This window comes from Mustelus asterias, chromosome 11 (genome assembly GCF_964213995.1).
Source record: "Mustelus asterias chromosome 11, sMusAst1.hap1.1, whole genome shotgun sequence".
Taxonomy (NCBI): Eukaryota; Metazoa; Chordata; class Chondrichthyes; order Carcharhiniformes; family Triakidae; genus Mustelus; species Mustelus asterias.
In genome coordinates, this window is record NC_135811.1 from 97117566 (window position 1) to 97261744 (window position 144179).

Genomic DNA, 144179 nt, shown 5'->3' on the forward strand with positions numbered 1-144179 from the left:
GGTCGTTCTGTTTTCAATTGACTTTTGCTAATTTAATTCCATGGCCCACCGGTCCTGATTTCCAGGTTTACCCTGATGTAATATTTTAGGTGTGCTATCAACGTAATGTAATATTTCATGGCTAACTGATCAAAGTTGATAGCTATAATCTCCTTTTGAGAACTTTATATCTTTCCCTTGCACAGATTACTCACCAGAGGTCAGTACAACGGCAAACCTGTGTCCACTTTAGCATAAATAGGTAAACCAGGTGAGAAAGATCACAATTATTCTATTGTCAGGAAGGAATATTTTGGATACAAGTTCCAGTTGCTGATCATTATGAAGTGATAGGATTACCCAAGAAACAGGAAGGGCAGAATTATCTCCCTCTGAGCTGTAAAATTCAATGAAATACCTGTAGCCATAGAAATGTATATATAATATTTTCACTTTATTGAGTAGACAAATTGAATCAATACATTACTCTTCTCAAACGTCCATTTTTTTAACAGATAGAGAAAAAATAAGTAATTATCCACAACAGCTGGACATTGAATATATTATGATACCAATTTCACAGATGCGTACATCTTTTCTGTTCTTTATAACTACAAAAAAATTCAATGTAAATAAGTCTAAAGAGGTCCATTTTGTTTCAACCTTTCTTGTTCCCCTCATCTTTTTCACTTTGCTGTTTCTCTGCCTCTTGCTCAGGATATAACCGGGGAGTGGTTGTTGTCTCAGGGGTGATGTTGACGGGCACAGTTCGTTCATTCACAGCTAGCAGTGCCAGGCGTGGGGCTTGAACCTTTAACCGACCGTCCTGTGACAAACAGCAGTTAAGAGCTTCAGAATCGACATCTTCAGGCAGCTGAAATTCTCTCCTGAACTCTTCATATTTGTAGCTGTAGGAGCCGCTGCCATCATTGCTTTTCTTCTCGTGATTTCCTGTCACCAGCACTTTTCTTCCAAACACTTTCACCTTCAGTTCTTCTGGGGAGAATCGCTGCACATCCAGGGACAGGGAAAAGCCATCTCCATCCTTGTCCCCTGATTGTCTTTTGCCTTCTTCATTATTTTCAGCTCTCTTCTCCTGATTTCTTGGCTTTTCCTCCCAAAATTCTTTTGCCAGCTCCTCAAGAACTCGATCCATGAAGTTCATACTCTTTCTCATTTCTTCCACCTGATTCCACATGTTGCATTCAAGCGGCTCCCAGAGCCTGTGTGGAACAGGCCACAATGTGTACACAGGCTGCTGGCACTGACGTGCAGGGTGGAAAGGCCGAAGGCTCAGCATTGTCTCTGCCTCTTCTCTCACTTCTCTCAAAGCCACTGATGTGAACTCCCAGTCTTCAGTCTCTGATCTGCTGCAGCACTCGGAACACACGCCTTATATATTCTAGTGGCAGAAACCCAGACACTTCCAGAATGAACTCAACTTTACTGGGTTTATTACACGTGAAACAGAAAATAACTGATGTCTCATCTTATCCTTGATTTAAACTTGACTCGTCCTAGTGACACATTTGTGTATTTTAGAGACTTCTGGAATTACCTTACACACATGGCATTTGCTGGGTGGGAACCAACAACCTGTGCTAATATTATATACATGTTATGAAGCAGTAATTAATCTTAAATTTTATTTATTTATTGGAAGGTAAATTCTGCAAATAAAGTACTGAACAGCTCCTGGAGAAATTGAAGTGTTTAACAAGCAGTGGACAGGCATGTGAAGCTGTAGATGATAGCGCTGTGATTGACAGGGACCCCTTATCCAGATACTTGGCAATTCTTATAACTGCGTTATTGTGTGACGCATAGACACTTGTTAACCTAAGCACTCACCAAGTAATTCCAGCCAATTCCAGTCATTCATGAATTTACTCTGATAACATTTGGTCTAACTTAGTGTCTGACTATTAATTCCACTGTAAACAGCTGTAAGTCAGAAATAGACCGGTGTTCGTCACGTCAGAATGGATGTAGAACACGACACCCTGTTTCACCTTGTCGAGGACAGTGACATGACCTGCGCTTAAAATGGCTGGATGTGGGGAAATCAAAAAGTATTCTGCAGTAATATTTCATTGAGCAGGTGATTGTCGATGGAATGGACCCTCCGAGGAGGATGGTGCAAGTGAAGGAGGGTGGCACGGTGGCACAGTTGGGTTAGCACTGATGCCTCACAGCTCCAGGGACCTGGGTTCAATTCCAACCTCGGGTCACTGTCTGTGTGGAGTTTGGATGTTCTCCCAGTGTCTGTGTGGGTTTCCTCCGGGTGCTCCGGTTTCCTCCCACAGTCCAAAGATGTGCAGGTTAGGTGGATTGGCCACGCTAAATTGCCCTGTAGTGTCAGGGAGATTAGCAGGGTAAATGAGTAGAGATACTGTGATAGGGCCTGGGTGGGATTGTTGTCAGTGCAGGCTTGATGGGCTTAGTGGCCTAATTCTGAATTGTAGGGATTCTATGAAGTTGCATTTATGGAAGACCTTTCACAACCACTATATTTCTCAAAGTTCTTTATAGCTGAAAAAACATTTCTGAAGTGCATTCATTGTTGTAATGTAGGAAATGTGGAACACATTTACACACAGCCAACCTCCACAAACAGCAATGGGATAATAATTTGTCTTTTGTGATTATGACCGAGGGCTAAAGATTGGCCAGGACACTGGGGATAGTTTCCCTGGTCTTCTTCAAAATAGTGCCAAAGGATCTTTTACATCTAACTGAGCAGGCAGGTGGAGCCTTGATTTAATGCCTCATGCAAAGGACTGCACCCCTGACCGTGCAACACTCCCTCTGACCGTGCGGCATTCCTACTGTACTGTACTGCAGTGCCAACCTTGATTTTTGTGCTCAAGCCCATTTTGTGAATCAGAGGTATGTGATGAATATTTCGTTTATGTTAATATTTTAGAGGTAAGTTTTTGGTACCGGATAAGGTAACTAAAATGCTGGGCTTTAGAGATTGCCAGATCGTCTAGAATAAAATGGCGGCTCAGAAGGTGACCCATATTTGTTTAGTTGAGTTGGAATAGAAGAAATAGAGTCATAAACAGCATGTGGCTTACTTAGGTGGAGAACTGGAGAAGTAATGTCTGCATTGCTTGCAAAGAGGTGCAGTCCAGAGAGATTTGTTTTGGGAGTTAGACCGAATTTAGTTTAAAAGTATTCAGTGAATCCTGTAAAGCTACATTATCATGGAGATGGGTGGAACTTAAGAATGCTCTCTGTTCTCAATTTATCTGTTTTCTGGGAGAGGGTATTGGTTGCAGTTTAGACCTTGTGTGGTTTGCAGCAATGATGTGGAGATGCCGGCGTTGGACTGGGGTGGGCACAGTAAGAAGTCTCACAACACCATGTTAACGTCCAACAGGTTTATTTGGTAGCACAAACTTTCGGAGTATCGCTCCTTCTTCAGGTGAGTGAGGCGTTGTGTTCACAAACAGGGCATATATAGACACAAACCCAATTTACAAGATAATGGTTGGAATGCGAGTCTTTACAGGCAATCAAGTCTTAAAGGTACAGACAATGAGAGTGGAGAGAGAGTTAAGCACAGGTTAAAGAGGTGTGTATTGTCTCCAGCCAGGACAGTTAGTGAGATTTTGCAAGCCCAGGCAAGTCGTGGAGGTTACAGATAGTGTGACATGAACTTAAGATCCCAGTTGTGCTACCAAATAAACCTGTTGGACTTTAACCTGGTGTTGTGAGACTTCTTACTGTGGTTTGCAGCTCACAGAGAAGCCCAAGTAGCTGTTATCAGGATCCGGCTCTGGCTCCCAGATGTCCTTGGGAGCTGATAAGATTGCTGGTTCTGTGATGGGGAGAGTTAGGGCTCAGGGAGAAATCCTGAGGGCCATTTAGCTTGGTGCAGCCGGGAGACTGGAGTTCGGAAAAACACAAGGTCATTGCCAGCTTAGTCTGCAGGAGTTGAAATTGTGCTGGTAATTAGAGCTGGGAGTGCAGTTTTGTGAATCCCATGTAAAGCAGCCTCGGGAAGAAATGGAACCATTGGGAGGTGAGCAGTCATTTAGGCAATCTGAGTCACGAGAGGTTTTTGAGATAATTCAGGGCCTAGATCTTCGAGAGTGAAGAGCTGAAATCCCCTGTGAGAAAAGCAGAGTTTTAACGAGATTTTCTGACTTGCTGAAGTCTGGGTGGGTTGCGGAGCAATCCATGGGATCTGTCTTGGTTGCATCTGCCATTTAGTGTTCAGTGTGCTGCGTTTGACCAGTTTGCTTGTTAATTCATATTCACCTGACGTGAATTCTGAATTGCTTTACTTTTCAAAGTGAGTTACTGAAATGTTAAAGTTTGAGCCATAACTTCCTATTTCTGGGAGGGAGTCATATCCCAGGAGATGCGCAGGGAGACACCCGGATGTCCCCATGCAAGAACTGAATGGGAATTGCCCAAAAAGTTCAAACTTCCAATAGGCAATTATTCAGCACTGGGAAATGAAAGGGTTAATAATTACACAAGTTTGAAAATGTCAGTCACACAGGGAAAGCTATGTGCAAACCACACGTCTTGATTAAAACAGACCCAGATGACAGTCAAGGACCATTTAATTGATGATGTGTAGCTACAGCTCATGTTTGCCCATTAGAACAAGGAACAATGGAAAGGGAAGTTGATATACCTTTGGTCAGAGATATAGCTATCATTGCTTGATTATACAATATGCAAAAGTTATAATTGAACACTAGAACCTTATGTATGCATGATGTAATCTTAATCAATAGCTGTGAGTGGCTAGAGATAACTCCTATACTTTTATTGATAAATGCTCATTACTTGTAATCGAATTTGAAACTATAATTGCTTGTGTATTTCTGAATTCTGCACTCTGAGTCCTGTAGTGCTATAGTTATCAATAAATCATCTTGAACCACTCTGTGACTTTGGCTACTTGAGAGGAATGGTAGTTTTAACCACAAGAAAAACATAGTACTAGCCCCTTAACAGGAACCATCTGAAACTCTGATTTAAATCAGAGACTTTGGATCGTTCCACTGTCTTAGCAGTTACCCAGGAATGGTTAGTCTAATCCCTGGTAACAATTGTACCAACTTCCTGCAGTCAAGTAACATGCTTCGGATAATTGTGACTTTGAATATATGGTTCCCAATGCTCTCCACCACTTTTCTTTTGTGATCTTGTAGATTAATTGAGACTGATTTCTGTCAGCAACAGCTCCATTATCATTGTATCATGTGATTACCAGAATGAAGAATTTGATTTGATTTGATTTTTGATTTGATTTGATTTATTATTGTCACACGTATTAACATACAGTGAAAAGTATTGTTTCTTGCGCCCTATACAGACAAAACACACCGTTCATAGAGAAGGAAACGAGAGAGTGCAGAATGTAGTGTTACAGTCATAGCTAGGGTGTGGAGAAAGATCAACTTAATGCAAGTTAAGTCCATTCAAAAGTTTGACAGCAGCAGGGAAGAAGCTGTTCTTTTGTCAATTGGAACGGGACCTCAGACTTTTGTATCATTTTCCTGAAGGAAGAAGGTGGAAGAGAAAATGTCCGGGGTGCGTGGGGTCCTTAATTATGCTGGCTGCTTTGCCGAGGCAGCGGGAAGGACAGGAGGCTGGTTTGTGTGATGGATTGGGCTTCATTCACGACCTTTTGTAGTTCCTTGCGGTCTTGGGCAGAGCAGGAGCCATACCAAGCTGTACATCCAGAAAGAATGCTTTCTGTGGTGCATCTGTAAAAATTGATGAGAGTTGTAGCTGACATGCCAAATTTCCTTCATCTTCTGAGAAAGTAGAGGCGTAGGTGGGCTTTCTTAACTGTAGTGAAAGGCAAACTAAATGGGCCTTGGTCTTTTTCCATCCAGTAATTCTTGCTTTGACAGTATATTTGAGTGCAATCTCGGACCTCTGCAAACTTCTGTTGTTTGGCTAAGGCCTTCTCAGAAGTGTTTGATTAAGCTTGAGATTTGCTGCCAGTTATGGTTAGCACACTCGGGACAAATCTGAATAATTCATTCGATCGGTCAAAAAGTACTCTTGCAGTGGCATTTATTTGATATTTAATGAGCAAAAAGCACAAGAGAAAAATCAGCACTGCAGAGGAGTGGAAAGGTTCAGTAAGGGGAGGGTGCGACTGTCAGGCAAGATAACAGGGACTTAAGAGGTCGAGAAGGTTGATCCCAGACACTGGTCCTACAATGTACTCTCTACCTGTGAGGGCAAGGCAAAAAGCTGCAGCACGACAGGGCAGACCAAGGCCCCAAGGGTCAGAAGGCTGGGTGGGAAGAATAGAAGTGTGGGAATGGTAGCGGATTCCATATTTAAAGAGGAACATAGCATCCTTCGCAGCCACAAAACTGAGTCCTGAAGGTGGAGTTGTCAAACCAGTACCAAGCTGACGTATTACATAGCAGCTGGAGAGAATTTGGAAAGAGTAAGGGAAAAACTGAGTTGTTGTGGCCAATGTTGGAAACAGGTGGAGTTCCTGCCGAAGGCGTGTTAGGAATAATAAAATAGGGGCGGCACGGGGGTTAGCACTGCTGCCTCACAGCGCCAGGGACCCAGGTTCGATTCCCGGCTCGGGTCACTGTTTGTGTGGAGTCTGCATGTTCTCCCTGTGTCTGCGTGGGTTTAGCTAATGACATTTGCTACCAAATAAACCTGTTGGACTTTAACCTGGTGTCGTTAAAACTCTTACTGTGTTTACCCCAGTCCAACGCCGGCATCTCCACATCATGGGTTTCCTCCCACAGTCTGAAAGACTTGCTGGTTAGGCGCATTGGCCATGCTAAATTCTCCCTCAGTGTACCCAAACAGGTGCCGGAGCGTGGTGACTAGGGATTTTCACAGTAACTTCATTGCACTGTTAATGCAAGCCTACTTGTGACACTAATAAACTTTTTTAAAAAGTTGTCTTTATTTTGTAGTGCAGTGGGTGTTTCTTTGCATGGTCACTTAAATGGGCTGAGTTGTGCGCAGGAACCTTTGAGATGCTGCTTAGAGGAGCTTTATCAAATAAGGCTTTGAGGGTAATAGCCTTTGGATTATTGCCTGAGCCAGTTGCAAATAGGTATACAGATCAAAGTTAACAAAAGGCTAAAGGGTTGACGTAGGAAAAGGGCAGGGTCCTTTTCACGAGATTTAGGCGAATATTGAATATGTATTCTTTCATTCAGCACTGTCTGCAACTAGCAAGAGCTAGTAATAGATAGCAGTGTCAGTCTCATGAGTAGCTAGAACAGCGTATGCTTGGGACAGTAAAAGTTTGCAAATTTGATGCTCCACAAATGATACAGCACCCATTGCAGGTGTTTTAGTGCAAAATCTAACTGTCTGAAAACATCATCTTGCAAAGTTAATAGGAGCAATATAAAGGGAACAAAAATGAACATGAAGCAATGTCATTGATGGTTAAAGTAAGTTTTCTTTATTGATTAGTGTCACAAGTAGGCTTACATTAACACTGCAATGAAGTTACTGTGAAAATCCCTTAATTGCCACACTCCAGCACCTGTTCGGATACAGAGGGAGAATTTAGCATGGCCAATGAACCGAACCAGCATGTCTTCAGACTGTGGGATGAAACCCACACAGACACGGGGAGAACGTGCAGATTCTGCACAGACTGACCCAAGCCGGGAACCAAACCTGGGTCCCTAGCGCTGTGAAGCAACAGTACTAACCACTAAGTAAGGAAGGAGGGAGAAATAAAAGTTTGCTGATAAGAATACACAAAAATAAATGTGTGAGGTTCAAGCCTTGTGCCTTTTTGAATTGCCAGGGTTCTTGGGGTGTCTAAAGTTTCCCATTGCAAAGCCGATCAGTTTCAACTTGCCAACCAATCAGCACCCTTTTCCCCTGGAGTATAAATTGTTGTGATTGCTTGAAATTTGGCACTCTCTCATTTGTCCTGATGAGTGCAAGAGTAGCAGCTTCAGCAACAGGCCTCACTTTTCAGTGCATTCAAAAAAATGATAATGGTTTACAGCTACCAATATGAAAAGTAGGAATGAATCTGTCATAACATAAGACTAGTCAGCAGAGTGCTTTATATGTGCAAGTAGTGTGCTTGCAGCAATGTAATTCAATCTCTATTTTGTTGCCATACATTATCATTTCAATACTTTCATCAAATCTCTCCACCTTTAGATTGTAGAATTGCCCAAGTAAACTTGTCATATTAATTACACCTTCCTGCCTCAGAGCTTCAGCAAGGCAAGTTTACAGAGGCAGTGTCCATTATAAATATGGGGGAAAAAATCATTTATAATGTAAATTAGTTAACAGACACAAAATGTTCATTTATAAATCATGGGGCACAGGAGTGATTCAGGAAATGTGTAAACACTGCAAAGTGGAACCTCCTTCCTCCGTGACAAAGAACCATTCTGTAACTTTCAAAAGAGAACTAAATATAGATGTGAAAAGGAAGACAAGGAAGGCTATGAGGCAGTGAGAAAGAAGCAGGCAGCTCTTTCAAAGCAGCAGCAAAAACATGATGGGCTGAATGGCCTCTTTGTGCCGTGTAATTCTCACTTTCGGTGTATAGTGGAAGGTTCTGATCATTTCGCCTTGCACATACAATGTGACAATAATGAAAAATACTGCAGCTGTCAGAAATCTGAAAGACAAAGAAAATGTTGGAAACTCAGAACTGGCAGCAACGTTAACTCCATTTCTCTCTCCACTGATGCTGCCCGACTTGCTATTTCCAGCATTTAGTTTGGTATAACAATACCCTTGGCACAGGGTAAGAAACTACCTAAATATATTGAATTTAATTATCCACAAGCTGCAAGGGAGTTTTATGTTAGAGGGACGGAAATCAATGGATGATGCAATGTAGCATTGTTCTGTTGTGTGTAAATTGCATTTGATAACAAATCAGTGTCAAATAACGCTGTGAACATTCCATATTGTAGCAAACAAAGGCCAAAATTTTCCGGCTGTTCCCAGCGGCAGGGTAGAATCCCTTCAGTGCAGAAAGAATCCATTTAGCCCATCGAGCCGGCACTGACAACAATCCCACCCAGGCCCTATCCCCGTAACCACACGTACATACCTTGCTAGTCCCCTGACACAAAGGAGCAACTTACCATAGCCAATCAACCTAGCCCGCACATCTTTGGACTGGAGGAAGAAACCCACGCAGATACGGGGAGAATGTGCAAACTCCATACAGACAGTCACCCGAGGCTGGAATTGAACCTGGGTTCCTGGTGCTGAGGCAGCAGTGCTAACCTCTGTGCCACCATGCCGCCCCAATCCCATTGATGGTGACACCCCACCCCAGGTTCCCCAGCAGCAGAGGGTGTGAACAACGGGAAAACCTGTTAACAGTGGCAGGGCCGGAACATCTCACTATCGGCAATGGCACTGTCACCGCGAGAGTGGGCAGTAAATCCTGCCCAAGAACTTCACTATTTTGCTGAGTAGCTAAAATAAAGCTAACTTATTAGAAATGGGGAAAATATAAACTTGTATTAAAACACTCACTTTACTCTTGCTTGGTTTTCAAATGCACTCAAATGAGATTTTTTAAAAACAAGTTTTCAAAACCCTTTGTTAATTTTATTTTATAACATCAAGAATCGTATAAAACACATTCCAGAACAGTGTTCAGTAACTGATAAAACAAACGGGATTCCCCGAAACGTGAAAGCATGAGCATCTTTCATTGATTACTGATGAAGCTAAAACTTAAAACACAGCCACCAGTCGTCATGGTTCCACCATCCTTTAGTTGAAGGCGTTACTTGGATCTTGCTCTCATCTTCCTCCTCTTGCGTTTCAATCTATATCGGAATAGAGACAGTAGGAGTTTAAAGTGAGTTATGCGCTGCTAATTGCATTTACAAAATTGAAGCAGCTAACATGCAAAAAAATGGTTAAACTCTTTTTATAATCTAACCATAGAATCTCTACATTGCGGAAAGATGCCATTCAGCTCATCGAGCCTGCACCGACAACAATCCCACCCAGCCCCTATCCCTGTAACACCACACATTTACCCTGCTAATCCCCCTGACACTAAGGGGTAATTGAGCATGGCCAATCAACCTAACCTAAACTTCGGGAGGAAACTGGAACACCGGGAGGAAACCCACCCAGACACAGGGAGAACGTACAAACTCCACACAGTAACCCGAGTCTGGAACTGAACCCAGGTCCCTGGCGCTGTGAGGCATTGTGCTGCCCTGCAGGAAACAGGGGGAAGAATTTTCCCCCTCATTTCTATATTCCAGTATTACATTCTTTCTACACAACACTGTTCAAAAACATGAAAAAGAAAATATGTTTTACGCTGACTGTTTTAGCTGATTGACTCTGGAGTGCTGGTCCTGGTTTTCAAATCCCTTCACGGCCTCATCCATCCCCATCTCTCTAATCTCCTCCAATCCCACAATCTTCCAAGATATCTGCGCTCTTTGGATTCTCATGTTCCCAATTACACCGTGGTGGTGCCATGCCTCGAGTTGCCTAGATTCCAAGCTGTGGAATTCCTTCCCACATCTCTCCGCCTGTCAAACTTCACTTTCCTAAACTTTTGGTCATTTGATCTTTTATTTCCTTATGTGGCTCTGTGTCATATTCTGTTTTGTAATGCTCTTTTGAACCGCTTTGTCATGTTCGTTGTGTTAAAGGCATTGTACAAATTTAAGTTGTTGTTGAGGGTGGGGTAGCGCAATGGTTAGCACTGCTGCTTCACAGCACCAAGGACCCGGGTTCAATTCCGGCCTCGGGTCACTTTGTGTGTGGAGTTTGCACATTCTCCCCGTGTCTGCGTGGGTTTCCTCCGGGTGCTCTGGTTTCCTCCCACAGTCCAAAGCTGAGCGGGTTAGGTTGATTAGCTAAATTGACCCTTACTGTCAGGGGGATTAGCAGGGGAAATATGTGGGGTTATGGGAATATGGCCTGGGTGGGATTATGGTCGGTGAAGACTCAGTGAGCTGAATGGCCTCCTTCTGTACTGTAGGGATTCTATGAGCCCGAATTGTCACAGATTTTCTCTGTATAAATACATTGAAACACATTCTGGTCAACATTCCTTTTAGAAATGTTAACATTGTTTTTACCATACCAATGATGTCACTATAATATGGTTTGCCCCTGATGTTTTTCAGTTCCAAGCCTGGGATTTCTATGCAGTTTGGTTACAGTCACAGTTCCATACTTGGTCACTGGGCAGCACTGTGGAGCATGAACTTTTCATGTGTAATTTTCTCATTAATAGTTTTCTCTATCCAAGCAGGAATAGATGTGTGTGTCCTTTCAAACTGCAAGGATGAGATTCTTCAACACAAAGAGTGAATTCCCAAAGATTCATTTTTCCACAATTGTGCTCATGTTCTTTTGAGCTGTGTTGTGGACACCACAGAACACAGCAGCAGCACTTGGGAAAACAAACTGCAACTCAATATTGAAATAACCAAAACCAGTGCTTTTGGTCTCAACACCAACTCCATTCCAGAGCCATGACTTCCTCTCTCTCTCCCTGGCACCTGTCCCAAGCTGAGTTAGACTGTTTGCAAGCTAGGTGTCATATTTGATCCCGAGAGGAGCTTCCGACTACATTTTCGCCAAGACTGCCTGTCTCCACCTCCATAATATCACCCAAACTCCTCAAAGCTCCAGCTTACCTGCTGCTGAAACCCTCATCCAAGTCTTGGTTACTCCTAGATTTGATTATTCCAATGCATCCCTGGCTGGTCTCCCACATTCTGCCCTGCATAATCTTGAAGTCATTCAAAGCTCTGCCGCCTGCGCCCTAACCCACACATGTTCTGTTCACCTCTGTACTTAGTGACTTGCATTAGAATCAAGGCATTGCTTAACTGAGAGCCTAAGTTCTCCTCTATGTTTTCAAATCCCTCCCTATCTCTGAAGGTGCTTGCCTTCAGTTGTCAAGGATCTAAGCTCTGGAATTCCCTCCTGACACCTCAACCCCTCTTCTTCCTCCTACAAGATACTTCTTAAAACCTACCTCTCCAACCAAAATTTTGGCCATCTATCCTAATATCTGGGTCAAATTTTGATAACGCCCCAGTGAAGCACCTCGAGATGCTTTATGTTAAAGGTGTTATATAAACACAAGTTATCATTTTCATTCCAAGTTTGTTTTACTATGGGATAATGATGGTAGACAGTTTAATAATCTACTGCGGAAAGAATAAGCAACCTGTTCGGTCTTAGCTTTGTGGTGACTGCTTTACTTCACATAGTAAAAGAGATTTAAAAGCTGCAGTTATTTATTTGATGCAATTTTGCAATTCTTTTGTCACTGCTTCCAAAGCCGGAGGGAGGAAACAACCAACATTCAAACACAATTTGTTTAGTCATATGTATGGCAGACAGTTTTGAACAAACTCTGAAAAATTCAAGTGTGTGAAACAGGTTGAGCTGGAACAGGTTAGGCCAGTTATATATGAATGACACTTTACAAAATGATTTCATTGCAGCAGTTACAATTTTTTTTAAAAAATTGCTCGTGGGAAGTTGGCGTCACTGGCTAAGCCAGCATTTCTGGCCGTCCAAATTGCCCTTGTGAAGGTGATGGTGAAGCTAGTCAGAAGCTTTTTCCCGGGTGGAAGAGTCAATTACCTGGAGGCATAGGTTTAAGGTGCGAGGGGCAAGGTTTAAAGGAGATGTACGAGGCAAGTTTTTTTTTAAACAGAGACCATAAGAAATAGGAGCAGAATTAGGCCACTCGGTCCATTGAGTCTGCTCTGCCATTCAATCATGGCTGATATTTTTCCCATCCCCATAACGCTTGATCCCCTTATTAATCAAGAACCTATCTATCTCGGTCTTATAGATACTCAATGACCTGGCCTGCAGAGCCTTCTGCGGCAAAGAGTTCCACAAATTCACCACTCTGGCTGAAGAAATTCCTCCTCATCTGTTTTAAAGGATTGTTCCTTTAGCCTGAGGTTGTGCCCTCAAGTTCTAGTTTTTCCTCCTGGTGGAAAAATCCTCTCCACATCCACTCTATCCATTGCAGTTGCAGTATCCTGTAAATTTCAATAAGATCCCCCCTCACCCTTCTAAACTCCAACGAGTACAGACCCAGAGTGTTCAACTGTTCCTCATACGACAAGCTCTTCATTCCAGGGATCATTCTTGTGAACCTCCTCTGGACCCTTTCCAAGACCAGCACATCCTTCCTTAGATATGGGGCCCAAAACTGCTCACAATACTTTAAATGGGGTCTGACCAGAACCTTATACAGCTTCAGAAGTACATCCCTGCTCTTGTATTCTACATTGCATTTGTCTTCCTAACTGCCGACTGAACCTGCACGTTACCTTAAGAGAATCTTGAAAGATGACTCCCAACTCTCTCTGTGTTTCTGATTTCCTCAGCATTTTCCCATTTGGAAAATAAATGTGAGGGTGGTGGGTGCCTGGAACCCGCTGCCAGGGGAGGTAGTGGAAGCAGATACAATAGTGACTTTTAAGGGACGTCTGGACAAATACATGAATAGGTTGGGAATAGAGGGATATGTTTCCCAGAAGGGTAGGGGGTTTTAGTTCAGTCGGGCAGCATGGTCGGTGCAGGCTTGGAGGGCCGAAGGGCCTGTTCCTGTGCTGTAATTTTCTTTGTTCTTGATCCACTGCAGGCCATGTGCTGTCAGAACACCCCTAGCTCTGTTCGGAAGGAAGTTCCAGGATTTTGACCCAGTGGCAACGAAAAAACAAATTTGCCAATTCATCACGAATCTGTGGAATTCTCTACCCGGAGTGGAGTGTTGGCTCCGGAACACTAAACAAATTTGAGGAGGAGATAGATAGGTTGGTAATTAGTAGTGGGATGATGGGTAGCGGGCAGGAAGGTGGAGATGAAGCCAAGATGAGATCAGTCACGACTTTGTTGAAAAGGTGGAACAGGCCTCGAGGAGCTGAATTGCCTACTCCTGCTCCCGGTTCTTATGTTTTTATACATCTTTTCTCTGCTTAATTTGCTTGTTAAATGTAAAATGGAATTTGAAGTTGTGACGCTCTGCTGCTTGTGACTCCTGTGAAAGATTGAATGCAGTAACTTATGCAGACGTTTTGTTCACCATCGCAGGATCACAGTCAGAAACTTACCTACCATGTGGAGGGAGGTGGGGGGGAATGTAGATATGATAGATGACTAGCTCATCACCTTCCCACCCACCCAAGCAGGTCCCCTGCCATTTTTAAAACCAGCAACTGAACTTGTTAGCAACTGCCCCGAATATTACACTGCCCACAACATAAAATGGCTGTGTGGGCAGGAGTGAGAGGGCCTTATTTAACCTAATTGGTTAAAAGGGTAGGAGGGTGGGAATGGGGTTTACCCTGTATGTAAAAGGGCACCCACCACCCCATCACCAAAACCTGATCCCCAACCATCTTCAATAGGCTACCAATTCTTCCCTGTAAAATACCTCTGGCTAACCTCTCGCCAGGATCCACATAGTCTTCATTCCGGGGCCTACTTGTACTCCCAGCAGTGTCCACTACAGAGTTCTGGTGCTGATAGAATTCTGATGGAGTTGCCGGCCAACAGATGGGCCAGCAGCTCTCAAGAGTGGGACTTCTCCCACTGAGGGGCAGTTTCTTCTGAGGGGGTGGGCAATACACGTTCCAACCACACTCTTCTCCGCACCCCCCCCCCCCCCCCCCCAAGGTGTAAAATAAGCTGGAGAAGCCTGAAGTATTTAAAGAAGGGCAGAAAAGTCTCAAAACAAAAACAAAACATCACCCACTACTGCACAAACCTGATTCCCTCCTACCTAGAAGATAAATAAACTGCAGAAGGAACCAAAAATTGTGCAGAAAGCAAAAAGGAGAGGATGTCACAAACTAACGCCTGTAAAAGCAATAGGATAATACATCACTTTAAATGTCGGCGGCACGGTGGCACAATGGTTAGCATTGCTGCCTCTCAGTGCCAGGGACCTGGGTTTGATTCCCAGCTTTGGTCACTATCTGTGTGGAGTTTGCACGTTCTCCCCGTGTCCGTGTGGGTTTCCTCCGGGTGCTCCGGTTTCCTCCCACAGTCCAAAGATGTGCAGGTTAGGTAGATTGGCCATGCTAAATTGTCCTTTAGTGTCAGGGGAACTAGCTGGGGTAAATGCATGAGGTTATGGGGATAGAGCCTGGGTGGGATTGTGGTTGGTGCAGACTCGATGGGCCGAATGGCCTCCTTCTGTACTGTAGGATTCTATGATTTGATGTGACTTCTCAAAAAAGATTTAAATTAGGAAGACAATAAGTAGTCAGGAATATGATTGGGATCGAAGTGGAGAACCAAAATGGAGGCCATCCCTCACTTCACATTTTAATAAAATGCTGAAAACATTAAAGGTTTATACAGACCTTCGCATCCGTTTCTTCCTCCACTAGAGATTAAAAGAAGAAAAATAGACGATTAGAAATGTTTGTCTTTTTTTTCTAGAACATGGACAGATCTACTCTTGCATGTATTTTGGATTTATCAGAGATTAAAGTGCATCATTTACTGCAACTCAGTAATGCACAGCAGCTCTAGGTAAAAATTATGCTCAATGAAATCCAAGCCAATCTGGTTGGTTTCCAATCACTTCTTCCTTATAGCAAAGATCTTCTTTGGCTATCCTCTACACAACTCGTGTCCCAAATCTACATACCTGTCCTGTTCCCCTCAACCATTCACATAATCTCAAATAAATAGCAAGGTAAATGCAAATTACTGTGGATGCTGGAATCTGAAACAGAAAATGCTGGAAAATCTCAGGTCTGACAGCCTCAGAGAGAACAGAACTAAGTCTGGATGATTCTTCATCAGAGTGACAAAGCTCATCAGCTCTGAAGTTATCCAGACTTGAAATGTTAACCTTGTTTTCTCTCCAGAGATGCTGTCGGACCTGCTGAGATTTTCCAGCATTTTGTTTTTAAAACCAATCTCAAATATTAATATGCTTTCTGCTGCATTCATTGGCTTTGATTCTGCCTCGTTTTATTGTATACAGGATGGCTCTTTTGTTTTCCATCTTAAATCTTTTGCATTTAACCTCATATCTGTGGCTCCTCAATATTAACCCCCTAAGATCATCAGTAAGTGTTTCTCTCATATCCACCCAATCACCCCACAATCTCCTTCGATGATTCTGAAGAGTCAGTCCACAACTGAAACACCATTCTCTGCACTGCCTTGGGCTTCATCAGTCATACACATTTTTAAAATCAGAGTTTATTTTAGGCATACATCCAGTGTTTAGATGTTCACAGGGAGTTGGTGATGCAATGACATTGAACTAATAATCCAGAAATCCTGGAAAATGCCCTGGGAGCCTGGGTTTGAATCTCACCACAGCAGGTGGTGAAATTTGAAATCAATAACAAAACTAAAAAGTAACTGTGAAACTGCTGTTGTTATATCTGGTTCATTGTGGAAGGAAATCTGCTGTCCTCACCTAGTCTGGCCTACATGTGACTCCAGATCCACAGCAATGTGATTTGACTCTGAAATAGCCTCGCCTGCCACTCAGTTCAAGGGATGGGCCAGTGACACCCACATCCCCATTAAAAAAATAACATGAGGATGGTATCCAACCAATAAATATCCCTAAACCATCAGTATCCTCCCCCCAAACAGAGAACATGGCTAAAGCAGCCACATGTTGGTGAGAGCCAGTCTGATTTACCATTTGAATTGAAGCTCGTTCTGTCCCAACCGAGAATCTGAGTTTGTGCCCTCTTTAAACAACATTAATAATTTAAACACAATTCCCTTAATTACCCTCATCCATCGAATATGAAATGGGGGGAGGGGGATGGGTGAGGCAGCAATGTCCCAGCAGCATGGCAACGACCCTCACTATAAACATGAGGGGAGGGAGGGAGGGACAAATAAATGCCTTCCACATAAAACATTTACCATTGCTTTGTATAAATCATGACTTTAGGGGCTGATTCACTCCCCAGACTTCACTCACCTTGGCCCTCATGCTTTGGAAGCTAAGCAACTCCCAACTGCCTCAAAGGTTCCAGCGCGCATGCGCCGTCAGACAGCAGTATGGCGCATGCACCGCCAAGCAACAGAATGGCGCATGCGGCGCCAGGCAGAATGGCGCATGCGCCACATTACTACCTTTAAAGAACGACAACTCCCACGATGCTACATGACTGGATAATAATTCACAAAATATTATTTTTACTCTGTTACGGTTGTGTTCGAGTTATTTCATTGTTTTAATCTTAACTGAGGTGTTGAGTTTCATTTTGATTTGATTGTGAGGAGATTGGACTACGTGTCCCAGTGTGCTCCACGCGGCACGCCTGCGTGATGGCGGCCCTGGCCGGTTGCCATGGCAGCGGGCGGGAGGGGTTGGGATCCTCTGGGTGATGGCGGAGGCAGCGCAAGCCTCGCAGGCCCGGCCTCAGCCGCCTTATCCGTCCCCATGCCAGGCCCAGGCCGCGGCGTCGCCGTCTCCCTCCGCCGCCGCCGTTACCGCCGCCACCACCACGACTCCGAGCCCGGCCGACCCGGCGCGCCCCGGTGCCAGCAGCAGCCAGCAGCGCTCGGTCCAGCGCAAGGCCCAGGTCCGCGCTTTCCCCCGGGCCAAGAAGCTGGAGAAGCTCGGCGTTTTCTCAGCCTGCAAGGTAAGAACTGAGCCGCGGTGTCCGAGTGAAGCGTCCCGCCGGCTCCAAGGGGCTGCCGAGCGGGCCAGAATCCCAGTCTGACTCGGCCTGAGTCCTTTTTAAAATTTCAAACGCTAGTTTCCTAAAACAAATAGCAGGACGCTTATTTTAGAATTAAAATGTGAGAATGGCCATCACCTCCTCTGCCTCCAATATCCCTGCACACTCATTGTCAAGACCATTGATCACTTAAGCTCAGAAAGCTGGGGGGTTGGGGGTGAGATACCTCTTATTTATTGTCACATGTTGAAAAGTATTGTTTCTTGCGTGCTATACAGACAAAGCATACTGTTCATAGAGTACATAGGGGAGAAGGAAAGGAGAGGATGCAGAACGTAGTGTTACAGTCATACGGTGTAGAGAAAGATCAGCTTAATATATGATGGGTCCATTCAAAAGTCTGATGGCAGCAGGAAAGATGATCTTGAGTCAGTTGGTACGTGATCTCAGACTTTTGTATCTTTTTCCCGATGGAAGAGAGTATATCTGGAGTGCGTAGGGGTCCTTGATGATTATGCTGGCTGCTTTTCCGAGACAACAGGAACTATAGATGGAGTCAATGGTTGGGAGGCTGGTTTGCGTGGAACTGGAATCAGAAAGTGGGCAGAAAAGAATTGTCTTTAGCTCAGTGTTATGTTCCAGAATCTTTCACTGACTAGAGCTGGACTTGCGGATAACGAAGAGCAATGTCGGGCAATACAGCAGGATATAGATAGGCTGGAAAATTGGGCGGAGAGGTGGCAGATGGAGTTTAATCCGGATAACTGCGAAGTGATGCATTTTGGAAGAAATAATGTAGGGAGGAGTTATACAATAAATGGCAGAGTCATCAGGAGTATAGAAACACAGAAGGACCTAGGTGTGCAAGTCCACAAATCCTTGAAGGTGGCAACACAGGTGGTGAAGAAGGCATATGGTATGCTTGCCTTTATAGGACGGGGTATAGAGTATAAAAGCTGGAGTCTGATGATGCAGCTGTATAGAACGCAGGTTAGGCCACATTTGGAGTACTGCGTCCAGTTCTGGTCGCCGCACTACCAGAAGGACGTGGAGGCGTTAGAGAGAGTGCAGAGAAGGTTTGCCAGGATGTTGCCTGGTATGGAGGGTCTTAGCTATGAGGAGAGCTTGGGTAAACTGAGGTGGTTCTGGGAATGGAGGGATACAAACGATTGGTCTAGTTGGACCAAGGAGCAGCACAGGCTTGGAGGGCCGAAGGGCCTGTTTCCTGTGCTGTATTGTTCTTTGTTCTTTGTTCTAGAGCTCTCCTTGAATAGACAAGTAATACCATGCTTCTCAACTTGTAACCGTAACAATTAAATAACAATTTTTAAAAATCTAGTAAAATGCTCCAAGGTGTCACCTTCAGAGGCAAAAACTGATTCTGTACAAGTTTGAGCACAAGTTTGTGAGGTGACCCAAGCATTGGTCAATGGTCGATGTCTTTTTTTTTTGGATAAGGCTGTATAAAGTTGCAGGGAGGTGGGTTAGAGACAAGAAAGGGAAGTTTAAAGTTTGAGCAGAAAAGGTTTGAAGGCTGATGTACCATGCCACAAAAGGAATACAAGCGTGAGTGGATGCAATGAGAACGGGAAGGGCATCTACTGGCCGATCGTTAGATAAAACTGAAGAGGTACGGTGCTGTTAGTGATGGATAGGATGTAAGATTTGAAGTTCTGCTAAGGATCAACATTCGACGGTCAAAGTCAGTCTGAGTGAGTAGCTGGGGAGATAAAAACAGAAAATGCTGTCATAACTCAGCAGGTGAGGTAGCATCTGTGGAGAGAAAAACAGAAAACACTAGAAAAAAATCAGGGCTGGTAGCGTCTGTAGAGAGAAACAGCATCTCTGAAGAGTCAGGTGGACTTGAAACATTAACTGTGTTTCTGTCTTCATAGATGCTGCCAGAGCTGCTAAATTTTTCCAGAATTTTCTGTTATTTCAAATTTCCAGCATCTGTAGTATTTGCTTTTATTTTAAAAAGAAAGGCAGAGTTAACCTTTCAGGACTGTGACCTTTCACACTCCTGTAGATCTGGAGTGAAATGTAGGCTAGGAGCAGGAGGGACCACTTGGTCCCTCAAGCCTGCTCCTGATCAAGGCTGTTCTCAGCCCCACACTCCTGCTTACCCCGATGATCTTTCACCCCCTTGTTAATCAAAAATCTATCTAGCTCTGCCTTAAAAGTATTCAAAGATTCTGCTTTTGTTGGCTTTTGAGGAAAAGAGTTCCAGAGACTCTTGAAAAAAACAGAAATTCTCATCTCCATCTTAAATTTGTGATCCCTTATTTTTACTCAGTGATCAGGGGCGGCACGGTAGCACAGTGGTTAGCACTGCTGCTTCACAGCTCCAGGGACCTGGGTTCGAATCCCGGCTCGGGTTGCTGTCTGTGTGGAGTTTGCACATTCTCCCTGTGTCTGCGTGGGTTTCCTCCGGGTGCTCCGGTTTCCTCCCACAGTCCAAAGATGTGCGGGCTAGGTTGATTGGCCATTCTAAATTGCCCCTTAGTGTCCCAGGATGCATAGGTTAGAGGGGTTAGTGGGTAAATATGTAGGAATATGGGGGTAGGGCCTGGGTGGGATTGTGGTTGGTGCAGACCCGATGGGCCGAATGGCCTCTTTCTGCACTGTGGGATTCTATGATGATGATCCCTAGTTCTAAATTCTCCAAGAGGAAACATCCCTTCCGCATCCACCCTGTCAATACCTCTCACAATTTTAAAGGTTTCGACCAAGTTGTCTCTTGCTCTTCTAAACTATAGTGGATACAATTCTCACCTCTCCAACCTTTCCTCATAAGACAACCTGCCCATTCCTGATATTAGTCTAGTAAACTTTCTCTGAACTGCTAATGCATTCACATGTTTCCTTAAATAAGGAGACCAATACAGTACACAATACTCCACATGGTCTCATCAATGCCCTGTACAACTGAAACATAACCTCCCAATTTGTGCAATCAATTCCCCTCACAAACAACATTCTATTAGCTTTCCTAAGTACTTGCTGTACCTATATACTAGTCTTTTGTGATCAATGCACTTGGACACCTAGATTCCTCTGCATCTCAAAGCTCTGCAATCTCTCACCATTTGGAGAGGCTTATTTTTTATTCATCTTGCCAAAATGGATAATTTTACATTTACCCACGTTACACTCAATTTGCCAGATTTTTGTCCACTCTCACTTAACCTATCTATCCCTCTGTAGCCTCTTCACGTCCTCTTCACAATTTACTTCCCCAACTATCTTTGTGTCGTCAGCAAATTTAGCAACCATACCTTCAGTCCCTTCATCCAAATCATTTATACAAATTGTAGAAGTTGAAGCCCCAGCACTGATTCCTGTGGCACGCCACTCGTCATATCCTGCCAACCAGAAAATGGCCCATTTATGCCAACTGTTTCCTGTTAGCTAGCCAATCTTCAGTCCATGCCGATATGTTACCACCTACAGCTGAGCTTTTAATTTCCACAAAAGCTTTTGATATTGCACCTTATCAAATGCCTTTTAGAAATCTAAATACAGTGCATCCACCGATTTCCCCTTTATTCACAGCACAGTGGTTAGCACTGCCACCTCACAGTACCAGGGATCCAGGTTTGCTCCCCGGCTTGGGTCACTGTCCACGCAGAGTCTGCATGTTCTCCCCGTGTCTGCGTGGGTTTCCTGGGGGTGCTCCGCTTTCCTCCCACAGTCCGAAAGACGTGCTGGTTAGGTGCATTGTCCATGCTAAATTCTCCCTTCGTGTACCCGAACAGGTGCCGGAGTGTGACGACTAGGAGATTTTCACAGTAACTTTATTGCAGTGTTAATGTAAGCCTACTTGTGACACTAATAAATAAACTTTAACTTTAAAACTTCAAAGAACTCCAATAAATTGGGGCATAACTATAAGGTTCATGGTGGGAGATATCGGAGGGATGTCCGAGGTGGGTTCTTTACTCAGAGAGTGGTTGGGGTGTGGAATGCTGTGATAGTGGAGTTGGACACTTTAGGAACTTTCAAGCGGTTATTGGATAGGCACATGGAGCATACCAGAATGATGGGGAGTGGGATAGCTTGATCTTGGTTTCGGACAAAGCTCGTCACAACATCGAGGGCCAAAGGGCCTGTACTGTGCTGTACTGTTCTATGTTCTATATAAATTGATTAAACGTGATTTCCCTTTCACAAAACCATGTTGACTCTGCCTGATTGCCCTGAATTTTTCCTAATGCCCTGCTATAATGCCTTTAATAATGGTTTCTAGCATTTTCCTTATGACATGTTAGGCCAACTGGCCTGTAGCTTCCTGCCTTCTGTCTCCCTCCCTTTTTGAATAAAGGAATTACATTTGCTATCTTCCAGTCCAGTGGAACCTTCCCTGACTCTGGGGAATTTTGGAAAATTAAAAGCAATGCATCAACTTTCTTATTAGCTACTTCTTTCAAGACCTTAGGGTGAAGTCCATCTGGACCCAGGGGATTTGTCAGCCCACATAACCAATAATTTAACCAGTTCCCTGGTGATTGTAATTTTCTTAAGTCCCTCTCTCCCATCCATTTCCTGGTTTACTGCTATTTCTCTATAGTGAAGACCGATCAAAAATACTAAGTTATACGCCACAGCCCAACTTTCCTTGATAAATTCCCCAGATGCATTTTCTATGACCAATGCTCACTTTAACTCCTTTCTTATTTAAATATCTATAGAAACTCTTATTATCCATCTCTATATTACTAGCTAGCTTTCTCTTGTCTAGCTTTTTTCCTTCCTTATCAATCTTTTTGTCATTCTTTGATCTTTATATTTTTTCACATCTTCTGACCTGTTACTGCTCTTTGCACAAATATGTGCTTTTTCTTTAAGTTCAATACTGTCTTTAACTTTTTTAGTAAGGATGACAGATTTTCTCCCCTGTAGGTCATGAGTGGACCAGAGGGTAGTTTCATGACCAGTATTAATGTGACCAGCATTTATTCCAGATTTAAATTCCCTTGCATGCTGTGGTGGGATTTGAACTTATATCTCCAGACTATTGGTCTGGACTTCTGGATCACTAGTCCAGTAATATTACCATACAAATATGAGGGATTATGGGAATAGGGCCTGGGTAGGATTGTGGTCTGTGCAGACTCGATGGGCCGAATGGTCTGCTTCTGCACTGTAGGGATTCTATCTATGATCATTCCCTTGAGTGAAATGGGGACCACTGAAGACACTCAATGAGAGAGGACTTAAAATGGATGTGTCTAGCATGGTGGCACAGTGGTTAATACTGCTCCCTCAGCGCCAGGGACCCGGGTTCAATTCCGGCCTTGAGTGACTGTCTGTGTGGAGTTTGCACTTCTCCTCATGTCTGCGTGGGTTTCCTCCGGGTGCCCAGTTTCCTCCCACAGTCCAAAGATGTGCAGGTTAGGTGGATTAGTTATGGGGATGGGGCGGAGGAATGGCTGGCCTGGGTAAGATGCCCTTTCAGAGAGTTGGTGTGGACTTGATGGGCTGAATGGCCTCCTTCTGCACTGTAGGGGTTTTATGGTAGCAGAATTCCATGATAGCAGCAACAGAATTTCCTCAGGGTGAAGCAGAGTGCATGCAAGCCCAGTTGCTTTGGGAAAAGAGGAGAGAGATTCTTCAGGTGGAGTGTGGCATGGAGTGGGACTAAGCAGATAGATTTCCTGAGACAGGAAAGTGGCAGGGTTTGGTGGAATGATGTAATGTGTTGCAGAAAAACCCGAAAGGTCATATTTGGATTTTTTTTTGAGGGGCAGCCTGAGAGCAGAAATTAAAACGGGAAAATCTCCACAAAGTTGTCATAGGGCAAGATTGGAATTGATCCAAACGAGAATAGTTGAGAGTTATTGACACTGCACAAAATAAATACACAGCAGTGAATGACAAGATAAGTTATTGAATTTGTAACTACAGAAAAAATCCCTTGTGGCAGTAACTATATTGTTCACCATTGTCCTGGTACATTACACAAGTTTCAGCAAGATCACGTGGAAAACACAAACACTGCCTTTAGACAAAAATAAAATAAATTGTGTTTTAGAATGGATGTGCCCTGATTAGCAACATGGTGTGATAAATATGCCCACTTGGCTCTGAGGATAGCTCCCTAGTGTCTTAGTGAATTATTCAATCAGAATGCCTCTCTGAGATATTTATCGTGTTATATATAGTTGGTCACAACACTTCTATTTACTGGGTACCGCTGAAATCTGTGTCCTATAAACCCACACAAAAGTAGTGCTTTTATATTGAATTATTACCGCAAGTCCTCATCCAGACATTTATTGTGTGCAATACAGTTTGGTTAGGCAGTTCCAAGAGTTACTGCCAGGTAATATTCTACTCGCCTGTGGTTGTAAATAACGAGTAGTGTGCTTTTATAACATCAATCATCAGAACCCGAGTCAAATCTAGAATAAATAGGCCTGTGTTTAAGACAACTTGGAGAAATTCAGATAAGTTTCAAGTTTATTTATTAGTGTCACAAGTAGGCTTGCATTAACACTGCAATGAAGTTACTGTGAAAACCGTGCTTTTACCATGGCTAATCCACGTAACCTGCACATCTTCAGACACGAAGGGGTAATTTAGCATGGCCACACTCCAACGCCTGTTCGAGTACACTGAGGGAGAATTCAGCATGGCCAATGCACCTAACCAGCACGTCTTTTGGACTCTGGGAGGAAACTAGAGCACCTGGAGGAAACCCACGCAGATACGGGGAGAATGTGCAGACTCCGCACATGCGGTGACCAAGCCAGGAAGTGAACCCGGGTCCCTGGCATTGAGGCAGCAGTGCTAACCACTAAGCCACCGTGCCGCCCAGACTGGAAATTGCAGGAGTTTTACTCCAAGATTTATCTTCAGTCTTGAGAAGTGCTGCATCTTTTTTGCATGATATTCTTACTGGTTAATATCTAAATAATAGCAATCAATTGCTAATATCATCAGATGTTGTTTAACAGTTTGTTTTGAAAGAGTGCAAGTTCCTCGAATTAAAACACATGATTTAAACTGAAGTTCTATTATACTCTTTAAGTTACAGCTTTTTGTGTTGTGTCTGCTGCTGAGAAACACACAAAAGGCCTTATTTATTTTTGTAACAATTCATATATCTGCATTCTTGCTTGGTTCAGCTGATTGCATGTTTTATACACTTGAATATTCATTCATGAATAGAAACTGCAGTATTATGTGAACAAATATATACATAATCAATTGAACTTGGTTATATTCATTCCTTCTTATGGTCACAAAGTTACTAGTGACCGGTGTCAGATTGAATGGTTTAATTTTAATTTTCCCCACACACTGAGAACCATAGAATGGTTACAACACAGAAAGAGGCCATTCAGTCCATCCTGCCCATGCCAACTTTCTATGCCAACAGCTCAGCTAGTCCCAATCCCTTGACCTTTCCTCATAATTTTGTTCTTTTTAGGTGTGCTTCCAGTTCTCTTTTCAAATTCCTGATTGAGTCTGCCCTCCCCAACGTTCTCGGGCACCTCATTCCAGATCCCAGCCACGCAATGTTTTTTTTTTTGAAAGTCACTTTAAATCGATGTCTCTGGTTCTCAACGCTCCCACCTCCCTATCTACTGCACCCCTTTATTTCGAACAGTTTTACTAAATCTGCTCTCAGCCTTTTCTTTAAGAAAATACTTCCAGCTTCAATTTATCCTCATAACTGAAGTGTCTTTCCTGCGTCCCTTCTAAAGCCTTTCCATTTTGCCTAAAACCCAGAATTGAACACAATACTCCAGGTGAGGCTGAGCCAGTGTTTTATGCAAGTTTACCATGGGAGTTGTATGGTTGTCATGATGTGGAGATGCCGGCGTTGGACTGGGGTGAACACAGTAAGACGTTTAACAACACCAGGTTAAAGTCCAACAGGTTTATTTGGTATCAAAAGCCACAAGCTTTCGGAGCCTTAAGCTCCTTCTTCAGGTGAGTGGGAATTCTGTTCACAAACAGGGCATATAAAGACACAAACTCAATTTACAGAATAATGGTTGGAATGTGAATACTTACAGCTAATCAAGTCTTAAAGGTACAAACAATGTGAGTGGAGAGAGCATGGTATTGTCTCCAGACAGGACAGCCAGTGAGATTCTGCAAGTCCAGGCAAGCTGTGGGGATTACAGATAGTGTGACATGAACCCAATATCCTGGTTGAGGCCGTCCTCATGTGTGCGGAACTTGGCTATCAGTTTCTGCTCAGCGACTCTGCGCCGTCGTGTGTCGTGAAGGCCACCTTGGAGATCGCTTACCCGAATATCAGAGGCCGAATGCCCGTGACCGCTGAAGTGCTCCCGAACAGGAAGAGAACAGTCTTGCCTGGTGATTGTCGAGCGGTGTTCATTCATCTGTTGTCGCAGCGTCTGCATGGTTTCCCCAATGTACCATGCCTCGGGACATCCTTTCCTGCAGCGTATCAGGTAGACAAGGTTGGCCGAGTTGCAAGAGTATGTACCGTGTACCTGGTGGATGGTGTTCTCACATGAGATGATGGCATCTGTGTCGATGATCCGGCACGTCTTGCAGAGGTTGCTGTGACAGGGTTCTGTGGTGTTGTGGTCACTGTTCTCCTGAAGGCTGGTTAGTTTGCTGCGGACAATGGTCTGTTTTGAGGTTGTGCGGTTGTTTGAAGGCAAGAAGTAGGGGTGTGGGGATGGCCTTGGCGAGATGTTCGTCTTCATCAATGACATGTTGAAGGCTCCGGAGGAGATGCCGTAGCTTCTCCGCTCCGGGGAAGTACTGGACGACAAAGGATACTCTGTCCACTGTGCCCCGTGTTTGTCTTCTGAGGAGGTCGGTGCGGTTTTTTGCTGTGGTGCGTCGGAACTGTCGATCGATGAGTCAAGTGGCATATCCTGTTCTTATGAGGGCATCTTTAAGCGTCTGGAGGTGACAGTTGCGATCCTCCTCATCCGAGCAGATCCTGTGTATACGGAGGGCTTGTCCGTAGGGGATGGCTTCTTTAACGTGTGTAGGGTGGAAGCTGGAGAAGTGGGGCATCGTGAGGTTATCCGTGGGCTTGCGGTATAGTGAGGTGCTGAGGTGACCGTCCTTAATGGAGATGCGTGTGTCCAAGAATGCAACTGATTCCGGAGAGTAGTCCATGGTGAGTCTGATGGTGGGATGGAACTTGTTGATGTCATCATATAGTTGTTTCAGTGATTGTTCACCATGAGTCCAAAGGAAGAAAATGTCATCGATGTATCTAGCGTATAGCATCAGTTGAAGGTCCTGTGCGGTGAAGAAGTCTTATTCGAGCCTGTGCATGAAGATGTTGGCATATTGAGGTGTGAATTTGGTCCCCATGGCTGTTCCGTGTGTCTGGATGAAGAACTGGTTGTTGAAGGTGAAGACATTGTAGTCCAGGATGAAGCGGATGAGTCGTAAAATTGCTTCCGGAAACTGGCAGTTGTCGGCGCTGAGCATTGAGGCAGTTGCAGCAATGCCATCATCGTGGGAGATGCTGGCGTAGAGTGCCGAGACATCCATTGTGACGAGGAGTGCTCCTGGTTCAACTGCTCCATGTGTGCCGAGTTTCTGTAGGAAGTCCATAGTGTCGCGGCAAAAGCTGGGGGTTCTTTGTACAATGGGTTTCAGGATGCCCTCGACATAGCTGGAGAGGTTCTCGCACAGAGTCCCATTGCCCGATATAATGGGACAGATGCCATCATCTCACGTGAGAACACCATCCACCAGGTACACGGTACATACTCTTGCAACTCGGCCAACCTTGTCTACCTGATACGCTGCAGGAAAGGATGTCCCAAGGCATGATACATTGGGGAAACCATGCAGACGCTGCGACAACAGATGAATGAACACCACTCGACAATCACCAGGCAAGACTGTTCTCTTCCTGTTGGGGAGCACTTCAGCGGTCACGGGTATTCGGGTAAGCGTTCTCCAAGGTGGCCTTCACGACACACGACAGCGCAGAGTCGCTGAGCAGAAACTGATAGCCAAGTTCCGCACACATGAGGACAGCCTAAACCAGGATATTGGGTTCATGTCACGCTATCTGTAATCCCCACAGCTTGCCTGGACTTGCAGAATCTCACTGGCTGTCCTGTCTGGAGACAATACACGTCTTTTTCATCTGTCTTAATGCTCTCTCCACTCACATTGTTTGTTTGTACCTTTAAGACTTGATTAGCTGTAAGTATTCGCATTCCAACCATTATTCTGTAAATTGAGTTTGTGTCTTTATATGCCCTGTTTGTGAACAGAATTCCCACTCACCTGACGAAGGAGCAGCGCTCCGAAAGCTTGTGGCTTTTGCTACCAAATAAACCTGTTGGACTTTAACCTGGTGTTGTTAAACTTACTGAGTTGTATGGTTACCAAGGAACTGAGTAATCAATTAATAAATTGATTAAAACCCTTTACACTCAATGCATCATTTCGTCCAGCCCCCTTCCATGTCAAAATGTACAGAAGTTTAAATAATACTGACCTGCATTTATTTTTATGAGAAGAATCCCTGCTGAACAAGATGTTTATAATTAGTGCAGCTATTATTGACATTTTCAGTAATATTTCATATAATTTCTCTCTAGGCTAATGATACCTGTAAATGCAATGGCTGGAAAAACCCAAACCCTCCTACAGCCCCAAGGATGGACATTCAGCAGCCAGCTGCCAGTCTGAGTGAGCTCTGTCGCAGTTGCGGGCATACGTTAGGTAACTATTTTTGTGGACCGAGGTTTCACTGTGATGCTTAAAACTTGTAATTTGGTGGTTCAACAACTTGGCGAATGTCCCACCTATTTCTTGGACTTGGGTTTGAGGACGGCCTAAACCAGGATATTGGGTTCATGTCACACTATCTGTAATCCCCACAGCTTGCCTCTACTTCAGTCCGGCGTGATGGAATGAAAGCTTTCTGTCTTCGGGTGCAAGTGCAATGAGTTTTTAATCGGTGTGCCTGGGTCCACAGTGTATAACTGTTCAATATTCAGCACAATGAGCACACAATTGTTGACCTCCCCCACTGAGCAAATAAAGGTGGCTCGTGTGAAAAGTAGGGTGGCTGGGATGGGCACAGAAGAGTCATCTTTCAAGGCTGACATTTGCTCAGGAATGATGCCCATGCAGTGATTTCTTTTCAATGTGGTAAGTTTGCCTGTGCCTGAGGGAAGGACGTGCAAACTTAATACTTTCACACAAGGACGCAGTGGAGCATTAGAAGACGGCTTACTATTGGTCAGTTGTCAACTAGCATGGTGAAAGTTTTGAGGAAATTATCGGCATTGTTCAGTTAAATAAGAAGCCATTTTGAATGTAGTTGTACTCCGCTGCACGTAAGGAATTGATATAGAAGTGAGCAACACTTCATTTTAAAATTCTCATCCATATTTTCAAATTCTTCCATGATCTTGCTCCTGCTATTTATGTAACCTCCTCCTGCTCTACAATCCATTGCAATATCTGTGATCCTCCAATTCAGGCCTTGTGCACACCTCTGATTTTAATTACTTATTCCTTAATGCCTTTAGTTACTGAGGACCGAAGCTCAGAACTTCCCTCCCTAAGACTCTCCGCCCCATTACCTTATTTTTCTCTTTCAAAATGCTCCAAGGAACACACCTACCTATGACTTGGTGTTAAATTTTGTTTGATAATGCTTGCATGGGCCTTTTTAGCACATTAAAGGTGCTGTAGAAATGCACATGTACTGTAGAAATAAGATCCTATTTCAAAATAATTTGCGTAGAGAGGTAAATAAATGTCTCATAAGTCTCACATTTTTTTATGTTTGACCATTAGCGGACCATGTTTCTCACTTGGATAATGTCTCAGAAGATGAGATTAACAGGCTGCTTGGGATGGTGGTGGATGTGGAGAATCTATTCATGTCAGTTCACAAAGAGGAGGACACTGACACAAAACAAGTCTACTTCTATCTTTTCAAGGTAAGTCTGAAAGGTACTCTGGCTGATCTAACAACCTGGGAAATTGGTGCTACAGCTTTGTATTTCCTGTGTTGAATAAGATATTTACTAAGCATCGGTTAAGTCTAAAAAATGTCCCTTTGACTACATGTATGAGGCATGTTGCAGTGGCAGTGGTGTGTTGTGGGGCTCACTTTCCAAATGTGAGAAACTCAATTAATGAACTTGGGTGTCCTATGGTCTTATGAGTAAAATAAACCATAACTGCTGCAGCAGTGCAATATCTCATTGCGTATCCTGTTCTCACGTGAAAATGTTTATCGCTAGTTTTGAAACTTTGAGATTGCGAAATATTGAATAGTTTTGTGTGAACATTCGTACACATACTACTTTTAAGGTTAAAGATTATTTATTAGTGTCACAAGTAGGCTTACATTAACACTGCAATGAAGTTACTGTGAAAATCCCCTAGTCGCCACACTCCGGTACCTGTTTGGGTACGCTGAGGGAGAATTTTAGCACAGCCAATGCACCTAACCACATCTTTCGGACTGTGGGAGGAAACCAGAGCACCCGGGGGAAACCAGCACAGACACTGGGAGAAAGTGCAGACTCCGCACAGAGTGTGACCCAAGCCGGGAATCAAACCCGGGTCCCTGGCGCTGTGAGGCAGCAGTGCTATTTGTAACTATTTCAGTTGTAAGATTTCAGGAAAAAGGAAAGGAAGCACTGGCCTTTCAGGTTGTCTGAACCTGCTTACGTTACTTGTTGAAATGTAATCAATGTTATAATGTGGGGATAACAGTGCAATTAACATGGACATAGCAAGGTGCCACAAACAGCGATAAGATAGATGACCTGACAAGTGATGTTAGTTCAGGAATAAATGGTGGACTAGGACAAGAGGTGAGCTGCCACACTGTTCTTCGAATAGTGCCATGGGATTTTTGAGAGGACAGAGGGCACTTTGGTTTAATGTCTCGGTCAAAAGATGGTCCTTCTGGAAATACATCACTCTATTGAATACCAGCTTAAGTGATATGCTCAAGTTTCAGGCGTGAGGCTTGAATTGACAACCTTCTAACTATGATGAGAATTCAATTATTAAGCCCCAAGGGTAAAGTAATGGCATTAAATAGAAGAATTGAGAATATGCGAAGTACGTAATACATGTTGATAATGTTTGAGGTAATAGATCTAGGGTTTAGTGGATAGCTTGTTACAATTCTCTGTTCAATGTTCACAGGTGGCCTCAAAAGCAAATAGTGCATAGCTGGAGATGATGATGAATTATATCTGGACTTGGTGAGGGCATGTTCAGTTCTTGCCCCACCGTGTGGTGGAATTACTGTTGGGATTTCAGAGGAGAGTTAGTAAATTGGCTCCTGGAATTAGAAAGTGGGCCGAACTTCACTCCCTAGAGAATAGAAAGACGAGGTGTGTTTGGTAGAATTCTTCAAGATTTTCCCAGGAATGGCAAATTTGGAAGTTCTGTCAAGCACATGATTTGAGGACTGGGAATATAGATTAAAATCGCGAGTGCTGGAATAAATAATGATGTACAATTTTCTTTGGAAAGGATGATAGATTTGCAGAATGAATTTAATCAGTGCTATTGGACGATGAAATATAATCATAGAATCCCTACAGTGCAGAAGGAGGCCATTCAGCCCATCGAACCTGCACCGACAGCAATCCCACCCTGGCCCTATCCCCCTAACACCAAGTATTTACCCTGCTAGCCCCCCTGACATTAAGGGGCAATTTAGCATGGCCAATCCATCTAACCCGCACGTCTTTAGATTGTGGGAGGAAACCGGAGCATCCGGAGGAAACCCAAGCAGACACAGGAGGAAGTGCAAACTCCACACAGGCAATGACCTGAGGCTGGAATTGAATCCGGGTCTCTGGCGCTGTGAGGTAGCAGTGCTAACCACCGTGCTACCCATCTGATCATGTATTAATAATAACGTCTGGTCATGTATTAAAATATCTGGATGAATTCCTATTACTATGTAGGATATAGAACTATTAATTCCAGAATCACAGGACAGGCTCCAATAGAAGATTTGGAAGTGTAGACTAGAATCAATGATCAGTTCAAAACAATCAGTAAAAACAAAATTCTGGTATTACTCAGCAGGTCAAGTGACATCTGTCAAGTAACCTTTCCTGAGTTGGTGTTTGGTTTTTGTATGTTGCTGCTGTTTGAGAAATGTACAATTTGTCTGTTGACTTTTAGACATCAAGTGGAACAGACTTGTAAGCAATGTGCGTATAACATTAAAGCTCTCCAGACAAGTTGGATTAAGTGAAGAAAACAAGCATTTTTATAAAGTTGTGCAATGTGTACCAAGCAGCAAACCAAACATTCCAATGCAATGTACAATATGAAGCTGCAGGTACTTAAATTGCATTCCATTTGCACTGTATTTTCACACATTGTAATGAGGCAAGTAGCTGACTTTCTTTCCTCCTTGTTAGCTTTTACGGAAATGTATCTTGCAAATGGCACGCCCTGTGGTAGAAGGAAAGTTGGGAAGCCCTCCATTTGAAAAACCAAGCATCGAGCAGGTGAGGTTTTGTGACTGGAAGTTTGAGTGTGGTTGTAGTTTTGGCTGGATTATGAGTGCTGGATCAGAATGTTCCATTCATAATCTAAATCTTAAGCATCACTGATTAAACTTCGAGGGAGTGAAAATAGTCTTTTATCAAAAATAGCAAGGCAATAAATACTTGTGGCTAAAATGTAAAATCTTGGTTGTGACGTAGGAAGAATCTAAGAGTTGTAAATGTTGTGGGCTGAAATGTCTGAGCGCAAAGACACTGCAGTTTACCTTTAGTCTTCTGGATTGATTGTTTCATTACTAAATGTATTGATGTGCTTGCATTTTAAATAAGCCAAGGAGTATATTTTGCAGAAATTATTCATTGTTTTGCAGAAGAATTTCTCAATGTTTTCACGTTTCGAAGTTGAAACCAATGGTGAGCATAGACTTTTCCTAAACAGCACTGAGCCCCCTAGATGGAGGATCTGAACCTTTTTTATTATTCACTCATGGGATATGGTTGTCACTGGCTAAGCCAGCATTTATTGCCCTTGAGAAGGTGGTGAACTGCTACAATCTATGCAGTGCTTGTATACCATTAGCGAGGGAGTGCCAGGATTTTGACCCAGTGACAGTGAACAACCGCCAATATATTTCCAAGCCTGGATGGTGAGTGGCTTGGAAGGGAACTTGCGGGTGGTGATGTACACATGTATCTGCTGCCCTTGTCCTTCCAGGTGGTTGTGGGTTTGGAAGGTGCTGTTTAAGGAGCCATTGGTGAGTTCCTGCAGTGCATCTTGTAGATGTGGCATGTTGCTGCCTGTGCGTTGGTAGTGGAGGGTGTGTGTCGATAATAGAGGGAGTGAATGGCATTCTTCTCACGAACAATCTGAGGGGCTGCTGATTGAAGAATAAGTGATGCATTGAAATGTCAGCCAAATTTATGTGGTCAATTCACTGGAAAGGTGCATGTAATTGCAACTCGACATTGTTAAAGATTTAAATGTTGATGGAAAAAGAAGTGAAACAGAGTTTCTTGCATGTTCGACTTGGGGATAAAGGAAAAAGCTGTGGCACCACTAACTTGTCAAAATTAGCATTAGTGGGAAGGGGAGAATCCTCTAAAGAGGGTGATTGCTTTCAACCCTGTTAGTGTCTGCCTGTCTCGGGCAGCATCATGCTCAAAATTAGATGACCTCCAATTGACATTTTAACACAACTGTTTGGAATATGATGTTGGTGATATACCTACAAGGCTCCGAAAAGGCAAATTTTGATTTTTTTAATGTGCTGCTTTGCTCTTACAAAAATAATCTGGGCAGTCTGCCTTGGGCTCTCCATAGTAAGAAGTCTCACAACACCAGGTTAAAGTCCAACTGATTTATTTGGCAGCACAAGCTTTCGGAGTCTTGCTCCTTCTTCAGGTGAGTGAGGAGTTGTGTTCACAAACAGGGCATATACAGACACAAACTCAATTTACAAGATAATGGTTGGAATGTGAGTCTTTACAGGTAATCAAGTCTTAAAGGTACAGACAATGTGAGTGGAGAGAGGGCCAAGCACAGGTTAAAGAGGTGTGTATTGTCTCCAGCCAGGACAGTTAGTGAGATTTTGCAAGCCCAGGTGAGTCGTGGGGGTTACAGATAGTGTGACATTTGGCTCTCATGCCATGACGGAATATTGCCCAGACACTTTCCTTGCTGTTGGAAAGGCATGCTCAAGGTCGACCAGCCTGAATTGAAAGGTTCTTTTTGGCAAGCAGCTGGTAGTTCTATTTAAATGAACCCTGGACCTCAAAATAGCTCTAACCAACTCATTTAACCAGTTGGCATCGCGAAAGTTAAAATCAATCACAATGAGGCCAAGACTTGGTAGATGTAAAATTACGGGTGGAACAGTTAAAGGTAAAAAGTCACAGGGAACAAAGGTGAAGCATCTTTGGGGAAGGTAGCATCAATAAATCTTGGATGTAAATGTGTGATAATTTAAATCTTTGATATTTTGTTTTTACCAGGGAATTTTTAATTTTGTTCAGTACAAATTCAGCCACATTCCTGCCAAAGAAAAGCAGACTATGTATGAACTTTCCAAAATGTTTCTGCTCTGTTTGAATTACTGGAAACTGGAAACTCCATCTCAGTTCCGACAGAGGTCCCAGAATGAAGATGTTGACGCGTACAAAGTTAATTATACCAGGTATTGGGAAACGTTACAAGTATATTTGTGAAGTCAAATACTGGATAAAAGCAAATTACTGCGGGTGCTGGAATCCAAAACCGAAAGAGAAAACGCTGGAAAATCTCAGCAGGTCTGGCAGCATCTGTAAGGAGAGAAAAGAGCTGACGTTTCGAGTCCAGATGACAAAGCTTTGACAAAGGGTCATCTGGACTTGAAATGTCAGTTCAGTTCTCTCCTTGCAGATGCTGCCAGACCTGCTGATATTTGGTAAGTGTTTAGTAACGTTTTTTAGTTTTTGCTCGATGTGGTGAGGGGTGTTGATATGAGAGAAGGAAACTGTTGGTGACGGCATCAAATTCTCTCAGACTAGACATGAAATGTTTTGCCTAGCAATATGTCTCAGTCTGACTTTTAGGAGAACATTTTATTGCAACATGGTGACACTTCCAATTCCTGCAGTATTTATTGAGTTTCCTTGCCAAGTAGTGGACATTCTTGTGTTTTGGCCTCTTATGCTGTCAGAAATTGTTCGAGACTGCCACAACTCGTTTTACATTAGACTTTTGGCGCAGCGTGTAAGGGGGAGCAGATAGTGTGCAAATGGACTTTGTTATCTGAAGCAGAGGCACAGTATCTTAGTTCTTTTTGATTCAATGTTTTCTTTGTGGAGTGTCTTTCTTTTCTAAGCAGATTCAGCATGAACACCAACTGAGAGGAAAGGAACGGTGGATTGTGTCATGAAGATTGATATAATTCTTGTTTCCACAGTTGTTTTATTTTCTAATTTTTTTCTGTTGAGCATTGTCTTAAAGTTTATTAGTGTCACAAGTAGGCTTACATTAACACTGCAATGAAGTTATTGTGAAAATCCCCTAGTCGCCACACTTCAGCACCTGTTTGGGTACACTAATGGATAATTTAGCATGGCCAATGCCCCTAACCAGCACGTCTTTTGGACTGTGGGAAGAAACTAGAGCACCCGGAGGAAACCCACGCAGATACGGATAGAATATGCAAACTTCGCACAGTGACCCAAACTGGGAGTCGAACGCGGGTCCCTGACGCTGTGAGGCAGCAATGCTAACCACTGAGCCACCGTGCGATTCAGAACTGTAAAATTTCACAAGGACTGGCTGTAGGTGGTCTCCATTCTTGTTTATAAACACACATATCACTGTCAACAGTGCTACATCCTATCTGCATAAAATCTATTCCTGTGCGAGAGGGAGGCTCTTACATTTTTGTATAGGAATGGTTTTAGCTTTCAAGACATACAAGAAAATATAAGTTGATTAAGGTGAGGATTGTTTATGCAAGGAAATGGTACCCAGTCTGTTACCAGCGTTACCTGGCCATGATTAGCAGTTGGATGCAAAACATAAAGATCTTTCCATTCTATCCCAGTAATATACCTCAGTGCCAATCTTGGAAGAACATCTCCTTTTGAACAGTGTTTTTGTTTAATCTTCCATTTTGCTTTTTTTATGTACAGTTACATATTTCCTCATTAAGTTGGCAGTTTAAGTGCCAAAGAAAGGAAGATAATTTAGCTGATGTACTATGGCACAATAGGTCTACACTTTCTCATTTGTCACCAAACCAAAAAAAAAATTCATTTCTAAAAGTAAATCGTGCATAATTTATGCCTTGGTTTCAAGAATCAAAAGATAATTTTTTTCAAGTGTTGCTTTCTTTGTATTCCAGGTGGCTCTGCTACTGCCATGTCCCTCAAAGTTGTGACAGTCTTCCCCGATATGAAACCACGCAGGTCTTTGGGAGGACGTTGCTTCGGTCTATCTTCACAGTCACTCGACGACAGCTACTTGAGAAGTTCAGGGTGGAGAAAGACAAGCTGATGCCAGAAAAACGAACGCTCATCCTCACCCACTTCCCAAAGTAAGAGGTTAATTGCTTCCAATTTGGTGCAATATTTTCTTTGGGGCATTGGAAAAAGCGCAGAAATTGAGACCGTTGCCATAGAAAACGATTTTTTCCTTGGCATAGCTTTAGAAACTGTTCCCTCTCCTTCTTCCCCAATCCCAAATCTCCAGGATATGCATGGGCAAACCATGATTGGAAAGTGTTTTCAAATGCTGCATCCTGTCAACTGTACCAGTAACCTCAACTACTGCTCAAACCATACACCCCCATCATTCACCTATCAACGCTTTCCCTGTCAGGTTTGGTGCACTTAGTACTGCTGCAAATCTCACACCTACAGCTATTCTGCAATGGGGCTGGTACATACTCCAGGTTTGATTCAGACATTGGGAATATTTCTAAGATGTATGGCAGAACTAAGGAGATGTGGATTACATAACATTATGTAATGACTCTGTCTACACTTCCTGCTGCCTCGGCAAAGCAGCCAGCATAATTAAGGACCCCACGCACCTCAGACCTCCCACCTTCTTCCGTGGGGAAAAAGATACAGAAATCTGAGGTCATGTACCAATCGACTCGAGAACAGCTTCTTCCCTGCTGCTGTCAGACTTTTGAATGGATTTACCTTGCATTAAGTTGATCTTTCTCTACACCCTAGCTATGACTGTAACACTACATTCTGCACTCTCTCCTTTCCTTCTCTATGAACGGTATGTTTTGTCTGTATAGCAAGCAAGAAACAATACTTTTCACTGTATACTAATTCATGTGACAATGACAAATCAAATCAAATGTTCCTAATCTCCCTTGAACTAGTTGTAAGAGAAAATCTCCTCCAGTGGGGAATCCGTGCAACCTGATCTACCCTACAAGGTTAAGCTCAATTCAAAGAGGAACGTATAATACAATTTCTGGAAAGTTTAACAATTCATCCCAATCATCCAACTAGCTTAGAAATCTTTATCTTAAAGTTACTTGTATTTTTCATGGCCTTATCCTGAAAAACAACTGTTTAAATGCACTTAGAATCTTAACCTTTTGGTCCCTCTGATAGTTCTGTAATGTAACTGGCATTTGCAACCTTTGTTAGGGTTCTGATATTAAACTATCTTTTAAGACATTTCAACAACAATTGTTTTTTTTTGATTAACAATCTTTCCAATATAGTAATTTTAGTTTGCACTATTTGTCCTGTCAACTCAGTTTTGTTTATTTTCTTGCAGATTTTTATCTATGCTGGAGGAAGAGATTTATGGCCAGAGTTCTCCAATTTGGGATTCTGATTTCACTTTGTCTGCTGCGGAAGGAGTGCAACTGGGACAACAGCCAGGTACCTGTCTCTAGAATCAATAGTTGCCGCAGATGTGCTCTCTCTCTGTCAGGCATCAGAAGATTCAGTGGAGAGCCCCAGCAGTGAAAGTTTGTCTGCTTGCCCTGCATTCTTTGTGAAATAAGTAGAAGCAGCTGGTGAGTTAGGCAAAAAGCTATCCCTAATTCAGAACTAACTGGTAGTCATGTTCAGTGATGCCACGCAATAGCTGGTGTTTGAGATGCAAAACCCTGTTTGCTAGTGAGAGAGGGTGCTTTTCCAAGGGTGATACTGAGAAATATTGATTCAGAATAACAAGAACTATAAAAGTGCATCTTGTAACTTTGCGAGTCCTGGTGTTGACTCTGTAAACCCAGTGTGAAAAGTCTTCATTACCCAGCACTATTTTTAGAAATTTGTTCATGGATTGTGGGCATTGCTTGCAAGGCTAGCATTGTTTACCATCCCTAATTGCCCTTGAGGTGGTAGTGGTGATTTGCCTTTGTGAACCATTGCCATTCATCTGGTACAGTGCACTCATAGTACTGCTGGGAAGGAAGTTCCAGGATTTTAATCCCATGACAATGAAGGAACAGCGATTTAGTTCCAAGTTGGGATGATGTGTTGTACCTTGAAGGGGAAATTTATGTGGTGATGTTCCCATGCATCTGTTGCCCTTGTTCTAAGGGTTTAGAAGGTGCTGTCAAAAGAGCCTTGTTGAGTTGCTGGAGTGCCTCTTGTATATGGTATATATTGCTGCCTCTGTGCGCCAATGGCGCGTGGTGTAAATGTTTAAGATGGTGGATTGAGTGCCAATCAAGTGGGCTGCATTGTCCTGGATGGTGTCAAACTTGGGTGTTGTTGGAGCTGTACGCACGCAGGCAAGTGGAGTGCATTTCATTGCATTTCTCACTTGTACCTTGTTGATGGTGGGCAAGTTTTGGGGATTTGGGAGATGAGTTACTCGCTGCAAAATTCCCAGCCTCTGACTTGCTCTTGTAGCCACAGTTTTTATATGGCTGGTTCTTGTCTATTATAACCTCCAGAATGTCGATAATGGGAGATTCAGCAATACTAATGCCATTGAATGTCATGGGGAGATGGTTGGATTCTGTCTTGTTGGAGATAGTAATTGCCAAGCCCCTGTATGTTGTATCTATGTGGTATCTGGTGTAATTCACCCCACAACTCTGCATGCAGTATTTTGGGGCTCTCAGGGCAATCAGTGCCCAAAATAAAACGGTGTTAACAAATGCAATTTCTCATTCAAGAAGTCTGAATCAAGTTGAGGATAAAATAAGTACAGATAGTATAGAATGAATGAGACCTAGTTACTAAAAGGTACATCTAGTACTTGAGAACAAACTGATTTTAAAACAAAAGATACCAGTCAAAAATAAAGGCCGCTTTATTACCCATTTCTTAAATGATATAATTTTACTGCATTCTATAATTTTTCTGCAAGTCTATGAACTTGATTTGGGTTTCCCTGTTTTAGGGATAGTGGTTGGAAATATCCAGACAGAAATCTGAGTGTATACAGAGCACTGACGGTTGTTCACAGCTTTGAACTTTGCATGCTTACTATCTAATAAAATGGACCCTTTTGGATTGGTAATGTTGCATATTATAAAGTAGCATGTGTGGAGACATATGTGGGATGGTAGCGTGCCTGTTAATTCCTAACTTTCATAAAGTACGATAGATTTTTGTGTTTTAATGCAGCTTCAGTCCTTGAAGGATTAATGCACTTTCCCCATACTAATTTGAAGCTAGAACTGCACTGCAGATATCCAATAGTGCTCAAGGACTGTCTTTCTGGTTGAATGTGCATCACTAAATGTAGCTTGGACATCAGATTATCTTCTACTGTATATATTTATTTTATGACGTGATGAATTTGTTCACAGCAACTTTGTGTTTTACAAAAACAATTTTTTATCACTGACATTTTATTTTTCAGCTGTCAGTCCATCCCCAGTGCCTAGTATCCCTACATCAAGCAGAAACATCAATTGTAGCTCAAGTCCAGCATCCATTAGTGTTGACATGGGGGTCTCTGAGCCAGAACCAGGTAATTACTTTGTTACTGTGAACTGAGTCTTTTAATCTGATATTTGTGTTAGAAAATTGTAATGCAGTTACATAACTAATGCATGTTTTGCATGTAAAGTGTTTGGCCTAGAATCTTTTCAGTAGATCAGCTGGTGATCACTATATTGTAAGATTAGGATTTTTTTTTAGAAGTTTCTCTTTTTTTTAAGTCTGTCTATTCAAGTTAAGATGTCTTAAGACAAACCACTATGATACAGCAGTCAATTTAATTGATGAAGATCTCAGCCAGCTTTGTAGTGCTTGGTACTTGTCGAGTAAGGACCTGCCATTTAGTATAACAAATGGAAAGCAGCAAATATGAAGTGCCAGATAATGGATGATGTGCTGTAGCGTTACTTAGATATTCAAGGCTTAACCTAGCTGTGTTTGCCGAGATCAGCCACTGCTGTTCTGTTCACATCACATTTGCTGCTTTTCTCAAAGTGTAGTTTTACATCTTAAACACATGGTGGCATCAATCCTCTATTTATCAATGTTTTAAATTATTACTAACCTTGTATAACATAGCAATGATTTACTGCAATGTGGTTTGGAAATTCACCTTTTAACTGTAATGACCTGATGGCCCAGTTTTGAAAGCTGAAGTGAAAGAGGAAGCGTAATGTCCAACAAATCAACTTTGTGATCCCTGTAAATGGGTTACATCATGGTTACTTTGTCTGATTTACCATCTTGCACAGTTTCATCTGTTTGATCCAATTTTTGGCAGTATACGCAGTAAGATTCTTTTCTTCTCCTTCCTCCTCAACATCTTAAAATCCTTGCTATGTGACATAGGGCGACATGGTGACAGTGGTTAACACTGCTACCTCACAGCGCCAGAGACGCAGGTTCGATTCCCGGCTTGGGTCACTGTCTGTGTGGAGTCTGCATGTTCTCCCCATGTCTGCGTGGGTTTCCTCCGGGTGCTCCGGTTTCCTCCCACAGTCCGAAAGATGTGCTGGTTAGGTGCATTGGCCGTGCTAAATTCTCCCTCAGTGTACCCGAACAGGTGCCGGAATGTGGCGACTAGGGGATTTTCACAGTAACTTCATTGCAATGTTAATGGAAGCCTACTTATGACAATAAATAAACTTTGTCTGTCAAGGAAGGTGGGTTAAATTTTCTTCTGCTTGCCTCCTTTCACTCTTCCTATTTGATACAATATTTCCTGTTTGAAGGATGGGGTTAAGACCATAAGACCATAAGAAATAGGAGCGGAAGTAAGGCCATTCGGCCCATCGAGTCCACTCCACCATTCAATCATGGTTGATTTCAACTCCATTTACCCGCTCTCTCCCCATAGCCCTTAATTCCTCGAGAAATCAAGAATTTATCAATTTCTGTCTTGAAGACGCTCAACGTCTCGGCCTCCACAGCCCTCTGTGGCAATGAATTCCACAGACCTACCACTCTCTGGCTGAAGAAATTTCTCCTCATCTCTGTTCTAAAGTGACTCCCTTTTATTCTAAGGCTGTGCCCCCGCGTCCTAGTCTCCCCTGCTAATGGAAACAACTTCCCTACGTCCATCCTATCTAAGCCGTTCATTATCTTGTAAGTCTCTATCAGATCTCCCCTCAACCTCCTAAACTCCAATGAATATAATCCCACGATCCTCAGACGTTCATTGTATGATTTATTTCAAAGTCTTTGTCAGTATCACTGATAAATTAGAATAAAGGGGGATAGTTCACCCTTGAATTCCCGTCATTCTGCTTCGGGAGAACTTTGCTTTTTCTTGTTTCCTCTTCCTAAATGACCTGAGAGCAGCTCAAGTGTGCAGATTATCATAAGAACAGACGAAGTGCCCCGGTCCCAAAAGATGATGGATGATAAATGAAGATTCTGACTAGGGCGGATACTTGTTTTCTTCGATTCTCCCTTCAGTTTTCTCCAGTTATTTTGCTTGTATTGGAAGTGGTCAATCCTGCTGGGATATGATTTCACTAGTATCATGGCTTCACTTTGCATCAGAATCTGGGCAGCTTGGGTCAGTTTCACAGTAACTTAATTGCAATGCTAATGTAAGCCTACTTGTGACTAACAAACTTTAGGTTAGTTAGCAGTAGTGTCATCATAGCTAATGCCAGCCTTGTGATCCAATTGATAATAGACATGAAGTTCTTGAAAAGCTGCACTGAATACAGGTCAAGCTATTTCTGCAAACACAAACAGTGAATATGTGAGACTGCTTTATTCATAGAAATCATATAATCCCTACAGTGCAGAGGGAGGCCATTTGGCCCACCGAGCCTGTACCGACAACAGTGCCACCCAGGCCCTATCCCTGTAACCCCACATATTTACCCTGCCAATCCCCCTGACACTAAGGATCAATTTACCACAGTCAATCCCTCTAACCCACACATTTTTGGAGTGTGGGAGAAGCCAGAGCACCCGGAGGAAACTCAGGCAGACCAGGGGAAAATGTGCAAATTCCACACAAGCACTGATCCAAAGCCAGAATTGAAGTCGGGTCCCTGGCGCTGGGAGGCAGCAGTGCTAACCACTGACCCACCGTGCATTTTGATGGCATCCCAATCCGGTCTTTATCCAATAACCATGCACAAATGCTTCCAAGACAGAAATTATGAGACGAGGTGGAGTACTCCTATCATCAATTCTGTCTGAGATGAGTCACCTTAAGAGTGCTGACAAGCGATTGACTCTGTGACTTGTCTGGCACTATGCATTGCATAAATTTACCTGTTTACTGAATATTCAAATATTTCAAGCTAATTGTTTGTCCATCACAGGAGAGAAAAGGAAAATGTCTGAAACTATGACACTAGAAGATGCGAAGAGGATGCGTGTGATGGGTGACATTCCTATGGAGCTGGTTAATGAAGTAATGTTGACTATCACCGATCCAGCAGCCATGTTGGGTCCAGAGGTAAGTCACTGCTTAAGATAATGGAATGCACATGCTAGTCACATCACTTTCATCCAAGAAATTCAATATCACTCCGTCCTGAAAGCAGATCCGAATGGGTATTGGCTGCGTGAATAATGTCTGGACTAGGATCAATTGTGATGCCAATTTGTATCTCGACTTTTTTCTCCCCTTGCTCAGTCTCTCCCCAGCTGCAACCATGACTCTGTCAACGCCCTCCGCCACTTTAATAGTTTCATGTTTCCTGGCCCATCTGTCCTTTTCACTATGGCATCCAAAGCCTCTATATCATTAGTCTCCAGGGCAACCTGAGGGTGCTCCACTTTTTCCTTGAATGGAAACTCAACTAGTCTCCATCCACTACTGCGCTCCTCCCCTTGTTGAACTTATTCACGCATTGAAAAAAAATCTTTTGACTACGCTCACTTACCCCAATGGAAACTTGTATGGGTCCTGGCTACGCTCGCCTTTCAGTGGGGTTTTTTTGAGAATTTGTTGTTCCAGTGCTATTCAGGTCCCACCCCTCACCTCTTTTTGTGGTAAATTGATGATTGTTGGAGATACTTAGGGACATAGAAACAGGATTGGTTTCCTCCTTTTGCCCCACAACCTGAAAAGTTTAATCAACCTCGCTCCCAATTTCTACCCTTCCCTCGCCTTCACATAATCCAACTCCATGTCACCCCTTCCATTTACTTTGCTGTCTCCCTTTCTAAAGTTGACCAATGTATACGGTAAGCTCACTGTTTCCCACATATACTTTGATTTTGCTTCTTCCCATCCCACTTCTTATAAGGACCCTGATTTTCGGTCTTCGTTGCGTCTGTTCTGACAATTATACTTTACGTATCAGAGCTTTCAGGATATTTTCCTTTTTCGTTAAAGAAAAATTCTCCACCGCTTTGGCCATTCCATTTGTTGCACCTTCTCTCATCTCTTCTCTCTCCAGAACTACAGTACGGTTTCTCTTGTCCTCTACCCCGCCAGCATCTACATTCACTGAATTATCTGCCATTTCTCTTAGATTTCTGCCCGCCACTACCTACATCTTCCCCTCCTCTCCACTTTTAGCACTCCAAAGCTGAATGTTCACGGCATGACACCCTAGTCCACACTTTGATCACCACTAAAGCCATTCTTCCCCACCCAGTATCATCTTCCTGGCTAGCATAGGAATACATTACTGTTCTATTGCATCCTCCCATCCCACCATCCAGTGTCCAAACACTGCTACCAGGTGAGATTGTCATTAAAGTACTTCTTTCAATTTGATATTAATTGCTCACGATGCAGTCTCCTCTACAATGGCTAGACCAAATGCAAATTGTGTGATGGTTCTGTGGAACAACTTGGCTCACTCAACAAAGATTACCCTGAGTTCACTTAACATTTCAATCCTCTGCCTCATTTCTACTCTTGAACTTTCTGTTTTTGGCCGTGCACTAATGTTCTAATGAAGGTTTAAGAGAAACAGCATCTCGTTTTTTGCTTAAGCACTTTACAGCCATCTGGACTCAAATTTGAGCTCAACGAGTTCCGAACACAACCACTGGTCCCATTTTCTGGACAGCAATTATTGGTAATGATTCTGCTATTTCCATTTACACCTATAGACCAGCTTTTGTTTCTTCACTTATCCTATTACCACCAACCTTTTGTTATCTATTCTCTCCTGTTTTCCATCCTATCAAAATGTTTTTTTTCCTCACTTGCCCTTGCCCAACCTTTGCATTTGCTTAAAAGCTGTTACAGTTTTAACATTTTCCAGTTCTAATGAAAGGCTATCAACCTGAAACATCAACTTTTGTTTCTTTCCACTGATGCTCAGTGTTTCAGCATTTTCTATTTCTATTTCAGATTATAGCATTCGAAGGATTTTGTTTTTGTGTTAGTGGTGGAACTTGGCCATGTTAACATCCCAAAATGGTATTTTTTAACTTTGAGAGCTTGTGTTGCTTCCCACCAAAGTGCAACACTGCTCAGTGTCTGAGAAATTGGAGGTGTTCAGGATAGGACAGCAATTGTTTTCTTTCCCTGGGGTGTGTTCAACTTCTGTATCCAGAGGAAGCTAATGTATGGAAAATTATCAGTATGTATTGCTTAAATTTACAAGTCAGCTGTGCACAATAAATGAGTAAATGAAGCCGCCACTTCTTGTTTCTCATGTCCCATAGAGGTTTACAGCATGGAAACAGGCCCTTCGGCCCAACTTGTCCACGCCGCCCTTTTTTTAAAAACCCCTAAGCTAATCCCAATTGCCCGCATTTGGCCCATATCCCTCCATACCCATCGTACCAATGTAACTATCTAAAATCTAAATGCTTTTTAAAAGATAAAATTGTACCCGCCTCTACTACTACCTCTGGCAGCTTGTTCCAGACACTCACCACCCTCTGTGTGAAATAAATTGCCCCTCTGGACACTTTGGTATCTCTCCCCTCTCACCTTAAACCTATGCCCTCTAGTTTTAGACTCCCCTACCTTTGGGAAAAGATATTGACTATCTACCTTGTCTATGCCCCTCATTATTTTATAGACCTCTATAAGGTCACTCCTCAGCATCCTATGCTCCAGAGAAAAAAGTCTTTTCAGCCTCCTTATAACTCCATCCATCAAGTCCTGGTAGCATCCTAGTAAATCTTTTCTGCACTCTTTCTAGTTTAATAATATCCTTTCTATAATAGGGTGACCAAAATTGCACACAGTATTTCAAGTGTGGCCTTACCGATGTCTTGTACAACTTCCAACAAGACGTCCCAACTCCTGTATTCAATGTTCTGACCGATGAAACTAAGCATGCCGAATGCCTTCTTCACCACTCTGTCCACCTGTGACTCCACTTTCAAGGAGCAATGAACATGTACCCCTAGATCTCTTTGTTCTGTAACTCTCCCCAACGCCCTACCATTAACTGAGTAAGTCCTGCCCTGGTTCAATCTACCAAAATGCATCACCTCGCATTTGTCTAAATTAAACTCCATCTGCTATACGTCAGCCCACTGGCCCAATTGATCAAGATCCCGTTGCAATTGGAGATAACTTTCTTCGCTGTCCACTATGCCACCAATCTTGGTGTCATCTGCAAACTTGCTAACCGTGCCTCCTATATTCTCATCCAAATCATTAATATAAATGACAAATAACAGTGGGCCCAGCCCTGATCCCTGAGGCACACCGTTGGTCACAGGCCTCCAGTTTGGAAAACAACTCTCTACAACCACCCTCTGGCTTCTGTCAAGAAGTCAATTTTGTATCCATTTAGATACCTCACCTTGGATCCCATGAGATTTAACTTTATGCAACAACCTACCATGCGATACCTTGTCAAAGGCCTTGCTAAAGTCCATGTAGACAACATCAACTACCCTGCCCTCATCTACCTTCTTGGTTACCCCTTCAAAAAAACTCAATCAAATTTGTGAGACATGATTTTCCACTCACAAAGCCATGCTGACTGTCCCTAATCAGTCCTTGCATCTCTAAATGCCTGTAGATCCTGTCTCTCAAAATACCTTCCAACAATTTACCCACCACAGATGCGAGGCTCACTGGCCTGTAGTTCCCAGGCTTTTCCCTGCAGCCCTATTTAAACAAAGGCACAACATTATGTCTTCAATTGATTATTTAGATAAGACTGCAATAACATTTCTCTACTAGTTCATCTATTTTGCTCTGAAGAAGAGTCATACGGACTCAACATTAACTCTGCTTCTCACGCCACAGATGCTGCCAGACCTCCTGAGTTTTTCCAACATTTTCTGTTTTTCTTTCAGATTTCCAGTGTCTGTAGTATTTTGTCTTTTATTACCATCCATTTCTCTTTAGAACAAATCTCTCCCTGGAAGTTTGGATATATGAGGAAGCAATATGAGAATCGTAGAATCATGCAGTGCAGAAGGAGGCCGTTAGGCCCATCGAGTCTACACCGATCACTATCCCATCCAGACCCTATCCCCATAACCCCATGTATTTACCATAGCTAGTCTCCCCGACACTAAGGGCAATTTAGCATGGCCAATCAACCTAATTCCTTGGAGAGTGGGAAGAAACTGGAGCACCTGGAGAAAACCTACACAGACACGGGGAGAACATGCAAACTCCACACAGTGACCCGAGGCCGGAATTGAACCCGGGCCCCTGACACTGTGAGGCAGCAGTGCTAACCATTGTGCCACCCTTTTTTTTTCAGATTCCAGCATCCTCAGTATTTTATTTATTAGTCTCGCAAGTAGGCTTACATTAACACTGCAGTGAAGTTACCGTGAAAATCCCCCAGTTGCCACACTCCGGCACCTGTTTGGGTACACTGAGGGAGAATTTAGCATGGCCAATGCACCTCGCCAGCACGTCTTTCGGACTGTGGGAGGAAACCGTAGCACCCGCAGGAAATCCACACAGACACTGGGGCAATGTACAGACTCTGCAGACAGTGACCCCAAGCTGGGAATTGAACCCCGGTCCCTGGCGATGTGAGGCAGCAGTGCTAACCACTGTGTCACCAAGCCGATTAAGAATTAAAAGCATATCAGTTGCTCATCAAGGATTTTATTTTTGGATTTCTTTCAGACAAATTTGTTGTCTGCAAATGCAGCTCGGGATGAAGCTGCACGTCTGGAAGAGCGGAGAGGTGTCATTGAATTTCATGTCATAGGAAACTCGCTTTCTCAGAGGTCGAATAAGAAAATAATGATGTGGCTGGTTGGCTTGCAAAATGTTTTCTCACACCAGTTACCACGAATGCCAAAAGAGTACATCACACGGCTTGTCTTTGATCCGTAAGTGTGTTTGAGTACTTTATAATGCAGGTCTTTCACAAATGAAATTGTCATGTTATAAATAGCAATTATTTTTTTCTGAATGTCCGTTTGTTTGATAAATAGAGAAAGTAGAAGTTCGATGTGCTGTCAGGCTAACTGATGGTTATGATTTTAATTTTGGTCACAATTCAGTGAATTTGTATGTAAACCATTTTGAAATTTACTCAGCTAGAAGTAGTGATAATTGCAAATGAAATTTTAAATGCATTCCTTTGGACCACATTGAAATTTTTTGGGGGGAGAATGAGTCATCTTTGCAAATGTATTTTTGATGTTGCTACATATTACCAGAATAGGAATTTTATCCAATATGTGTTCCCTTAAGTGAAATGTCCTGAATTGTGACTTCTTGAAATCAGAGTACTTAAAATTGACAACAAAAATAATCATGCGTTTGTTGATCTGCCCACCTGTTTAATTCTTGCTTTAAATTGCAATTTATGTTGACATTTTAGATGTGTTCGCTCAAACAGGAACCAGCGAGTGTTACACTGTTACTTGTGTAAGCGTCAAAAGTAATCTTTTAAGTACGAACTTAAAGACATTATAACTTTTGTTTGAGTTTATTTTCAAGTAAACTTTCCAAACCCAGTTTCAACCGTTGCGTGATATGTGATACATCCTGTTCCTACAGAAAGCACAAGACCCTGGCCCTGATTAAGGATGGTCGAGTCATTGGAGGGATCTGTTTCAGGATGTTTCCCACCCAAGGATTCACCGAGATTGTATTTTGTGCTGTTACGTCCAATGAGCAAGTGAAGGTAAGGAATAATGCTCTGGAGTGTAAGCCAGTGATTTCTGATGATGCAAAAGTTTGTAGCACATGTAAGTGATGGAGTTTTCTTCTTGGCTGCAATCTATTGCTTTTTTATGGAAGTGAACCTTCAAATTTAAAATAAGGACTTGAGAAGGATTTGTTGGTAACTGAGAAACCATCTTTTCTGAAATTATTAACAAGCCAATGTTGCCTTAAAATCTAGGTAATACTACAGTTAAATTCATTCATTAGCATTTGCCAATTTATCATCAAACACAAGGTTTTGCATTATTTTAAGAGCTCTGAGATTTTTGTTGCTCTTGTTTACATCCAAAAATAATGTCTGTGAGCATATTTTCCTTAGCATCATTTATCAAGGATACTAATAATGCTTGGGGGGGGGACACTGTGAATAGGTACTGAAGATGTTCCGTCTTTTTGCTACGCGAGTGATTACAATTATGTATCACACTGAGAAATGAGCATGGAAATTTTAAGTGATTTAAGGTGACAGTGTAAGGGATCAGAGATGACCTATAATCCATGACCGTCAAGCTTAATTCCTGTTAACTGGTTCTTTCATCTTTCTCCAACTTGTTTGCTTCAGACGAGAAAGTTCATTCTAAACTTTGCATAATGTACAACATGTCTCATGTAAAACATTTAGTGAGCAGAGTGCCAACGAGCCAGTATTAAAATGCAGGCAATAAAAGAAAACAATGCAATCGACTGCCAACATCTAAAACGAATTGTGGCTCCAATGTAAAGATGTTATGCATTTTAACACCCCATACATCTTAAACATTGGTTATCACCGTTCTAAGGAGATCTGCACTGCAAGGTTTGACAGATCGTTCAGTATCCTTATCGGTTTCACAACTGTGAAAGTTTCAGACAATTAGTGAAAGGACAGAATGTACATATATTGTATCTAAGAGGGAGCGGGGAAAGAAAGCATTCATCTTTTCTCATCTTTTCAAAGGAATGCTCACAAGTCTGGGAATTCTTCACAAGGAATGCTGATGCAATTTTACAATTAATGTTCATCCAGTTATTAATGTTTTATTCAAACAAAACTTTATTCCAAACTTTGCATCAAGCACAGGTTATTTCGCGTAAAGCAGTTAGTGAACGCAGTGCTGAAAGCCAATATTAATATGCAAACAGTAAAAACAAAATATGTAGAACAGATTGCGCTTCAAATGTAGAGATGTTATGTATTTTAAAATGGCACATGTTTTGCACATTGACTTTCTCCCCTCTCAAGGCAAACACTACAAAATTTAACAGACATGTTTGTCAAGGGTCACAGTTGCATGGCAAATCTTTGCACCAATTTCAACAACAATCAAAAAACTGAAATGGTTGGCGTGTCCATAGATCCATGCTCCCCTCTCCCTGTTCTTACAAACCAAATTTTAACGAGGAAAAATCATAAATATTCTCAATAACTGTGATGCATTATCACTCCTTGGCATATGTGCAGCTTTTGACAGAGTTGACCCACACCATTATTTCCTAGCACCATTGTTCCATTATTTACTTGAGACTGACCTTGTTTGGTTCCATTCCTGGCATCCAATCACAGCCAACACTTCCCTAGTAATGAACAATTACCTCTGATCTATCCGAGGTTCCTTCATTATCCTCACCAACATGCTTCTCTTTGGCAAGACCAGCTGCAGATTTGAGGTCAATGCATTGCCTTTCTTGATGCTTTCCATTGCCTCTGTGCTATCGGACTCCTCGTCTTAACACCCAATCTTGGATCACCTGGAATTTCTTCAGGCTAAGCCGTGAGGGGACCAATGTTATCATTTTGACCCCGTCCCAGGCTATAGTCTCGAGGTGAAGCTGACCTTTCCCACTCTTCATCCCTGGCTTTACCAGGGTAGCAAGTCCATCCCCATATCCCCTCCCTCCATCCTTGGCCTGTCAACTTCCATCTCTGACAATGCCCGGCTCTGCCCTTACCTCAGCCGATTTGCTGCTGCTGAAATTCTCAAATGTATCTTGTCACCTCTATTCCGATGCTGTGCAGGCTGGTCTTTGTCATTGTCCATAAATTCAGCTCATCCCAGGCTCCGCTGTGCTGTACTGCTTAGCCATCAGCCCAGTTTTCACTGACTTGCTGCTGGTTCCCCATCGTATTAAATTAAGATTCTTATCCTTATTATTCTTAACTCGTCTTTCAACCCATCCCTATTTTTGCTTCATATCTTTGCAGAGTGCCTAGGGATTATTTATTTATAAATGATGCAATAGAAAATTCAGGTTATTGTGGCTTTCTTTTAACCTATCATAATTTCAGAAAAATGCATGATGTATAATTTATAGGATTTGTTTATCATCCTACCAATGAATTAATTTGTTGGATAATTATGGGGAGGCGATGGCCTAGTGGTATTATCGCTAGACCATTAATCCAAAAACTCAGCTAATGTTCTGGGGACCTGGGTTTGAATCCCACCACAGCAGATGGTGGAATTTAAATTCAATTAAAAAATCTGGAATTAAGAATCTACTGATGACCATAAAACCATTGTCGATTGTCAGAAAAACCCATCTGGTTCACTAGTATCCTTCCGGGAAGGAAATCTGCTGTCCTTACCTGGTCTGGCCTACATGTGAGTCCAGAACCGCAGCAATGTGGTTGACTCTTAACTGCTTCTGAAATGGCCTAGCAAAGTATTCAGTTTCAAGTGCAATTAGGGATAGGCAAAAAATGCTGGCAAACCAGCGATGCCCATGTCCCATGAGTGAATTTTTAAAAATCTCAACCATTGGACAGATGTTTAATCTCAAATCTGTTTTTATACTACTGATTCTGTTCTTAACAGCAGTTGAAACTTCAATGACACAGAGCTTTGCACCAATGTGATCCTGGGGCTTGGGGTGAGGTTTTCACTGAAGCTGTGCAATTATATGTTCCCACATAGGAGCAGCAGTAAATGCAAGGTATTAAATATTAATAAAACCTATTTCCATGTGGCAGGGTTATGGGACACATTTGATGAATCATCTGAAAGAATACCACATTAAGCACAACATTCTGCACTTCCTGACGTATGCTGATGAATATGCCATTGGCTACTTCAAAAAGCAGGTACCGCTCCTCTCCAGCTCAATGCTTTCTCTCTCCCTCTGTCAGAATAAAAGAGCAAAATCTAATGACTTCAATACATAATACTCATTTTTTTAAAAATAAATTGAATATAGCTTTTTATGCTTTATTCTTCAGGGATTTTCAAAAGATATAAAAGTTCCCAAAAGTCGTTACGTGGGCTACATCAAGGATTATGAAGGAGCAACGTTGATGGAATGTGAACTTAATCCCAGAATCCCATACACAGAATTATCCCATATTATTAAGAAGCAAAAAGAGGTAAGGACACTGGAAAAGCATTATTTTTATAGCTGGAGGCCTTCATTTTGGTATATTTGACGTAGAAATGCAGTAATATTGAAAAATAGATGTGTGCACTGAACACAAGGCATTAACTGAAGCAAAGAGTTCTGAGGGCTTCAGAAGTATTAAAGTCTGGCTCCAATGCCAGACTTTAATACTTCTATTGATTGAACCATTCTTTCTAACAATTATATATTCTTTATATATCTGCAAAATTTTAAACCTGCATGAACAGTTTGTTCATTTTTTCATCGTCAATTCTTGTGTTCACATTTCTAATTATATAAACTTGTCACGTTATAATTGCACCCTCCTTCCAATGGAAGGGCAGCAACATCAACGCTGGTTTGAGGGCACCATGACGGTGATAAACGGTGTCCTTATAAATATGAATATTAGTTTATAATGAAAATATAGCAAAATGAGAAAAAGGTGTATTTTTTATTCATTCATGAGATATGGGTGTTGCTGGCTGGCCAGCATTTATTATGTGGAGATGTCGGCGTTGGGCTGAGGTAAACACAGTAAGAAGTTTAACAACACCAGGTTAAAGTCCAACCGGTTTATTTGATAGAAAAGCCACAAGCTTTCGGAGCCTTAAGCTCCTCCTTCAGGTGAGTGGGAATTCTGTTCACAAACAGGGCATATAAAGACACAAACTCAATTTACAGAATAATGGTTGGAATGCGAATACTTACAGCTAATCAAGTCTTAAAGGTACAAACAATGTGAGTGGAGAGAGCATTAAGACAGGTTAAAGAGTGGTGTCCTGTCTGGAGACGATACACATCTCTTTAACCTGTCTTAATGTTCTCTCCACTCACATTGTTTGTACCTTTAAGACTTGATTAACTGTAAGTATTCGCATTCCAACCATTATTCTGTAAATTGAGTTTGTGTCTTTATATGCCCTGTTTGTGAACAGAATTCCCACTCACCTGAAGAAGGAGTTTAAGGCTCCGAAAGCTTGTGGCTTTTGCTACCAAATAAACCTGTTGGACTTTAACCTGGTGTTGTTAAACTTCTTACAGCATTTATTGCCCATCCCTAGTTGCCCCTTGAGAAGGTGGTGGTGAGCTGCTGCCTTTAAACGCTGCAGTCCATGTGCTGTGCATTGTCCCATAATTAGGGAGGGAATTCCAGGATTTTAACCCAGTGACTGCGAAGGAACGGCGATATCTTTCCAAGTCATGATGGTGAGTGGCTTGGAGAGGAACTTGCAGGTGGTGGTCCCATGTATCTGCTGCCCCTTGTCCTTCTAGGCAGACTGAAATATGGTCTCTGCCACTTGGTCCAATTATGCACCGACCTCTAATGCCAAAACAAAGTGCCTGTAATGATTCTGCTGTTGCCATTTACAGCTCCTCTGGACTCATCTTTTGTTTATTTACCTATTCCTTTACCCACGCCCTTTTACCTTGCATTGTTGCCCTTTTGGTCATTTTATCACCTCTTCCTCCCACCATTCACAGAACTAACCTTTTGGTCTTTTCTCCCCACCACCCCCCACCAAAGATACCTCTTCCACTTATGAAGAAAGGTCACCAACCTGAAACCTTAACTCTGTTTTTCACTCACTAGATGCTGACTGACTTCATGAGTATTTCCAGAACTTCCTGTCTTTCTTTCAGATTTACAATATCTGCAGTTTTTTTGCTGCCTTTGTCATTGGAAGTCATTTTCAGCCGCCTATGGATGCCTGCTAATGTTTCTTTTATTGGTCAGAGATTCATACGTGAAATGAGTAATGCAAATACAATGCAAATAAAATTCTCTGGTCCACCACATCATGCGATAGTGCTATAATATCACTGTGTTTTTTAGCAACAGAATGCTAGAAAATGTCCCGTTCACTTGGTCTGAAATCAGGAAACTGAATGCGTAGTCATATTTTATCACCTTGAGTAAGTCAGCTAAAACTGATAGCTAATGAAATTAGGAAAGCTGTACAAATCTTATTTAAACAGACTCCACAATACATGCCTCCGTGGGATTAAGTAGGAATAGCCTGGACGTGGCAAGAAACCAGTTTAAGCCCCTTGAGAGCTTAATTAAGGACATTCCCCTGATGCTGACTGGGTTTTCAACGGCACAGGGTGGTACCTGTCACATCAGGAGGCTGTCTGTGAAATGGCCAATGACAGGTGGGTACCAGAGCCAAAAACTCCATTCAATGTGGAAGATGCTGTTCCAGAAGTTAGCCACAATTGTGGCAGTGCCTGTTACCTTGTATGGGGTTTCGCCCACATGTTCGACAGCTCCAAACCTTCTGGCTCTCTATGTTCTGTGGCTGGCAGTTTAGGAATATAGGCACCTTCAGCAGCATCCACTTCTAAAAGGGGAGCTGCCAACCTTTGACCACTGAACGACATCCAACTGGCCCTCTGAGCCCACCTGATATCCTTATTTGGACTTAGTTCCCGAAACTGGACACTTGTTTGACCATCTCCTCCAAAATTCACCCTTTAGACCTTTGAGCTGGCATTTTTGGGTTCCTGACCCTCATTTCAACCTGAAGGTGGGATAGTGATCTGGAGGCGCAAGCCCTGTCCATAGTCTGTAAAACATACAGTACCATGTGAGAGTGAATATTTATTTAAACATTCCAATATTTAATATTTATCTCTAGTTGCCTGATAGATTCTCTCATAGCTTTTTTTGGTGCAGGCATTGGCATTGTTAAGTAACGTTACTGTGTAACAGCTATAGCATTCTGTACTGCAGAGTTACATTTCCCCCAGAATTCATACACGCATAAGCAAAATAGTTGAATTACAGGAATCATAGAATCCTACACTACAGAAAGAGGCCATTCGACCCTTCGAGTCTGCACCGACAACAATCCCACCCAGGCCCTATCCCCGTAACCCCATGTATTTAACCTCTTGATCCTCCTGACACTTAAGGGGCAATTTAGCATGGCCAAAGCACCTAATCAGCACATCTTTGGACTGTATGAGGAAACCAGAGCACCTGGAAGAAACCCATGCAGACACAGAGAGAACATGCAGACTCCACACACACGGTGACCCAAGCCGGCAATCGAACCCAGGTCCCTGGTGCTGTGAGGCAAGCAGTGCTAACCACCGTGCCGCTCCATAGATACTGAAACCATGAGTTGTCAGCTACTGAGCACTCATTGAATAAGACAATGCAAATAATACAGACCATTTAAAATGATTCATGTTCCAGTTTAGAGAGACTTTAACAATAAACAGAGTACTGTACGTGCTGAGCACTTGCAGAAGGTGGAGAGCTTTTTTTCTGTCCCTTGTCAAATCAATCACAGTTCCAGAGATAAACTAGTACTCAAATATTTACAGCCAATTCTAATTTAAGTCACAAACTTCTGCCTCCCATACAGATCATAAAGAAGCTGATCGAGAGGAAGCAAGCACAGATTCGGAAGGTTTACCCTGGTCTTACCTGCTTCAAGGAAGGAGTTCGGCAGATACCCATAGAGAGTATACCTGGAATTCGTAAGTGTTCCATTTCAGAAGAGTGAATACAGAATGCATTGAAAAGCTGAAGGTACATCGACCATGGGAATGTATTAGATACTGTAAATATCATTATGCCGGAAGTGTATGGTAAACGATACAGGGATGTATGTGGTCTGCTCAAATGTGGACTTGTTCTCTGAGCAAGATATAAATAAGTTGTAGTTAATATGCAGATAATAAATTAATAGTGAGCTGTTATTGGAATCAGTGGGGATGGGCAGTCAACAATTTGGAAATGTGATTAAGTATCTGACAAAACATTTGGCAGAAGGATAGAAGTAATGTGAGGCGAGAATATTTTTCAAAGTGAATCAGTTTCCCCAGCTCTGCCAGTCTCTAATATCCATCAGTGAAACTAGATTAATTGAAATTTTCAGAACTAAGATAGTGTTTTTTTTTAGACAAGTGTATTGAGGGTTTTACAGAACAAACGCAGGTGGATGAAGTTGAGGTGCAGGCCAGCCATGGTACTGAACAGGCTCTTGGTACTGAGTGGCCTATTCGTGTCCCATTTTTTTGTAAATGAGATTTCCTGCACACTGGATTCTTGGGATTACATGAGTAATGATGAGGACTATTTAAGAGATAATAATGATATGAAAACTATTCCTCAGCAATCCAACTGTGCAGCCCATAAATAGAAATATGTTACATCCCAACTGAGTTCCCGTGGAAAGTAGTTGCAGAACTTGCACAGTGTATGATGTGTCCATAATGTCGGCCCAGGCTCAGTTGGTAGCACTCTTGCCTCTGAGTCAGAAGGTTGTGGATTGAACTACCACTTCACAGAGTTGATTAGACAAATCTAGGCTAGCACTCCAGTGCTGTACTGAGGGAGTGCTGCACTGTCAGAGGTGCCCTCTTTCAGTTAAACTGAAACCCTCGTCAGCTCTCCAAGGTGGATGCAGATGATCTCATGTCATTATTGCGCAGAAGAGCCAAGAGAGTTATCTTCACTGTCCTGACTAATATTCATCCCTCAATCAACATCACATAAAATAGATTATCTGGTCATTATCACATTGCTTTTTGTGGGAATTTGCTGTGTGCAAATAAGCCGCCGAGGTTCTTGCATCACAGCAGTGGCTACATTTTGAAACTGCTTCACTGGTTGTACGATGCGTTGAGACATTCTGAGGTTGTGAATGGCACTATGTAAATGCATGTATCAGAGTCATAGAGTCATGCAATCATACAGTGCAGAAAAGGATCTTCGGCCCACTGAGTCTGCACTGACAATATCTACCACTGAAGGACAACAGCTACCACTTGTCCCATATCCTTGAATAATGTGACATTTCAAGTGTTCATCCAAATATTTGTAAGGTTTCCAGCTTCGACTACCTTCCCAAGCAGTGCATTCAAATTCCCACGATCTCCTGAGTGAAAAAGGTTTTTCTCAAATCTCCTCTGAATCCCCTGTCCCTTACCCTAAAAGTATGCCTCTTGTGATTGACCCTTCAACCAAGGGGAACAGCTTTTCCCTACTCTCTCTCTCTCCATACCCCTCATTGTCTTATACAACTTAGCCCCCCCCCAGCCGCCTTGTGTCTTTCTCAGTTGTGAAAACAGGAATAATTTCTTGAGTGCATGTTCCCAAATGTGCCAGCCTCTAATGTTCATCAATGAAATGAGGTTCCTCATCTGGATTGAGGAATCTTTTTCTTGAATCTTCTGGGTGGTGATACCACTACTGCTATATGTGTGCATATCTTTGTTTCATCTGTACTACTCCAGCATCCTTTTGAACAAGCCTCCATCCCAACATCTGTCTAAATAGTTAAAGGCTTTACAGTTTGCACCAGTGTTTTTCAAGACAAAGGATTTCATAAATGTCAAGCATCCCAATGGCAAAAGTTTATTTTATTAGTGTCACAAGTAGGCTCACGTTAATACTGTGATGAAGTTACTGTGAAAATCCCCTAGTCGCCACACTCGGGCGCCTGTTCGGGTACACCAAGGGAGAATTTAGCATGGCCAATGCACCTAACCAGCACGTCTTGCGGACTGTGGGAGGAAATCGGAGCACCTGGAGGAAACCCACGCAGACACGGGGAGAATGTGCAGACTCTGCACAGACAGTGACCCAACCCAGGTCCCTAGCGCTGTCAGGCAGCAGTGCTAACCACTGTGCCACGCTTTGATAATTGAGCCAAGTATTCACTATCTGTCAAGTTAATAATCTAATAATTATCTAAGTGAGACACCAATTGTAGTTCCATTTGCTCAGCAGTTAGAGAAAGGTACCAGTGAGGAGCTGATAACCGGTACAAAACCGAGGAGTCAAGCTTGTTCTTCCCCCAAATCAGTCAAATTACTTGTACAATTTTGCTGCAACTACTTCAATAAAAATGATTCTTTTTGAGCCACTGAATTGAATGTGTAAACACCAAAAGAAATTCTCTGAAGCAAAACTACCCCCTCCCTCCCTCCCAGTCTATCTGCTTTATCTTGGACATTTGTGTCAAAACTTTCTTCAGCAGAGGCTACTCCTGTTTGTGTGGCCTAAAGCTGGAGAGTTGCCAGGTTCTCAGTGCTTAGAGTGGAATACCTATGCCTTTTAGCAGGTTCCATTTCTTTTGTGACTACTGGAGGCTACCAATATTTACTGCTGGCAAAATCTTGTTCCACGTTGGTGTAATTAATAAAGTTAGAAGTTTATGAAAATGTAGGATGGCACAGTTGCTAGCACTGCTGCCTCACAGTGTCAGGGACCTGGGTTCAATTCCGGTCTTAGGTCACTGCCTGTGTGGAGTTTACATGTTCTCCCCGTGTCTGCGTGGGCTTCCTCCGGGTGCTCTGGTTTCCTCCCACCGTCCAAATATGTGCAGGTTAGGTGGATTAGCCTTGGTACATGCTCAGGATTGTGGGAATAGGGCAGGAGAGAGGGCTTGAGTAAGATACTCTGTCAGTGTCGATGGGCTGATTGGCCTCCTTCTGCATTGTAGGAATTCTATAGTTCTGAAATCTCCACTGGCAAAAGAAAAAATAGACTCAAGCAAAAGTGAACCAGTAGAGAGCATTTAATTCACCAGCAGGCCATGTTTAGAACATAGAACAGTACAGCACAGAACAGGCCCTTCGGCCCACGATGTTGTGCCGAGCTTTATCTGAAACCAAGATCAAGCTATCCCACTCCCTATCATCCTGGTGTGCTCCATGTGCCTATCCAATAACCGCTTAAATGTTTCTAAAGTGTCTGACTCCACTATCACTGCAGGCAGTCCATTCCACACCCCAACCACTCTCTGCGTAAAGAACCTACCTCTGATATCCTTCCTATATCTCCCACCACGAACCCTATAGTTATGCCCCCTTGTAATAGCTCCATCCACCCGAGGAAATAGTCTTTGAACGTTCACTCTATCTGTCCCCTTCTTCATTTTATAAACCTCTATTAAGTCTCCCCTCAGCCTCCTCCGCTCCAGAGAGAACAGCCCTAGCTCCCTCAACCTTTCCTCATATGACCTACCCTCCAAACCAGGCAGCATCCTGGTAAATCTCCTCTGCACTCTTTCCAGCGCTTCCACATCCTTCTTATAGTGAGGTGACCAGAACTGCACACAATATTCCAAATGTGGTCTCACCAAGGTCCTGTACAGTTGCAGCATAATCCCACGGCTCTTAAACTCCAACCCCCTCTTAATAAAAGCTAACACACTATAGGCCTTCTTCACAGCTCTATCCACTTGAGTGGCAACCTTTAGAGATCTGTGGATATGGATCCCAAGATCTCTCTGTTCCTCCACAGTCTTCAGAACCCTACCTTTGACCCTGTAATCCACATTTAAATTAGTCCTACCAAAATGAATTACCATGTTTATCATACTAATGTGGGGTTTACCAGGATGGGTGTGGTTTGAGACATTCTAATGGATGTTGTTTGAACTGGCCATTACACTGCACTGAATGAATAATGTTTTTTACCACTTCGGTGAATTATCCCAGTTTGTTTCAAAGTTAGTCATCAGAAGGAGCATTATGACATGAAATAACATTCTTTTTGAGGTATGACTGTCCCACAGCATCTAGCTCCCTACTCCTTCCAACTTTTCTGCCCATGGACATTGTGGAGATCAGCTAGCTTTTACATTTTGATCTCACTGGCCGACAGTGGAGTTAGTGCACCATCTGATCAGTACATATTCCATATAACATTGCCCCCAGTTGTCTTATGAACTGAAGTTTATTGTAATGTTGCTGGATTTTTAAGTATTATAATTTGCAATGCAACAAACCAAGATGATGATTTTTTTTTTGTCTTTTTTCTGTTGACTCTGCATTCTCAAATCTTAAGATGTTTATCTTTAATGTCTAAGGACTACTTGCAGGCCAAAGAGCAGAAGCAGCGTATGATAGACAGAGCTAAGTGATGCCCCAGCCAACAGCTCAGATCAAAGCTTGGCAGTCCTGCCACCTGCAGTCTTGAATGGTGGTGGACAATTAAATAGTATATAGGATGAGGAGGCTCCGTAAGTATCTTTATCCTCAATGATGGGGGAGCCCAGCACATCGGTGCAAAAGACAAGGCTGAAGCTTTTGCAACAATCTTCAGTCAGAAATGCCGAGCCGGTGATCCAGTAGACCTTCTGAAGTCCCCAGCAACGCAGATGTCAGTCTTCATCCAATTCATATGATATCAAGAAATGGCTGAAGGCACTGGATACTGAAAAAGCTAGGGGTCCTATCAACATCCTGGCAATGGTAGTGAGCAAGCTGTTCTCCTAGCCAAGCTGTTCCAGTGCAGCTTCAACACTGCATCTACCCAACAATGTGGAAAATGATCTATCTTGTCCATAAAAAGGATGGCATGTTGGCATAGTGGTTAGCACTGCTGCCTCACAGCGCCAGGGACCCGGATTCAATTCCAGCCTCGGGTCACGGTCTGTGTGGAGTTTGCACATTCTCCCTGTGTCTGCGTGGATTTCCTCCGGGTGCTCTGGTTTCCTCCCACAGTCCAAAGATCTGTAAGTTAGGTGGATTGGCCATGCTAAATTGACTCTTAGTGTCAGGGGGCTTAGCAAGGTAGATACGTGGGGCTACACGGATAGGACCTTGGTGGGATTGTTGTCAGTGCAGACTCGATGGGCCGAATGGCCTTCTGCACTGCAGGGATTCTATGAAGTTCAATCCAACCAATTACTGCCCCATCAACTGCCTCTCTATCGATCAGCAAGGTGATGGAAGATGTCATTGAAAATGGTATCAAGCAGCACATACAGAGCAATAACCTGCTTACTAATACTCGCTTTGGGTTCTGCCAGGGCCACTCTGCTCCTGTTTTCATTACAAGCTTGGTACAAACATGGACAGGAGAGCTGAACCCGAAGGGAGATGGGCTGCATGGTGGCACAGTAGTTAGCACTGCTGCCTCACAGCGCCAGGACCTGGGTTTGACTCCTGGTTTGAGTCACTGTCTGTGTGGAGTTTGTACGTTCTCCCCTTGTCTGCGTGGGTTTCCTCCAGGTGCTCTGGTTTGCTCCCACAGTCTGAAAAATGTGCTAGTTAGGTGCATTTACCGAACAGGCGCCGGAGTGTGGCGCCTAGGGGAATTTCACAGTAATTTCATTGCAGTGTAATGTAACCATCTCCCTATGACATTACCACGACTGGAACTCTCACTATCAACATCGTGGGAATTACCATCAACTAGAAACTGGACTGGGCCAGCCATATAAATACTGTGGCTACAAAAGCGGGTCAGAGGCTGGGAAATTGAAGTGAGTAAATCACCTGACTCCCAAAGCCTATGCACCTTGAGGCATGTGATGGAATATTCTTGGATAAGTGCGGTTCTATTATAGTCAAGAAGCTCAACACCATCCAGGACAACGCAGCCCACTTGATTGGCACCCATCCACCACCTTAAACATTCAATTCCCCACCACTGACCAGCGCACAGTGGCTGCAGTGTGTACCGTCTACAAAATGCACTGCAGCAACTCACTGGGGCTCCTTTGACAGCAAACCCCCATGACTTCTACCATCTAGAAGGACAAGGGCAGTGGACACATGGGAACACCATCATCTGCATGTTCCCTTCCAAGCCGCATACCATCTGACTTGGAACTATATAACCATTCCTTCACTGTCATGGGATCAAAATCTTGGAACTCCCTTCCTAACAGCACTATGGGTGTACCTGTACCACATGGACCGCAGCAGTTCAAGAATGCGGCTCACAACCACCTACTCGTGGGTAACTTGGGATGGACTACAAAGCTGGCCTTGGCAGTGTTGCCCACATCCCGCGATAGAATATGTAGAAAAAAAGAATACTCCGAAGTAAGATTTTGGGTAATTCGATGTCTGTGACAGTGCGTTGTTTACTGTGCACTGATGCTGAGAATAGTGTTTGTTGTTTCCTTTTAAACCAAATTGTAAAATCCACATTTTCTCCCCAACAGAGGAAACTGGATGGAAACCTAGCGGAAAAGAGAGAGGGTAAGAACGCCTTGTCAAAGGCTTTTTATGTGAATATAAACTGAGACTGGATGATGATGAAATTAGGATAAAAGATCGAACGCAAAGTATTCTAAAATTTGTTTTAAAAAAGACATCTGTTCTCCAGATGTGGACAGTTCTGAAAAAGATGCATTTATTGTCCGACCCTAGTCCTGCGAAAGTGATGGTAGGTGCCTGCTCCCTGAAATGCTGCAGTCCTAATGCTGCCGTTGTGCTCTCAATGGTGTTTGGTAGGGAATTCCAGGATATTGATTCAGCGGCAAGAAAAGAATGGAGATAAATGTCCCAAGTCAGCATACCGCGTGACGTGACGCAATATTGTTGCGCTGCCTATTCTGCTTGATGGTATTCACAGGAGGGAGATGGTGCATTATTTCCTGTTGACTGTATGAACTATAGCCACAGTACGTGGTATTAAGTGAGGTGGCGAAAGCATCAATCTGTCCTGTAGAGCTGTGTTTTGGTGTCGTGGCTACACCCAGGATGAGTAGTGAGGTTTACATCACTTGAACCTCGTAGGTGCTGGAAAAGCGCTGTAGGCTCCGCCAAAATGAGTTGCTGCTGCATAGTTGTACCCTGCTCCTGTAGCCATTATGTTTATAGGATTAGACTAGTTCAGCTTGTAGTTAAAGTTTTTAAGTTTATTTATTTATTAATGCCAAGTAGGCTTACATTAACACTGCAATGAAGTTACTGTCAAAATCCCCTAGTCGCCACACTCGGGTGCCTGTTCGGGTACACTGAGGGAGAATTTAGCACGGCCAATGCACCTAGCCAGCACGTCTTTCAGACTGTGGGAGGAAACTGGAGCACCCGGAGGAAACGCATGCAGACATTGGGAGAAAGTGCAAACTCCACACAGACAGTGACCCAAGCTGGGAATCGAGGGTCTTGTATAGCTGCATCATTATCCCCGGACTCCTAAACTCAATCCCTCGATTGATAAAGGCCAGCACACCATACGCCTTCTTAACCACCTCCTCCACCTGCGGGGCCGATTTCAGAGTCCTATGGACCTGGACCCCAAGGTCCTTCTGATCCTCTACCGTACTAAGAGTCTTTCCCTTTATATTGTACTCCTTCATCCCATTTGTCCTACCAAAATGGACCACGACGCATTTATCTGGGTTGAAGTCCATCTGCCACTTCTCCGGCCAGTCTTGCATCCTATCTATGTCCCTCTGTAACCTCTGACATCCCTCCAGACTATCCACAACCCCACCAACCTTCGTGTTGTCGGCAAACTTACCAACCCATCCCTCCGCTTCCTCATCCAGGTCATTTATGAAAACGACAAACAGCAAGGGTCCCAGAACAGATCCCTGGGGCACACCACTGGTGACCGACCTCCATTTAGAAAAAGACCCATCTATACACACTCTCTGCCTCCTTTGATCAAGCCAGTTCTGGATCCACTGGGCAGCAGCCCCTTGGATCCCATGCCCTCTCACTTTTTCTAGAAGCCTTGCATGGGGGACCTTATCGAACGCCTTGCTAAAATCCATATAAACCACATCTACCACCTTCCCTTCGTCAATGTGTTTAGTCACATTTTCGAAGAACTCCACCAGGCTCGTAAGGCACGAGCACGATCTGCCCTTGACAAAGCCATGCTGAATATTCTTGAGCGTACTAAACCTCTCTAAATGCTCATATATCCTGTCCCTTAGGATCTTCTCCAGTTTACCAACCACTGAGGTTAGACTCACTGGTCGGTAATTACCTGGGCTATCCCTATTCCCCTTCTTGAAAATAGGAACCACATCCGCAATCCTCCAATCCTCCGGCACCTCTCCCGTCTCCGTCGACGACGCAAAGATCATCGCCAGAGGCTCTGCAATCTCCTCCCTCGCCTCCCACAGTAACCTGGGGTACATCCCATCCGGACACGGTGACTTATCTATCTTGATGCCATTCAAAGATTCCAGCACAACCTCTTTGTTAAAGTCCACATACTCAATCCTTTCAGTCCACCGCACGCTCGCAGTACATCCACCCAGGTCCTTCTCCTCTGAAAACCAAGGCAAAATACTCATTGAGCACCTCTGTCATTTCTACTGGTTCCGTACAGACTTTCCCGCCTTCACCTTTTATAGGCCCTATTCCTTCACGTCCCATCCTTTTACTCTTCACATATTTATAGAACACCTTAGGGTTCTCCTTAATCCTACCTGCCAGGGCCTTCTCTTGACCTCTTCTGGCTCTCTTAATTTCCTTCTTTAGTCCCTTCCTACAAGCCATATACTCTTCTAAATCCCTATCTTCGCCAAGCTCTCTGAGCCTTTTGTACGCTTTCCTTTTCTTCTCGACTAGGTCCCGCACAGCTTTCGTGCACCACGGTTCCTTTAACCGACCAACACCTCCCTGTCTGCTCGGAACATTGTCCTGTAGAACTCTGATGTGGAGATGCCGGCGTTGGACTGGGGTAAAAGCTTGGAGCTCCGAAAGCTTGTGTGGCTTTTGCTACCAAATAAACCTGTTGGACTTTAACCTGGTGTTGTTAAACTTCTTACTCTGTAGAACTTTAGACAGACATTCCTTGAAAAACTGCCACCTCTCTTCAGTAGATTTCCCCGAGAATACCTCCTTCCAATTTACTCCTCTAATTTGCTGTCTAATGTCTTCATATTTCCCCTTACTCCATATAAACACTTTCCTAGCTTGCCTGATCCTCTCTTTTTCCAATGCAAGCATAAAGGAGATAGAGTTATGATCGCTATCCCCAAGATGCTCTCTCACTGAGAGATCTGACACCTGTCCAGGTTCATTGGTCAGTATCAGTCATCTCAAGTTTAATTTCCAGTGATGTCAGAAGGGATTAATACTTAAACAAAAAACATTGGCCCATAACTTCCGGGTTCACCAGTGTTGCATTTTGGGTGAATTACGCGCTGGGGAATTCCTCCAGGAGATTCCTACATGAAGGGTTACCTGGCAATTGTCCAGAAGCACTAAATTCCTCTGGGCAATTGCGCTGGGCTGGGAACCGTGCGACAGAAGCGATTTAAATCGGTAACTTTGGGTGGTTCTGCCAGTTTTACCTTGATAGTTACTCTGAAAGGATTCAAACTGGGAAAAAGTCCCTTCTAAAGCAGGCCAAGCCTTGCAGGAGAACCCCCGCCCCTGCGCGCTTCAGACCAACCTCCCCCTGGGCTCTGGTCCAACTCTTCTCCCAGTCCGAACCCCCTCTCCAGATCCAACGCCCTGTCCAGTCAGATCTGACCCTTCTGTCCAACCCCCACACACACTCTGGCTCCCCCTCTTTGGTCTGACCCAACCGCACCCTCCCCGCCCCCCCCCCCCCCCCTCCACCCCACCTGCTCCAGGAGCTCCCTCACCCACTGCCGTACAAAGTGGGGAGTGACTTACCCCGTTGCACTGTAGGCCCCAGTTACTGCACCAATGCTGCTGGAGGCACTGCACAGCTCCTGTCTCCCAGCCGGAGTGTGCAAGGTTGGCCAATTATGGGAATCAGAATGAAGGTAAATTTTGTCGAGAGTGACAATCCGATGGCGATTGCCACTCTGGAAGTTACGTCTAACGTTGTAAGCGAATTACTAAACGTTTCCTCTTTTAAACAGTTTCAAAAAATTTTTGTACATAAACATTTAATGGTTACATCCCTAAACACAATCCTGATTGATATTTGAGTGCAAGAACCATACAATTTATTGCTATTTCTTTGCTTCCTCTGTGAAACAAAGTTTTATTTTTGTATGCATTTACCACCCTAATTAGATGATCCATGTCTTACTGCTGTGATGTTCCAGCGAATCTGCATTAACTTTGTGAGATATTGATTTCTCCCTTGGTGAATCATCCTGCAACTTGAAGTTTAAAAAAAAATGTATGCTAAGAATGTTTAATATTGAAACACAGCTCATTTTTCATTCTTGGTACAGTTACACTCCAGACTAATAGCTTCTCATGCCTGAATTGTGATCCTGCCAGACACCCAATTGAATATTTTTCCAACTGTAACCTGTAAAATCGCATTAGTCTGCAATCCAATGCATGTTAATCAGGAGCATAATCAATTTCTACTTTGTATTCCAGGAAAGAGCTGAAGGATCCGGATCAACTGCACAACTCTCTGAAAAATCTACTGGCCCAAATAAAGGTTGTGAGAAGAGAGTGCGTGGGATGTAATTAAAGGATGATTTGTAATAATCCTTGTTAATGTGGGGCGGCACGGTGGCTAGCACTGCTGCCTCACGGCGCCAGCGACCCGGGTTCAATTCTGGCTTGAGGTGACTGTGCGGAGTCTGGACATTCTCCCCATACCTGCATGGGTTTCCTCCCACAGTTCGAAAGACGTGCTGGTTAGGGTGCATTGGCCATGCTAAATTCTCCTTTGGTGTACCCAAACAGGCACCGGAGTGTGGCGACTAGGGGATTTCCATAGTAACTTCAGTACAGTGTTAATGCAAGCCTACTTGTGACACTGATGTCACTGTAGTCATAGCCACCATCAATTACAAATCGGTCTTTTTTAAATTAAGCAGCAAGTAACATTCATGTCCCGTAAGTGCCAGGCAACAACCATCTCCTACAAGAGGGAATGCATGACATCAGTGGCATTATTATCCCTGAATCCTCACCCCTATCAACAACCTGCAAACAGTGGGAGGGAGGAGAGAAACTGAACCGGATTAAAGGTAAAGTTGCCATAGTCCCAGATGAGCATAGTCTGCTCTTCCCTTTCAGGGGGGAGAACTGACTGGTGATGATTTAACCTAAAGGATCACCACACCTCAGATGAGGGCACAAGGCTGAGAAGGTGCGCCTTCATGAATAACTTCAGCTGGTATGGCAATTGAATCCGTGCTGTCGGCGTCACTGTCCATCACCAACCAGTTGTCCAGCCAACTGAACTAAACCAACTCCTAGTCACCCACTGACTCCCCAAAGGCTATCCGTCAGCTACAAGGTTCGAGTCAGGAGTGTGATGGAATGCTGTCCACTTGCTGGATGAATGCAGCTCCAATAATACTCAAGGCTCAACGCCATCCAGGACAAAGCAACCCACTTGATTGGTACCACATTCACCACTTTAAAAACTCATTCCCTTCACCACCAGCACACAGTGGCAGCAGTGCTCTACAAGATGCACTGCAGCTACTCTACTCTTTCAAGGCTCCTTCTGCAGCACCTTCCAAATCTGTGACCTCTACTACCTTGAAGGACAAGGGCAACAGATGCCTGGGAAAACCACCACTTAAAAGTTCTCCTCCAAGGCACACACCACCCTGACTTGAAAATATATCACTGTTCCTTAACTGTTGCTGGGTCAGAATCCTGAAGCTTCCTTCCTAACAGCACTGTAGGTGTACCTACATCACGTAGACTGCAGAGGTTCAAGGATGTGACTCCACACCACCTTCTCAAGTGTAATAATCAGTGCAAGAATACTTTTTTAAAAATCTACTTTGACGTCCCGATTTTAAAGTCCCTTCTCCCCTCTTGTTTGGATTTTTGCACAATGCACATTCTAGCTGAGATAATGAGCAGCATTCCGGGTTTCCACCAATCCGGATTTGCATCTAGTCTGTGAAAGTGGTTGCAAGCCGGGCTGTACTTCAGTGAGACCCAGCGTAACTTTGATTTTCTTTACTATGAGTGAGCAAACAACCAGAGTCTTCTATACTCCTCCCTATGATGATAACGTTAAGCTGGTGTAGGGAATTGCAGAACCAGATCCACATTTCACTGCTCCCATGTTTCAGTCCTATTTATTTTACAGACTTCCCTCCAAAATAAATAACTAAAATTCCATTTTCCGGCATTCCCAATCTCTCTCAAACCACTTTTTCTTTAACAGAGCCATCCTAGTGCTTGGCCTTTCATGGAACCAGTGAAGAAATCGGAGGCTCCGGATTACTATGAAATTATTCGGTTTCCAATTGGTATGTTTCAGCAATTGCACATGTTTTTCAATTTTAACTCTTTCACCTTTCTGTTGTAAGGGGGATATATAAAGTGTTTAAATAATTGACTCCACGTACAGTGCAATTTCATTTTAATTAGATATTTGCATTTGATCAGATTACTTTTAGGCAATGTTTGAACATTAATCCAGTTTGTCTCTGTAATTATGATTGTGATGACTTGTAGCGGGTTCTATTTGACCCAACATTAATCAGCTGGACCACACTGTCTTTTTTTAAACTTATTAAAATGAGTCTACTGAAGAAAGTTTCAAAAGCAATGGCCATATTGCAAGCTAGCTTATTTTACAATTTTTTTCCAATCAGCAATAATTCATTTGAATTTGAGCCAATATATATTCTGCTGGGCTGCTTATCTCTTGATAAACCACATTCATTGGCTTTGTTTTTATAAAGAGGATGATATTTAGACTTCGCTTACATTGTGTCTTCAGGTCAGCTGTAAGGTCTATAACTACACTACCAGAACAATGGTTTCCTTCCTAAGTTATAGCACTTAATCAAAATGGGTGGCACAGTGGTTAACACTGCTGCCTCACAGCACCAGGGACCCGGGTTCAATTCTGGCTTGGGTCACTCTGTGCAGAGTCTGCACGTTCTCCCTCTGTCTGCATGGGTTTCCTCCGGGTGCTCCGATTTCCTCCCACAGTCTGAAAGACGTGCTGGTTAGGTGCATTGGCCATGCTAAATTCTCCCTCGGTGTACCCAAACAGGCGCCAGAGTGTGGTGACTAAGGGATTTTCACAGTAACTTCATTGCAATGATAATGTAAGCCTACTTGTGACACTAATAAATAAACTTTGTAAAGTCTTTGTCAGTTAAGGAAGGTGGGGTAAATTTTCTTCTACTTGCCTCCTTTCACTTCCTATATGATACACTATTTCCTGTTCGATGGATGGAGTTGACTTATTTCAAGGTCTTTGTCAGTGTCACACTAATAAGTTAGAATAAAGGGATTAGCTGCATTGGCCATGCTAAATTCTCCCTGTGTGCCCAAACAGGTGCCGAACGGAGAATTTAGCATGGCGACTAGGGGATTTTCACAGTAACTTCACTGCAGTGTTAATTAATGGAAGCCTACTTGTGACACTAATAAATATACTTTAAACAAAATGAGGCAATTAGACTGACTGCACCTAAGAGTTTAAATTCGGCCACTCTCCTTTTGATCTTTGAATTCAGCAGATTTTAATTTATGTATTTTATAGAAAGTTTTCACTGTAGAAAAAGCCAACTTGTGCAAGCTGCAATCTTGCTAAGTATTTACCAGTTTTAGATTTTCTTATTCTCTATAGTTTATTTTCATAGGATGAGTTTCTTTTGTAATTTCTATCTGAGAGATGGTGGCTAATTTGCTGCTTGTTTTTACCTCAGATTTGAAGAGTATGAGTGACAGGCTAAAGAATCGTTATTATGTTTCCAAGAAATTATTTATTGCTGATGTCCAACGTATCATCACAAATTGCCGTGAGTATAACCCTCCGGAGAGCGAGTACTGCAAATGTGCCAACATGCTGGAGAAGTTTTTCTACTTCAAGATTAAGGAAATGGGGCTTTTGGACAAGTGAAGCCACTTTCAACAAGAGAGAACTGAAAGCTTGGACGTTCAGATCTGACAGATCAAGGACATGGCAAAACAAACTACTCCAAAAGTGCGACTCGGTCTGATCAGTGCGCTTTGGAAAGTGGCATTACTGAAATCTGTTTGGATGCCCTTTATGATATCCTGTAATTGCATGGGCTGGTTAATGGTATCCATAATGAATCATTACCGTACAAACATCCAGTCTGTTCCAGTGTTTAACTGTTGAAGTATCCATCTCACTGCATGTAGTTCCTGCTGTCAAAAATGTACACAAGTAATCAAGACATTGGGTGCTCCGTTCGGATATCTAATGGTCTGTAATATTCACACATGTGCAAAGATGATGCCCATCACAGACATAATCACTAAGCATTCGTGTTGCTTATTGAAATCGATGGCGGAACCTACACAAAGTAGATCATTTCAGCAGAATGCGTACTACTGTGAGCTTCTCACTTCTCACTCTGTGGAGTCTGTGACTTCAGTGTTGCCTGTCAGTAAACTATAAATAGGGCATGTTGTGATAATGCCTGACTACCTACAAATTTTGTAATTTTTTTTTTAAAAACTGAGTTGCATTTTGTACGTTTCCTGTAATGTCTTGCTGATGTAAATAAATTCAACAGTACTTCACTCGAAATGATGATACGGTCTTTATTTCCTGCTCTTTGTAAAAGAGTTGCTGTGTAAGTCACCATATAAAAACATTAAATATCACTTTGGGATATTCCAGATACATAAATGCAAATCTTTTATTGTGTTAGTGTGTTTTTGTCAGATGTATGCTGGATTAGATTTTGTCACTGAGCATTCTGCAAAAAAAATCGCTTCTATATTCATTACACAGTTCAACACACTGGAAATTTTCAGTGTCACTTGCAAACATTTATGAAGCCTTTGTATTTTAACTATGCTGAAAAGAGGAATTGGGGGCTTTGCTCCAAACAGTGCATTTTTATTAGCTAACTCAGATTCACTTTTGTCATGACTTATTTCTGTAGCTGCATGGATTTTTGATTACATTTTCTGTTTGCAATAACCAGGATAGCATGTTGACTGGGTTAGTTCCAGGAGAGCCCAACAAAATACACAGCTGCAACTCTAAATTGCAAGCTGTGTGTTGCTGGTTTTTATTTGGAGATGTCTTTAATTCTTGAACCTTGCAGTTCTCTGCAGTCCATGAAGTATTGACAAAAGCCCATTGTTTGGAGAATAAAAAGTCAAATTAAATTGTGTGTCCATAACTAAGTAACAAGAGAATAATGAAGGTTATTAGGAATCAAATGATGAGGCATATTTACCTTTAGGCTAATATACTCGTCTAATTCAAATTAATCTACCAGAATGAAACCTGTGTCTAGTCTGAACCAAACTAATTTCCAGTGATGTCATGGAATAGTCATTTTGGGTTGTCTGTTGCAATTGGCTGTATTCATCTCTTAAAATCTGCACTAAAGTTTTGTTTTTAAAAATTCATGTTACGAGGGCGGCACAGTGGTTAGCACTGCTGCCTTACAGCGCCAGGGACCTGGGTTCAATTCTGGCCTTGGGTGACTGTATGGAGTTTGCATGTTCTCCCCATGTCTGTGTGGGTTTCCTCCAGGTGCTCCAGTTTCCTCCCACACTCCAAAGATGTGCAGGTTAGGTTGATTAGCCATTGCCCATTAGTGTCAGGATAAATACGTGGGATTATGGGGATAGGGCCTGGGTGGGATTGTTCTTGGTGCAGGCTCGATGGGCTGAATGGCCTCCTTCTGTCTTGTAGGGATTCTATGGCAATCATGCTCGTGCAAGTGACATATATAGCCTCAGTAAGGTTTCCTGCTTGTGATTATTGTACCTGCTGGAAACATACACGTGCGGAAGCTACACAAGGTGACTTTGGGCTGAGCTAAGATGCCGTCATATTTATTGGCTAGCTAACACTCATTCACTGAGCTTGTACATGGCGAATTTAGTTAAGTTGGGCAGCATAGTCGGTGCAGGCTTGGAGGGCTGGAAGGGCCTGTTCCTGTGCTGTAATTTTTTGTTCTTTGGCCAACTTGATGAAAAATGGACAGTTGCTGCTCGCTATGGCACAAAGCTGCTTGGGTTGATATTGTTTCTGCCGTAGTTGTTTTATCCTGAACACTATGAAACTCATGGCTATTCTATCTATAAAGAAACCCTGGCTTAAATATTCTTTTCTTTAATGTTAATGAGTAACTCAAATTATGGTCTTGCAAACCTCGTATTAAATTGCAATTGAGCAAAGTTGCATAGTGCAAAAGAGTAACTTAATCAAATAACAAGGGGAGTTCTCTAATACTCGAGATCTGGGGAAGAATGGGAGATGAAGCTGTGGATGGTTTCACATTACTAGTTGCTTCACCCCCCTTCAACTTGCAAAGCAAACAGCAGTCACCCTACTAAACAGATTGGAAAACATGTTTACGGTTAATAGCAGTTCAAAGCATTTCGATCCCAAAGGCTCTTTAAAATCTTTTATTTTCTTAAGTGTTTGTTTTACAGCATGACGGTGCAGCTCCCTAACATACATTTCAAGCAACACCATTTACACACAAACCATTTTCAATCCAGCAGCACAGAACAAACCCCGGCCCATTTATTTTTACACTCAGCACAAGCGCAGTTTCAGCAACAAACGTCTGACGTTTGTTGGTTGTCACGGAGCTCCTTTGTGGGCCCTTGACAGCATTTCAGAGAAACGTTCAGTTTCAGTTTCTATTCCAGCTGCATAATAGCAGAACGAAACTGATGCACAAGTTTTTATTTTCAGACCCGAGCATTAAACCTTCACTGCTTTTGAGGAGGACAAGAAGGGAGGGAGCTTCTTGGTGAGTTGTGTCTGATTTGCAAAGCTGTGTCGGGGTCCCGACAACTTGCCTTTCCCTGCCGATGCTGTTCGTGGTATACTCCCGATCTTAAGTATCTGAATTACTTCCTCTATTTTTTTTCTTAGCTGACATTCCTCGCCTAAAACTGTTGCGATACAATTCTCTGGAGTTGTACCACCAGTGAGTGGGCATTCTTTTGAGTTAAGTGGGTGCCTACCGCAGACTTTGATAGCAAAAGATTGAGTGTATCCAAGCAGAGACCGACTGTTTTTCACCACCATGTCTCAGCCAGATATCGAATAGCCAGAATCAACAAATAGAAATCAGGAGCATGATATTAGCTGGCTATTTCTCGAACGCAATAGGTGTGGTAGATTGAGTGCTGCTATCACTGCGTTGGTTTGTAATGAGGTTATTTCCCCCAGGCTGGCGATCCAGCCGATTTGTAAGCTCCACTGTACCAATATGGTCTCATTTCCCCAATGAGCTATCACTGTGGGTCTCAACGAGTTGCTTCCGTCCACTGCATTGGTATCACAGCAGAGGGCTGTGGAGGAGGAACAGATGTTTCAGATTTAATCCAGGGTTGCTAGTGGCATTTGATCTACCCAGTGTTTTTCATGTCCTAGTTCATAGCAGAGACTGGTTTCAGGAAATCATGCATTGTTACCTGAAAGGAATGGAATTCCAGTTCCGAAATGATCAGAGAGAGGAGGGTTCCATAGGTAGGTGAAATGAAATGTTGCCAGTGTTATGCTTTGATGTAGATTTTTTAAAAATTCATTCGTGGGACATGGACGTCGCTGGCTGGCCAGCATTTATTGCCTGTCCCTAGTCATCCTTGAACTGAGTGGCTTGCTAGGCCATTTTAGAGGTCAGTTGAGAGTCAACCACATTGCTGTCTCTGGAGTCACATGTAAGCCAGACCAGGTAAGGACAGCAGATTTCCTTTCCAAAAGGACATCAGTAAATCAGATGGGTTTTCCCAACAATGGTTTCATGGTCATCAGTAGATTCTTAATTCTAGATTTATTTATTAAATTAAAATTCTACCACCTGCTGTGGTGGGATTGGAACCCAGGTCCCCAGAACATTAGCTGAGTTTCTGGATTAATATGAGATGCAGTTGTGCTCCATACCAATGCCACATGTTCCTGTTTGCATTCATGTAATAGTGTTTCATCCATGATCTTGTATAAGTGAAGTCTCCATAGTCCCAAATGACCACACTCCCCTTTGAGGGGGAGAGCTGACAGATGGTGGTTTAACTTGAGGATCACCACACGTCAGGCAAGGGACCTTCATGAATACCCTCAGCCAGTACGGAATTGAACCCACGCTTGTTGGCGTTATGCTGCATCCACAAACCAACTATCCAGCCAACTGAGCTAAAAGACAGGTGACCGGTCTGTGTGATAGACAGTGGAGTCTGGCGTGGAGTAGACCATTTTAATCTACTTCCTGACTACACTGATTTCAGGAGCATAAGATTTAATTTTTCTTGTCCAATCTGCCAAACAGGACCTCAGTATTCCTCTGAAGGAATGTAGGGCTTGCCATGCACTCAAGATTTCTACTGAGCAGTACATCCCCAGGAAAACATTTACAATTAGCAGGACAGGTAGCTGAATGCTTGCAATAGAAGAGGGTTTGTACCCTTAGATGGTGTGTGATAACAGGTCGTATCTTTGGTAAAGCAAAGCTATTCGATATCTGAAGGCTAAATATTGTTCGATTCACTTTTCAGTCATCCAGTCAATGCTTCTGTGCCAGATGTGCAGCTAATCGTTTTGTCGAGGTAAGTCTCACTAGGCACGAACGTGCCAAAGTTCTTTTAGAATTATTATGATACATTGTGGATATTTTCACATTGGTAGTTCAACTTTCTTTTGGTCCCTCATTTCCAAGGGCAGACTGCACAATGATCCCAAACAGGGAAACTCCATTCAGTTTATGTAAGATGATCAGAAATTGTTGGAAATGCTCAGCAGATCAGGCAGCATCTGTGGAAAGAGGAACAGAGTAATCAGAGAAATAATGAACTCGTTCTCTCTCCCCAGATGCTGTCCGACCTGCTGAGTATTTCCAGCATTTTCTGTTTCTATTTCCGATTTCCAGCATCTGCAGCATTCTGCATTTTAATAGGATTAGTGCAGGTCTGTCTTACCAGAAAATAAACATTATATGTAATTATGTTGGCGTTCTTCGTGGAACAGATAATGTGGCAAGCTATAGAAGTCAAGCTTGGGTTACAACACTGAATACATTCTGTTCTTTGCTTATCATTGAATTGAATCCCTACAGTGCAGATTAGGCCATTTGGCTCATCAAGTTGGCGTTATGCTGCAGATTAGGCCATTTGGCTCACTATAAGAAGGATGTGGAAGCGCTGGAAAGAGTGCAGAGGAGATTTACCAGGATGCTGCCTGGTTTGGAGTGTCGGTCTTATGAGGAAAGGTTGAGGGAGCTGGGGCTGTTCTCTCTGGAGCGGAGGAGATTGAGGGGAGACTTAATAGAGGTTTATAAAATGATGAAGGGGATAGATCGAGTGAACGTTCAAAGACTATTTCCTCGGGTGGATGGAGCTATTACGAGGGGGCATAACTATAGGGTTCATGGTGGGAGATATAGGAAGGATATCAGAGGTAGGTTCTTCACGCAGAGAGTGGTTGGGGTGTGGAATGGACTGCCTGCAGTGATAGTGGAGTCAGACACTTTAGGAACATTTAAGCGGTTATTGGATAGGCACATGGAGCACACCAGGATGGTAGGGAGTGGGATAGCTTGATCTTGGTTTCAGATGAAGGTCGGCACAACATCGTGGGCCGAAGGGCCTGTTCTGTGCTGTACTGTTCTAAGTCTGCATCGACTCTCTGACAGAGCATCTTAACCAGGACCTCTCCTCCTTCCCTATCCCTGTAACATCTCACATTTCCATAACCCATCTAAACTACCCATCTTGGGACATAAAGGGGCAATTTAGCATAGCCAATCCACCTAACCTGCACGTTTTTGGAGTGTGGGAGGAAACCCATGCAGACACGGGGAGAATGTGCAAACTCCACACAGTCACCCAAGACCGGAATTGAACCCGGGTCCCTGGCACTGTGAGGCAGCAGTGCTAACCACTGGGCCACACTTATAATATGTACTTTAATTTTTGACTTTTTTTTGTCAGCGACCTGTGAAATGGCAATCAGTGATGATTGGTGGCATTCTACATTTGAATTGTGTGATCTGAATTACAATAATATTGAGTTTAATTTTACTGCATTTCATGGGGAATATCATATAACAAAACCATTGAGTTGATAAAATTGATAATGACCGCCCCACCCTGGATATTGAAGTCAATAAATAATGCAAGAGGCAGTCAAAGAACAAAGAACAATACAGCACAGGAACAGGCCCTTCGGCCCTCCAAGCCCGCGCCGCTCCCCAGTCCAGGATTGAATCCTGAATCCAGGATCCCCGCCCAATTTTCCAGCCTATCTACATACTAATATCCTATCCACCGAGCTGTCCCTCACAGCTACGATGCTTTGTTCATCACAACCTATTAACTCACCCCCACCCCCCCATTCCAGACCATGTGATCTCCAGGGAGAGGCGAAAACCCAGAGTGAAAACCCCAGGGCCAATATGGGGAAAAGAAATCTGGGAAATTCCTCTCCGACCCCCTGAGGCGATCGAAACGAGTCCAGGAGATCACATTGGCCCTGATCGGAAAATGCTTCCCAACCCTATTCATTTCCACTTCCACGAACACCATATGAATTCCCTGCCCCCGAGACAGGTTCCCAACTATCCGCAGTCTCACTCTGTACTGGCACCAGCAAGATGATCATAGAATGAAGCCTTGAAACGAGAAACAAAGAACAATTAGCCCGCGCCGCCCCCTGGTCCAAACTAGACCACTCTTTTGTATCCCTCCATTCCCACTCCGTTCATATAGCTGTCTAGATAAGTCTTAAACGTTCCCAGTGTGTCCGCCTCCACCACCTTGCCCGGCAACACATTCCAGGCCCCCACGACCCTCTGTGTAAAATATGTCCTTCTGATATCTGTGTTAAACCTCCCCCCCTTCACCTTGAACCTATGACCCCTCGTGAACGTCACCACCGACCCGGGGAAAAGCTTCCCACCGTTCACCCTGTCTATGCCTTTCATAATTTTATACACCTCTATTAAGTCTCCCCTCATCCTCCGTCTTTCCAAGGAGAACAACCCCAGTTTCCCCAATCTCTCCTCATAACCAAGCCCCTCCATACCAGGCAACATCTTGGTAAACCTCCTCTGTACTCTCTCCAAAGCCTCCACGTCCTTCTGGTAGTGTGGCGACCAGAACTGGACGCAGTATTCCAAATGCGGCCGAACCAACGTTCTATACATCTGCAACATCAGACCCCAACTTTTATACTCTATGCCCCGTCCTATAAAGGCAAGCATGCCATATGCCTTCTTCACCACCTTCTCCACCTGTGACGTCACCTTCAAAGATCTGTGGACTTGCACACCCAGGTCCCTCTGCGTCTCTACACCCTTTATGGTTCTTCCATTTATCGTGTAGCTCCTCCCTACATTATTCCCACCAAAATGCATCACTTCGCATTTATCAGGATTGAACTCCATCTGCCATTTCCTTGCCCAAATTTCCAGCCTATCTATATCCTTCTGTAGCCTCTGACAATGTTCCTCACTATCTGCAAGTCCTGCCAGTTTTGTGTCGTCCGCAAACTTACTGATCACCCCAGTTACTCCTTCTTCCAGATCATTTATATAAATCATTTATATAAATCACAAGTCATTCTCACTTTCACCTTAGGTACAGCTACAACTTCCTTAAAAACACAAAACAACAATTGGGTTGATTTCCTTTCGACCAGCTCGCCACCAGGTTACCAAAGTTAAATTTTGGATCAATGCTCACTGAAACTGCCCAACTTTCACTTCCCGTTGATTTCAAGTGGCAGGTTGGAGGTGGCACAGTGGTTCGCACTGCTGCCTCTCAGCGCCAGGGACCGGCTTGGGTCACTGTCTGTGCGGAGTTTGAACATTCTCCCCCTGTCTGTGTGGGTTTCCTCCGGGTGCTCCGGTTTCCTCCCACAGTCCAAAGACATGTTGGTTAGGTAGATTGGCCAGGCTAAATTCCCCCTCAGTGTAGCCGAACAGGCGTCGGAGTGTGGCGACTAGGAGATTTTCACAATAACATCAGTGCAGTGTTAATGTAAGCCTACTTGTGACACTAATAAATAAACTTTTAAATCTACTGCAATAATAAAGGAACAAGGACTTGCGGATGATGCCAACCACTACCGTCAAGTTCCACTCAGAGTCTCTCTCACACCATCCTGACTTGGAAATCTATCTCCGCTCCTTCACTATTCCTGGGTCAAAAATCCTGGAGTTCCCTTCCTAACAGTCCTGTGCCTCCGCCACTGGGACTGCAACTTAGTTCAATAAGGCAGCTCTGATCTTCTGAAGGGCAATTAGGGATGGGCTGGCCTAACCAGCGACACTCATTCTCTGAAAGAATTTTTAAAAACACAGTTGAAATATAAACCAATTCCCATGACACAAATTTGAGGGACGCCATTGGAGATTTGCAGTTATATTTTGATTTGATTTGATTTATTATTGTCACATGTATTAGTATACAGTGAAAAGTATTATTTCTTGCGTGCTATACAGTCAAAGCATACCATTCATAGAGAAGGAAAGAATAGGTTGCAAAATGTAGTGTTACAGTCATAGCTAAGGTGTAGAGAAAGGTCAACTTCGTGCGAGGTAGATCCCTTCAAAAGTCTGATGGCAGCAGGGAAGAAGCTGTTCTTGAGTCGGTTAGTATGTGACCTCAGACTTTTGTATCTTTTTCCTGACGGAAGAAGGTGGAAGAGAGAATGTCCGGGGTGCGTGGGGTCCTTAATTATGCTGGCTGCTTTTCCGAGGCAGCGGGAAGTGTAGACAGAGTCAATGGATGGGAGGCTAATTTGCGTGATGGACTGGGTTTCGTTCATGACCCTTTGTAGTTTCTTGCAGTCTTAGAGCAGGAGCTGTACCAAGCTTTTGTACAACCAGAAAGAATGCTTTCTATGGTGCATCTGTAAAGGTTGGTGAGAGATGTAGCTGACATGCCAAATTTCCTTAGTCTTCTGAGAAAGTAGAGGTGTTTGTGGGCTTTCCTAACTGTATGGAGGGACCAGGACAGGTTGTTGGTTATCTGGATACCTAAAAACATGAAGCTCTCGACCATTTCTACTTCGTCCCCATTGATGTAGACAGGGACTTAAAAGGAGCAATCTTCCCAAAAGTGTCATAAAAGTCTGAAAACCAGAGTGTTTAACTCCATTTTTTTCAGCGAGCTACCCTGCGCAATCTTCCCACATGCTGGTGAGGAGGAAGGGGGCAGAGCCCAAGCTTGCCGGTGAAGCCGTCTGCAATCCCTTCGGGGTGCCGTTGTGCCGGCGCTCCTGCCTCCCAGTGCACTGGGAGGCCTCCAGCCATCCTCCACTGCACTGCCCCCTCCCCTCCATACACACACTCTCACACCAGACCCCTCCCAATCATCAGTGGCAGTGTAACCTCCCTCACCATGACAACACGGGTTGCCGAGATCGGGGCCCTCCCAATGAGTCCCCCGTCATGATCCCCTCCGTAGCCTACCCCCTCCGCGGCCCACTTTCTCTGCAACTACCCATCCACGTTCGCACTGGCAAAACAAGGCTCGGAAGATGACTTTTGGGGGTGGGACCGGCTCGACTGGCTCAGTGGGCCTGAAATATCGCACCCAAAGTCTTTCCACTTGGCCTTCTGATGTAGCTGGGGCATTTCCTATGTGGCAAATGACCACCAGTGAAATTCTTCTCTCCAGTTGCTTAGTTTCCCATCTCGTACACACTGCCTGTCACTAATTTGTTGATTTTCCATCTTTGGTGAAACTACCCCCAACTCTTGCACACTTTTCACCTCATACTTCAATTCCACTAACTAATTTTCCAGTTGGGACGCTTCTGTCTACCTCGACAATTGCTTTGCACTCATGTTCCCCAGTACATTCCAAACGCTTTATGAATAGCGCATCTTTAAACCACAGGAAAATGTAAATAAAAAAAACTACCCTCTTATTGGTAAACGGAGAAAAATTAGAGTGATTTTAATTTCAATGTTGCTCAGAATGGAGTATTTGAGCTATAACGAGAGATTGGATAGACTTGGATTGTTTTCTTTAGAGCAGAGAAGGTTGAGGAGGGGACGTGATTGAGGTATATAAGATTATGAGGGGTATGGACAGGGTGAATAGCTGTTCCCCTTGGTTGAGGGGTCAATCACAAGGGCTTTTTTTAGGGTAAGGGGCAGGAGACTCAGAAGGGAGTTGAGAAAATAAAATTCACTCGTAGGGTGGTGGGAATGTGGAATGCGCTGCCTGGGAAGGTAGTGGAGGCCGGAAACCTTACAACCTTTAAAAAGTATTTGGATGAGCACTTGAAACATCGCAACTTTCAAGGATATGGGACAAGTGCTGGAAAATGGTATTAGCGCGCCTTTAGTGGTAGTTATTGATGATGCAGACTCGATGGGCCGAAGGGCCTTTTCTGTGTTGGACAACTCTATGACTCTAATCTAAATCTGCAGGCTGTTTCATTTGTATTCAGGTTACTGGTGGAGAAGGGTTAATTTCTCTAAGTCTTGTTCCAGGTATACAATGCAAATTAATCTGCGGGATTACCAGTGGGAGGTTGTACAACCTGCTCTTCAGGGCAAGAACATCATCATATGGCTTCCGACAGGTGGGGGAAAGACCCGTGCGGCTGTGTTTGTTACCAAATACCACCTGGAAACGAGAGGAGGTGAAGGCAAAGTAGCAGTTCTTGTAAATAAGGTAAAAAAAAATACAGTCGCCATTTTTCGTTATAAAGCAGGCACCAATAAGTGAATGCTGATTATAGGAACATCATTGCCTGGCAATGCAGCTTATTATTTTGGAGGTGGGATTGAACAATGATACAGAAGGGATTTACAAGAATGGTTTCAAGGGATATGCGATTACGGTGACGTGGATAGACTGGAGACGTTGGATTTGTCTTTTGAGCAAAGAAGGTTGAGGGGAGATTTAATAGAAATATTTAAGATCATGAAGCACTTGGATGGAGTAAATAAAGAGAAACTGTTTCCAATGGCTGATGGGTTGATAACCAGGGAGCACAGATTCTAGGTGAACCATAGAATCCCTACTGTACAGAAAGAGGCCATCCGGCCCATTGAGTCTGCACTGATCTCCCAAAGAGCACCTCATCCAGGCCCTCCCCGCCTTCCTATCCCCATAATCTCACACATTTACCATGGCTAATCACCTAACCTACACATCTTTGGACTGTGGGAGGAAACTGGAGCATCCAGAAGAAACCCACACAGACACGGGGAGAATGTGCACACACTCACCCAAGGCCAGAATCAAACCTAGTGCTTACCACTGTGCCACTGTGAAGTGGAAGGGACTAACTGGATTGCACTTAAGTTGCATTGCCCTTAAAATCTTAGTGTGTACTTGGTATGCAGTAATGATTGTTGCTCTTATGATTATTTGGAACAGCATTTGGAAACATATTTAGGCCTATTTGTTGAGCTCCTCTGTCCATTGATTGTGTGGATTTTGTAGAGTAGAGGGTTAATTCTAATGACAGCTAATGAGCATTGTGGATGAGGAGCCATGCCATAGTCACTTACTGAGAGAAGATGATTGAGAAGTACCTCAGAGTAGCTGTAGCTATGTCCTGATGTTCTTCATGCTCGTTAGAAATGAGGGATCACTCATGGAGGATAGCGATGAGCAATAGAACATTCTCGTAGAACACACACATGCATGCGCGCAAGCACACATATGCACACGCTCTCTCTCTCGCTCTCTCTCTCTGTCGGAACAAGGCTAAAGAAGTAGTCCTGTAGGGCGGCACAGTGGTGAGCACGTCCTCTGGGTGCGTTGCTTCCCTCCCATAGTCCAAAGATGTGCAGGTTAGGAAGATTAGCCAGGGTTAATGTATGGGATTATAGGTAAAGGGCGGAAGAGAGGGCTTGAGTAAGATACTCTGTCAGAGAGTCGGTGTAGAGTCAATGGCTGAATGGCCTCTTCTGCACTGTAGGATTCTATTCTAAAGTTGAAAATATAGCAAGGCAAGAACTAGGGAAGCACCTTGAAAAGGCGGTAACCACTATTTTCCAATGTCTCCATTGTGGTAGGGACAATGCACGCAGGTGGAAGAATGCCCCACCTGAATTGTGCAATGCACTGGGTGTGGCGCGATTGGTCACTTCAAAGTGATCCACTGTAACCGGAAATCTGTGTTTAGAAGACAGAAGGAAAAATCTGTTAAAGGAACATCCATTCAAGATCTTAACAATCAGGAAATCACCTTCCTAGGAGAAATAGAGGAAAATAAAAGTTAGTCTTGGAGCGCTGACATTGAGCATCCTACTGAATGCAAACCAGACACAGGAGCTGGGCTTTCAGCTTTACCTGACAGAGCTTCATGGCTGAACAAGATAACTCTGCAACTTTCCCTCCATACAACTCCCAAAGTCCAGGTGGAATCCAGCTAAATATATTAAAGGTCAGCTTGACGCAACACTAAAATACAAAGATGGGAACATTTCTGAATTGTTATATATTATTCAGAATCAAGAATGTTTGTTGTTGAGCAAAAAAGCTGTAAGACCTGCTCATAAAATTTGATGAAGTCAACAAGATAATAAATTTCAAAAGGAATTCCCCACACTCTTCAAAGGTTTGGGTAAATTGAAGACTCTGTACCACATCAGCCCCCTGTCTCTCCCCTCCCGCCCCCATCGGCCTGCCACCCTCCCAGCCCCGGAGCTGACTTCAGAGCAAATGGATTCCCGGCTACCTCAGAAGGAGCTCCACACTCGTTCAGGAAGACTGGTAGAACAACCAAAGAGACTATCCCTTTAAAAACAGAGGCGTTGGTGGCATAGGTGCTGTGAGGTTTTTTTTTACATCCACGTGATCAAGCAGATGGAGGCTGGGATTAATGTGTCATCCAAAATGGCAGCCAAATCGCCAGTGCCGCACTCCCTCAGTACTGTTCTGGAGGGCCAACCTTGATTTTCTCTTTGTTGCTCAGGATACAGATTAGGTCTGAAACTTGAACTACATGACTTACTTCGGATGGAGAAACAGAATGGCAGATTATTACTTAAATGGTGATAGCTTGGGACTTGGATGTCCTTGTACATCAGTCACTGAAAGCAAACATGCCGATAAACATAGAAGATAGGAGCAGGAGGAGGCCTTTGAGTCTGCTCCGTCATTCATTACAATTCTGGCTGATTATCCAACTCAGTAGCCTAATCCTGCTTTTTCCCCATAAGCTTTGATCCCATTTGCCCCAAGTGCTATATCTAGGCACCTCTTGAATACATTCAATGTGTTGTCATCAACTACTCCCTGTGATAATGAATTCCACAGGCTCACTACTCTATGGTGAAGAAATGTCTCCAACCTCCGTCCTAAATAGTCTACCCCAAATCCTCAGACTATGACCCTTGGTTCTGGACTCAGCAAGCAGTTTGGAAGACAAATGATATGTTGACTTTCATTGCAAGAGGACTTGAGTACAGGAGCAAGGATGTCTTACTGCAGCTCTGCAATCCTTGGTGAGACTGCATCTGGAGTATTATGTGTAGTTTGGCCTCCTTATCTAAGAAAGGATATTCTTACTATAGAGGGAGTGCATTGAACGTTCACCAGACTGAGTCTTGGGATGGCAGGATTGTCGTTTGAGGAGAGATTGTGTCGACTGCGCCTATATTCACTGGAGTTGAGAAGAATGAGAGGGGATCTAATTGAAATGTATAAACTTCTGACAGGGCTGGATAAAGTGGATACACAGATGTTGTTTCCTCTGGCTGGGGGGGTCTAGAACAAGAGGTCGCAGTCTCAGGATACGGGGGAGGCCATTTAAGACTGAGATGAGGAGAAATCGAGTCTTCACTGACCCTCCAAAAGAGCATCCCAGGTCTACCTTATTCCCATAACCCCATGCATTTTCCCACAGCTAATCTCCTTAACCTCCAAATCCTGGAACACTAGGGGACAAATTAGCTTGGCGTTCCACCTAATCCGCACATCCTTGGACTGTGGGAAGAAATTAGAGCAGCTGGAGGAAACCCACGCCAACATGGGGAGAATGTGCAAACTCTACACAGTCACCCAAGGTAGGAATCGAACCCGGGTCACTGGTGCCATCAGGCAGCAATGCTAACCACTGTGCCACCATCTATGTTTCTATGTAAGGCAAGAGGGCTATCAACTCAGCCACAGCTGACACTTTAATGTCACAAGATTGACCCAACTTGTTAATATACTCAATTCCATAGAATCCCTGCAGTGCAGAAGAAGGCCATTTGGCCCATCGAGTCTGCACCGACCACAATCGCAACCAGGCCCTGTTCCCATAGCCCCACACATTTACCCTGCTAATCCCCTGACGCTACGGTCAATTTAGCATGGCCAATCCACCTAACCCGCACATCTTTGGACTGTGGGAGGAAACCAGAGCACCCGGAGGAAACCCACACAGATACGAGAAGAACGTGCAAACTCCACACAAACAGTGATCTGAGGCCAAAATTGAACCCGGTTCCCTGGCGCTGTGAGGCAGCACTGCTAACCACTGAACCGCCGTGCCGCCCAAATATACTAAGAATTACTTTGGAGAGGGACACGTTGATTGGTAGTGTCTCAGAGGGATGTGTAGACCCGTTAGAACAAATCACAATTACAAGGGAGGAAGTGTTAGGTGTTTTAAGAAGCATTAAGGTAGACAAATCCCCAAGACCAGATGGCATATGTCCTAGATTACTGAGAGAGACAAGAGATGAAATTGCTGGGCCTCTAACAGAAATCTTTGTTTCTTCATTGGAGGATAGCAAATGTAGTCCCGTTATTTAAGAAGGGTAGCAAGGATATCCCAGGTGAGGATTAGCCAGTGAGCTTGACGTCCGTGGTAGGGAAATTGTTGGAGAAGTTTCTTAGAGATAGGATCTATACACATTTAGAACTGAATAGTCTCATTCGCAATAGACAACGTGGTTTTGTATGAGGGAGGTCATGCCTCACAAATTTGGTTGAGTTTTTTGAGGAGGTGACAAAAATGATTGACGAGGGAAGGGCTGTGGATGTCGTCTACATGGATTTTAGTAAAGCATTTGACAAGGTCCCTCATGGTAGGCTGGTGCAAAAGGTTAAATCTCATGGGATCAAAGGTGAACTAGCTAGATGGGTACAGAACTGGCTTGGCCACAGAAGACAGAGGGTAGCAGTGGAGGGGTCTTTTTCTGATTGGAGGTCTGTGACTAGTGGTGTTCCGCAGGGCTCTGTACTGGGACCTCTGCTGTTTGTGATATATATATAAATGATTTGGAGGAAGATGTAGCTGGTCTGATTAGTAAGTTTGCAGACGACACAAAGATTGCTGGAGTTGCGGATAGTGATGAACATTGTCAGAGAATACAGCAGGATATAGATAGGCTGGAAAATTGGGCGGAGAAATGGCAGTTGGAATTCAATCCAGATAAATGTGAAGTGATGCATTTTGGTAGATCTAATGCAGGGGGGAGCTATACAATACATGGCAGAACCATCAGGAGTATAGACACACAGAGGGATCCGGGTTGCAAGTCCACGGATCCTTAAAGGTGGCAGCACAGATGGAAAAGGTGCTGAAGAAGGCATACGGCATGCTTGCCTTTATTGGACGGGGCATAGAGTATAAAAGTTGGCGTATGACGTTGCAGTTATATAGAACGTTGGTTAGGCCAAATTTGGAATACTGCGTCCAGTTCTGGTCGCCACACTACCAGAAGGACGTGGAGGCTTTGGAGAGAGTGCAGAAAAGGTTTACCAGGATGTTGCCTGGTATGGACGGTATTAGGTATGAGGTGAGATAGAGTAAACTAGGGTTGTTCTCCCTGGAAAGACGGAGGTTGAGGGGTGACCTAATAGAAGTTTATAAAATTATGAAGGCATAGATAGGGTGAACAATTGGAAGCTTTTTCGCAGGTCAGAAATGACAAACTCAAGGGGTCACAAGTTCAAGGTAAGGGGGGCAAGGTTCAATACAGACATGTGAGGGATGTTTTTTACACAGAGGGTGGTGGGGGCCTGGAATGCACTACCAAGCAAGGTGGTTGAGGCAGACACGCTAGGATCATTTAAGACTTATCTAGATAGCCACATGAACAGACTGGGAATAGAGGGATACAAACGGATGGTCTAGTTAGGAACACATGATCGGTGCAGGCTTGGAGGGCCGAAGGGCCTGTTCCTGTGCTGTATTGTTCTTTGTTCTTTGTTTAATACTCCAAATTCAGCACCTCAAATTAAGAACATATTTTGCCTGGGTAATTATTAGATGTTTCCAATCTTGCAATTCTTCAATGGATGTAGGCTTCTGCAACATTACCAAAACGTGCACGGGGCGGAAGTGTTGCAATCATAAGCAAAAGGAGGATACCGATCGCACATGCTCCAGATAGCATCGGGGCCATCACATCTCCTGCAGTACAACGTCCGTCAAGGCTATTGGAAAGTATTCAGATTAAGCTGTTCAACTTTACCCTGCTCCTGAATTCTCCCAAAGGGAATGAGGCTGCTTTACGAGTGCATCTGCCCATGGTTTTGACTGTGAGCAGCCAGGGGAGGATATTATCTCAGTCCAGTTCACATCACCAGAGGGAAAGCAGCTTTGGAAGTGTAGTTTCTGAGCACTGAAATATACTGGTCTCTAATGCATGTAGTTAGCACTGCTGCCTCACAGCGCCAGGGACCTGGGTTCAATTCCAGCCTTGGGTCACTGCCTGTGCGGAGTCTGCATGTTCTCCCTGTGTCTGCGCGCGTTTCCTCCGGATGTTCTGATTTCCTCCCGCACTCCAAAGACATGCAGATTAGGTAGATTGGCCGTGCTAAATTGCCCCTTAGTGTTCCAAAATGTGTAGGTTAGGGGGATTTGCAGGGTAAATATGTGGGGTTCGGGGATAGGGAAGGGGGAGAGTGGGGTGGGCTTGGGAGAGATATTCTGTCAGAGAGTCGATGCAGACTTGAAGGGCTGAATGGCCTCCTTCTGCACTGTAGGGTTCTATGATTTCCTCTGAAAATTCCTGTGTGTTATAAATTAGTTGCTAATATTTGTGAAATTCTTTGAAGCAACAAAGTGAGCTTGAATAATTTTGCGTAAATAAAATTGCCTGTTGCACATGGCTTTTTGTACGCGCTACCTCCGACTGCTCGTTTACAATGATGACAATCGGGTCTTCTGTCTGGAATTTTTGCCACGTCATTCTGCTGTAATCAATAGTACATCTGGCCAAGTCATAAATGAAATGATGGACATGTATTCTGTCTTTTAAAACTTGTTTGTATAGGTGCCTTTGGTGAATCAGCATTACGAAAACGAGTTTTGGCCCGCCCTGAAAGATACATACAAGGTGGTGCCAATAAGTGGAGATAGTGAGCTTAAAGAACACTTTGCAATCGCTGTACGGAATAATGATGTCATCATCTGCACAGCTCAGATCCTGCAAAATGCACTGAACAGTACTGAAGAAGAGAAACATGTGGATCTAACAGGTAGGGGAGCTTGATCCACCCAGCTTTGCACCTTTCAAAGCAAGAGCCACTCTCTCTAGAATTTAACATGAAGGGAAAAATAAGCCACATAGTTGTTTCAGTAAGAAATCCCCCACGACAAAGCACCACATCCACAAACATCCATTCCCCCCACGCTCAGTAGCCACAGTGTGTACCACCTACAAGATACACTGCAGAAATTCACCAAAGATCTTTAGACAGACCTTCCAAGCCCACGACCACTTCCATCTAGAAGGACAAGGGCAGCAGTTACATGGGAAGACCACCACCTTCGAGTTCCCCTCCAAGCCACTCGACTTGGAAATGTGTCACCGCTCCTTCGCAGTTGCTGGGTCAAAGTCCTGGAATTCCGTCCCTAACGGTATTGCGGGTCGACCCAGAGCACGTGGACCGCAGCGATTCAAGAAGACAGCTCACCACCACCTTCTCAAGGGGCAACTAGGGATGGGCAATAAATGCTGGCCAACCAGCGATGCCCATGTCCCACGAATGAATTTTTAAAAATCAGATAGGATGTCAGACTTGTCTGGGTTAGTTTAATAACTGGGATTAATGTTGGGATTTTCTTTCTTCATGGTAATTTCGTGAGTTTGAGCTTTGTTCTTTTTGAAAGTAATTTTGTGCAGTTTTATAAAGAAGGGTGACAGGTGTTGACAATATGACAATATGCGTTAAAGCCAAGCTTTGCAGTATGTTACAACTCTTCGGTTTATTTCAAACTGATATAGCAGCATCATCTCAAGCCAAGTAACCAGGCTGACTAGAATCATAGAATCCCTACAGTGCAGAAGGAGGCCATTCAGCCCATCAAGCCTGCATGGACAACAATCCCACCTAGGCCCTATGCCTGTAACCCCATGTATTTACCCTGCTAATCCCCCTGACAGTAAGGGGCAATTTAGCACAGCCAATCAACCTAAACCGCACATCTTTGGACTGTGGGAGGAAACCGGAGCATCCGGAGGAAACCCATGCAGGCATGGGGAGAATGTGCAAACTGCACACAGACGGTGACCTGAGGTCGCAATTGAACCCGGGCCCCAGGCACTGTGAGGCTGCAGTGCTATCCACTGTGCTACTGTGCCGCCCAGGAGTGTTAAACAATTAATTATCGTGTTCCAGATGGTCAACTAATGTTCACATCCATCTTCCTGGGAGATAATGTGCTCAATAGGTTATCCAACCTGCTATCAAATGCCTTACAAGGGAAGGTGCCCTTCTGTTCCCTCCACAGCGGGACATTGCAACCTTCCCCCCCCCACCCCCGCCTCACTGTCCTGTCTTCTCTTATTGGGATAAAAGAGGTTAGTAAAAAGAAAGAGCAGGGCAGACTTGATGGGCTGAATGGCCCTCTTCTGCACTGTAAAGAATGAAAAGCAATGCCAAAAAACAAGGAAGCTAGCCCACAAAAAAAGGATAGTGTGATAACCCCTCCACGAGGTCCATGGGGAATCACTGATGATCAGCTTTGATCAAAATGAATGGCGGAGCAGGCTCAAAGAGCCGAACGGCCGACTCCTGCTTCCATTTTCTATGTCTATGATCTCCCTGTGTGGCTTGTTGAGCATGAGTTCCCCTGGTAACAGGCAGTAGCCTGCCCGGTTGGAACTCATTACCTGAGCCTTTTTTAAGGCAGGCCCAGGGCTGGGCCTGCTGAACTGTAGTCAAAGGCATGGACTCGTGTGTGTACACCACAGCAGTGGTTTTACTTTGCATTCTGTAATAAACTAGGTTCCTTTCCAGTCAGGCTTCCTGAGTCATTACAGACAGTTTCAGATAGAGGACAATTAGAATTGTTTATAATTCCCCCTCCCCCAATTTTTTTAGAACAGAAGTTATATTGAGTTAAATTTGCTTTGAGTGCTTTGAAATAAAGGTTAATAAATTTCGGCCTCCACTTATGCTTCTCGTTAAGCCTTCAAAAATGGCGAGGAATTACATTGGGTGGACAAAGGAGATAAACCATTGCATTAAAATCGGATTACAAACTTCTTATTGTTTCTTAGTTTATGTTACGGTATGCTTAGCTACCAGGCAATATGTCAGCACTTTCCTGAATGCAAGATGTTTCGATCACGTAAGGAGTGATCACTGATGTATCTAAAAGACCGTTGCAGATAGACTCGAATTATGTCTCCTCATCTCTTGAATGGGTGACCCCTTATTCTGAGATTATGCCCTCTGGTCCTAGACTCTCCCACAAGGGGAAACAACCTCTCAGCATCCACCCTGTCAAGCTCTCTCAGCACCCGATGCGTCTCAATTAGGTCACCCCTCATTCTTCTAAACTCCATTAAGTACAGGCCCAACCTCTCCTCATAAGAAAATCCCTTCCATACTCAGGATCAACCTTGTGAACCTTATCTGGACTGTCCCCAATGCCAGTATAGCTTTCCTTAGATAAAAGGACCAAAACTGTCCAATGTCCTTTGTCAACCAGTTTCGATACCACCTTACAGAATTCCAACAAATTTGCAACTCGGAATCTATTGCTTCTAAATCCACATTATCAAGTATGGGCCCTGCATTCTTTGATGAAACCTCAGAATATGCTCTTGGAACATTCTCCCACTATAGATATTAGTCTGGTTTTCCTGTGAATTTCTGGACTCAAGATTATGTACTATGGGTATATATTTGTTTTTCCCCACTTTTCCATAATTACAGAAGTCCTAAGAAATATTAATGGGAGCCTCAACTATTTTCTTAAGAATTCTCAGATGTATTCCATCTCCAGGGTCCTCGTATACAATTCTTTGATTTTTCTCATGTGGGGCAGTCAGTACTAATGTTTACCAGTGTAATCTCCCAATGTAATAGGTTTGTGTGATCGACTCCTGAGTCTTAATGAAGGATCTGATGTTTGTTCAAGTTTAAGTTTATTTCATTAGTGGCACAAGTAGGCTTACATTAACACTGCAATGGAGTCACTGTGAAAATCCCCCAGTTGCCACACTCTGGCGCCTGTTCGGGTACACTGAGGGAGAATTTAGCACGGCCAATGCACCTAACCAGCACGTCTTTCGAACTGTGGGAGGAAACTGGAGCACCCGGAGGAAACCCACGCAGACACGAGGAGAACGCGCAGACTCCACACACGCAGTGACCCAAGCTGGGAACCAAACCCAGGTACCTGGCGCTGTGAGGTAGCAGTGCTAACCAGTGCTAACCACTGCGCCGCCCTATGTCACATAGTCAGGATTTTAAGATGTTGAAGGGGAAGGAGAAGAATCTTTCTGCGTATATTGCCAAAAATTGAATCAAACAGATCTGTAACTGTGCTGGACAGTGACCCAAGCCGGGAATCGAACCTGGGTCCCTGGCGCTGTGAGGCAGCAGTGCTAAACTCTGTGCCACTGTGCTGCCTTTGTGTAACCTTTGCTTCCAAAAGAATTCCTGAAGGCTAAGTTCTGAGTGAGGTAGAACTTACTCTGACACCTGCCGCGCAATCTCCAGTTGAGGCTGTTCAGGGCTTTAAAGGCTTTCTTTAAGAACGAGAGTTTTTTATTTATTTTTTGATACAGAATTCTCTCTGTTGATAATCGATGAGTGTCATCACACGCAGAAAGATGGAGTCTACAATAAAATCATGTGCCAGTACATTGAGAAAAAGCACCAGCGCAAGAGGGGTTTACCTCAAATCCTTGGATTAACAGCATCACCTGGAACAGATGGGGCCAACTCTTTTGAACATGCAAAGAAGCACATCTTGCAGGTTAGTCCAACTTCTGAGTCCCAGTTGAAACAAAGATGTTGCGGGTTAGGTTGATTGGTCATGCTACATTGACCCTCTTCTCAGGGGGATTAGCAGGGTAAATGTGTGGGGTTACCGGAATAGGGCCTGGGTGGGATTGTGGTCGGTGCAGACTCGATGGGCTGAATGGCCTCCTTCTGCACTGTAGGGATTCTATGATTTTTCAGACGCTGACTGGCCGTCACAGAGCTCCGCCATTTCTATTTGGGGAATCTTCTATCCTTTGCCTGAGTTGCCTCAGTGAAGCAAGAGCCAGACAGTCTTCTTTATGCTTATTTTTCTTATTTGATGGTTTGCGAGCTTTATGAGCTTGGAGATTTGGAAAGTCAGCTTTTTATATCACTGCTGCCTCAATCAAAGTAAATTCCCAAACCAGGACACCCACATCTGTTGATATTGGCAAATTGAAATGTAAACAAATTCAAACCTCGAATTCCTACAGTGCAGAAAGAGGCCATTCGGCCCATTGGGTCTGCACCGACTCTCCGAAAGGGCATCTCACCCAGGCCCTCCCCTTCGCTCTATCTCCATAACCGTGCACGTTTACAATGTCTAATCCCCCTAACCTACACATCTTTGGACACCAAGGGCCTATTTTACCATTTTGATTCTAAGTGCTGGGTGGACTTGGAAACTGGGAGTGTTTCAGATCCGACTTTTAGACCCGTTCTCGGGCGTCCCCACACGCACTCTGCCGGAAAAAAAATATCAGCAATTCCGAATTGCGCTGCACAAGACTGTGGGCGGGGCTCAACGCACCCGAAACCCTGCAGCTCCGATTGGAGCCTTCAACTGCACATGTGCAGAAAAAAATAGTGATAGAATGTTGCTCCCCTGCCACATTGCTCCCGGGCCGAATAACGCCTCCCCCTGGCTCCCACAGACATTGCCCTACCCCCGCCAGCATTATTGGCCCCCTTATCCCTTCATCCCTGCGCTACCTAGACCGATCATGGCCCCCTCCCCCCTTCCCCCCCACTGATCTCAGGCAGAGTGGCAGCGGACCCCCCCCCCCATTCCCCCCCGTCTGATCTCAAGCAGAGAACCGTCAGAACCTCCCCCCCCCCCACCGATCTCAAGCAGAGAACCGTCAGACGCTCCTCATTAACCCTCACTAACTGGAGCGCCCAAATCGGACTTCTATGGTTTGTTTCGTGCTGATTCCGGATGGGCGAACGCGGTGGTAAAGGGGGAAGTGCTGCTAAAGTTGGGCTTGCAGCCCATTAAGTCAATTTAAACTCAACACTAATTATTGTAAATCTAATGTAATCATCATTCCTGTTCACTTGTTTACCTTTCAGTTTGCGGTGATATTATGTATGAAGTGGGCCTGAAGTTACCAGCAAAACCATAGCTCTAAATGAAACCAAAGCAAGTTACTAAGGTTCTTCTCTTCATAATAGCAGAGAGTAATGTCAAAGGCCGCATTCTAATCACACAGTTCAAATAATAGTTATAAGCTGAGCGAACCTTTTAATACATTCTGTCTCAATTGAGTTATTGTTATAATTAGCAAAAGGCGATCAGGGACAGAGGTTTGTTTTTACAAAATAAGACTGCTTTGGAATAACAGGTCAATGCGACTGAACGTGGAGTGAGCTGTCACTGCAAGAGTAATTGTACCAGTTGAGAGTTGCACTTGACTTCTCAGTAAATTAAATTGTCCTCTCCGGGAGTCTTTGATATACAGGTTCAAAGTAAATCCACAACGGAAATAAAGCTGAGAGATTTATTTGGGTTTTGTCATTTTTACGTTCCTGTTTGGTGCCTCGGGGTACCTGAGTGTGCTGTGTATTGACTCAACCCATTTGGAATTCCAGGCTTCGCTGAATTTGTACTTAGCTTTTGTCGGACTCACTGGGCAGATCCAGTTTCCCCACCATTGAGAATAGAGGAAAGCAATTTTCACACATGGTGAAAGAAAAATATAATTGAATTGGGGCTAAGCACAGCCATTTTTAAATATTAATTACAATATTGACACACTGTATTAATTTATTGACGCCCATTGAAGCCTGCATCTCTTATTTGTCACAGATCTGTGCTAATATGGATGCTGCTAAGATAGCATCCTCCAAAGACTGTGTGAAAGAACTGGAAGATACTGTTCCTCAGCCTGTAAAAAGCTACGATATTTCAGAGGAAAGAAAGCAGGTGCGATATTTTAACTCCTGCACATGAATTAAAAAAAACACAAAGTCCATAAAAAGCATCTTTTCCGGATGTATCACAGCTTGGTATGGCTCCTGCTCTGACCAAGACGGCAAGAAACTACAAAGGGTTGTGAATGTAGCCCAGTCCATCACGCAAACCAGCCTCCCATCCATTGACTCCGTCTACACTTCCCGCTTCCTCGGAACAGCAGCCAGTATAATCAAGGACCCCACGCACCCCGTTCATTCTCTCTTCCACCTTCTTCCGTCAGGAAAAAAGATACAAGAGTCTGAGATCACGTACCAACCGACTAAAGAACAGCTTCTCCCCGGCTGCTGTCAGACTTTTGAATGGTCCTATCACAGAATCATAGAACCCCTACAGTGCCGAAGGAGGCCATTTGGCCCATCGGGTCTGCACTGACCACAATTCTACCACAATTGCCCTTTCCCTGTCACACCATATATTTACTCTGCTAATCCCCCTGACACCAAAGGGGCAATTTAGCATGGCCATTCGACCTAACCTGCACACCTTTGGAGTGTGGGAGGAAACCGGAGCACCCGGAGGAAACCCACGCAGACATGGGGAGAACGTGCAAACTCAGCACAGACAGTGACCGAAGGCTGGAATTGAACCCGGGTCCTTGCTAACCCCTGTGCCGCATGTATTAAGCTAATATCTTTCTTCTCACTAGCTATGACTGTAACACTATATTCTGCACCCTCTCCTTTCTTCTCCCCTAAGTACTCAATGAATGGTATACTTTGTCTATAGCGTGCAAGAAACAATACTTTTCACTGTAGCCCAATACATGACAATAATAAATCAAATCAAATATATAAAAAAAGGATGCTTGAAGCACATTATCTAGTGCGAATTTCTAAACGTTCACCTTTCATCGTGACTTTCATGCAGGACCCCTTTGGCGACACAATTAAACAGATGATGAGAACCATTCACTCCCACTTGGATGAACCTACAGTCCCAGGAAAGTTTGGGTCACAGATTTATGAGCAAGCGGTTGTCGAGCTGGAGAAAGAAGGTGAGGGAATCCATTTCTTGTTGCACGCAGTAAATCATTTGCACCAGAGATCCAGGGTAATGCTCTGGGGACCTGGGTTCGAATCTCACCACGGCAGATGGTGAAATTTGAACTCAATGATAAAAATCTGGAATTAAGAATCTACTAATGACCATGAAACCATTGTCAATTGTCGGAGAAACCCATCTGGTTCGCTAATGTCCTTTAGGGAAGGAAATCTGCCGTCCTTACCTGGTCTGACCTACATGTGACTCCAGACGCATAGCAATGAGGTTGACTCTTCAATTCCCTCTGAAATGGAGGGCAGTTATGGATGGGGAAATAAGTGCTGGCCCAGCCAGTGACGCCCACGTCCCGTAAATGAATTTTTAAAAAACGATTAGGTGATAAGCAGAGATACAAACGTGAAACTCTACGTGGAAATATGCCTCCCTCTCAACTGAATGGACTTACTTGAGAAGTTTAAACACAGCCCCCCTGTGAAAAGGAGGGAGTGGCATGTGGTGTTCCAACAAATAATGCAAAATCAGCAGTCAGGCAAAAAAAAAAGACTTGCATCTATGTAGCACCCTTCATGGCCACCTGATATTGCAAATCTCTTTACAACCAGTTAAGTGTCTTTATTTAAGCAGTTAAACATTTAAACGCTGTTGTAATGTCGGAAATGCGGTAGCCAATTCGGGCACAGCAAACCGCCACAAACAGTAATGGTATATTTTTGTGATGGGGTCTTGGTCCAAAAGGCAGCACCTTTGACAGGACAGCACACCCTGAGTAAGGCATTGGAGAGCCAATCTTGATTTCAAGTCCAAAGATATGTGGGTTAGGTTGATTGGCCCTGTTAAATTGTCACTTAGTGTCGGGGGATTAGCAGGGTAAATATAATGGGTTACAGGAATAGTGTCTGGATGGGACTGTGTTCGGTGCAGACTCGATGGGCCGATAGGCCTCCTTCTGCACTGTAGGATTCCACGGATTCTAAGTCCTGGAGCAGGATTTAAAATTTGAATCCTGTGACTAAGAGGCAAGATTGCTACCAACGTGCCATGCTTGCCATGCACCTCGTAAAGCTTCCCAGGGTGGCATAGTGGTTAGCACTGCTACCTCACAGCGCCAGTGACCCCGGTTCAATTCCAGTCCTGGGTGACTGTCTGCATCGAGCTTACACGTTCTCCCTGTGTCTGCGTGGGTTTCCTCTGGCTGCTCCGGTTTCCTCCCACAGTCTAAAGATGTGTGGGGTAGCTGGACTGGCCATGCTAAATTTGCACGTTCTCCCAGTGTCTACGTGGGTTTCTTCCGGGTGCTCCAGTTTCCTCCCAAACTTCAAAGGTGTGCAGGTTAGGTGGATTGGCCATGCAAAGTTGCCCCTTAGTGTCAGGGGGATTAGCGGGGTAAATGCAGGCGATTATAGGGATAGGATCTGGGAGGGATTGTTGTTGGCACAGGCTCGATGGGATTCCATGAAAAAACAGTTGAGGCCAAAACATTGAATGTTTTCAAGGAGGAGTTAAACATCTTTGATTTGATTTATTATTGTCACATGTATTACTATACAATGAAAAGTATTGGTTCTAGCGCGCTATACAGACAAAGCATACCGTTTATAGAGATGGAAAGGAGAGGGTGCAGAGTATAGTGTTACAGTCATAGCTAGTGTGTAGGGAAAGATCAACTTAATCTCTTGGGAGCGAAGGGGATCAAAGGGAGGATGTCGGAATCAGGCTATTGTGTTGGATGGTCACCATGATCAAAATGATTGGCCATGCAAACTCAAAGGGCTGAATGGCCTATTCCTGCTCCTATTTTCTATGTTTCTATGTGTACAGGTTCTGCATGTCTAATCTTTATTCTGTATTTGGATGTTGCTAGGCGCCATTGATTCCAACAGAAAAAAACGTAACTGTGCCCTTCACCTCCGGAAATACAATGATGCTCTCCTGATCAATGAGACAGTGCGTATGATCGACGCCTTAGAATACCTGGAGGAATTCTACGACATTGAGAAAACTAAAAATATTCTTGATCAAACAGATCGCTTGCTTCTCAAGGTGTTTTATGGTAAGGATGCATTCTGGTTTATAGAGTCATGGAATCCCTACAGTGCAGAAGAGGCCATTTGGCCCATCGAGTCTGCACCTACTCTCTGACAGAGTATCTTACCCAGGCCTATTCTACCCCTGTAACCCCACACACTTAACATGACTAATCCATATAACCTACATAAATTGGGACACTAAGGGGTAATTAGCATGGCCAGTCCAGCTAACGCACAGATCTTTGGACTGTGGGAGGAAATCGGAGCACCCAGAGGAAACCTACACAGACACGGAGAGAAAGTGCAAACGCCACACAATCATCCAAGACTGGAATTGAGCCCGGGTCCCTGGTGCTGTGAGGCAGCAATGCTAACCACCGAGCCACCCTTTAATGGAAAGGTTTGTTTCCGTAAGGTGATTATATAAGAAACAGGATTAGGAGTGAGCCATTCGGCCCCTCGAGCCTGTTCCGCCATTCAGTAAGGTCCTGGTTGCTTTGACTATGTCCTTAATTACACTTTCCTGCCTGTCCCTCTAAAACCCTTGACTCCCTTGTCAATCAGGAATCTGTGTAACTCAGTCTTGAATATATCCAATGACCCAGTCTGCACGGTCCGCTGGGGAAAAGAATTCTGAGGGAAGTAATTCCTCCTCATCTTTGTCTTAATTGGGAGAGCCCTTCTTTATAAACTGTGCCCCATAGTTCCGATTCCTTCAGAAACAGGAGAAGAAACAGCCTCACAGTGTCTACCTGTAGAGTCCCCTCAAAATCTTATACATTTCAATAAGCTCATCCCTCATTCTTCTGAACTCCAATTGGTGAAGACCCAACATAAGACAAAACCCTCATCCCTCAGAAATCAGCCTGGTAAACCTTCTCTGATCTTCCAGTGCAAGTATGTCCCTCCTTAAGTACAGTGACCAAAACTGTACACAGTACTCTAAATGTAATCTCAGCAATGCCCTATACAGTTCCAGCAACATTTCCCAACATTTATATACCGTCTCCTTTGTAATAAAGACCAATTGACTTCTTACTTACCTGCTGTACTTGCATGCCGACTTTTTGTGATTGATATACAAGAGCATCCAAATCCCTCTGTACTGTAGAACTCTCTCTCCATTTAAATAATACTCCGCTTTTCTGTCCTGCCTACCAAATCAGACAACCTCACATTTTCCCACATTATACTCCATCAGCCAATTTTTAGCACTGCTGCCTCACAGCGCCAGGGACCCTGGTTTATTTTCAGTCTCGGGTGACTGTGTGGAGTTTGCATGTTCTCCCCATGTCTACGTGCGTTTCCTCCGGGTGCTCTGGTTTCCTCCCACAGTCCAAAGATGTGTGGGTTAGGTTGATTGGCCATGATAAATTACTCTTTGGTGTCAGGTGGAATAGCAGGGTAAATATGTAGCGTTACGAGGATAGAGTCCGTGTGGGATTGTTGTCAGTGTTGACTCGATGGGCCAAATGGCCTCTTTCTGCACTGTAGAGATTCTGTGAAAGTTTTAGCTTTAGAACAGAATTAGCATAATTTTATTCTAAATAAGCATATTGCAATTTCACAAAAATGATAGTCAGATGAATGGCGTTGTGAAATGGTTGATTAATGAATGAACGTTGCTGCTGCGCTCTCCACTCCCCACACTCTGTGCTCTCTCATTAGACAGGAAAGACGTGCTGCGCTTACTCGCCTCAAACAAAGAGTACGAAAACCCCAAACTCAACACGCTGGAGAAAATACTCCTGGAACGGTTCAGTCTCACAAACTCCCGAGGGATTATCTTCACGAAAACACGGCAGAGCACGCACGCCATGCTGGACTGGATTAGGAGCAGTCATTTACTGGCAACCAAAATCAAAGCGGAATGTCTAACAGGGGCCGGTGTCAATAGCCAGACAAAGCACATGACTCAGGTGAGCTGGAACGATGTGGCGCACTGAAAATACCAATCTCAACCATGGTTACCATCTTTGTAGTGAAGCTGGTTGGGATTGCGATTAATTTTTTATTCATTCGTTTACTTTTTATATTAAAAGAATTACTTCATCCTTAAAGTTACAAAGCCAAATGTTCAGGGTAGACTGGGTAAACTCAAATCCATTCCTTGCTTGTTCCAAAAACCAAATTCAAAATCCAATTGAATCCAGTTCACTGTTCTGGCCTTTTGGCCAAGTGCAGTCATAGAGGTTTACAGCATGGAAACAGACCCTTCGGCCTTTTCGCCCAGCTTGTCCTTGCCGCCCCTTTTTATAGCCACTAAGCTAGTCCCAATTGCCCCGTTTGGCCCATATCCCTCTATAGCCATCTTACCCATGTAACTGCCTAAATGCTTTTAAAAGACAAAATTGTACCCGCCTCTACTACTACCGCCGGCAGCTTGTTCCAGATATTCACCACCATCTGTGTGAAAAAATTGCCCCTCTGGACCCTTTTGTATCTCTCCCCTCTCACCTTAAACCTATGCCCTCTAGTTTTAGACCCCCCTACCTTTGGGAAAATATATTGACTATCTAGCTGATCTAAATGTATCCACATAAAAGCTTGAGATCACGTCCCAACTGACTAAAAAACAGCTTCTTCCCAACTGACTAAAAAACAGCTTCTTCCCTGCTGCCATTAGACTTTTGAATGGACCTACCTTGTAATACGTTGATTTTTCTCTACACCCTAGCTATGATATTAACGAGACATTCTGCATTCTCTCCTTTCCTTCTCTATGAACAGTATGCTTTGTCTGTATAGCGTGCAAGAAACAATACTTTTCACTGTATACTAATACATGTGACAATAATAAATCAAATCAAATAATGATCCAAGTACACAGAGTAGTGAGGCGATAAGTACAAAAGATGAATATCATCCCAGTCCTTTGGGGAACAGGTGTTGATGCCATCTGGCTCTCTTGCATTTCTGCCCTTCTCCCTTGAGGCAATTCTTTATTTACTCCCAACTCCAGCCTGCATCCATCTGATCGTAAGATCTTCCACTCATTGTAGCCAATTTAACCCCCATATTCATGTTTTTAGTTTTGTTTCTTCCTGACTCTTAAGTAATATTTTTTCTAAACATTTGCAGCAAGAGAGTTTACGATTCCAGACCAATGTCCCAAGTTCTGTTCTTTTTCTGTCCTTTCCTGAAGATAACGGATTTGTGAGGCAGTACTATCACAGTGCTGGTGATGACAATTATGTGCCTTGCCTGAGTGGCCATTGTTATGCACAAGTTGAAACAATAATAATTAACAGACTAATTGATTGTGGATTAGAAACTTCAGGTCAACCTAATCTTCTGTCATGGATATCCACATAGACGCACTTCTATGCAGGAGAAATAGCCACAAGGAACCTTTACTGATTTAAGCCTTTCCATATCAGGCATGCCGAGGCTGGTAACCTCATCATTATCTAACCCTATTCAAACTGGATCTCATCTTGGCCATTACTACCATACCATACTTTCCTTTATCCGTTGCAGTTAAGATTCACTGAGATTTCTTTTCTTCATTCTTAGGATGTGGGTGTTGCTGGCTGGGCCAACATTTATTACCCATCCTTAATTGACCTTGAGAAGGTAGTGGTGAGCTGCCATCTTGAAACATTGTGGTCCATGTTGGTGTTGGTACACCCACAGTGCCGTTAAGGAGGGTGTTCCTGCACTTTGACCCAGCAACAGTGAAGGAACGGCAGTATAGTTCCAAGTCAGGATGGTGTGTGATGGCTTGGAGGAGAACTTGCAGAGGAGGCGAGGGCCTAGTGGCGTAAATCGTTAGACTATCAATCCAGAAACACAGCTAATGTTCTGGGGATCTGGGTTCGAATCCTGCCACGGCACATGATGGAATTTGAATTCAGCAAAAAAATACCTGGAATTAAGAATCTACTGAAGACTATGATTGTTGGAAAAATGCATCTGGTTCACTGATGTCCTTCAGCGGAGGAAATCTGCCATCCTTACCTGGCCTGGCCTACATGTGACTCCAGAGCCACAGCAATGTGGTTGACTCCCAACTGCCCTCAGGCAACCAGGGATGGGCAATAAATGCTGGCCAGCCAGCGACACCCATGTCCCATGAATGAGTACAAAAAAGGTACGTTCCCATGCTTTTACTGTCCTTGTCCTTCTAGGTGGCAGAGATTGCGGCTTTGGACAGTGCTGGTGAAGGAGCCTTGGTGAGCTCTGTTGAACCTTTTCTTACATCTGTTCACTGGAGCCGCAGTGCTGCCCACTTTTATCTCACAGCACATCACAAATAGGCCGTGTATCCTGGATATATCAAAGAGGAAGTAACTCAGTGAACAGCATGCCAGCATTCTTTGGATTAGTCAGCAGCTGCTGCTGGTAAACGCCAAAGTAACATTATCACTGCATTGCAATGAATTTCCTCCTGCATATTTAATTGAATTAATTCTAAACTGTTAAAAATATGGGACAAAGCTTAACAAAAAAAAAGCAGACACAGCAAATGATACCGTACACAAAATAGGTACTGTACTGGAACAACAAGACAGTGATTGCTTCAAAAAATCTTGAAGATTTTTAAAAATTCAATCATGAGACATGGGTGTCACTCGCTGGCCAGCATTTATTGCCCCCATCCCTAGTTGCCCTTGAGAAGGTGGTGGTGAGCCGCCCTTTTGAATCGCTGCAGCCCATGCGCTGTGGGTTGACCCACAATGCCGTTAGGGAGGGAATTCCAGGATTTTGACCCAGCAACTGCGAAGGAACAGTGATATATTTCCAAGTCAGGATGGTGAGTGGCTTGGAGGGGAACTTGCAGGTGGTGGTTCCCATGTATCACCACTCAGGTGGTGGTGTTCCCACGTATCTGCTGCCCTTGTTCTTCTAGGTGGAAGTGGTCGAGGGTTTGGAAGGTGCTGTCTAAGGATCTTTGGTGAATTTCTGCAGTGCATCTTGTAGATTGTACACACTGCTGCTACTGAGCTTCGGTGGTGGAGCGAGTGGATGTGGTGCCAATCAAACGGGCTGCTTTGTCCTGGCTGTTGTCGAGCTTCTTGAGTGATGTTGGAGCTGCACCCATCCAGGAAAGTGGAAAGTATTCTATTACACTCCTGACTTGTGTCTTGTAGATGGGGGACAGGCTTTGGGGAGTCAGGAGGTGAGTTACTCACCACAGTATTCCTGGTCTCTGACCTGTTGTTGTAGCCACTGTGTTTATGTGGCACGGCACATGATGGAATTTGAATTCAGCAAAAAAATACCTGGAATTAAGAATCTATTGAAGACTATGATGGTTGGAAAAATGCATCTGGTTCACTGATGTCCTTCAGCGGAGGAAATCTGCCATCCTTACCTGGCCTGGCCTACATGTGACTCCAGAGCCACAGCAATGTGGTTGACTCCCAACTGCCCTCAGGCAACCAGGGATGGGCAATAAATGTGTGTGCTTTTTTTTTGTTAAGCTTTGTCCCATATTTTTAACAGTTTAGAATTAATTCAATTAAATATGCAGGAGGAAATTCATTGCAATGCAGTGATAATGTTACTTTGGTGTTTACCAGCAGCAGCTGCTGACTAATCCAAAGAATGCTGGCATGCTGTTCACTGAGTTACTTCCTCTTTGATATATCCAGGATACAAGGCCTATTTGTGATGTGCTGGGACATGGGTGCCACTTATGTGGCAAGTCCAGTTGAGTTTCCAGATTCTGGAAATTCCAAGGATGTTGACGGTGGGGGATTCAATGATGGTAACACCATTGAATGCCAAGGGGTGATGGTTAGATTCTCTCTTGTTGGTGATGGTTGTTGCCTGGCATTTGTGTGGCATGAATGTTATTTGCCACTTGTCAGCCCAAGCCTGGATATTGTCTAGACCTTGTTGCATTTGAACATGGCTGCTTTAGTATCTGAGGAGTGCTGAACATTGTGCAATCATTGGCGAACATTCCCACTTCTGATGAGAGGTTAATGCTGATGGTAAAAAGGGTCAGCTTAGGAGATTTACCACCTCCCGCGTCATGTATTCCAGTTTTTAGAAATATTTTAGAAATAAAAATATCATAAAAAATACCAACACAGTAGTGAAAATATCAGGGTGATAGTTTTGAATGGAGGAAGAACAGAGTCTGAGGGAAGGGGCCATTCCTGATGTCAGTGAATGTTGGAGTGTCGGTACTGGGTGATGAAGAGCTGAGTCAGAAGGAGTTCAAGGGGCAAGTGCAGAGACGTCAGTGAGCAGCTACGGAGGAAGCAGGAGAAGGCTGAGGAAGCTCCGTACATTTCCCAACTGCCATCCGGGTGACTCCTACATAGTCTGATTGATAGCATTCAAGAAGCATTGTAAGATTCAGATCTTTCAGCTTTGGTCCCAACTTTGCCTCCTTCTGCACTGGAGGGAATCATAGAATCCCTCCAGTGCAGAAGGAGGCCATTTAGCCCACTGAGCCTGTACCGACAACAATCCCATCCAGGCCCTATCCCTGTAACCCCAGTTATTTACTCTGTTGGTCCCCTGACACTAAGGGGCAATTTAGCATGGCCAATCCACCTAACCCATACATCTTTAGACTGTGGGAGGAAACCGGAGCACCCGGAGGAAACCCACGCAGACATGGGGAGAATGTGCAATCTCCACACAGACAGTGACCCAAGCTGGGATTGAACCCGGGACCCTGGCACTGTGAGGCAGCAGTGCTAACCACTTCGCCACCGTACCGCCCAAATAATAGACAGCGAGGAAAGACACCAGGAACGATTCCAGAACAGGGAGCGAGAGCGACATAACCCCTACCAAAAAAAAAAATCCTCCAGCCCCATAGTTTGCCAGAAATTAGAAAACCTCTCCAGAAGTTTCCAAAAATCAAAGAGTAAAATCATACATGGATCGTGGCAGACAGCCACAGATTTCACGGGAGCAGAGGGAATGCAGCACGTCAACTAAATTACACGGAACAACTTGAATAATCAAACCAGACAATATTTTGCATTTGCCATTATCTCATCTGACCCCCTCGGATGACTTTGTACAATTAACGATGCAGCAAAATGAACCCTAGCGTTCGCAAAATTATAACAAATGTGCTAATTTAAACAATTCCATTAACTCCGTCTCACACTCCTGTTCATCGCAGGGCACGGAAATATACCTACAAATGGTCCATTCATTTAAATGTGTTTTATTAAAAAAATACATCACTGAATTTAATGCAAGCTATTCCTACTTGACTAATATACAATGGAGTTTAAGCAGCCTTACAATGGAAACGTTAATGGAATATCACTTGATTAAGTTGGCACAGGACAAGGCAAATCTCTTTGGAGGATGTCTGCCTCTTTCCAATGTGATTGCTCAGAGAAAACTGCTGGTAATGAATTTCAAGGCAATTGGCTTCGGGGTGAGAAAAGAGCTGCTCGCAGAGTCAGGTCTCTGAAGACTACTTGCCGAGTGTTATGAACAGTTTGATCAAAGGATTCTGGCATGAAGATTCACCACTGTACTCAGGGACTATTCACACATCACCAAATGAGCTGATGCATTGGGAAATTCTCCAGGCTAAATTATTACAAAGTCGCTACCCTTCTGGATTCTTCTGAATCAAATGTTTCAGTTGCAAAGGTTTTTTGTGACGCTGATAAATAAACTTAAAACTTAAAAATAACACTTGATCTTGTTGGTAACCTGATTGGGGCTACCACGTCTGAGGCAAGTATCTTGACACCCAACCATTCAATGCTTTCCAATGATGTTTTCCTAATGGCTGCATGGGGTTGGTTAGCTCAGATGGCTGGTTCGTGATGCAGAGCGATGCCAACAGCGTGGGTTCAATTCCCGTACCGGCTGAGGTTATTCATGAAGGTCCGTCCTCTCAATCTTGCCCCTCACCTGAGGTGTGGTCACCTGGGGCTATGGTGACTTACCTTTACTGGTCAAACAAAATGACTTCATAAAACCTACAGAAACTGAACGATCACACGTTTGCTCTGAAGCTGGTAAATGTTTTAAACTGCTGAAAAAATGATTTTTTTTACCGGATGAGTTTCAAATCTTACAGTTTCTTTAGCAGTCAAACAGTTTGTTGGAGTTTCCCTGCAGTTTAGCCACCGAGAGATGCAAAACTTGAGCTATTATTGAGCAAAAGCTATAATTATAACCATGAAAAGTTGACAGGCAATTTCCATTACATGTGGACATCTGAGGAATCATAAACAGGACTAGCTTTGTAAAATATTGCTTGTACATTGTCCTTATCATTCATTCAATCCTCCTTCTTCAAAGACCACTCTTCGCTCTTTCTCAATGTCAAATGCACTCTTACTGATCCCTATTTTAAATAACTTGGCCCAGTTTCACTGTATATTCTTGAACCAATTCCTTTCCATCAGGGAGACTTTGTCCCCTCCTGCAACTCTCAATGGCAGCTGATAGGGTGATCATTGTATTTCACCCTAACATTAACTGCAGCTAACACTGGAATTTAGTTATTGGAATTTCACACCAGTTTTGCTTAGCGGAATGTGATTTGGGAATTTCCTGTACTGTATCAATGGTGAAAGTAAGTTTTTTAAAATTCATTCGTGGGACAGGGTTGTCACTGGCTGGCCAATATTTATTGCCCATCCCTTGTTGCCCGAGGGCAGTTGAGAGTCAACCACATTGCTGTGGCTCTGGAGTCACACGTAGGCCAGACCAGGTAAGGACGACAGATGTCCTTCCCTAAAGGATGTTAGTGAACCAGATGGGTTTTTCCGACAATCGACAATGGTTTCATAGAAAGAAAGAAAGAAAGAAACCCTACAGTGCAGAAGGAGGCCATTCGGCCCATCGAGTCTGCACCGACCACAATCCCACCCAGGCCCTAACCCCACATAGTTACCCGCTAATCCCTCTAACCTACGCATCCCAGGACACTAAGGGGCAATTTAACATGGCCAATCAACCTAACCCGCACATCTTTGGACTGTGGGAGGAAACCGGAGCACCCGGAGGAAACCCACGCAGACACGAGGAGAATGTGCGAACTCCACACAGGCAGTGACCCGAGCTGGGAATCGAACCCGGGACCCTGGAGCTGTGAAGCAGCAGTGCTAACCACTGCGCTACCGTGCCGCCATCAGTAGTTTCAGAATCATGGCCATCAGTAGTTTCAGAATTCCAGATTTTTTCTTATTGAATTCAAATTCTACCATCTGCCGTGGCGGGATTCGAACCCCGGTCCCCAGAACGTTAGCTGAGTTTCTGGATTAATGGTCTAGCGATAATACCACTAGACCATCGTCTCCCATAGAGTGAATCTCAAACTGGACTCCTCCTGCTCCTATCTTCTATGTTTCTATGCGCAGTCGATGGGATCAGACAGTCCCGTCAGCATAAATGGTAGCAAGATTTTGGCGATAATATGCACATGTGGCCATTTTTCAAATCACTCAAAACCTCCTCAAAATCAACTTTACAAGTTCCAAAAAGTGTGTCACCCTGTTCTTCAGTGCTTAATTTTTCAAATGAAAGCGAAAATAAATCCCAGTCTCATCATCTTTTTGTCATGCATTGCGTAGAGAAAAGATTAACATGTGGGGCGTGATCTTACCGGCCATTCATGTCACGTTCCCGCTGCAGCGAGGGCGGAAAATTAGACGCCCAGCCAAATCTCTGTTCACTGCAGCGGGATGGGAAAATCCCACCGGCCTGAATGGTGATAAGAATCTGGCCATGGACTCTCAGCCAATAGCCATTATTGAACTAACTGTACTTGCACCTCCATATTTTTCCAAGATGGCACCAGAGCAAGGCGACTTCTTGCAAGCTGTGCCCAGCATACTTTCTAATTCTATCTTTTACTCTCGTTCTATGCTTCTGAAACTTCGTTCTAACTCTTTTAAACTCTCAACACCCTCGCTATGACTGTAATACTACATTCTGCACTCTCTCGTTTCCTTCTCTATGAACTGGAGATGCCGGCGTTGGACTGGGGTGGGAACAGTAAGAAGTCTCACAACACCAGGTTAATGTGTATTGACCACTCACCTGATGAAGGAGCAGCGCTCCGAAAGCTTGTGATACCAAATAAACCTGCTGGATTTTAACCTGGTGCTGTGAGACTTCTTACTGTTCTCTATGAACGGTATTCTTTGTATAGCGCGCAAGAAACAATACTTTTCACTGTATACTAATACATGGGACAATAAATCAAATGAAATCAAACAATAAGGGCAGCAGAAAGGACAATGCAACAAACTGTTCAGATTTTGCAATTTACTGCAAATGTTTTGGATGGTGACCATTCATCAGAACTGGAACAATTTAAAGAAAGTTGAGAATTGTGAAATGCACTTTCCTCCCATTCTAATTTTTTGATGTTTAGTCTGATTTGTTTTAGACTTTGTAACGATGCCTACAGATAAGTTAACAGGTGTACAGAATATTTGGTACTCAATATTTCCTGTGTGTTTATGATGTTACAGCAAGAGCAACACAATGTCATCCAGAAATTCCGTAATGGCGACATCAACCTCCTCGTTGCCACCAGTGTTGCGGAAGAAGGCTTGGATATCAGAGAATGCAATGTGGTCATCCGCTATGGACTTATCACCAATGAGATTGCTATGGTTCAGGTAAATCAATATGAAATGCGGAATTAATCAGAGTACAGTTTCATGTTTAGTTTTTCGTCCTGTTTGCGGCAGGCACCATTATACAAGATTAACATGCAGGAAACGACCATCTGGTCCCTCAGGCCTGCAGAGAAAAGGTGCAGGGCCAATTAGGGGTAAGATGCTTAGGCAAATTCCTCTTCCATGCCCTTGGGTGATTGAAAGCAGCCTAAGAGATCACACAGGCCAAAGGATACTTATAAAGATGCTTTATTTCTGTACGATGTCACCTCTCCCTCAGTCAGGAATCACAGACTGTCAATCGCCACAAATGCAAACTCTATTTTAGATGTTGATAGAATCCATACAATCCCTACAGTGCAGAAGGAGGCCATCGGGTCTGCACTGACTCTTTGATAAAGTATCTTCCCTAGGCCCTCTCCCCTGCCCTATCACATATTTACCCCACTAATCCACTTAACCCACACATCTCGGGACAATAACGAGCAATTTTAGCATGGCCAATCAACCTAACCTGCACATCTTTGGACTGTGGGAGGAAACCAGAGCACCCGGAGGAAACCCACGCCGACACGGGGAGAATGGGCAAACTCCACACAGACAGTGATCCAAGGCCGGATTCGAACCTGGGTCCCACGCTCTGTGAGTTAGCAGTGCTAACCACTGTGCCACCGTGCTGCTCTCCATGTTGATTAGGAATCAATCGTAGATCACTGAACAGTGTCAAAATGAAATCTACTTTCACTGGAAATATAAAATGGGCCACGATTCAAACTTGTTACATTTAAATTGTGCTGGGAATCAATGGAGCACATTTTCAGCACAACTAAGAGTAGTAGACCTAGAGAAATGATTACAAGCGAGGGAGGACATTGGATGAACATATCAAGTAGTATTAACTATTGGCTAGACTGCCAACTACTACAGTGGGCACTAGCTAGGTTGATTCAGCAAAGAGCAGAAGTGTACAGGTTTGAATTATGGAAAGTGGTAAAATCGACTGGGTTCTGAAATAGAATAAAGCATAGGCCATAAGACATAGGAGAAGAATTAAGCCACTCGGCCCATCGAGTTTGCTCCGCCATTCAATCATGGCTGATATTTTCCTCATCCCCATTCTTCTGCCTTTTCCCCATAACTCCTGATCCCCTTATTAATCAAGAACCTATCTATCTCTGTCTTAAAGACACTCAATGAGTGTCAGGTGAGCTTTAGAGTGCAAACCTTCCTTCAAAACTAGATCTGTACCTGGAACATTAACCGGTCTGTTCTCTGTACAGATGCTGCCTGGCCTGATGAGTGTGTCCAGCATTTTCCTCTTACTTTCAGATGCCCAACATTGACACTTTGCGTGAATTTTGTACTCCATCGTAGTCCCAAAAGTCAACTGTTGTTAGCCTTAGTCTGGTTGCTGAGGTATAGTTCCTGATGGGTTTGCTCGGGATAACATTGGATAGAGGTCCATGGACCTGCTTGTAGGTTTCAATGTCCTCCTTCGCCTCATTCCCACGAAACCTCTGACAAACCAATTCCCATTTGCATGCGATCGTGCTGTCCTCCTCACTTTCAAAGACATTATCATCACCTTTTCCTCAAGAAACCCAGTTCAAGTCCTCTGTCCTTGTTAACTTCCAGCTTTCTCTTCCTCTCAATTCCTTCAGTGTTGGTTCCTAAATCCATGCTCAGTGTTGCTGCCAGTGCATGTTGAAATCGCTCCCAATCTGGTTTCCATCTCGGCCACAGCATTGAAACAGCTCCGACCAAATATGTTTTCCACTCACGCTATCTTCCTTCAATTCCTTTCGCGGCACGGTAGCACAGTGGTTAGCACTGCTGCTTCACAGCTCCAAGGACCTGGGTTCGATTCCCGGCTTGGGTCACTGTCTGTGTGGAGTTTGCACATTCTCCTCGTGTCTGCGTGGGTTTCCTCTGGGTGCTCCAGTTTCCTCCCACAGTCCAAAGATGTGCGGGTTAGGTTGATTGGCCATGCTAAAATTGCTCCTTAGTGTCCTGAGATGCGTAGGTTAGAGGGATTAGCGGCTAAATGTGTAGGGATATGGGATAGAGCCTGGGTGGGATTGTGGTCGGTGCAGACTCGATGGGCCAGATGGCCTCTTTCTGCACTGTAGGGATTCTATGATTCTTTCCTCACTTCTCCAAATCAGAGCAATTGCCCTCACTTGGTTCCGCTCTTTTTTTTTGTATTCATTTATGGGACACGGGCGTCACTGGCTGGCCAGCATTTATTGCCCATCCCTAGTTGCCCGAGGGCAGTTGAGAGTCAACCACATTGCTGTGGCTCTGGAGTCACATATAGGCCAGAGCGGGTAAGGAAGGCAGATTTCCTTCCCTAAAGAACATCAGTGAACCAGATGGATTTTTCTGACAATCAACAGTAGTTTCACGGTCATCAGTAGCTTCCATGGTTTCAGATTTTTTTTATTGAATTCAAATCCCACCCTCTGCCGTGGCGAGATTCGAACCCGGGTCCCCTGAACATTAGCTGAGTTTCTGGATTAATCATCTAGCGATAATACCACTAAGCCATCGCCTTCTTGACAATCTTGCCATAGTCACATCATCTTCAGCTATGGTTTCTCTCCGTGCCCCTGCACTATTAGATGCAGAATTTCCCAAGAGCCTGTCCTTGTGCCCCCTGCTGCTTTGCAACGTCATCTGCAGCCATGGGATCAGCTTCCACATGGACAGTGATCCAATGTTCCCTCTAAGCTGCATGGATATGGGTGTACATCTTCGCAACGGTCTTAAAGGGGCCACGCAATGCAGCAAAACAGGATGCGGACAAAGGGAACATAAGAGGGAAATATTGCTGATGACACCGAGTTGCACCTCCGCAGTATCTCTCAAAGCCTCAGCTTCTGAGATGTCACACTGCAGGCCTGATATTCTCCAGTTAAATTGAGAAGAGGAAAGCCACCATCTTGCCGCCCCCCACCAACCCAAGATAAAGTCTGAACCCTCGCCTGTAATTCCATTTCCCGAGCTGTCCACAGTCTCCGGCTGAACCACAGTGGTCGGAATTCTCCGGCCGTTCACGCCCCGCCACCTTTGCCAGAGGACAGAGAATTTGGCGCTCAGTTAAATCTCCATTCGGGGATAGGCGAATCCCACTGGCCGGAGAATCCTGCCCGCGTGGTTTGCAAACTCGACAGGCAAATGACCCCTAGCTGAGCTTCCCACCTGGTAAATTCTTCATCGCAAAGGCTGACTGCTTCCAGCTCCCTCTCATTACCTGCCTCTACCCCAACCTAAACCCACGTGCTGCTGTGAACCTCAACTGTGCCACTATCACTGCCAGAGCCATCTCGTCCAAATCCTTCCTGTCCAGCTTTCCGCTCTCCACATGCCATGAACATCAGCTCATCTGTATCTCTGCTGTCTGTATTTCTTTCCACATCAACGCCTGCTCGTCGATGGCCCCTGCCTGTTCATGGTAACTGACCTCTGCAATCTCCATCCCTCCAGCCCCTCTCCAAATAACCTATTGCTTTTCCTCACACCAAAGAACAAAGAAGATTACAGCAAAGGAACAGGCCCTTTGGCCCTCCAAGCCTGCACCGACCATGCTGCCTGATTGAACTAAAATCCCCTACCCTTCCAGGGGCCATATCCCCCTATTCCCATCCTATTCATGTATTTGTCTAGACGCCCCTTAAAACTCACTATCATATTTGCTTCCACTACCTCCCCTGGCAGCGAGTTCCAGGCACCCACCACCCTCTGGATAAAAAACTTGCCTCGTACATCTCCTTTAAACCTTGCCCCTCGCACCTTAAACCTATGCCCCCTAGTAATTGACTCTTTCACCGTTTGGGGGTCCCTACTTTCTTTGCCCACCGTTGCTGCCATGCCTCAGATATTCTGGACCTGATGCTCTTTCTTGCTGTTCTGCCTCTCCTCTTCCCTCTCCTTCCCCCCTCAAAATCCAAACCTTGGATCAAGCTTTTGAACACCTGTTAAGGTCCAGGCCAGGAACTCCAAGGTGTTTTGTGAAGTTAGCCTAGATCCTAAGTTTTACTTTTGATTTTGGCATTAGGGTGAGCATAAGGTGTTTCACTCCAGATATGATTCAAGTGACCCACTTGGAAGCTTTTCTGAAAGGTTTATTTAAGAACACAGTCAGAATATAACAAAAAGAATTAGCATAACTTTTACCAATTACAAGACTTAAGTATAATTCTCAACAGCTAGCTATCTCTGTTGTTCCAATTCAAAGCAATACCTCAGACATACACCCTTCCTCAGAATCAGTTCGCACCAAAACGTGACACTAGATTTTCAGCTTTTTAACACTTCTGGACAGAGATCCCAACAGCAGTTTACAGCAGGTGGCACAGTGGTTAGCACTGCTGCCTCAATGTGCCAGGGACCCGGGTTCGATTCCCGGCTTGGGTCACTGCCTGTGTGGAGTTTGCACATTCTCCCCGTGTCTGCGTGGGTTTCCTCCGGGTGCTCCGGTTTCCTCTCTCAGTCCAAAGATATGCAGGTTAGGTGGATTGGCCATGTTAAATTGCCCCTTAGTGTCAGGGGACTAGTTAGGATCAATGCATGGGGTTATGGGGATTGGGCCTAGATGGGATTGTGGTCGGTGCAGACTTGATGGGCCGAATGGTGTCCTTCTGCACTGTAGGATTCTATGAATATATCCTCTAAAGAGCAAAACCTCAGAGAGGTAAACTTAGTCTCTGGCAGATTCCAGTCTCCAACTTCAGAGAGGGGTAAAGAGAGAGAGAGACTCCTCATTGTTACTCAAAAGCAACACCTGAGCTTGAATATTCTGTGGAAAAGCCAGTTTCCTCATCACATGACCATACCCGCCAAGCATCACAATGAGGCCCCACTCTGCAGAATCCCAGGGGAAAACAGCAGAACAGCGTTACTTCAGATTAAAAGCAACATTCTAGCCATTAGAAACAATTAGGCTGCTGCAACAGCAATACAGCATGCTGGTAGACACTATGGCCCCGAGTGCATAAAAAAACTGCTACAACAGATCCTGCACAAGAACATGGCTCAGATACATGTCTTAAAGGCACAGTATCGTCACAGCACCCCTTCTAAAACGTCCTCATTGGTCCTGATATCTATTTTCTGATTACGCCTTTGTGAAGCACCTTGGGAAGTCTTTCTCTGTTAGCATCACATTCCACATGCAGGGGAGGTGATGGCCTAGTGGTATTATCACTAGATTATTAATCCAGAAACTCAGCTAATGTTCGGGGGATTGGGGTTCAAACCCCGCCATGGTGGAATTTAAATTTAATTTTAAAAATCTGGAATTACTGATGATCATGAAACCGATTGTCGGAAAAACTCACCTGGTTCACTAATGTCCTTTAGGGAAGGAAATCTGCCGTCCTTACCTGGCCTGGCCTACATGGGACTCTGGAGCCACGGCAATGTGGTTGACTCTCAACTGCCCTCTGAAATGGCCAAGCGAGACACTCAGTTCAGAGGGGCAATTAGGGATGGGCAATAAATGCTGGGTCCAGCCAGTGACGCCCATGTCCCACGAATGAATTGAAAAAAAATTGGTGACTGCAGAGAAAATCTCCTGCTTGTCAAAGAGACTGGCGCTTGGAGCACTTGCCCGTTTGATAATCTTTGCACTTTGCCGCCTTCTCCCAGGCCAGAGGACGAGCCAGAGCTGAGAACAGCACTTACTCCGTGGTTGCTAAGCAAGGAGGGAGAGAGATCCAACGGGAGTTTACAAACGAGTTCCGTGAGGACCTTATGAAACGTGCAATAGAGGCTGTGCAAGAAATGCCTCCAGACGAATACCGTTTGAAGGTAAGGTGCTTGAATCATTTTGCACAAACTTTGTACCACAGCAAAACAGAATGCATGTTGCTGCAATATCGGCCACTAGGCAATTCTGTGTAGCCCAGAAATACAATGTATACAATTTCCCCTCGCTTCAGAACATTATACAAAGCAGAGAGATGGACCCTGAGCAGCAAGAGAATGACTTCAATGTTTGGGGGTGGCACGGCGGCACAGTGGTTAGCACTGCTGCTTCACAGCTCCAGGGACCCGGGTTCGATTCCCGGCTTGGGTCACTGTCTGTGCGGAGTTTGCACATTGTCCCCCCTGTGTGCATGGCTTTCCTCCGGGTGCTCCGGTTTCCTCCCACAGCCCAAAGACGTGCGGGTTAGGTGGATTGGCCAAGCTAAATTGCGCCTTAGTGTCAGGGGGACTAGCTAGGATAAATACATGGGATTATGGGGTCATGGGAATTGGGCTGGGTGGGTTTGTGGTCAGTGCAGACTCGATGGGCCAAATGGCCTCCTTCTGCACTGTAGGATTTTGCTGTGTTGTTGGGATCCACAGGGTCGGGCGTGGGGGTGGGGGGATGTGATGTCACTAAAATTGTGGTATCGGAGGCGTTGAAAATCAATGAAGCGAAGAAAGGTGAAGTGCTTTAGGAAGTTAAATATCAGGAAGCAGTGGCTTTCCCGTTGGTTATGAGTAGCCTGGGATCTGGGGTTTGAGGTTTTACCTATCTGATCTGCACTCATTGCTACTCTGCCTCTCCCAGTGCTTGTCCCTAATCCTCAATAGCAGCAACCTCCAGGTGTGTTTGGTTGTGTTGGTTGCAAACTGTAACAAAAGAATTCCAGGGGTTGTCTTAGGTCACTGGCAAAGGTTGCTCTTCTAACCAAGGTTATGCTAAAGCTGCATCAAACCTTGCTTAGGCCGCACTGTATGTAGTTCTGTTCACCATATTATAGAAAGGATATGGAGGCACAGGAGAGAGTGTGGAAAAAACAGTCCATGTCCAAATGCAGCAAGACAATATCAACGCTTGGGTTGACAATTGGCAATTAACATTCGCACCACATGTGCCGGGCAATGACCATCTCCAATAATAGAGGGTCTAACCATCGCCCCATGACATCCAATGGCATTACCATCGCTGAATCCTCCACTATCAATATCCTGGGTGACTCGCCATATAAATACTGTGGCTACAAGAGCAGATCAAAGGCTTGGAATCCTGCAGCGAGTTACTCACATCCTGACTCCCCAAAGCCTATCCATCATCTACAAGGCACAAGTCAGGAGTGTACTGGAATACCCTCCACTTGCCTGGAGTGAGTGCAGCTCCAACAACACGCAAGAAGCTCAACACCACCCAGGACAAAGCAGCCTGATTGATTGCTACCCCTTCCACAATCATTTAATCCCTCCACCACTGATGCATAGTAGCAGCAGTGTGTACCATCTACAAGATGCACTGCAGGAACTCACCAAGATTCCTTAGGCAGCACCTTCCAATCCCATGACCGCTTCCATCTAGAAGGACGAGGGCAGCAGATACTTGGGAACAACGCCACCTGCAAGTTCCCCTCCAAGCCACTCACCATCCTGACTTGGAAATATATCGCTGTTCCTTCCCTGTCGCTGGGTCAAAATCCTGGGACTCCCTCCCAAGCAGCACTGTGGGTGCACCTCCACCACAGGGACTGCAGTGGTTCAAGAAGGCAGCTCACCACCACCTTCTCAAGGGCAACAAGGGATGGGCAATAAATGCAGGCCTAGCCAGCGATGCCCACATCCTATAAAAATGAATCAAAAAAATAATTTAGAAGGACGATACAGAGGTGGACTTTTCCCAAAAAAATGACCGTAAGGGCGAGGAAATGGGAGCGATCCATGCCGATCTTTTTGGTGTGGACCGGACCGTAATCGTCCCACACTTAGTCAATTTTTGGGAAAGTTGTGAATTTCATGCCAGTTCTGAGAGGGCGGGGCCTAAACACAGTGGTGAGTCCGGCTGCCAAGTGATTGGGCACCGTTTTGAAAGGGCAAGCGCTGCCCCCAATGTTGCAGTTCACACCTCTTTAACCTGTGCTTAACCCTCTCTCCACTCGCATTGTCTGTACCTGTAAAGACTTGGTTACCTGTTAAGACTCGCATTCCAACCATTATCTTGTAATTGAGTCTGTGTCTATATATGCCCTATTTGTGAACCCACCTCTTCATTCACCTCTTGAAGGAGCAGCACTCCGAAAGCTCGTGCTAACAAATAAACCTGTTGGACTTTAACCTGGTATTGTGAAACTTCTTACTGTGTCTTCTTGCCCTTGGAGTGTGTACTCCAGTTAAATAATTCAGCAGCAGGTTTTTGTCAGTTTAAAATGAATAAATGTTTATATTTTCAGATGTTTACCTAGAATTAATGTAATGTCTCACTCACACACACAGACACACACACACACACATTGGATACAGATAGATTGTTCACTTTTACAGATCACAGTTACTTAGTCTCTAATTTACTATTACTGGTCTCCCAAGTGGCAGGCCTATGGTTTCTTGAATGGATTTGATGATTTCTAGTTGAAGTGAAGGTCTCAGAAAGTGAAGGGTTCACAGCCAGTTGTGAGGTTTCTTGCAGTCCAATATCCAGGAGGTTGGTTCTCAGGTGAACTTTGAAACTGGAACGGGTTAAGTATTTTGACTGCTTGATGACTTGCTGGATCTCGGACTGGCTGATGATTGGTGGTTCTGATAGGTCTGTGGAGTCCTGGGGTAATAATGGTGTAATCCCTGGAATTAGCTTCTATTCAATGACTGCTAGGTTAATGTTTTTGATGGAGGAGGCCATAGTGATACAGTGGGAAGTTATCAGTGGCTACTGATCTTCCTTTTTATCCAATATGGAACATGGAGACAGGCAGCCTGGAAATCCCATAGTTTTCAGGTGTTGTCCCATTCTTAAACAATGAGAAATGTGAATTCCACAGAATGCTATGAGTTACCTCACCAATGTTCATATTTAATTAGATAGTTGCTGGAGACTGGACTTGGTGGCACAGTGGTTAGCACTGCTGCCTCACAGTGCCAGGGTCCTAGGTTCGATTCCGGCCTTGGGTAACTGTCCGTGTAGAGTTTGCACGTTCTCCCCGTGTCTGTATGGGTTTCCTCCGGATGCTCCGGTTTCCTCCCACAATCCAAACATGTGCAGGTTAGGTGGATTGGCCATGCTAAATTAACCCATAGGCCAGAATTCTACCGGTGCGCCCACCCCGATTCCGGGGGTGGGCGGGGCTCGGAGAACGGCATTCTCCATCGGCCTCGGGCGGGGTCGTACGAACCTCGGGTGGACGTGCCGGTAAAATTCCACCCTTAGTGTCCTACGTTGCGTAGGTTCGATGGATTAGCTATGCTGAATGTACGGGGGAGGGTGCTCTTCAGGGAGTTGGTGCAGACTCGATGGGCTGAATGGCCTCCTTCAGCACTGTATGGATTCTGTGATACTATCCATAGTCCAAATGCTACATTTTCAGCAGCTGTTTTAACAGCTTGTCTGTGGACAGATTTTAGAAGCACTGAGTCCCTGCCTGCACTGTGTCGTAATTCTGGGCACTAGAGTGACAGAAAAGGCTGGAACATCTGGTTGGGAAGTCAAATTGCTGCCACTTTAACTCAAATCGCTTGTTCTATTGTAGATTCGAGAGCTGCAAGTGGAAGGTATAGTCAGCCGCAAAGTTAAAGAACAGAAGCAACATGCCACAAAGTCGGGAAACTATCCGAAAGACGTGAGGTTTTTTTGCCGGAACTGCAATGAGGCAGTGTGCCATGCCAATGACATTCAAATCATTGAGGGCATGCACCATGTTAATGTGAACCCAAACTTTAAGTAAGTCTGCAGCTAGATCTTTCTGATGCTTAACTTTTTGTGGTGAGCACATTGGGTGTGTTTTCACATTGAATGAATGCCATGCGATTGAGTTTTGCTTCTGTTCTCCCCTCCCCTGTGGATCTTTCCCGAGCATTTTCAACCCTCCCATGCCCTCTTCACCCCTCTGACGTTCTGCCCAGGTACAGTGCTGGAACGGTAAACAATCCCTAGCGTTAAAACAGAAAATGCCAGACCCCATATCCAGGGAAGCTCAGGACCGGATGTGCGGCAGGCACGGGGATCTTCTGGATTTTGGATCCCGAGGTGGTGGTGGGTATAGGATAATTAGTGCCTTTGCCGCTGAGCGGAATCCATGGTGGCACAGTGGTTAGCACTGCAGTCTCGCAGCGCTAGGGACGCAGGTTCAATTCCGGCCTCGGGTTACTGTCTGTGTGGAGTTTGCACGTGTCTGCGTGGGTTTCCTCCGGGCGGTCTGGTTTCCTCCCACAGTCCAAGGGTGCATGGGTTAGGTTGATTGGCCATGCTAAACTGACCCTAATGTCAGGGGATTAGCAGGGTAAATGTGTGGGGTTATGGGAACAGGGCCTCGGTGCGATTGTGGTTGGTGCAGACTCGATAGGCGGAGTGGCCTTTTTCTGCACTATAGGGATTCTATGAACCTGCTGTGACAGAAAGGAAGGGATGAGGGGCGGGTCAGACCTGCCTCCACCATTACTCCTGGGGATCCACGCACCATGACCAGTTCAGCAATGCCCGATGGGCACTGCCCAGCCATTGTGTCTGACCACCCGGAGACCCCAATGGTCTCTGAGCTCCCCCACCCTGGTGTGGCCATAGTGCCCTGGTGTGGGAGAATCGGAGAATCCCGGGAGCAGGGAGAATCCTGACTAACTGGGCACGATCTTACCAGCTGTTCACGCCCCCGCACCCCCCGCCACTGCAAGCAAGGATGGGGAATTTGGCGCTCAGCCAAACCTCTGTTCACTGCAGCGGGACTGGAAAGTCCCGCTGGCGTGAAAAGCTGGAAAATTCCGTCCTGCATATTTAAATGAATGGGTGGCACGGTGGCACAGTGGTTCGCACTGCTGCCTCACAGCGCCAGGGTCCCGGGTTCTATTCCGGCCTCGGGTCACTGTGTGCATGGAAATTGCACATTCTCCCCGTGTCTGCATGGGTTTCCTCCGGGTGCTCCGGTTTCCACCCACGCTCCAAAGATGGCCATGCTAAATTTCCCCTTAGTGTCAGGGGGATTAGCAGGGTAAATGTGTGAGGTTACAGGAATAGGGCCAGGGTGACATTGTTGTTGGTGCAGCTTGATGGGCCAAATGGCCTCCTTCTGCATTGTTGAATTCTCTGATTACGTGCGGGTGCGGGGGCTGGGAGAATCCTTAAGGGGGTTCCCGCCAGTGTTAAATCTGCAAGTCCTGTCTGACCCCCGACATGGCCCCAGTGCGCTTTGCATATGAGTGCATGAGGCCTGAAGACTGCCTCCAAGGTGTCTGGTACCTGCACTCGAATAACCTAGCGGGCCAGGGAGGGAGAAACAGTAAAACGCTCGGATCTGTGACTTAATATCAGGACTGAGAAAAGTTCAAAATTGAATAAGTTTTGTACAATGGAAAGGTCGGAAAAGTTCAGAAGAGGAAGAAAAGGGAAAGTCTGTGATTGGTGGAGGGCAGCAGAGGCGAAATGACAAAAGGTTTCAATGGTACAAAGTAAAGTGAAAAAGTAAAGTTTATTTTAAACACAAGTAGTCATACTGCAACAAAGTTACCGTGAAAATCCCCGAGCCACCACACTCCGGCGCCTGTTCGGGTACACTGAGGAGAATTTAGCATGGCCAATGCACCTAACCAGCATGTCTTTGGACTGTGGGAGGAAACCGGAGCACCCGGAGGAAACCCACACAGACATGGGGAGAATGTGCAAACTCCGCACAGACAGTGACCCAAGCAGGAATTGAACGCAGGTCCCTGGCGCTGTGAGGCAGCAGTGCCAACCACTGTGCCGCTATGCCGCCCCCAAACTTGTCCAATCTATATAAAGATTCATATCGTCCGGAGTTCATAGAAACATAGAATCCCTACAGTACAGAAAGAGGCCATTCGGCCCATCAAGTCTGCACCAACCACAACCCCACCTAGGCCCTACCCCCATATTCCTACATATTTACCCACTAATCCCTCTAACCTACGCATCTCAGGACACTAAGGGGCAATTTTTAACCTGGCCAATCAACCTAACCCGCACATCTTTGGACTGTGGGAGGAAACCGGAGCACCCGGAGGAAACCCACGCAGACACGAGGAGAATGTGCAAACTCCACACAGACAGTGACCCGAGGCTGGGAATCGAACCCAAGTCCCTGGAGCTGTGAAGCAGCAGTGCTAACCACTGTGTTATAGCAGTAACTTTCTTACAAGCCAGCAAACTGTCATCAAATAATTGATTACAGTTGAAGATGAATGTTTGGTACGCTCACTTTTGCCTCCTTTGTCTTCACAGAATTTACTACCGGGTATCTGGAAAAATAAATCTTCCAAGAAAATTTGAGGACTGGGAACCGGGCGGTTCAGTGAGCTGTCGAAAATGTGGTCAAGTGAGTAAGATCCATTCAACTCCGCTTACAGACCAGCCGGTCAATGATAGCGTGAGAGTAAAAGTTAGTAACTGCATTAGTGATTTTAAAATCAGGGTATCTAAAAATTAGAATGATTTAGAATGAGTGGGATTTGCAAATTATGGGCAGAATCTTGTGCTTTCATTGGTGGCGACTTGGGCCTGTAATTAAGTGGGGTGGAAGTGCACCCGAATCCTGCCACCTTCTCTCCTTCCTCCAAAATTAAGTTCTGGTCGGGAAGACCCATGGTCAACCTTCGTGTTGAGGCCTTTAAATATGGCTAACTAATGACCACTCAAGGCCCTCATCCAACCACCATTATCATTGACCCAGCCGTAGTTGGGCTTGTCACCATGAGGTGTGCGTGGTAGCTAACACAGTGCAGCCATCTTGTCACTGCATGGGGAAGGCTTGGTCTCTCGATTAAAGGCTTGGCGCCTGATTGAGGGTCTCGCCATTGGGAAAGGGACCTACTGGGAGCCAGTCCGCTGCACCCATCTTCTTACAACCCCCAGCTTGTGAAACCCTCCCCCACATTACTTACCCCTGGCATGGGTTGCTCCACAAACCTGAGACTCCAATGCCTGTTTAGCATGGTGGCACACTGCTTTAGCACTGCTGCCTCACAGCACCAGAGACCCGGGTTCGATTCCCGGCTTGGGTGATTGCCTGTGTGGGGTTTGCACATTCTCCCCGTGTCTGCGTGGGTTTCCTCCGGGTGCTCCGGTTTCCTCCCACAGTCCAAAGATGTGCGGGCTAGCTCAATGGGCCTCCTTGCGTACTGTGGGGATGATTCTATGATCCTAGTTGCAAGGCTCCCATTGCCAGATACTCATTGATGGTTGCCGCTGATTTGGGGGATCTGTAGCGGCCTCACAAGGTCTACTTTGAAATACTGTTTGGTTAACCATGTACTATGCCTCTCCATACAGGAATGGGGAATGGAGATGATCTACAAGTCTGTGCCCATTCCCAGTTTGTGCATTAAGAAATTTGTGGTTGAGCTGCCAACGGAGAGAAGAACATTCAAGAAGTGGAAAGATGTCCCCTGTCAGATGGAAGAATTCAACTACGTTCAATTTTGTGAAAGAAATCATTCAGATCTCCTCGCGGATTTCCTTTTCACTTAAAGCTAGCTATTAATCATCCATAACATCTCCATATATTTAACCACAATCAGGGTTTAATTAGGGCATTATTTTACAGCCTCCAGTTTGCAACAGGAAGAAAGATCTCATGAAATGAAATATATGATCATTTCAGCTAGCAATACATATTCTGAATCTCTTTATTTCCAAACCCAACTAAGGGAGGGAATAGCATTAGTTAGAATTAAGATTATGGAATTAAGATTACTGAATATGGGCGGCACGGCAGCACAGTGGTTAGCACTGCTGCCTCACAGCGCCAGGGACCCGGGTTCAATACCCGGCTTGGGCCACTGTCTTGTGGAATTTGCACGTTCTCCCCGTGTCTGCGTGGATTTCCTCTGGTTTCCTCCCACATTTCCAAAGATGTGCGCGTTAGGTGGATTGGCCATGCTAAATTGCCCCTTAGCGTCAGGGGGACTAGCTAGGGTAAATGCATGGGGTTATGGGGCCTGGGTGGAATTGTGATCGGTGCAGACTCAATAGGGGCCAAATGGCCTCCTCGTGCAATGTAGGATTCTGTGATTAAGATTACTGTCATTTATATGTGGGGAAGGGAGTGAGAAGCTTACTTCAGCATTAAAATTATGGATTAAGATTACTCTTACTTCTATGTGGGGCTTATAACAATTACTGAATTCTTGAAATGAAATCTAAAAATAAAACTACTGCTCCCTCCCCTTTATTAAAAAAAAATTGTCCTCTGGGATAAAGATGTTACTGCTAAGGTCCAGCCCCTCACTGCAGTGAAGAAGTGACGGTGGACTGCCAACTGTCTTCAGATTGTAACGTTGTTGTGGAGTCAATGGCTTTGCAGACAGTCAAGTCATCCATGCTGCTTATGTTAATGTCACTTTGTAGATACGGGGTAATTAACTCCAGTGGAATTTAATATATGTTAAATGGTTGTGCACTTAATTATCACAGAATTGTCCACACAACACAGCATGTTAGAGCACTTAATATTCAACACCATAGAATATCAGTCAGTCTGAGCAATCTTTGCACTTCTCGAATTACTAATTTAGAGAATTAGATTTCAGTTGGGAAGCATGTTTGCTATTTGTGGTTGTTATGGTTAACATGTCACCTGGGCGGAAGGGTGGCGCAGTGGTTAGCACTGCTGCCTCACAGCAACAGGGACCCGGGTTCAATTCCAGCCTTGGGTGACTGTCTGTGTGGAGTTTGCACATTCTCCCCCCTGTGTGCGTGGGTTTCCTCCGGGTGCTCCGGTTTCCTCCCACGCTCCAGAGATGGGCGCAGTAAGAAGTCTCACAACGCCAGGTTAAAGTCCCAACAGGTTTGCTTATAACGGAAAGCCCATTGACAGCGGCGGGACTGGAAGCTCCCACCACCGGCCAATGGCCTCTGCCACCGTGGTGAAACGCACAGCGGGAGGTGTGGAAAATCCTGCCCACTTCTTCTTTGTTGGCGAGACCGATTGGTTTAGGCAGATCCAAAAATCAAACGGGCGTCGGGATGAATTCCTGATGCAATTTTTATTGTCGCACTCAACTGTTGTCTTTGATCATTTTTGTCGCATCTGGCTAAATTATATTATTGTATTAAACAAAATCTTGTGTGAACAAATTTCCTGTCTGCAAGAACTTTGCTTTTCACTTCAGTATTTCACCTTGAAGTTAATGGTGAGAATTCTGTATGTTTCTTTGTCACCAATAGCCTGGCAAAGCTCAGGATTCCATCTAATGGATGGCACCGTGAATGCCCATCCTCCTCTCCTTGTAGCTTAGTTTTCAACACCAAAAGCACTGAGTCTCCTCTCTTTTTCTCCCTTTAACGTTTGTGTAAATTCTCCATTTCTGGAATCAGTTCTTTTTATCCTTTCATGGGACGTGGGCGGCTGGACCAGCATTTGTTGCCCATTCCATTTGAGAGGGCATTTAAGAGTCAACCACATTACTGTGGGTCTGGAGTCACATGTAGGCCAAACCCAGTAAGGATGGCAGATTTCCTTCCCTAAAGGGCATTAGTGAACCAGATGGGTATTTCCGACAATTGGCAATGGTTTCATCGTCATCAGTAGACTTTTAACTCCAGGTTTTTTATTGAATTCAAATTTCTCCCCATCTGCCATGGTGGGATTCGAACCCACGTCACCAGAGGATTATCCTGGGCATCTGGATTACTAGTGCAGCAACAATACCACTGCGCCACTGCTGGTGTGATCGATTTCTGACATTCATTTACCTCATATTGGCAACATTTACTTTTATCTGAAGCCCTGATCTCCTTTGGGCTCCTGCTCCTCCAATAGTTTGGACAGTGCCACATGAGATTTATTAGTAACTTTACAAGTATATGTCCTGTTCAAATATGTTACTCTCCGCACATCGTAAAAGCAGGAAATTCGCATGCTCAACAGGACTATTTAGATTTGATTTTGATTTGATTTATTATTGTCACATGCATTAGTATACAGTGAAAAGTATTGTTTCTTGCGCGCTATACAGACAAAGCATACCGTTCATAGAGAAGGAAAGGAGAAGGTGCAGAATGTAGGGTTAGTTTTTAATTAATGTCCGTCTTCAGCTAATCCCACCGCACTTTACCCTTCCCCCGCCCCACGGTGATACCCCAAGTCCTGTGCGAACTGTGGCCTGCTCTACCAGGCTTTGGTCGATGCTGTTCCGCACGCGGCCACTTGGTGACGTAGATTATCGCGGCCACGATAGTCTCACGTCAGCTGAGATGGATGTGACACGGCGTCGCAATGCCTGACTCAGAATTGCTGAAAAAGGTGCTCGACCCAGAACAATACCAGGGAGCCCCGCTTATAGAGGGGGGGGGGGGGGGGTCAAAGGAAGCATTTCAAAGACAATCTTAAAGCCTCCATGAAGTTTGCTTGCTTTGAACACACGGGTTGAAGCATTGTACAGGAAGGTTGTGCCCAAGCCTCATGCCAGTTGTACCAAAGTTGAGCAGCTGGTGAAGACTTTCCTTTGTGGCTGGTTCTATAGTGGGTGTGTCTTGTGCTTTGGTGTTTGTGCTGTTACCCCAACGGCCCTCGATGCAACTGAAAGAAGGATACGCCCCTCACTGGAAAACCACTGGAGGCCAGGAAAGCATCGTCAAAAATGGTGCCAAGACCTTCCAATCATCGAGAGCAGCCACTGAGAGAGAATGATAAGAGAGAGGGCAGTAGCTCGAGTCAACAATCTGTCACCATCTTTACTGGCCGACTACCGATGTCCTCACTGTAGAGCCTGTGAGGCCAAGATCAAGGTTCATAAACAGTCGGTAAACCCACAGACAAGATGGATATCTCACTTAAACCCAGCCATCTTAAGGTGGCATGGTGACACAATGGTTAGCATTGCTGCCTCACAGCGCCAGCGACCCGGGTTCAATTCCCGGCTTGGGCCACCATCTGTGTGGAGTCTGCATGTTCTCCCCGTGTCTGCATGGGTTTCCCCCGGGTGCTCCAGTTTCCTCCCACAGTCCAAAAGACGTGCTGGTTAGGTGCGTTGGCCATGCTAAATTCTCCCTCAGTGTACCCGAACAGGCACCGGGGAGTGGTGACTGGGAGATTTTCACAGTGACTTCATTGCAGTGTTAATGTAAGCCTACTTGTGACACTAATAAATAAAAAAAAACGTCAAGGGAGAATCATCCGCAACGTGAGGGATTGCTGGTGAGGATGACGACTTGATGGCACCTCAGGGTTGGCTGACGCTCCACATTGCCATGTGAAGAGGAGTTGGGCCTCTGGCTTTTCCTCAACAGATTCCTGAAAATCTCTCCAAGAATGGTAGAACGGCTAAACTCAGGCGGGAGCGCAGTGGGTTGTGTAGTTGCAGCTCTTCGCTATTCACTCCAGTCCCATTTCCCTTCTGCTTCCCCATCTTCCGCTTCATAGATTTCCCTTTATGAGATACTCCATATCCAAGTGACCCTCAGCATAAAAGAAAATGGCTGACCCTGTACCGCCTCACCCACCCGATTCCGGGGCGGGCGAGGTTCCTGAATGGAAATCTCCGTTGGCCTCGGGAGGGATTTTACAATCTCGCCCGAGCAAGGCCGTAAAATCCCCAACCAATCTAAAGTAAAGTTTTTTAATGTCACAAGTAGGCTGACATTAACACTGCAATGAAGTTCCTGTGAAAATCCCCTAGTCGCCACGCTCCAGCATCTGTTCAGGTACACTGAGGGAGAATTTAGCATGGCCAATGCACCTAACCAGCACGTCTTTTGAATTGCATTTAGAAATGAGTGGAGGATTCACAATGCGAAGGGGATGCAGGTAAGTAACGCAGAGCCAAGGCATTTAAAAATCAACGTAACCAAGTCATACAAACGTACAAAACTGGAGCAGGAGTAGGCCATTCTGCCCCTCAAATCTATTCTGCCATTCAATGAGATCGTGGCCCATTGGTTTGTGTTTCCAATTCCACATTGTCACCTACCCCCGATAACCTATAATTCCCTTGCCTAACCAGAATCTATCTACCTCCACCTTAAAACTATTCAGGCCAGCGGCCTGCTGTACCTGCCTCCTGCCCAATGCTGCCCCACAAGTGGCTACTTGGTCACTTGGCTATCATGACCCATGAGGACCTTGCTGAGATGAATGGGACATGCCTGACGCCAAGTACCCGACTTAACGCTGCCCCAAACTGCCTATTCAGAGCTTTGCCAGGGAGCTTTCTCAAAGGGGTGGGGTGGAGAGTGCATGGGGCAAAGAAAACGTTCTAAAAAAAATGTATTCCATTCTCAGAATTACAAAGCCAATGTACAGCGTGGACAGGGCAAGCCCCTATTCCATCTCATTGCTTGCTCCAAAAACCAATTTAAATTGAATCCAATTCATGGTCCCCACAAGAGAGACCAACACAATCCAAGCTGACAAGATAAGGCATTAAACCCCCGGCCTAGCCTTGATCCTGGCCAAAGAATCATAGAATCCCTACTGTGCAGAAGAGACCATTCGGCCCATCAAGTCTGCACCGACTCTCTGAAGAGTATCTTAGCCAGGCCTTCTCCCCTGGCCTATTTCCCATGGTTAACCCATCTAACTTGCACATCTAGGGACACTAAGGGAGAATTTAGCATGGCCAATCCGTCTAACTTGCACGTCTTTGAACTGCGGGAGAAAACCAGAGCACCCAGAGGAAACCCATGCAGACATGGGGAGAACGTGCAAACTCTGCACAGACAGTGACCCAAGGCCAGAATTGAACCCTGGTCCCTGGCGCTGTGAGGCAGCAGCGCTAACCACTGTGCTATCGAGGAGAAAAAGCTTAAAGTAAAAGTTTATTTATTTGTTCGTCACAAGTAAGGTTTACATTAACACTGCAATGAAGTTACTGTGAAATTGACCCCTGTTCGGGTCAATGCACTTAATCACACGTCTTTCAGAATGCGGGAGGAAACCGGAGCACCCGGAGGAAACCCACGCAGACACGGGGAGAACGTGCAAACTCCACAAAGACAGTGACCCAAGCCTGGAATCGAACCCGGATCGCTGGCGCTGTGAGGCAGCAGTGCTAAGCACTGTGCTACCGTTTCACATGTAGGCCGAAATTTCACCGCAGAACGGCATTCTCCGTTGGTCCCGGGCGGGATCTTAAGCGCCTCGGGCGGGCGAGGTGGTAAAGTTCCAGCAATAATCCCAATGTCTCCATGATCGTGCGCTCTATTAACAGCAGCAGATGGGAAGAAGGGTGCCCAATGCACAGGTTTTAATTTGTCTGTGTGCCTCCAATCTGCAGGTAAGGGAGTGAGTGGCATGTTAATAAGCAGGTGAGAATTCTCCTGCTGAAGGTGATTAATTCCGACAGCTGAATGTGAGCTCGGAGCCCACACTCCTCGTGCAGCTAGTTCCATCAAATGCTTCATATTCAAATTGCCTGGGCGAACAGTAATTATCCGCACACTTCCATTGGTTCCTTTTTAATTTGGATTTAACGGTGATCGCACCGCATGTCCTTGGGTCAGGTGTTCACCAGCAGAGTTTGTATTCTGAATATTATTCACTGCAGTGCACCGAGAATGACACTTCGGAGAGATGTGAAAATAATTGATTTCTGATGTCAAAACACAGTAGCGCTTGTTCCCCCCATGTCACTTGACAAAGTCTCTCCCGTGTGGGTAAGCATTTTATTCTCAATCGCTGAGAGCAACTGAGTCTCTTTTGAGGTCAGTTTTTTAACACAGATTTATATCCCGTTCCAGCGCTCCTTAATCTACAGTCATACATAAATTATACATCTAGAATCTTAGAATTTCATCCTCTCGCCATTCGGCCCACACCGACAACAATCCCACCCAGGCCCTACCCCATGTATTTACCCTGCCAATCATCCTGACACTCACAAGCAAGTTAGCACGGCCAATCAACCTAACCCACACATCTTTGGACTGTGGGAGGAAACTGCAGCACCTGGAGGAAACCCACACAGACACGGGGAGAATGTGCAAACTCCACACACACAGTAATCCGAGGCCGGAATTGAACCCAGATCCCAGGCGCTGTAGGGATTTGCCGACAACCAGGTATATCATGCGGGATGGAATGACATGGATAATGGGGAAGGTTTTACCATGCAGCATCCAGAGTCAACAGAATGGGTCTCTGATTGGTTTGATAAACACATAAGGGACTGACACTCAGAATACTCACTGTGCCAAAGCAGATGCACCATAGAAAATATTCTTTCTGGTTGTATCACAGCTTGGTATGGCTCCTGCTCTGCCCAAGACTGCAAGAAACTACAAAGGGTCATGAACGAAGCCCAGTCCATCACGCAAACCAGCTTCCCATCCATTGACTCTGTCTACACTTCCCGCTGCCTCGGCAAAGCAGCCAGCATAATTAAAGACTCCATGCATACCGGACATTCTCTCTTCCACCATCATCCGCCGGGTAAAGGATACAAAAGTCTGAGGTCACGTACCAACCGACTCAAGAGCAGCTTCTTCCCTGCTGCTGTCAGACTTTTGGATGGATTTACCTCGCATTAAGTTGATCTTTCTCTACACCCTAGCTATGACTGTAACACTACATTCTGCACCCTCTCCTTTCCTTCTCTATCAACGGTATGCTTTGTCTGTAAAGCGCGCAAGAAACAATACTTTTCACTGTATCCCAATGCATGTGACAATAATAAATCAAATCAGATCAAAGAAACATTCAGGAGAGAAAATGAAGTAAAAGGAAGATCAAGGAGTTGAATCATTGAATCCCTACAGGGCAGAAGGAGGCCATCCGGCCCATCGAGTCTGCACTGACTCTCTAACCAGAGTATTTTACCCAGACCCTGTTCCTTCCCTCCCAACCCCCCACCTCCCACTCTTATCCCTGTATCCCCACAAATTTAGCATGGCCAATCCACCCAACCTATACATCTTTGGACATGCCTTGGAACATTCTATTATGTTAAAGATGTTAATTTGCTCGTTGTTGTTGCACTGGATAGATTAGATTAGCGCATTGGTCTGCAATTTCCTCCTTAAGGCATTGCATGTTTTAAATAGAGACACCTCCCTCTGTTAAAATAGCAATCAAAAGAATTCTATGCAACCATATATTGGCCGGAACTCGACCACCTTGCCCGCCACGGAATCGGCACGGGCGAGGGTCCGACAGTGGAAATCTGTGTTGACCTCGGGCAGTAATTTCCGGTCTCGCCCGAGCGAGACTGTAAAATCCGACCCATTATCTTTCCACAGCGCAAAGCAAGTTTTTGTTGGCAACGTAGAGTCTTTGGGGAGGGATAAACCAAGATGGGCCGAATAACCTTTCTCCATCGGTAATAATATCGAGGACAATAAGGGATGGACAATGAATGTTGGCCTGACCAGCGGCACCCGCATTCTGATCAGAATTTAAAAAAATTATCTTGTGATTTTTCATGAATTGCTTTGAGCTATTTAGAGCCAGAATTCTCCAGCCTCGCCCGCGGCTGGGATTCTCCAGTCCTACTGCAGCAAATTCTCCGTTCTTGCTGGCAGGGGCGGCGGGCCGTGAACGGCTGGAGAATTCTAGCCTTAACTTTTACCCAGTGCTTTATTGAGCCAGTTTAAGCTAAAGCTCAGTGTTGGTAAACCGTGGCAGGGCACTGGAGAAGTTCCCTGGGTCTGACTGAACTTGTAACAGCCCCCAAACCTCCCGGGGTTCAGGATCAGGGATTCTCCCGATCTTGCTGATGAAGAAGGGTCTGAAATATTAAACTCTCCTCCTCCCCCCAAATAACGACTGTCCCGTGACTTTTCTCACGTCCTGGTTTTAGTTCAAGAACCTCAAGCAGCACTGACCCATTCCCTTCTTTATAATCTTTCGCCACTAAACTGCAATCCCCTCGCTTTAATTGGATACTTTTTGTGAGCACTGTAAACCTCCCATTGGGTGTTGACAATGTTGATCGAAAAATCCTGTGCAACTGGAATACCCTTCAACTCATGATCGAAAGTAAATCATTTGGCTCAAAACATGGGCGGCACAGCGGGTTAGCACTGCTGCCCTCACAGCGCCAGGGACCCAGGTTCGATTCCCGGTTTGGGTCACTGTCTGTGTGGAGTCTGCCTGTTCTCCCTGTGCCTACGTGGGTTTCCTCCGGGTGCTCCAGTTTCCTCCCAGTCTGAAAGGCATGCTCTTTTGGTGCATTGGCCATGTAAATTCTCCCACAGTGTACACGAACAGGCGCCGGAGTGTGGCGACTCGGGGATTTTCACAGTAACTTCACTGCAGTGTTAATGTAAGCCTACTTAGAATCATAGAATCCCTCCAGTGCAGAAGCAGGTCATTCAGCCCATCGAGTCTGCACTGACAACAATCCCACCCAGGCCCTATCCTTGTAACTCCACAAAATCCCCCTGACACTAAAAGGCAATCCCACCCAGACCTGTTCCCCATAACCCCAAGTATTTATCCCCTAACCCACACATCTTGGGACACTAAGGGGCAATTTAGCATAGCCATAGAACCATAGAACCACAGAACCCTACAGTGCAGAAAGAGGCCATTTGGCCCATCGGGTCTGCACTGACCACAATCCCACCCAGGCCCTATCCCCATATCCTTACATATTTTACCCACTAATCCCTCTAATCTACGCATCTCAGGATACTAAGGGGCAATTTTAGCATGGCCAATCAACCTAACCCACACATCTTTGGACTGTGGGAGGAAACCGGATCACCCGGAGGAAACCCACGCAGACACGAGGAGAATGTGCAAACTCCACACAGACAGTGACCCGAGCCGGGAATCGAACCCAGCTCCCTGGAGCTGTGAAGCAGCAGTGCTAACCACTGTGCTACCGTGCCGCCCACTAACCGTGCCAATCCACCTAACTTGCACATCTTCGGACTGTGGGAGGAAACCGGAGCACCCGGAGGAAATCCACGCAGACACAGAGAGAGCGTGCAAACTCCACACAGACAGTGACCCGAGGCCGGAATTGAACCCGGGTCCCTGGCCCTGTCAGGCACAGTAAGAAGTCTCACAACACCAGGTTAAAGTCCAACAGGTTTATTTGGTAGCAAATACCATAAGCTTTCGGAGCGCTGCCCCTTCGTCAGATGGGCTGTCAGGCAGCAGAGCTAACTTCTAACACTAATAATAAACTTTAAACGTAACTTGGAGGCTTGGTTTGGGGCAGCAACAAATTGAATTTGAGCTCTTTCTGCGAGAAACTTCTTAAACCAAATATATGATCTTTGAGAACAGAACCAACGTGCTATGCCTGCATGTGACCACAGGAGGGAGCTGGTTGTCCACACACGGCTGCACATTTTCTGCTTTTAATCCTAACAACATTGAAATGGTTTCAGAAATGGTTTCGCTTTTGCGGTGAGAGGCTATATTGGGCTACCTCGTCTTTCAGGGATAGAATTCATCTGGTAATATCTGGGCTCTTGGTTTAAAAATTACGAACAGGCGAATATTAAGACTAAAAATGGAAAAGGGAATTTCTGACACAGAATCAGAAAATGCTGGAAAATCTCAGCAGGTCTGACAGCATCCGTGGGAGTAGAACAGAACCAACATGGATGCTGAGGGTTCGTGCACTTCATTCACTATCACACAAAGTAACTGAGGCCAAAAGCATTGTGTGATTTCAAGAGGAAATTAGATTTGGCTCTTGGGGCTAAAGGGATCACGGGATATGGGGGGAATGGGGGGGGGAATCAGGATATGGAATTTGATGATCAGCCTCGATCATAATGAATGGCACAGCAAGCTCGAAGGGCCGAATGGCCTACTTCAGCTTCCAGATTCTATGTTTCTATCTCCTAGGTCAGAATTTCCAAGCCCTTTGACCTCCCAAGAGAACTGACAAAACCCTTCAGATTCTTATTATGGTGAAGAGTTAAACCACAAAAAAATGTTTGTTTTGCAGAATAGGAACAAACATACAAAAATCCATGTATAAAAGTATTTTCTATTTCTTATATGTTTACATTTATTGTAATTATAAAGTTATCTTGTTCAACAAGGTTTTATCTTTTGTTGTTTTTAATGGGAGCAGCGATGCTGGTTCTTTGGCTCACAGATTTGTTTAATTGTTACAGTGCTGCTGGAGAGCTGGATTCTCGTAGCACAGAATCACACCTCTCTCACACTCATACACTCACACCTCTCTCACACTCACACACTCACACCTCTCTCACACTCACACGCTCACACCTCTCTCACACACTCACACCTCCCTCTCTCACACACTCACACCTCCCTCTCTCACACACTCACACCTCCCTCTCTCACACACTCACACCTCCCTCTCTCACACACTCACACCTCCCTCTCTCACACACTCACACCTCCCTCTCACACACACACTCACACCTCTCTCACACCTCCCTCTCTCACACATACACACCTCTCTCACACACTCTCACACCCCCCTCTCTCACACACTCACACCTTTCTCACACACACACACACTCACACCTCCCTCTATCGCACACTCACACCTCCCTCTCACACACACACTCACACCTCTCTCACACACTCACACCTCCCTCTCTCTCACACACACCTCCCTCTCATACACTCACACCTCCCTCTCACACACACACTCACACCTCTCTCACACTCACACCTCTCTCACACACACACACTCCTCTCTCACACACTCACACCTCCCTCTCTCACACACTCACACCTCCCTCTCTCACACATACACACCTCTCTCACACACTCTCACCTCCCTTTCCCACACACTCACACCTTTCTCACACACACTCACTCACGCCTCCCTCTCACACACACTCACACCTTTCTCACACACACACACTCACACCTCCCTCTCTCACACACTCACACCTCCCTCTCTTACACACTCACACCTCCCTCTCACACACACACTCACACCTCTCTCACACACTCACACCTCTCTCTCTCACACACACCTCCCTCTCACACACTCACACCTCCCTCTCACACACACACTCACACCTCTCTCACACACTCACACCTCCCTCTCTCACACACTCACACCTCCCTCTCACACACACACTCACACCTCTCTCTCTCACACACACCTCCCTCTCACAGACTCACACCTCCCTCTCACACACACACTCACACCTCTCTCACACACTCACACCTCCCTCTCTCACACACTCACACCTCCCTCTCACACACACACTCACACCTCTCTCTCTCACACACACCTCCCTCTCACACACTCACACCTCCCTCTCACACACACACTCACACCTCTCTCACACACTCACACCTCCCTCTCTCACACACTCACACCTCCCTCTCACACACACACTCACACCTCTCTCACACACTCACACCTCCCTCTCTCTCACACACACCTCCCTCACACACTCACACCTCTCTCTCTCACACACACCTCCCTCACACACTCACACCTCTCTCTCTCACACACAGCTCCTTCTCACACACACACTCACACCTCTCTCTCTCACACACACCTCCCTCTCACACACACACTCACACCTCTCTCACACACTCACACCTCCCTCTCTCACACACTCACACCTCCCTCTCACACACACACTCACACCTCTCTCACACACTCACACCTCCCTCTCTCACACACACTCACACCTCCCTCTCTTACACACTCACACCTCTCTCACACACTCACACCTCCCACTCTCACACACACTCACACCTCTCTCACACACACCTCCTTCTCTTACACACTCACACCTCCCTTTCTCACACACACTCACACCTCCTTGTCACACACATTCACACCTCCCTCTCTTACACACTCACACCTCCCTCTCTCACACACACTGACACCTCCCTCTCGCACACACTCACACCTCCCTCTCTCACACACACTCACACCTCCCTCTCACACACACACTCACACCTCCCTCACACACTCACACCTCCCTCTCTCACACACTCACACCTCCCTCTCACACACACTCACACCTCCCTCTCTCTCACACTCAAACCTCTCTCACACACACTGACACCTCCGTCTCACACACACACACACCTCCCTCTCTCTCACACACTCACACCTCCCTCTCTCACACACACTCACGTCTCTCTCACACACTCACACCTCCCTCTCTTACACACTCACACCTCGCTCTCTCACACACACACACCTCCCTCTCACACACACCTGTCTCTCTCACACACTCACACCTCCTTCCCTCTCACACACACCTGTCTCTCTCACTCACTCACACCTCCTTCCCTCTCACTCACACCTCCCTCTCTCACACACATTTCCATCCCTCACACACACTCACACCTCTCTCTCACACTCACTCACACCTCTCTCTCACACTCTCACACCTCTCTCTCACACTCACTCACACCACTCTCTCTTACACACTCACACCTCCCTCTCACACACACTCACACCTCCCTCTCTTACACACTCACACCTCCCTCTCTCACACACACTGACACCTCCCTCTCACACACACTCACACCTCTCTCGTACACACACACTCACACCTCCCTCTCTTACACACTCACACCTCCCTCTCTCACACGCACACACCTCCCTCTCACACACACACCTCCCTCTCTCACACACACTCACACCTCTCTCACACACTCACACCTCCCTCTCTCACACACACACACCTCCCTCTCACACACTCACACCTCCCTCTCTCACAGACACACACACCTCCCTCTCACACACTCACACCTCCCTCTCACACATATTTCCCTTTCTCTCTCTCACACACATTTCCCTCTCATTCACACACACACACACGTTCACACCTCCCTCTCTCTCTCTCACACACAGACATCCCTCTCTCTCATGCACACACACACCACACGTGCGCACATGTTCAATGAAGCTGAAGTTTCTTCTCTGTGGCAGAAATCTGGGTGACAATTCCACACTGTTGGGTTTGACCCAGGACTGGTTAATGGAATCTGGGACAAGAGTGCAGAATTTCTGGTGAGATCCAAACAGGATTGTTGCCCGAAGCATTTACCGTTTATCTTGCAGTGCATAGACTGTCTTGCTGCGCATTTTCAATATTCAGGGTCTTTGTTTTATCCTAACAGCGATATTGATGGCTGTTCATCATTAAAATGCTTATCGGATGGAGGGAAACCTACCGAGTGGCCACGATGCAGCCCTCCCTGAGGAGTGGGGGAAGGCCACCACACTGGGAATCAACCCTCTGGGGGAATGTTACCGCACATTGAAAGCTGGATCAGATGAATTCTGGGACGCTGGGCAGTGGGGCGAATCTTGTAACAATGGATCGCAATGAATTTGAAGCTTCAGTTAGACTTGGTGAGACCTGTGTGAAACTTGCTGTTCACCTAACCCCTCGCAGTTGCAAACTTTCTTGAAATTTTGATCAGTGATTGTCCGCTGGAATTATTGTGTCGTTCCAATTTTTGATTTAAACCAAAGTAAGCAAGAATGTTTTTTTAAAATTACCTCAGAATGTTTCTGGACTGAACCTTATAGAAACTAAATCAACTAGCAGTCAAACGAATGGATTTATTTCAACTTAAATTATTTTTCTCACTCTTAAACCATTTAATTTTTAAAACATAGTTTGCAATCTTACTTTTCTTGACTGGAATTCGCAATCCTAATATTTCCCCACTCCTGATGTCCCTTTCAATGAAGATGTTTCTAGAAATGTTGCATTATTACCCTTACTTTCCTCACCTTGCTAGTTGCCCCTAAACTTTATTGTCAGCACTTCATAGAATCCCTACTGTGCAGAAGGAGGCCGTTCGGCCCATCGAGTCTGCACCAACAACAATCCCACCCAGGCTCTCTCCCCATAACCCGACACATTTACTCTGCCAGTCCCCCGACCCACGCATCCTGGGACACTAAGGGGCAATTTAGCACGGCCAATCAACCTAACCCACACATCTTTGGACTGTGGGAGGAAGCCGGAGCACCCGGAGGAAACCCACACAGTCACAGGGAGAATGTGGAAACTCCACACAGACAGTGACCCAAGCCAGGAATTGAACCCGGCTCCCTGGAGCTGTGAGGCAGCAGTGCTAACCACTGTGCTACCGTGCGGTTGACAACACATCATCCAGATTCAAAATGTTGGCTCTATTCTGTCAGTTTGAGGATTCGGGGTAGACCATTTAGGATGGAGGTGAGGAGACATTTCTTAGAAATCTTAAAAATCTTAGAAACCCTACAGCACAGAAAGAGGCCATTTGGCCCATCGAGTCTGCACCAACCACAATCCCACCCAGGCCCTACCCCCATATCCCTACATATTTACCCACTAATCTTTCTAACCTACGCATCCCAGGACACTAAGGGCAATTTTAGCATGGCCAATCAACCTAACCCGCACATCTTTGGACTGTTTTTCTTCACCAAAAGAGTGGTGAGCCTGTGGAATTCGTTACCACAGGAAGTAGTTGATGCCAAAACATTGAATGTATTCAAGAGGCGGCTGGATATAGCACTTGGGGCGAATGGGATCAAAGGTTATGGGGAGAAAGCAGGATTAGGCTATAGAGTTGGACGATCAGCCATGATGGTGATGAATGGCGGAGCAGGCTCGAAGGGCCGAATGGCCTCCTCCTGCTCCTGTCTTCTATGTTTCTATGTTTCTTTCTCCACAGATGCTATCAGACCTGCTGAGAGTTTCCAGCATCTTCTGTTTTTGTGTCAGCTGCCTGTAATCTGACTTGTCTCGGGTAATGCCCCAGTATAAAACAATTACAATTCGGTCCCCAGTGTGGTCTATGATCTTTACTGCCCAGGGTCGCATTGAACAGTAATTCAGTAGAACCAACCAGTCCACTTCTGGCTGGATCAAGGAGCTGCTGATTTGTTCTGTGCCAAATGCTTTTGTGTATTTTTCAGCGTCTGTATCCATCACCTGCTGTGAAAGGCACATGAGGTTCTGTAACATCAGCTTGTTTTCTGTTATTTAATATCGCTTGGGTAGCCATGGTGGAATTCTCACTCTTCCACCTTAAAGATGCAGTGTGCAGGGTTTACAGTTTTTTCACGTCTGATTTTCTGAACTATGTATGAGGTTGATGGAAAGAATTTCCAGACACAAAGTTTGGCTTTAAATGCGTGGCTATACAGGGCGGCGCGGTGGCACAGTGGTTAGCACTGCTGCCTCACAGCGGCAGGGACCCGGGTTCGATTCCCGGCTTGGGTCACTGTCTGTGTGGGGTTTGCACATTCTCCCCGTGTCTGCGTGGGTTTCCTCCGGGTGCTCAGGTTTCCTCCAAAGATGTGCCGGTTAGGTTGATTGGCCAAGCTAAATTGTCCCTCAGTGTCAGGGGGAACTAGCAGGGTAGATATGTGTGGTTACGAGGATAGGGTTGCGGGGCTAGGGCCTGGGTAAGAATCGGTGCAGAGTGGGTGGGCCAATTAGTCTCCTTCTGCATTAGTGTCCTAGGATGTGTTGGTTAAGTAGATTAGCCATGGTAAATTGCCCCTTAGTGTCCCAAGATGTGTATGTTTAGGTGGATTAGCCATGGTCAAAATGCTTGGGATTATGGGTAAATGGACAGGGTGTGGGCCTGAGTAAGATGCTCTTTTGGAGAGTCGGTGCAGACTCGATGGGCCAAATGGCCTCCTCCTGCACTGTAGGGATTTATGGTTCTATCTGTGCTTGGATTATTCCACCTTGCCTCGTGCGGTGCTGCGGAGTAGCCTTGTTGGACTTGATGTTCAGAGGAAGAAATTCATGGAACAGAAGCGGGCCATTCAACCCATCATGTCAGTGCTGGAGGGAACAGAACTATTTCGCCAAATCTCGCTTTCCAGTTCCCCTTCCAGCCTTGCAGGTCACTTCACCTGACTCTCACTAACCATTTACTCCAATCGCGGGGAGTCAGAGCCTATCCTGGCAGACACTGGGCATAGAATCATAGAATCCCTACAGTGCAGAAGGAGGCCATTCAGCCCATTGAGTCTGCACCGACCACAATCCCACCCAGACCCTATTCCTGTAACTCCGCATATTTACCCTGCTAATCCCCCTGCAGGGTACACCCAGGATGGTACACCAGTCCCGCACAGGGCCTTGTTGGTTACGTCACTTCAAATGTATATCCCAACATTCTTATTCAACGCAATGAGGCTGTCTCTATCACCCTTTCGGGCTCTGAGTTCCAGACCCTCACCAGCCAGAAATATTTTCTCCTCAACTCTCCTCTAAACCTTCCACCAATTATTTCTAGTTACCCTATTCACTTTTGAGTTGCTTCTATAATTTTGCTATTGTCTAAACCTAACCAGCCCAAATCCTGGAGCAATGTTTGAGAACATCAGTGATTGGTACATAGTCTCTGACCTTTGACTTGTACTCTTGGTTCAGTGATTGGTGCATAGTCTCTGACCTTTGACTTGTGCTCTTGGTTCAGTGATTGGTGCATAGTCTCTGACCTTTGACTTGGGTGCCTGATTCAGTGATTGGTACATAATATCTGACCTTTGAGTTGGGGGTTCTTGGTTCAATGATTGGTACATAGTCCCTGACCTTTGACTTGTGTTCTTGGTCCAGTGATTGGTACATAGTCTCTGACCTTTGACTTGTGCTCTTGGTTCAGTGATTGGTTCACAGTGACTGACCTTTGATTTGGGCTCTTGGTTCAGTGATTGGTGCATAGTCTCTGACCTTTGACTTGGGCTCCTGGTTCAGTGATTGGTAAGCACCAGGGTATAGGAACTAGTGATTTTTGTTCAAAATGAAACATTGTCCACCTTGATTGCAACTTCAAGATGCATGATATTTGAAATGTGACTTTTAAGTTTTCATTTTTAGTATTTCCTAGCATTTATTTTAGAATTTTCTGGTATTCACAGAAGGAGGCACTCTGACTAACATCCGGTTTCCTCAAGGTTTTTGAGGGTCTGTGAAGCGGTGCCACTTAATAATTTATAGGAAGCTGAAGACATATTGACCAGAATTTTACCGCCCTACCCATCACGGGAATCGGAGTGGGTGAGGGGCGGACCATGGGAACGTCCGTTGACTGTGGGCGAGATTTTACAGTTTCAGGATGAGCAAGGCCGCAAACTCCCGCCCATTGTCTGCCCCAAGTGAGATGTAATTTTGGCTTCTGAAAGAGACCACAGATTAAATTTTCAGGGCGCAAGGTATTGCAGACGACACAAAGATAAGTGGAAAAGTGAATCGTGTGGAGGACGGAGAAGATCTGCAGAGAGATTTGGACAGGCTGAGTGAGTGGGCGAGGATATGGCAAATGGAGTATAACGTTCATAAATGCGAGGTTATACACTTTGGAGGAAATAATAACAAATGGGATTACTATCTCAATGGAAACAAATTAAAACATGCTACCGTGCAAAGGGACCTGGGGGTCCTTGTGCATGAGACGCAAAAGCCCAGTCTGCAGGTACAACAGGTGATCAAGAAGGCAAATGGGATGTTGGCCTATATCGCGAGGGGGATAGAATATAAAAGCAGGGATGTCTTGATGCACCTGTACAGGGCATTGGTGAGGCCGCAGCTGGAATACTGTGTGCAGTATTGGTCCCCTTATATGAGGAGGGATATATTGGCATTGGAGGGAGTGCAGAGAAGGTTCACCAGGTTGATACCGGAGATGAGGGGTTTGGATTATGAGGAGAGGCTGAGGAGATTGGGTTTGTACTCGTTGGAGTTTAGAAGGATGAGGGGGGATCTTATGGAGACTTATAAGATAATGCGGGGGCTGGATAGGGTGGAGGCGGAGAGATTCTTTCCACTTAGTAAGGAAGTTAAAACTAGAGGACACAGCCTCAAAATAAAGGGGGGTCGGTTTAAGACAGAGTTGAGGAGGAACTTCTTCTCCCAGAGGGTGGTGAATCTCTGGAATTCTCTGCCCACTGAGGTGGTGGAGGCTACCTTGCTGAATATGTTTAAAGCGCGGATGGATGGATTCCTGATCGGTAAGGGAATTAAGGGTTATGGGGATCAGGCGGGTAAGTGGTACTGATCCACGTCAGATCAGCCATGATCTTATTGAATGGCGGGGCAGGCTCGAGGGGCTAGATGGCCTACTCCTGCTCCTATTTCTTATGTTCTTATGTTCTTATTCCCGTAGCTCCTATAGTTAGGACTTGTATTAAGGGGCGACATAGTGGCACGGTAGTTAGCCAGGGACCTGGGTTCAATTCTGACCATGGGTCACTGTCTGTGTGGAATTTGCACATTCTCCCCATGTCTGCGTGGGTTTCCCCCGGTTGCTCCGGTTTCCTCCCACACTCCAAAGATCTCCGGGTTAGGTTGAATTGCCATGCTAAATTGCCCTTAATGTCAGGGGGATTGGCAGGGTAAATATGTGGGGTTATGGAGATAGGGCCTGGGTGGGATTATTGCTGGGTCTAGGCTTGATGGGCCGAATGGCCTCCTTCTCCACAGGAGCGATTCTATTCTATAGAGTAGAATAGAATCCCTCCTGTCCTGGCCCTGACAGCTACAGATCCAATAAACTGTCATATAAACCAATGGAAACAACTCCAATTGGAGTATTGCATAGGACTAACATAACACAGCCAGCATAGGTTTAGAAGGAAAGTCACCCTCGACATGGCAGAGCGAGCTCAATGGGCCGAATGGCCTACTCCTGCTCCTATTTTCTGTGACTTCTTTGAGGACACCACAAATGAAGTAGATAGTGAGACTACCCCTAACTTAATTTACTTGGAAGCTTTTGACATAGTTGTACAGGAAATGCTTCTCATAATACTTAAAAGGCTTAGAAATACAGTGCAGAATATGGAAAGTGGAAAGTTGGACTCCTGACAGGTTTGACTGAGATGAGGTTCTGAATGGAGACCTGCAGGGGTCAGTACATTTCTAATCTACTTAAAACCAAGTACCAAATTTGCTGATAACACAAACAGAGAGAGAGAGAGAGAGCAAAGTCAGAGGTTGCATAAAAGGATTTGGTTGTATAAATTGACAGCAAAATAGTAAATGAAATTAAACTTATTAATGCAAATTATTACTCAAAAAGCGCATGCCAAACTTATGCAAGGAACAAACCGAACTAACAGAGGAAGAGGGGATATAGGAGTAATGTCAAAAAAACCAATCTGGTCAAGCAAGTGAAGGAGCTTTTCAAAGGTCAGGCTATATCACCACAACTACAGAGGATAAGAGACAATGCTAAGGGTTTTACACTGATTTGGCCAGAAGGTTTGCTCCATGAAACACTTTCTAAGTTGCTGAACAGCTTACTTAAAAAGAAAGTCATTCGAAGCAGGAAGAATGGAAGCCCGAGAGTTAGCAATCTGATGGGGAAGATGATGGATCTGACTCCAACATTAATATCTCATTCTCGTTTTCCAAGCTTTGGCATGGCCTGCATGTATCAAAGCAAAATATCTTTCTGCCTGTCTGATGGCAAACCCCTCCAAAGTCCTTAGGCTAATCTCAAACAAACTTGAGGGATGCTTAAAGTTTATTTATTAGTGTCACAAGTAGGCTTACATTAACACTGCAATGAAGTTACTGCGAAAATCCCCTAGTCGCCACATTCCGGCGCCTGTTCGGGCTACACTGAGGGAGAATTCAGCATGGCCAATGCACCTAACCGGCAGGCTGTGGGAGGAAGCCGGAGCACCCGGAGGAAACCCACGCAGCCGCAAGCAGAAGTGTAGACTCTGCACTGACAGTGACCCAAGCCGGGAATCAAACCTGGATCCCTTGCGCTGTGAGGCAGCAGTGCTAACTACTGTGCCACCGTGCCACTTGGTCTGAGGGGCATCTCATAGGGGTTAAAAATGTACCCATTCCCCACCCACCCCTCCTCCTCCACCCCCCCCCACCCCCCCACCCCCCCCCCCCCCCCCCCCCCCGCCCCCCACCCACTGGAGGGGTGTGGGTGGAGGGTGATGGCTTTGACCTGCTGGTGGAGGATTCCACAGTTTTGCCCAGGCAGGATTTTCTGGCCATTTCCATTGGTGGGATCTTCCTGTACCGCTGACAGATTACCCGGCGGGGGAGGGTGTGAACCAACAGGAAACCCCGTGGTCAGCAACGGGACCGGAAGCTTCCACTGGTGGCCAATCGCGGGCCACCTCTGCTGCCGCAAAACACACCGCTGTGTGGAGGAGGGGGGAAGGGGGAGGGGCTTTGGGAAATCCCGCCCATACCCTGCTGACACCGTAACTCTGACATACTTTAACCAAACTGAACCATACATTTACCTCATCAAACCCCGGACTTTCTTTCGTATGTCACGGTGTTTTTTTATATATTTTATTTGTTTCACCGATGATATGCATTGAAACACCCCAGATTATTACTTGGTAAGGGAAAGTGACAGATAGCGTGCTGAGACAGGGAAGATGAAGAGGAAAGCTAGAAAGGCAGAAAGGCTGGCAGGAAGCAACAAGACAGCAATTAGAGAAAGGGAAGATGTAGAGGCGGGAGCAAGAAGGAAAGAAGTTGACAGAGAGTGACAGAATGCAAGTTCTGCATACTGACGGCACGGTGGCGCAGTGGTTAGCACTGCTGCCTCACAGCGCCAGGGACCCGGGTTCGATTCCCGCCTTGGGTCACTGTCTGCACGTTCTCCCGGTGTCTGCGTGGGTTTCCTCCGGCTGCTCCGGTTTCCCCCCACAGTATGAAAGACGTGCTGGTTCGGTGCATTGACCATGCTAAATTCTCCCTCAGCGTACCCGAACAGGCACCGGAGTGTGGCGACGAGGAGATTTTCACAGCAACTTAATTGCAGTGTTAATGTAAGCCTGCTTATATTAGTAAATAAACTTAAGGCGCTTAGGTGGCCACTTAAAGGCCCTTTCTTGCCCATCTTCAATTTTTAGACAGAGTGCAACTAGGGTGGGAAAAAAACAACTTCTCTCCATCTCAGGTTGTGGGGAGTAGGGGGATGAGACACCTGAATCCGAAGGTCCATTCTGATTTGGTGCACCCATCTCTCCAGGACCTTTGATCTCTAGCCCTCTCTCCCTCCTTGGCCCACCCCCAAAGCCACAATCACTCCGTCCCAATTCCTCAGAGCGTCTACTATCTTCCTGCTCTCGGGACTTACCTTTACAAAGATCCTGGACTTGGTTCCAGGCAGAGCGCTGCAGTACCACTTCTGGCCACTTCAGCACTGTGCCAGGCTGGGTTGGAGCGCTGTCGGCCAATCAGACTGTCTCATTAAGACGTTAGTCCTGCAGCTGTACATATTTTAATGTTTCCTCCCCCAAACTAAAGTCGCCCCTGTCATAAAATGTGCCTGAATTTATTGTCACTAGTTTGAGGCACCTACCTCTCAGAATCAGTCAATGGATCTTTGAGATGAATGTCGATTGGGTCACTCTGTGGTTGTTCGTTTTGGACACACTCAGGGCCTTCCCCACAGGCCCCAAGTCAAATGAGAAGATGACTAATTTCACCCCAATGGCTCATGTGTACAAATAGCATGATGACACTTGAGTAATGACTAATTTGATTGAGGTACTGGGAGGTATTTAGTTCCTACCAGACTTTATCCTGAGAAACAAACGATGCCTTTGGGAGAAGATGTGAGAAATTTGACAGTGAAGAAAAACCAAATAAATTCCGATTAGGAATGGGATTGAGAATTTGATAATATTTTAATATAGAGTCTTAGGGCCTTTCTGTCGCAGAAGGCAACTATTAGACCCATCAAATCCATGCTGAGAGCATTGAGAATGCATTGGACATCGATGTTTTATCTTAATGTTGTTTATACAAATGTTGCTTAAAAGAGAACAATGTCGCTGAAGCTTTTTGAGCCGGTGGCGGGACGGTGGCACAGTGGTTAGCACTGCTGCCTCACAGAGCCAGAGATCCGGGTTCAATTCCGGCCTTGAGTGACTGTGAGGAGTTTGCACATTCTCCCCGTGTCTGCGTGGGTTTCCTCCGGGTGTTCCAGTTTTCTCCCACACTCCAAAGGTGTGCAGGATATGTTGCTTGGCCGTGCTAAATTGCCCCTTAGTGTCCCAGGATATGTAGTTTAGGAGGATTCGTGGCATAAATACGTGGGATTGCAGGATAGGATCTGAGTTAAGATGATCTATCGGAGAGAGTCGGTGCAATTTGATGGGCCAAATGGCCTGCATTGTAGGGATTCTATGATTCAATGGGTGATGCAGTAGAAAATAGCCCATGCTGCAAAATTGTGATAGCAGGCAGTGCTAGCTGGGTCAGAACACTGCCAATGTAGAAAAGAGATCCAGCTTCTTTTCCACAATGCTTTGCTTTTTTTGAACAGTATAATATTAAAAGGCATCATATTTGAACATTGATCCACACACGTGATGCAGGCATTGCTAACCCATTTCCACCAGCAGCAAGCCATTAAGTGTCAGCGGGATGCCACATAAACGATGCCACTCTCAAATGCGCTTTCTCCACAAATGCACATTTTTTTCTCCCTCTCTGCGTGGCATTTATAAAGCAACAGCTGCAAGCTTCCTTCCTCTGGGAACCGCGTTGCCTCAATATAGAAAGCAAGGCAGATCATTAATGCGCTGTGTCCACACACTTGACTTCTGTCATAAATTTTCATAGAGTCTTTATTACCTGTGAAATTCCTGTTATGGAGAACAAATTAACAAACAAAGACAGTGCTGTCAATCTACCCGACATCATCTCCTAACTACTGCCGGCAAATAAAACAACGTTTTCGAAACAAAACCTAAACTTGTAGAAGAAGCCATCGGCACACGACGCTGCCATAAGTAGATAAGCTACATTCTGCCCATTGACTGGAAACACATAAAGATGTTACCATTGTGCCAGTGGGTCAAATGCCCATCAAGCTGAATGATGCCAATCCTGTCATAATCAATAAATGTTTAAGAATCAATTGATTGCTGACTGGAAAATCATCTGTTTAGACAGTCACTACACCAAACTGCACAGAAACAGGCCATTCTTACAGCAACAGGCACATCCATTTTCTTTGCATGTGTGGTGTCTGGCACAGTGTGTGATGTCAAACACTAGAATGGAACACTGCTGCCCATTCAGCTCATCTGGTCCATACTGGAGTTTATACTCCACATGAGCTTCTTTCAATCCCTTTACTTCTAACCTTATCAACATGTCCTCCTAATTCTTCCTCCCTTATCTGTTTATCTAGCTTTGACATTAAATGCAAGGGTCATTTATCTCCAAGCTTTGTGTCATCTGCAAATGTGGAAACATTTCTTCCTTTGCATCAGGGATATATGTAGTGAAAAGAAAAAAAACACATTCTGTGCAGTAACTCTCTGGAGATAAAGATGTTTTATAAACGGAAGGAAAATCATCAAATATTATTTGCTTCCAACACAAAAACAGAAGATGCTGGAAAATCTCAGCAAGTCTGACAGCATCTGTGGAGAGAGAGAAAAGAGCCAACGTTTCGAGTCTGGATGATCCTTGATGATGGATCAAAGAACAAAGAACAATACAGCACAGGGACAGGCTCTTCAGCCCTCCAAGCCTGTGCCGAGCATGTTGTCCTGTCTAGACCAACCGCTTATATCCCTCTATTCCCCGCCTGTTTATGTATCTATCCAGATAAGTCTTAAATGTCGCTAACATATCTGCCTCAACTAACTCACTTGGCAGTGCATTCCAGGCCCCCTCTGTGTAAAAAACTTACCTCACACATCTCCACTGAACTTTTCCCCTTTATCTTGAACTTATACCCCCTTGTAATCGTCATTTCTGCTCTTGTAAAAAGTTTCCAACTGTCCACCCTATCTATACCTCCTAATTTTATAAACTTCTATCAGGTCACCCCTCAGCCTCCATCTTTCCAGGGAGAACAATCCCAGTTTATTCAATCTCTCCTCATAGCTAATGCCCTCCATACCAGGCAACATCCTAGTAAATCTTTACTGTACCCTCTCCAAAGCCTCCACATCCTTCTGGTAGTGTGGTGACCAGAATTGGACCAACCAGACTCGAAACGTTGGCTCTATTTTCTCTCCACAGATGCTGTCAGATCTGCTGAGACTTTCCAGCATTTTCTATTTTTGTTTCAGATTCCAGCATCCGCAGTTTTTAAAAAATCTTATTATTTACTTCCAACCTTCCCATCGAGTTTTTTTTCTCTTTGCACGCTTGGCCACAACTAGTGTTTTCACTCTTCATTAAGGATTCTGTAGGTCTGTCTCTCAAGCTAAAAGGAGGTACATAATTCCATTCTAAATTAGTAAATCTAATTTCATCTTTCAACGTGAAGATTTCAAACCCAGGTTAGCGTTGTCATGGCTCAGCTGGAGATCCTCTGCTGAACCAGAAGTCAAGACCCACTCCAGGACCTGAGCAAGCAATCTGGACTGACGCTTTCTTTAATCTTTCTGTCCATCCCTAATTGCCCTT

General features: G+C 44.8%; 3 protein-coding genes and 1 long non-coding RNA gene across 4 annotated transcripts; 2 read left to right on the forward strand and 2 right to left on the reverse strand.

Annotated features, from left to right (window-relative positions):
* Window positions 1-412: 412 nt before the first annotated feature.
* LOC144500982 (heat shock protein beta-11-like) lies at window positions 413-1406 on the reverse strand. Its single transcript, XM_078224480.1, has one exon. It carries the CDS (start codon window positions 1277-1279, stop codon window positions 638-640), a length of 642 nt encoding a protein of 213 aa, XP_078080606.1. The 5' UTR covers window positions 1280-1406; the 3' UTR covers window positions 413-637.
* Window positions 1407-7482: 6076 nt separating this feature from the next.
* On the reverse strand, window positions 7483-17013 carry LOC144500983 (uncharacterized). Its single transcript, XR_013499023.1, has 3 exons — window positions 16925-17013; window positions 15327-15349; window positions 7483-9776 (listed from the first exon to the last, which is right to left on the reverse strand). It is a non-coding gene; the product is annotated as an uncharacterized LOC144500983 (long non-coding RNA).
* A 256-nt stretch (window positions 17014-17269) lies between these two features.
* On the forward strand, window positions 17270-69669 carry kat2a (K(lysine) acetyltransferase 2A). Its single transcript, XM_078224043.1, has 18 exons — window positions 17270-17591; window positions 28199-28322; window positions 29409-29554; window positions 32018-32107; window positions 34097-34278; window positions 35965-36156; window positions 37368-37474; window positions 39417-39527; window positions 42304-42440; window positions 47007-47215; window positions 47892-48018; window positions 51010-51120; window positions 51256-51399; window positions 54788-54902; window positions 61334-61370; window positions 65448-65511; window positions 67213-67297; window positions 68714-69669. The coding sequence occupies exons 1-18, from the start codon at window positions 17334-17336 to the stop codon at window positions 68905-68907; spliced, it is 2433 nt and encodes an 810-aa protein (XP_078080169.1). The 5' UTR covers window positions 17270-17333; the 3' UTR covers window positions 68908-69669.
* Window positions 69670-71658: 1989 nt separating this feature from the next.
* Window positions 71659-121007, forward strand: dhx58 (DEXH (Asp-Glu-X-His) box polypeptide 58). Its single transcript, XM_078224044.1, has 14 exons — window positions 71659-71761; window positions 73509-73559; window positions 79457-79640; window positions 86198-86402; window positions 89948-90138; window positions 92215-92331; window positions 93250-93376; window positions 95246-95434; window positions 97080-97330; window positions 105836-105985; window positions 111635-111796; window positions 115462-115652; window positions 118161-118254; window positions 119208-121007. The coding sequence occupies exons 1-14, from the start codon at window positions 71682-71684 to the stop codon at window positions 119403-119405; spliced, it is 2190 nt and encodes a 729-aa protein (XP_078080170.1). The 5' UTR covers window positions 71659-71681; the 3' UTR covers window positions 119406-121007.
* Window positions 121008-144179: the final 23172 nt, after the last annotated feature.

Coding starts and splice junctions, on each gene's coding strand:
- LOC144500982 (XM_078224480.1), bottom strand. CDS start 1,279: ATGCTGAGCCTTCGGCCTTTCCACCCTGCACGTCAGTGCCAGCAGCCT.
- kat2a (XM_078224043.1), top strand. CDS start 17,334: ATGGCGGAGGCAGCGCAAGCCTCGCAGGCCCGGCCTCAGCCGCCTTAT. Junction 61,371..65,447: donor CCTAGCGGAAAAGAGAGAGG/GTAAGAACGCCT, acceptor TTTGTATTCCAG/GAAAGAGCTGAAGGATCCGG. Junction 65,512..67,212: donor ATCTACTGGCCCAAATAAAG/GTTGTGAGAAGA, acceptor TTTCTTTAACAG/AGCCATCCTAGTGCTTGGCC.
- dhx58 (XM_078224044.1), top strand. CDS start 71,682: ATGCACAAGTTTTTATTTTCAGACCCGAGCATTAAACCTTCACTGCTT. Junction 95,435..97,079: donor GCTTCTCAAGGTGTTTTATG/GTAAGGATGCAT, acceptor CTCTCTCATTAG/ACAGGAAAGACGTGCTGCGC. Junction 115,653..118,160: donor AATGTGAACCCAAACTTTAA/GTAAGTCTGCAG, acceptor TTGTCTTCACAG/AATTTACTACCGGGTATCTG.